Raw genomic sequence first — 103,507 nt, 5'->3', positions numbered from 1 at the left:
GTTATTCAATTATTGCATCCGAGTTCCTAGAGTGTACGGTTCTCTTTTTCTTTCTCAAGCGTATATGCCGAACCTATAAAGCCATCATTCAGGCCCACAATTGTCTGGTGTCAAGCCTATATCCTTATCACTCTCTAGAGAAGGTCACACTCAAAATATATGAGTGTTTCTACTAAATAACAGATAAAGTACCGTACAGAGCAGGACATTGCAGAAGTTATTTTGCTAAGTATGGGCGCCCTCCTGTGTCCATCGTGGAGCGGCTCCGCATTATTTGACAATGCCACTGTATATAAGAGTATATCTCCCTGATCATGAGGGTGTGTCGGCTACAGAGTTGAGAGCTGATCTAATTGGCTGTGCTGTATTCCAGCTGTGACCCGGGTTGGGAGGGGCAGCAGTGCGACGTCTGTGTTAGAATGCCAGGCTGTGTCCATGGATCATGTCACCAACCCTGGCAATGCACATGCGAGCCTGGATGGACGGGACGCTTCTGCGACAAAGGTGACAGAAAACATTTGTATGTATCCGACAATCCTAATCTTATTTGTTGAGTGAGTGGTAGCGCAGTACTTATTCACCACTTCTCTCCTCTGCTTCAGATATCCATGTGTGTACAAATGAGGCACCTTGCCAGAACGGCGCCACTTGTTACACAAACATTTCAGGGGAATACTCCTGCCTCTGCCCCAATGGATTTTACGGGAGGAACTGTGAGCACAAGACAGGACCCTGTCATAAGATCGGCAGGTGAGTTCAATTACCAACACACCAGAAAAGAATCTATGGAACAATTTTCTCTCAGGCCTACTGCTTCTGTCTTAATCAAAACAAATCACTGTGAACAACAAGTTCAATCCCAACCAGTGGCTCAAAACACACGTGTATAGGAATGAGTGGACATTTCAGACTATCACACGGGAAACTAGTGTGTGAATTTCGATAATCAGTATTTCTCTCAGAGCCTGTTCGATGAGTGTGTTTCAGTGTGTATGTTAGTGTGTGTGTTTTGACTGTGGCATATCAGCCGGTCCCCTGATGGCAGTCAAACACATGCAGACTGGCACTGGCCGTGTAGCAGCCTGTTCAATTTGTATCCACTGGAGAGCAATCATGTGAGTTAATGGGCTCATTGTCGGCCAAGTGAGTGGCCTCTAGTACTAACAAACACATTGTAGCAAGTTATCTACACTACAGCCTCCATGGAGTCCCCAAATCACTGGCAGTTACCAGGGAAACCATGCAGGCCAAAGGGACAGACTCTGGGGTAGATTTGTCTTAAGGTGCCAAATCAATGCCTGATTGAATGTAAACAGTGATCATCACAGAGTGAGCGCCACACATTTACTTACAAATCAGTTGGAGGCCCAGGTCCATATGAAAAGGCTTGGGTTGAGGAATCAATTCAGCATCGAAAATCTATTCAGAACATTCCCTCTGGGTTTTTAGTGCTTCTGTTTTTATTTTTCAGGTCTCCATGTAAGAATAGAGGGCAATGTGAGGACAGTAGCGGCTATGCACCAGAACTCTCCTGCCGCTGCCTGGCAGGCTTCAGTGGGCCGCGTTGCGAGACCAACATGGACGACTGCCTAATGCGTCCCTGTGCCAATGGTGCCACCTGCCTGGATGGCATCAACCGCTTCTCCTGCCTCTGTCCCGAGGGCTTCACGGGCCGGTTCTGCACCATCAACCTCGATGACTGTGCCAGTCAGCCCTGCCTCAACGGAGGGCGCTGCCTGGACCGTGCCAGCACCTTCCACTGCCTCTGCAAAGCTGGGTTCACTGGCAAGACCTGCGAGGTTCCCCTACGGAGCCCAGAGAGCCAATCACCCATCAGGAGCTCCCATGGCTGGGCTGGGGGAGGAGAGGGCTGGGGCAGGGTGACTCAGGCCAGGCCAGACCAGATCACAACAGGGGGGAACCATTCTCAGGGCAGCAGTAACAGTAATAGTGGAGACAGGCTGCTGAAGATCTCTGTGAAGGAGGTGGTGACCCAGTGGGGGTCGTCTGGCCTGTCGGAGGTGCAGCTCATCACCTTGCTGGTGCTGGGGGGTATGACACTGGGCGTGGTGGCTCTCACAGCTAGCCTGGTGCTGAGGGGGCATTGGCAGGACCGCTGTGCCAGCTGCCGGTGCGGCCCCAACCCCCGCCTGCACCCGCTGAGACACAGAGACTGCCAGCCGACCCCGCAGAGCCACCTAGTCACAGTGGAGCAGGAGTGTAAGATCAGCTTCCTGCACACGCCCACGGCCCCCGAACTGGAGAAGAAGAAACTGAACACTGAGTTGATTTAGGCTAGATTTACCATCTCCATAGCACTGAACACAGGACAGGAGCAGAGAACAGACGGCTTTCAGCAGAGGGAAAGCCATGCTCTAAATCCCAATCCTGCCTCCATGACTGATTGTCTTCAGTACTGACAGTCAAAATACAGACAACATACCAATCTAGGTATCGATACCCAGAAAGACGCAGGACCAAGAAGAGACCAGTGGGTATGTTCAAGGAGAAATGGTAGGAGAATGTGTTTGACACTCCTAACAAAAAGAGCATAGTCCTAATATGACGGATTATTGCTTGACCACAGGGGTAAGAGGTGCATAACAATAAAATATACTCAAGTTTTTTGGTGACTTTTGTCACGGACAATTAATGTGTAATTTGTCCATTCTCAAAATCTGCTGTTGCGGTTACTTGGCATGAACTGCATGTGAGATAGGCGTACTGACAGACAGCTTTGGAATGTTAGCCGAGACAATGCCCTTGCCATGTCAACCAAATTGGTGTACCGGTATTTGTCAATGCTGTTGTAGTCACAATATTAGGCCAAAATGTTAGGCTTGAATGCAGATGTGCAATCCGCCCATATATTTCCAAATGGGCTCAGACATCACAGCCTGAACAAATTCCCTGCTTACAGCTCTGCAGTGTACAGAATTCAGACAGAAACAAATATTACCTGAGTTCATGTCATGTTTCAACACTGTACTTTTTATATGATTGGCTAAAGAACTGCAACATATACTTTGTTAAATTATAATTGTATTATTTTGTAAAAAGTAATGTCTATTATGTCAACATTGAAACCTAATTGAGATCTGCTATTGCTGTATGATGGTTACAGATGTAGGATCTTAATTTGAGCCAGTTTGCTACAGTAGGAAAATAATCTTGCAGCAACAAAGAAATGTGAATTATTATGTGGATTATAATTAATGGACATTTTTGTGAGGGAAAATCAAGTCTGAAATTACTAAATGGAAATTAAACTTCAGGCGCCTATTTAAACTTCAAATACACACGTTTTACATGTCCTACGTTGCAGCAAAGTTCCCCAAAAACAGTGTAACCAAATTCCCTTCCATTTCCTAAATTAAGATCCTAAATCTGTAATAGCGAATAAGAATATGGATTTGCGCAACTGTATTTTGAAGTTGTAAATGTAATTTATTGTCTGCAATTTATTTGTGGAATGTGTATGTGTTCTTTTTTTGCAATGAGTCTTATTTTTTTATACTGAATTGTGTGCAATAAAGTTGTGAACTATTTCCTGTACACAGTGCTGGTATAACTGCCCAAATGCTTCCACTTCAGTGTAGATATGATACAGACAACAGGTAACAGTTACAGAAGATCTAAGAACACGTACCATACCTGTCTTTATCCCTAAATTACATGACCACAGCGTGACAGCTCAATTCTATCAAGCAACTGAAAACCACAAATGTATTGTCCATTTAGCTTTGACACAAACCAGGTTTCTATCCAACCCTTTTATGCGAGTAAAATATATGTAGGATGAAAAAATGTCACGACAGTCCTGATGGAAACAGCTAATTTTATCGGTAAACTTTCCAAATGTCGACAAAACTAAATACGCTAGACAAAGTGGGATGCTGTGTGGTCCGCCCACTACGACTCAGGAAAGCTTACAGTTTATTAGGTTACAGATTAAACAAGTTAAAATGAACTTCACAGGGTGGTGAAAGTGCACGGTGGTGAGCTCGATGCTCCTTTCCAATAAATACCTATGGTCTTATTCTGGTGACATGATGATAGATGCTTGGCTGCGGTTTGACAAGTAAAAACTCGCTCAATTTGTCCACAACGATCTCATCATGTGTAGGTTATACCCGCACTGTATCTGCGAGCTGTTGGCTAGAGCGCGCTGTTGGCTAGAGCGCGCGGGCACATTCACTATATATCATAACATTTTTTTGTGACAAAACCATCAGTAGAGTTGAAAATGCGATTTAACTTATGTTTTTTATTCAGTACATGGGAATTTAAGCGCAAAACGTATTTTATGTGCACTACATTATTAACGCACAGCCTTAGTCAATTTGATGGAAACATTTCTGGTGGGAAAATGTGCATTCTGTTTTTGTCGATTTTAGAATATTCACATGAAAATCTGTCGCCAATTGGATGGAAATCTAGCTACTGTCCCTTTGCTACGAAGTGTCAAATATAAAAACTGAATTCTGAAACTCTATTTTCCAGGAGACAACCACCAATTGTGCAGACTCAGCTCTTCATGCCACTACTGTAATATGACCTGCAGTCGTTTTTACATAATTTTCACGACTTACCCGTGTAGTTTCCCTGAATCTCAGCGCTCTTATCCCACCATCAACATTTCCTCAACTCTCAAAACCCTTAATTTGCCAAATCATGACTGGCAGAGGTGAAATGTGACCTGACCCCACCCTGGCATAATATCCAACAGATGAAGTTATGGAGATCCCAAGAATAACCTGAAACTAGAGTCCTCACTTCCTGTAGGAAAGAGCTCCAGACAGTTTCCCTCCTCAGGTTCACCACACAAGAGAGCGAGAGCTACTCTGTAACATGCATGTTATTGCAACAGTTACTGTAAGATAGCATTGTTGCAACACACCAAAATTAATATAATTTTAGCAATTGAAAAGTCAGGGATCGGACCATACAAAAATTATATTTAAAAAAATGGAACAACATGAGAATCCCGAAACTAGCAGCCGCAGGGTAGTGGGTAGTGGAGTTGTCCTTACTATCATTGAGGTTTTCACAGACCTAAGGCCAGATATTCTATGCCTAATCACCGCTGATGAGGATTTATCCCTGAAGCAGATGGTTTGCTACGTGAGCCTAACGGTGTGCCTCCAACTGGGTACAGCCTCATCACTGTGCTCTGTCAACTGGTACTGATGTGAAACAAATGGGAACTGTTTACTGATGGTCCACAAACAGCCATGGCATTCAGATCCCATCAAATATGAGCGAGTGAACTTGAGAAGACCAATCAAGACCAATCAAGTTTTTTTTAGGAGAGAGGTGCAACATCCCTCCTTGGCTGATATTACTCTTCTAAGGCCTGTTATTGGCAGCAATGACAATGAATGTCTTAACTTTGTAATAAACACAGACGGTTATGATACTCAAGACTGCCAGAGACGGGCCTAGTGTGAACCAAAAACAATTTCTTCTTTCTCTAAAGCCCGGTTGGTTCCTTGGTCACCTGTCACAGTTTAGGAATGAAACAAGGACTTGGAGAGGATTATGATACAGTTTCAGAGGTGATGGGAGTGCAGAGTACTGACAACTCAGTCTGTGTGGGCAACAACGCTTGTGCCACAATGGCAGCTGCCTCTTTAGGGACATATGGCAGAAATGTATTCCCCTGTGTAGAAAGGCCACTGCCATCCTTCCACAGCTCCGCTGCCTGTTAACATTTAAGTCAAGCTGGCACCACTCCACGATTAAATCTATCCTTATAGGAATACAGAGCTCTAAGGTAGTAGTCTAAATAGAGCCCAAGCTTGAAATACTGAATGAATCATTCACCTGTTCTGGTACTAAGCACATTTTCTTGTTGTGTCAGTGAGAAATAGCTCACAAACTCAATGTGTCAATCATCTGTCCATTTTAGGATATCATGAATTTTTATACGAAAGAGCCCTGCTTGGTTTTTAAAAGGGAGAAAGTGACACCCAGTGGAAAAAAAGAGGTACTCGCATCTACTGATTACCACATGAAGCAAACTACAATGAGCAAAGTAGCCCATGCGCCATGGAAGTGAGCTTTATGATTTAGGTTTACAAGCCTTCAACAAAGTGACATGAAATCAGTAAAAAGACAAAACGTGTACTTACAGTATGTAGAACATGTATTCATAATACGTCATATGTATGAAATCTCTACAAAAACCTTGATTCATAACCATTTTTGAGAAACCATTGAGAGACAGCAAAGTGGGAATCATAACTATATATTTTCTTATACTTTGACGGCACCTTAGATGTGCAGTTTGACCGTCTCAGACTTTGGCGAGTGTTTAAGTACTCGTCCAGGGTGCCTTGCACCTCCTCCTCATTGTAGGCTCGCACCCGGAACAGGGACCCGTCATCGGCCCTCTGATCATGCCGCTGGACGTGAAGATAGAAGACATATCATACAAGGTCAAATCAACATAGAGTTGTGACTCTTTCAAATGTGTGATTGTTTAACTGTTTACAGCTTGCCGTGATATTTAATATGGAATTAAATTACACTTATGATACTAATTTTAAAATCAATGACGCACCAAATACTAATCGTTACTGGTTACTAGGTATTTTTTCTCAAAGTCTTACTGTAATCTTACATTTTCCAGAAGAAAGAGGATCTTCTTGTGCATCTCCAGTGCCCTTCCCAGCTCGTAACCGACTCCAAGAGAGGGCTGTGTCACTTCAGCTATTATCACTCACATCAGAGAAGAGTGAAGTTTAGCTGGCTTTGAACCATTTACTTGTGTAGAAGTAGAGCCAAACTTCGCTATTCTGAAATAAATCTCTTGAAATTAATACTGACAAGAGTAGATCACTAAAATGCACATTCAATTTAAAAAAAAGACAAGACATTGAATCATTTTCATTTTAGGCAAACTTGTCCTCACCACCAGACATCACAAGCCATTCCATATCTTGTTGTGGATCAACTTCTCTCCGTCCGACACAGCATCCTCAGTTAGGACAATCTGGGCGCAAGGTTCAAACCAATGTTGACAAGTTCATAACCACCACAGTACACAGTTTAGTCATAATGCAATAAATTAGTCAAAAAATACTTAACAGTCCAGAAAACAACAAGCAAGTTGAGCTCAAGCTGGTAGCAAACTACACAAATTCTTAAAGGAAAATAAAAACACATTTCTGTCAGACATTTGTGGCATAGATAATTAAGATGTCTTATCTACATAATATGCTTAGATGATTGAACTGTTGAACTCTTGTTATTAGAACGTATCCCTTCGGACTCTGGCGTTGGCAGTTGCACTTCCTCCCTCATATGGGCCTCAGTCACCTGGGGCCCAGAGAGGGGAGAAGTCAGGCTTGTCTATCACATGTCCCTGGTGCTATGCAGAATATCAGAAAGAGAAGAGGACAGGAGGGAACATTGTCTTCATATGTGAATGTGTCTTTACCTATTTTAAACCATTTGATTCATGGGGAACCAATTACTTGTCTCCACAATGTCTGTGCGCCATTCACTCCCCCCTTTGGACTTGGGGGAGAAGTGGTGGTTAATTTCTTTACCATCAAAATAGGAGAGACAAAAGTCAGAGTTAGCCCCGAGACAAAAGTACAAAGGCATTTTATAGCCAAGATACACCCCTTTCAACCTACATGACGAACAACAGATGTATAGAATGGGTCACAAGGTTAAGATTTGTATGAAAGATACTTATAATTCACAGCAGACAGTATCTGCTGTGTCAACAGTTTTCCTTCATTGTTCAGACCAGGGTATGGCCCTGGGGTCATCTCTCCCTGGTACCATAGAGAACAGAAACAGTAACTCATGCTCTGGAATGCGGTCTCTCTAGGTTTTATCACCCAAAAGACATTGTAAATCTCCTGTCAGTGTTATCTCCCAGAGGCCCATCCTCAGTAGAGCACACACACAGATGAGCGTTCTAACAACCCCTTATTCTGTTGCATAAAGCAACCATTTGATGCAATAAAAGTATTATAACATAATTTTGCAATTTTCCACCATAGAGATAAATTCTGAGACATGATGTGTGGGGGAGTGTCTGGAACCATTGTACGTCATCTCGGATGTTGCACCTATCCTGGGATAGTGTATTTTTATCTCATCCGTATATTTATATATTCTTATTCCATTCCTTTACTTAGATGTGTGTGTATTAGGGTTCTGTTGTGGAATTGTTAGATTACTTGTTAGATACTGCTGCACTGTCGGAACCAGAAGCATAATCATTTCGCTACACTCGCAATAACATCTGCTAACCATGTGTATGTGACCAATACAATTTCACGACTGCCTTGGTGTGTTTGGAGGAACAAGGAACTAAAAACTCTCGACCCGCTCCACTACAACCCCGTCGATGTTAAATGGGGGCCTGTTTGGCCCGCCTTTTCTTGTAGTCCACGATCAGCTCCTTTGTCTTGCTCACATTGAGGGAGAGGTTGTTGTCCTTGCACCACTTGCCATGTCTCTGACCTACTCCCTATAGGCTGTCTCATCGTTGTCGGTGATCAGGCCTACAACTGTTGTGTCGTCTGCAAACTTATTGATGGTGTTGGAGTCGTGTTTGGCCACGCAGTCGTGGGTGAACAGCGGGTACAGGAGGGGACTAAACACACACCCCTGAGGGGCCCCAGTGTTGAGGATCACCGTGGCACACGTGTTGTTGCCTACTCTTACCACCTGGGGGGCAGCCCGTCAGGAAGTCCAGGATCCAGTTGCAGAGGGAGGTGTTAAGTCCCAGGGTCCTTAGCTTACGGATGAGCTTTGTGGGCACTATCGTGTTGAACGCTGAGCTGTAAGTCAATGAACAGCATTCTCACATAGGTGTTTCTTTTGTCCAGATGGGAAAGGGCAGTGTGGAGTGCGATTGAGATTCCGTCATCTGTGGATCTGTTGGTGCGTATGTATGCAAATTGGAGTGGGTCTCGGGCATCCAGGATGATGCTGTTGATGTGAGCCATGACCAGCTTTTCAAAGCACTTCATGGCTACCGACGTGAGTGCTACGGGGCGGTAATCATTTAGGCAGGTTACCTTCACCTCCTTGGGCACAGGGACTATGGTGGTCTGCTTGAAACATGTAGGTACTACAGACTCGGTCAGGGAGAGGTTGAAAATGTCAGTGAAGACACTTGCCAGTTGGTTTGCGCATGCTTTGAGTACACGTCCTGATAAACCCTTCTGGCACCGCAGCTTTGTGAATGTTGACCTGTTTAAAGGTCTAGCTGACATCGACTACCGAGGGCCTTGAAGCGAGCATAAAAGGCATTTAGCTCATCTGGTAGGCTCGCGTCACTGGGAAGCTCGCAGCTGGGTTTCCCTGTGTAGTCTAATGGTTTGCAAGCCCTGCCACATCTGACGAGCGTTAGAGCCGATGTAGTACGATTCAATCTTAGTCCTGTATTGACGCTTTGCCCGTTTGATTATCCGTCGGAGGGCATAGCGCAATTTCTTATAATCTTCCAGGTTAGAGTCCCGCTCCTTGAAAGTGGCAGCTCTACCCTTTAGCTCAGTGCGTATGTTGCCTGTAATCCATGGCTTCTGGTTGGGGTATGTACGTACGGTCACTGTGGGGAAGACGTCCTCAATGCACTTATTGATGAAGCCAGTGACTGATGTGGTGTACTCCTCCATCAGAAGAATCCCGGAACATATTCCAGTCTGTGCTAGCAAAACAGTCCTGTAGCTTAACATCTGCTTCACCTGACCACTTTCTTATTGACCGAGCCACTGGTGCTTCCTGCTTTAGTTGTTTGTTTGTAAGCAGGAATCAGGAGGATAGAATTATGGTCAGATTTGCCAAATGGAGGGCGAGGGAGAGTTTTGTACGCGTCTTTGTGTGTGGAGTAAAGATGGTCTAGAGTTGTTTTCCCTCTGGTTGCACATTTAACATGCTGGTAGAAAAACAGATTAGTTTTCCTGCATTAAAGTCCCCGGGCACTAGGAGCGCCGCCTCTAGGTGAGCATTTTTCTGTTTACTTATGGCCATATACTGCTCATTCAGTGCGGTCTTAGTGCCAGCATCGGTTTGTGGTGGTATGTAGACAGCTCAGAAAAACACAGATGAAAACTCTCTTGGTAAATAGTGTGGTCTACAGCTTATCATGAGATACTCTACCTCAGGCGAGCAAAGCCTTGAGACTTCGTTAGATTTTGTGCACCTGCTGTTGTTTACAAATATACATAGACCGCCACCCCTTGTCTTACCAGAGGCCGCTGTTCTGTCCTGCCGAAAAAGCTTAAAACCCGCTAGCCGTATGTTTTAGTTGTCGTCTTTCAGCCACGACTTGGTGAAACATAAGATACATTTTTTTAATGTCCTGTTGGTAGTATATACACGTGATCATAGTTCGGCTATTTTATTATCGATTGATTGTACATTGGCTAATAGGACGGATGGTGAAGGTAGATTACCATCTCGGCGGCGGATACTAACAAGGCACCTGGATCTTCGTCCACGATACCTACGTCTCTTTCTCCTGCGAATTACGGGCATGAGGGCCTTGTGGGGCGTCTGAAGTAAATCATTCTCGTCAGACTTTGTTGAAGAAAAAGTATTCCTCCAGTATGGGGTGAGTAATCGCTGTTTTGATATCTAGAACCTCTTTTTGGTCATAAGACACGGTGGCAGAAACATTATGTACAAAATAACTTACAAATAACGCAAAAAAACATATACAACCGCACAATTGGTTACGGGATTGTAAAACGGTAGCCATCTCCTTCGGCGCCATTTTTTGTCACAAAGGGTGATAAAAAAAACTCTCGACCAGTTTAGAACTGGACCGCAGAGGCCAACCCATCACTCCAGTCTGTCTAGAAGGACATCATGGTCAACAGTGTTGAATGCGGCACTTAAATCCAAGAGTACAAGGACAGAGATTTGTTTGGCATCTGTGTTGGCTCTAAGATCATTTACCACTTTAACTAAGGCTGTCTGTGCTGTGGTGGGCCAGAAAACCATATTGGAATTTTTCAACAACAAAAAATTCAAATACAGTTGGCACTTAAATCATTTTGCAGTTTGAAAACAAATTTCTCCAGAATTTTGCTAAAGAATGTAAGGTTGGAGATGAAAATTGACAAGAGCTGAAGAATCTAGATTTCTTTTCTTCAGAAGGGGTTTCACCATAGCAGTTTTTTGGAAGTGATTAAAAATAGCTTGGACTTTTTCAGATATGCAATTAAAAACTGTTTTGAAGAAGGTGGTGGGGATAGGATTGAGAAGGCAGGTTGAAAGCTCAAGTTATGATATCACTTTCCTGAGCATGTCTGTATCAACCAGGGAAAATAAATCCATAGTGCCTTTGCGTGGTAGGCTAGGGCACATATCAAACTTCTCATCAGGTCTTGCCTGACTGATAACCCGCCTAATGTTTGTTATTTTATCTCTGAAATATGCCACAAACTTAAAAGTTCACATAGGTTTGTGGGGGTAGGATTTATCAGGTCATTTATCAGGCTTTTTGTACCGTGAAGACCTCTATCTAGTCTGTTGTCCCCTGCAGAAATTGGACAGTTTGATGAGCTGAGCTGGTGATCCCTCTTCTCTGCATCTGGGGGCATGGTGTAAACAGGGCACATATCATCAGCCTGAGGTAGGAGGAGAATATGGTCAGAGGGAGAGTTACTGGGTGAAAAGGGGTTTCCCTAGCCAATTGTGTCAAAATATATTGGATGGGAATTATGACCAGACTACGCCATTGTAAGTCAAACACTTGTGCAACTAGAGAGATATAACACATGCATACATTCACTCTGTTTACCTTCTGAGCTGCCTTGTGGAGAGGGTTGAAGGCTCACATGTCTGTGGCATTCACACATTTGTTGAACTTGATTAGGAGGCCATGTGCTGTCGAAGAGACAGAGAGGAGAGGACAGAAGAGACAGGAGAGGAGTGACAGAGAGGAGAGGAGCGAGAGAGAGAGACGACATGACACTCACGCCAATGAGGAAGTATGGTAAAAATCATCCTTCTTTGCAGGGCTTCCTCCTGGGCGGCATCCTACCGTTGTCTCTGTTTCCTCCCTTCACACTCAATGTCCAATTACTACTCATGTTGAATAGTTATGTTGCAGCTGCGACAGTCACACAATACGGTAAGCAGTCCTGCAGAAGGGAGAGGGAAAGGGCACACACACACACACACACACAGGTGGTTATCTGAGCATTTTAAAGAGATGATAAATGAATGGTCTGTCTTGGTTTGAAGCCCACTCACCACGTCAAGGTAGTAGACAAAAACAAAATGTTAGTTAAGAACCACAAGAGGTTGCTGAGGGGAGGACGGCTCAAAATAATGTCTGGAATGGAGTAAATGGAATGGTATCGAACACATGGAAACCATGTGTGTGATGTGTTTGATACCATTCCATTCATTTGACTCCAGCCATTACGAGGAGCCCATCCTCCCAATTAAAGGTGCCACCGGCCTCCTGTGTTAAGAACATTGATGCGTTAAAGCGATTCACCAAATCAAATGTTTCCAGTTTGTCTCCTACTGACCTCAAGTTACACTTGAGTGTTCTGGGTGATTCCATCACAGTGTCGTTGTGTTCAGGAACATAAGGGGTGTCCTGAACGGCATAACCATGATCGATAGTCTGACACCACACTTTACTCACATATGTCCACCTTCACAGCTATATCATTGTGATGTAGGCCTACATCTGTATTTAATAGGCTAGAAAAGGAAGCAATCCTTTTTCTTATTAGTGGCATAGCCGTTTCAATTTTATACTAAACATTTCATGAAGAAAGTCCAACCTCCCTGGTGACAAATTAAACAAACAGTGAAATGGTTACCAGTAGAAGTACAGTGTCTTCTGAAAGTATTCATAGCCCTTGATTTATTCCAAATGTTGTTGTGTTACAGCCTGAATTCAAAATGGATTACATAGATTTTGTCTCACCCATTTACACACAATACCTCATAGTTAAAAGGTGAAGGCATGTTTTTAGAAATGTTTGCAAAAAACCCCATCTCATTTACATAAGTATTCACACAAAATCAAATCAAATTGTATTGGTCACACACATTTAGCAGACGTTTTTGCAGGTGTAGCGAAATGCTTGTGTTCATAGCTCCAACAGTGAAGCAGTATCTAACAATTCACACAAATCTAAAAGTAAAAGAATAGAATTAAGAAATATATAAATATTAGATTGCTCAATGTCGGAACGGCATTGACAAATGCAGTAGAATAGAATACAGTATATACATATGAGATGACTAAAGCAGTATGTAACCATTATCCAAGTGACTAGTGTTCCATTATTAAAGTGGCCAGTGATTCTAATTATATGTGTATAGGGCAGCAGCCTCTAATGTGCTAGTGATGGCTATTTAACAGTCTGATGGCCTTGAGATAGAAGCTGTTTTTCAGTCTCTCAGTCCCAGCTTTGATGCACCTGTACTGACCTCGCCTTCTGGATGATAGCGGGGTGAACAGGCCGTGGCTCGGGTGGTTGATGATCCTTTTGGCCTTCCTGTGACATCGGATGCTGTAGGTGTGCCGGAGGGCAGGTAATTTACCCCCTGTGATGCGTTTGGCAGACTGCACTACCCTCTGGTGAGCCCTGCGGTTGCGGGCGATGCAGTTGCTGTATCAGGCGGTGATACAGCCCCACAGGATGCTCTCAATTGTGCATTTGTAAAAGTTTGTGAGGGTTTTAGGGGCCACAACAAATTTATTTAGCCTCCTAAGGTTGAAGAGGCGCTGTTGCACCTTCTTCACCTCACTGTCTATGTGGGTGGACCCTTTCAGATCGTCAGTGATGTGTACGCTGAGGAACTTGAGCTTTCCACCTTCTCCACTGCGGTCCCGTCGATGTGGATAGGGGCTTGCTCCCTCTGCTGTTTCCTGAAGTCCACGATCAGCTCCTTTTGTTTTGTTGACGTTGAGTGAGAGGTTATTTTCCTGGCACCATTCCCCCAGGGCCCTCATCTCCTCCATGTAGGCTGTCTGGTCATTGTTGGTCATCAGGCCTACTACTGTTGTGTCGTCTGCACACTTGATGATTGAGTTGGAGGTGTGCGTGTCCACGCAGTCATGGGTGAACAGGGAGTCCTGGAGGGGGCTGAGCACGCACCCTTGTGGGGCCCCAGTGTTGAGGGTCAGCGAAGTGGAGATGTTATTTCCTACTTTCACCACCTGGGGGCAGCCCATCAGGAAGTCCAGGACCCAGTTGCACATGGTGGGGTTCAGATCCAGGGCCCCGATCTTAATAACGAGCTTGGAGGGTACTATGGTGTTGAATGCTAAGCTATAGTCAATGAACAGCATTCTTACATAGGTTTTCCTCTTGTCCAGATGGGATAGAGCCGTGTGCAGTGCGATGACGATTGCATTGTCTACGAATCTATTGGGGCAGTAAACAAATTGAAGAGGGTCTAGGGTGTCAGGTAAGGTAGAGGTAATATGATCCTTAACTAGCCTCTCAAAGCACTTCATGATGACAAAAGTGAGTGCTACAGGGCGATAGTCATTTAGTTCAGTTACCTTTGCTTTCTTGTGTACAGGAACAATTGTGGACATCTTGAAGCAAGTGGGGACAGCAGACTGGGATAGGGAGAGATTGAATATGTCGGTAAACACTCCAGCCAGCTAGTCTGCACATGCTCTGAGGACGCGACTAGGGATGCCGTCTAGGCCAGCAGCCTTGCGAGGGTTAACACTCTTAAACGTCTTACTTACATCAGCCACAGAGAAGGAGAGCCCACAGTTCTTGCTAGCGTGCCACGTCGGTGGCACTGTGTTATCCTCAAAGAAGGTGTTTAGCTTGTCCGGAAGCAAGACATCAGTGTCCGCGACGTGGCTGGTTTTCCCTTTGTGATTGTCTGTAGACCTTGCCACATGCGTCTCGTGTCTGAGCTGTTGAATTGCGACTCTACTTTGTCTCTGTACTGACGCTTGCCTTTTTGGTTGCCTTATGGGGGGAATAACTACACCGTTTGTATTCGGCCATATTCCCTGTCACCTTGCCCTGGTTAAATGCGGTAGTTCGCGCTTTCAGTTCTGGGCGAATGCTGCCATCTATCCATGGTTTCTGGTTTGAGTCAATACAATAGACCTGAGTCAATACATGTTAGCGATTTACAGCTGTGAGTCTTTCTGAGTATGTTTCCAAGGGCTTTGTACACCTGGATTGTACAATATTTGCACATTCTTTTAAATATTCTTCCAGCTGATAGTTGATCATTGCTATACAACAATTTTAAAGCGGTCAAAACAGTAACTAGGCCACTCAGAAACATTCAATGTCTTGGTAAGCAACACCAGTGTAAATTTGGACTTCTGTTTTAGGTTATTGTCCTGCTGAAAGGTGAATTTGTCTCCCAGTCTCTGTTGGAAAGCAGACAGAACCAGGTTTTCCTCTAGGATTGTGTTTGTGGTTAGCTCTTTTCCATTTATTTTTATCCCCCCCCAAAAAACGCTGTAGTTCTTGCCGATGACAAGCATACCCATAACATGATGCAGCCATAACCATGCTTGAAAATACGAAGAGTGGTATTCAGTGATGTGTTGGATTTTCCTCAAACATAACGCTTTGTATTCAGCACATAAAATACTTTTTTAGCCAATTTCTTTGCAGTATTACTTTAGTGCCTTATTGCAAACAGGATGCATGTTTTAGAATATTTTTATTCTGTACAGGCTTCCTTCTTTTCTCTGTCAATTAGGTTAGTAATTACAATGTTGTTGATTTATCCTCCGTTTTTAAAGTCACCATTGGCCTCATGGTGAAATCCCTAAGCGGTGTCCTTCTGATTTAGGAAGGACACCTGTATCTTTGTCACGATCGTGTACTGGAGAGACGGACCAAGATGCAGCGGAATAATGATACATCTTCTCTTTTTATTTAAAGAAGATGAACGAACACGACACACTTTAACAAACTATACAAAACAACAAACGACCGTGAAGCTAAATAACGTTATGCACATACACATACAGGCTACAAACGTTCTACATAGACAATTACCCACATCACATGAAAGCCTATGGCTACCCTAAATATGGCTCCCAATCAGAGACAACAGAAATCAGCTGTCTCTAATTGGGAACTCATTCAGGCAACCATAGACTCTCCTAAACAACTAAACCAACATAGACAACGCTAGACACATGCACTACACACAAACCCATACAATACACCCAACACCCCCTTTACCATATAATCACCCAAAACCGACAAAACACAAACATTCCCCATGTCACACCCTGACCTAACTAAAATAATAAAGAAAACAAAGAATACTAAGGCCAGGGCGTGACATAACCCCCCCCTTAAGGTGCGAACTCCGGGCGCATCATTACACAGTCTAGGGGAGGGTCTGGGTGGGCTTCCATCCACGGTGGCGGCTCCGGCTCTGGTTGTGGTCCCCACGTCACCATAGTCCCTAACCGCCTCCTTAGCTTCCTCCAAATGACCCCCCTCCACATTAACCCCATAGCATTAAGGGGCAGCTCCGGACTAAGGGGCAGTACCAGGGTAAGGGGCAGTACCAGGGTAAGGGGCAGTACCAGGGTAAGGGGCAGTACCAGGGTAAGGGGCAGTACCAGGGTAAGGGACAGTACCAGGGTAAGGGGCAGCACCAGGATAAGGGGCAGCACCAGGATAAGGGGCAGCTCCGGACTGAGGAATGGCAGCTCCGGACTGAGGAATGGCAGCTCCGGACTGAGGAATGGCAGCTCCGGACTGAGGAATGGCAGCTCCGGACTGAGGAATGGCAGCTCCGGACTGAGGAATGGCAGCTCCGGACTGAGGAATGGCAGCTCCGGACTGAGGAATGGCAGCTCCGGACTGAGGGACTGCAGCTCCGGACTGAGGGACGGCCCATGGCTGGCTGACAGATCTGGCTGCTCATGGCTAACTGACGGATCTGGCTGCTCATGGCTGGCTGACGGATCTGGCTGCTCATGGCTAGCTGACGGATCTGGCTGCTCATGGCTGGCTGACGGATCTGGCTGCTCATGGCTGGCTGACGGATCTGGCTGCTCATGGCTGGCTGACGGATCTGGCTGCTCATGGCTGGCTGACGGATCTGGCTGCTCATGGCTAGCTGACGGATCTGGCTGCTCATGGCTAGCTGACGGATCTGGCTGCTCATGGCTAGCTGACGGATCTGGCTGCTCATGGCTAGCTGACGGATCTGGCTGCTCAAGGCTAGCTGACGGATCTGGCTGCTCATGGCTAGCTGACGGATCTGGCTGCTCATGGCTGGCTGACTGATCTGGCAGATCCTGTCTGATTGGCGGCTCTGGCAGATCCTGTCTGGTTGGCGGCTCTGGCAGATCCTGTCTGGTTGGCGGCTCTGGCAGATCCTGTCTGGTTGGCGGCTCTGGCAGATCCTGTCTGGTTGGCGGCTCTGGCAGATCCTGTCTGGTTGGCGGCTCTAGCGGCTCCTGTCTGGCTGGCGGCTCTAGCGGCTCCTGTCTGGCGGACGGCTCTAGCGGCTCCTGTCTGGCGGACGGCTCTAGCGGCTCCTGTCTGGCGGACGGCTCTAGCGGCTCCTGTCTGGCGGACGGCTCAGTAGGCTCATGGCAGACGGGCGGCTTTGCAGGCTCATGGCAGACGGGCGGCTTTGCAGGCTCATGGCAGACGGATGGCTCAGATGGCGCTGGGGAGACGGATGGCTCAGATGGCGCTGGGGAGACGGATGGCTCAGATGGCGCTGGGGAGACGGATGGCTCAGATGGCGCTTGGCAGACGGGCAGTTCAGGCATCGCTGTGCAGACGGCAGACTCCTGCTGGCTGAGGCGCACTGTAGGCCTGGTGCGTGGTGCCGGGACTGGTGGCACCGGGCTGGGGACACGCATCTCAGGGCTAGTGCGGGGAGAAGGAACAGGGCATACTGGACCCTGGGGACGCACATTAGGCCTAGTGCGTGGGGCCGGAACTGGTGGTACCGGACTGGGGACACGCATCTCAGGGCTAATGCGGGGAGAAGGAACAGGGCATACTGGACCCTGGAGACGCACATTAGGCCTAGTGCGTGGTGCCGGCACTGGTGGTATCGGGCTGGGAACACGCTTCTCAGGGCTAGTGCGGGGAGAAGGAACAGGGCATACTGGACTCTCAAGGCGTACTATAGGCCTTGTGCGTGGTACCGGTACTGGTGGTACCGGGCTGAGGACCCGCACATCAGGACGAGTACGGGGAGAAGGAACAGTGCGTACAGGACTCTGGAGACACACAGAAGGCTTGGTGCGTGGTGTAGGCACTGGTGGTAATGTGCTGGAGACACGCACCACAGGGCTAGTACGTGGAGGAACAGTAACAGGACGCACAGGACTCTGGAGACACACAGGAGGCTTTGTGCGTGCTGTAGGCACTGTCTTAACCAGACGGCTAGCACGCACCTCAGGACGAGTATGGAGAGCTGTTCCCGGTGACATTAACTCACCAACACGCTCATTCGGACGGATGCCGTGCCTCATGCACCAAACCAGTACATCCCTCATAACTCTCTCCTCCAATTTCTCCATTAATTCCTTTACTGTCTCTGCGTCGCTCACTTCCAAATCCGCCCTCACCGGCTCCTTACGGTAAGCAGGAGGAGTTGGCTCACGTCTCCCGACTGACCCAACTAAACTACCCGAGAGCCCTCCCCCAAGAAATTTTTGGGTTTGACTTACGGGGTTCCAGCCTTGTTTCCGTGCTGCCTCCTCATATCGCCGCCTCTCTGCTTTCGCTGCCTCCAGCTCAGCTTTGGGACGGCGATATTCTCCCGGCTGTGCCCATGGATCTTCTCCGTCCAATATTTCCTCCCAACTCCAATAATCCTGTGTAGCAGGCCACTGCTCCAATTCACGCTGCTTGATCCTTTGGTGGGTAATTCTGTCACGATCGTGTGGTGGATTGACGGACCAAAATGCAGCAGTTGGAAAATAAGCCATCTTCTTTTATTTAACAACACGAAGATGAACACGACACAAAACACTTTAACAAAACAACAATACGACCGTGAAGCTACAAACGTTGTACATAGACAATTACCCACATCACATGAAAGCCTATGGCTACCCTAAATATGGCTCCCAATCAGAGACAACAGAAATCAGCTGTCTCTAATTGGGAACTCATTCAGGCAACCATAGACTCTCCTAAACAACTAAACCAACATAGACAACGCTAGACACATGCACTACACACAAACCCATACAATACACCCAACACCCCCTTTACCATATAATCACCCAAAACCGACAAAACACAAACATTCCCCATGTCACACCCTGACCTAACTAAAATAATAAAGAAAACAAAGAATACTAAGGCCAGGGCGTGACAATCTTTGTAGTGGCTGGGTGTATTTTTACACCATTCAATGTGTAATTAATAATTTCACAATGCTCAAAGGGATATTCAATGTCTGTTTTTTTATTTTGTTTTCTCCCACGATCTATTAATAGTTGCCCTTCTTTGCGAGGCATTGAAAATCTACCTGTTCTTTGTGGTTGAATCTGTGTTTGAAATTCACTGCTCGACTGAGGGACCTTATAGATAATTGTATGTCTGGGATACAAAGATGGAAAGAATGTTAAACTAAATTATTACACAGAGTGAGTCCATGCAACGTATTATGTGACTTGTTAAGCCAATTATTACCCCTGAACTTATTTAGGCTTGCCATAACAAAGGGGTTGAATACTTATTGAAGCAAGACAATTATAAAACAATTTCACTTTGAAATTAGGGGGTATTGTGTATATGCCAGTAACACAAAATCTTAATATAAATCTATTTTAAATTCAGTCTGTAACTAGGGCTGGGCGATATATCGAATTAATTCTAATTTATGTTTTTGTCCTATATTCCAAATGCCTGTATCGCAAATTGTGGGCAAACTTTGTAATTAACCTGGCATTCTCTGGATTGATGGTGCTTTCAAGACAACTGGGAACTTGTAAAAAAACAAGATCGAATCATGACATCAACGATCTTCATGTCGACGCTCTAGAAAAGAGGCCCGAGTTCCCAACCTGGAATTCCGAGTTGGATGACCGTTCTAACCGTTCAGTACGAGCTTGTTTTTTCCCAAGTTCCCAGTTGTCTTGAACTCACTGAAGTCTGAGATTTCCCAGTTCCGAGTTTCCAGTTGTTTGGAACACAGCAGAAGTCATGCTGGATTGACAGCATGGCCAATGTATAAAATATTGTCTGGCCCATGGTGTTGTGTGTAAATGTTTATACTTTTAAGCTTGGAAAATAGAGACACATTCAGACAGATGGTTTAAATCCTTAAACCCAGACTTGGACCACACTGCTTCTCCACCGAATAGCAGGCAGGGGAAGAAAAATTGTGATTGCTTTGCGGCTTGCAGTTAGTCATCGATTCCTTCCAAACCACTCATTGTTGAATTAGCGATTTCCGACTTGTTGTGTAATGTTTATGTCCAATGGCCGATGAGCACCTATACATTTTATCTAGAATTTATCTTCAAAATGACAAGGATTGAAAAGCATTTGCCAGTAGATTGTCAAAGTGATTCATGATGATGACTGCTTGTCTGGCTTGCTAGCTGAGCTTGTGAAAGTATGACGTTGACATGATCAGTCCAATCAAAGCTACAACGTGATTTGACCTCATTTTATCTGTGGCCAATGACCTTGCGCCTTCTTGGATGGGCACTTTTAATGTAAATCTATGGCAGCACCCACGGGGTCTTGAACTGCCTAGCTCTCCCTGTAGATTTGGCAGTGATGTGGTGTCCCCATGAGCGACAGAAGCCAATCACAGCGCAACTAGAGAACATTACCAACCCCTACGCTCTGTATATTCCGCTGGCTGCCCCACCACCACAGAAAGCACTGAGCTAGGCTGAAACACCTGCATTTTGGAGCTGCCTTAAGAAAGAGACCATGTTTTGTATGCGGCTTTATTAACGCAAGGAAAATTATTATAATATTATATATATTTTTTTTTACATTGTTAGCAAATTGATGTGACACAAATGAATGCTAAAATAACAGGCAAAAAAAAGTATATATAAACTCAGCAAAAAAAGAAATGTCCTCTCACTGTCAACTGCATTTATTTTCAGCAAACTTGTGTAAATATTTGTTGAATCTTGTTATGTTCATACAACTGAGACATGTGACTAACAGCAATGGAATAATGCGTCCCTTAACAAAGGGGGGGGGGGGGGCAAAATCAAAAGTAACAGTCAGTATCTGGTGGGGCCACAAGCGGCATTAAGTACTGCAGTGCATCTCCTCCTCATGGACAGCACCAGTTGTGCCAGTTCTTGCTGTGAGATGTTACCCCACTCTTCCACCAAGACACCTGCAAGTTCCCGGACATTTCTGGGGGGTAATGGCCCTAGCCCTCACCCTCTGATCCAACAGGTCCCAGACGTGCTCAATGGGATTGAGATCCGGGATCTTCGCTGGCCATGGTAGAACACTGACATTCCTGTCTTGCAGGAAATCACACACTGAACGAGCAGTATGGCTGGTGGCATTGTCATGCTGGAGGGTCATGTCAGGATGAACCTGCACGAAGGGTACCACATGAGGGAGGAGGAAGTCTTCCCTGTAACGCACAGCATTCAGATTGCCTGCAATGACGGCAAGCTCAGTCCGATGATGCTGTGACACACCGCCCCAGACCATGACAGACCCTCCACCTCCAAATCGATCCCGCTCCAGAGTACAGGCTTCGGTGTAACGCTCATTCCTTCGACGATAAACGTGAATCCGACCATCACCCCTGGTGAGACAAAACCGTGACTCGTCAGTGAAGAGCACTTTTTGCCAGTCCTGTCTGGTCCAGCGATGGTGGGTTTGTGCCCATAGGCGACATTGTTGCCGGTGATGTCTGGTAAGGACCTGCCTTACAACAGGCCTACAAGCCCTCAGTCCAGCCTCTCTCAGCCTATTGCGGACAGTCTGAGCACTGATGGAGGGATTGTGCGTTCCTGGTGTAACTTGGGCAGTTGTTGTTGCCATCCTGTACCTGTCCCGCAGGTGTGATGTTCGGCTGTACTGATCCTGTGCAGGTGTTGTTACACGTGGTCTGCCACTGCGAGGACGATCAGCTGTCCGTCCTGTCTCCCTGTAGCGCTGTCTTAGGCGTCTCACAGTATGGACATTGCAATTTATTGCCCTGGCCACATCTGCAGTCCTCATGCCTTCTTGCAGTATACCTAAGGCACATTCAGGCAGATGAGCAGGGACCCTGGGCATCTTTCTTCTGGTGTTTTTCAGAGTCAGTAGAAAGGCCTCTTTAGTGTCCTAAGTTTTAATAACTGTAACCTTAACTGCCTGTAAGCTGTTAGTGTCTTACCAACGGTTCAACAGGTGCATGTTCATTAGTTATGGTTCATTGAACAAGCATGGGAAGCAATGTTTGAACCCTTTACAATAAAGATCTGTGAAGTTATTTGGATTTTTACGAATTATCTTTGAAAGACAGGGTCCTGAAAAAGGGAAGTTTTTTGCAAAACAAGCCCTGAATGATGGGTCGCCACTGATTGTATAAATGTGCAATAAGCATAAAACAATTATATAAGGAATTGGAAACTCATTCGCATTCTGAGAAATAAGGTAGACCACTTGATTTCAACATCTGAACAAAGTGGACAAAGTGGGCTTTTCAAACAGTTGGAAACAGACAGAAGGGTGTGTTCATAACAATTCAACTGTTCAACCTTGTTAGCAAATAGATCCAAGTTGGCTAAACTTGAAATATAAAGATTAGCTGGCTAATCACTAGCACGTAGGCTTGAGAGATTGTTGATGAGACCGGTGATAATTTTCTATAGCCTGCTACAAGAAGTTATCATTATTAGTGAATGCGCATTATGCATGATTCTACACTGAACAAAAATATAAACGCAACATGCAAAGTGGTGGTCACATCTTTCATGAGTTGAAATAAAAGATTCCAGAAATGTTCCATACGCACAAAATGCTGATTTCTCTCAAATTGTGTGCACAAATTTGTTTACATCCCTGTTCGAGAACATTTCTCCTACGCCAAGATAATCCATCCACCCGACAGGTGTGGCATATCAGGAAGCTGATTAAATAGCATGATCATTACACAGGTGCGCCTTGTGCTGGGGACAATAAAAGGCCGCTCTAAAATGTGCAGTTTTGTCACACAACACAATGCCACAGATGTCTCAAGTTGAGGGAGTGTGCAATTGGCATGCTGACTGCATGAATGTCCTCCAGAGCTGTTGCCAGATAATTTCATGTTTATTTCTCTACCATAAGCCACCTTCAACGTCATTTTAGAGAATTGGGCAGTACGTCCAACAGGCCTGACAACGTCAGACCACGTGTATGGCATCGTGTGAGCGAGCGGTTTGCTGATGTCAACGTTGTGAACAAAGTGCCCCATGGTGGCGGTGGGGTTATGGTATGGGCAGGCATAAACTATGGACAACAAACACAATTGCATTTTATCCTTAGCAATTTGAATGCACAGAAATACGGTGACGAGTTCCTGAGGCCCATTTCTTTTAAGGTGTCTGTGACCAACAGATGCATATGTGTATTCCCATTCACATGAAATCCATAGATTAGGGCCGAATGAATTTATTTCAATTGACTGATATTCCTCATATGAACTGTAACTCAGTAAAGTCTTTGACATTGTTGCATTTTGTGTTAATATTTTTGTTCGGTATAGTTACATTTGTAACAAAAAGGGCATAACAAAAAATCAACATCGAAGACAGTTCATTGAAAATTGTCTTCTCTAATGGGGACGTCTATTGGAATTGTCTTTCTGGGCTCGGCGTCAGTTAAACTGCAGTACCGCCAGTCTCCTATGGGTACATGGGATGGCGTACTTCCCAACCGGAACCCTGGCCTCAAAATGTGATGACTTCAAATCCGCCTCAATTTCCGTTTCATTGACATACGGGAACAGGAACCACAACAGTAGCTGGCTGGTGGCCCAAAACATTGAGAAAAATCTATCTTTCAAAGGTTAGTGAAATGGGGGTTTATAATAATCTCACCTGCATATGTTGTGTATATGAGCTAGCTAGCCGGTTAGCTAATGACGTCTAATAAAAGCTATCGTCTTTAGCTTGCAGTCTAGCTAAATCAGTCTTATTTAGCTATTCGATAACAGCAGGTAGATGGAGATGGATTGGCAGAATTTAGATTAGCATCTGTATCCATGCTCGTGCATGATTCCCTTCGAGTCAATAGCCTCAGTTCCGGATTTAGTACTGTAAATCACTGCTGTGCAGTGTCACAATAACACTCTCTACCCCACCACATCCAGGGCTTGTGCCTGAGTCCGACCTCCGTGGATGGAAGTGGAGATTGCGTTCGAGATGGGTCCTGAGAGAATCTTACCGAACTCTGAGGAGGAGCTAGGTCAGGAGCGGCCGTCAGACGCTGGGGTGCCTGAGGTGGGCGGGGAGTGGAGTGGAGAGGACGAGGGCGGTGTGGGAGAAGAGGATGATAATGGAGGTTACTATTACCAGCCACTAAACCAGGACCCTGATGGACTAAATGCTGCACCAGGGGACCATCCTGGGGATCATCCTGAGGATATGCCCCCAGTAGCAGAGCAACTGCAAGAAGTCCAGGAGAGAATAGAGGTATCGAACCCTATATTCTGAATATGATCAGTTTAGTTTTTCAATTTCATGTGTTTATCATCTCTATAAAGACAAGTCGGTGAAATGTTAGCTGTCATGTTGCTTGTCAAGACATTTATCAAACTTGATTTCTGCACAGTCGATGGGCTTGCATCTTCCCCAGCCCCCTCCCCCAGACAGTGATGAGGACCCAGAAGGAGCACACCGCAGCGCAGCCTCCATCCCCATGGATGAAGGTGAGGACGCAGCCTTGCTTAGTTCATCCATAGTACCCCTACATACAGGGGTCAGGGGGATACTCATACTTAGGATTGACCATAGCTCTTAGAATCATGACGTTTCAATCAAATGCTCTCTGAATGTAGTGCTTTGTACTGATGTCCATTCCTCTCCTTCAGACCACGTGGAGCTGGTGAAGAGGACCATGGCAGCAGTGGCCCTGCCCTCTCTGGCCATCCCGGCCTGGGCTCAGGAGATCTCAGACGACCAGTGGAAGGACATGGTCCAGCAGACGCTCCAGACTCGCCAAAGCTCAGAAGGCCTGAGGCTAGAGCGCAAATAAGACTCAATTGCCTCCTTCCATCAGTCTGTCTTTAACTCTGCATTTCACCAACACACTTACCCCACGGGAGTCTGCGCTGACGTCCTCTCTGAGCAGGTCTTAGGTGTCTCAATTCTCAAGAGATTGTGAACTCCTCTACGTCCAATTCTTATTAGATGATATCTCTGATGAATATTTGTTTTTCAAAGGAGGCTTGTGGTACCTACTACACCTAACCTGCTGCTTAAGGTCATTTGTAGGGTTTAATGTGAAGGAGTTTGAATGAGTATAGTATATTTTGTCTCAGATCAGGCAAACTCTTACTGTTTCTGCTCTGGAAGAACTTGAATCAGGGTACTGGACTACATGTGGCTCAATGACAGATAAAGCACTATTATCCCCCCCCCCCCCAAAAAAAAAAATCTTCCTGAGACATTCCAGTGTACAGTCATACCACCCTTTCCAACACCAGATCGCCTTTGTTTGTTTTTTGTGATTACCATATTATAATACTATTAAATCAGTCTTTGTTGAATGTAATATATACACTGTCCAGTTTATTAGGTACACCACCCTGTTCACGAAAATTGATCGTTTCTACAGTGAGTCATGTGGCTGTGGCTTGCTATATAAAGCAGGCAGACAGGTAATTGTTAGAATGGGCTAAGCGACTTAGAGCGTGGTATATTTGTCAGTTCCAGTATCTCAGAAACTGCTGCCCTCATGGGCTTTTCACGCATTAGTGTTTAGGGCTTACTGAGAATGGAGCGACAAACAAGAACATCCAGTCAGCGACAGTCCTGTGTGCGAAAACATCTCGGAACACACAACTCTTTGATCCTTGTCACAGATGGGCTATTGCAGCAGATGACCGCACCGGGTTCCACTCATATCTGCTAAAAACAAGAAGTGGCTCTAGTGGGCATGCGATCACCATCACTGGACAGTTAGTGATTGGAAGAATATTGCCTGCTCCGACGAAACCTGGTTCCTGTTGCGTCATGCTAATGGCAGTCAGGATTTGGCGTAAGCATGAGGCCATGGACCTATCCTGCCTGGTGTCAATGGTAAAGGCCGGTGGCGGTGGTGTGCCGCCGTCCAATCTGCAGCAACTGCATGATGCTATAGCGTTAGCATGGACCAACATGCCTGTGGTACATTTCCAACTCAGAATCCAGCCCCAGAGTAATTCAGGCTGTTCTAGATAGAAACGGGGCGCCGACCCGGTACAAGATGGATGTACCTAATAAACTGGCCGGTGAGTATATGGGCATAACAAATTAACAATGGAAATTTCCCACTCTTTCTTGTAACATGAATTCCTCATAGGGTCATTAGCTAGTTCAATCAATGATGGATATTGTTTGTGAGGATAACAGATTCCCAAACTCAATGGATGTCCACTATTTTTTACTTTATTTTGTTCTGTACATTCATGAACATCTGTACAAAATATGACTTTCATACTATGTAATGCTCTACCTAATTAAAGTACAACATATGTACATATGACCTGGAAAGCAGCTTAAGATTAGTGTCAGACCTGGGCAGGAGGGGAGGGGGGGGGGGGTGGTGTGGAGAGAGACCCTTTGTTTAAAAAGTCCTCTTCAGTTTGTGTGTGGCTGCTGGACAAACTGAGACGTTTCATGTCAACACCCAGCCATGGCATTGTAGTGCCCTGGTACAATGCTACCTATCTCTTGTAGTCTGGAATGTCTCAACAGCTACTTTTTGGAAGCATGGCCAATAGGAATGCATGTGCCTTGCTCAGTCATGTGAGAGAACAGTAATACATTATTTATATTAAGAATGAATATTTAAAACTATATTGCGACTTATTGATATACTGCTTATAAATACAAATGTCTCATGCTCCAAATAGCTTGGATTTAGACTGCTCTAACATTATTACTGTAAGGTCATGTTGAGGGAGGGAACTCTTTGGCAGCCAGCCTCTAACTAAGCATGTGTGAGATGACGACTCAATTTGCCCAGCAGCCTTAGGAGTGAGTAATCCCCCACTGTTGGGAGTGATTGACAGACAACTCAATAGACGAGACCATACGACAAAGAAATGACCTCACGCAGCAAGTGGAAGAAGACAAACCAGAAACAAAAGGAGGGAGGAGGAGTAAGGGGGGGTGAGTGGTAAAGCGATAAGTGGGACAAACCTACAGGACAAGGGGGTGGTAGGGGTGCAACCCTAAGCAATATACATTACAATATACAGTACACATTTGCAACAGTAACCACAGCCTTTCCTTTTTCCCCACATGTGCTAGTAAAGCAATTATAATTGTTTTGATCTGTAGATAGTCCTATGAGGAGGATTGTTTCGATCTGTAGATAGTCCTATGAGGAGGATTGTTTTGATCTGTAGATAGTCCTATGAGGAGGATTGTTTTGATCTGTAGATAGTCCTATGAGGAGGATTGTTTCGATCTGTAGATAGTCCTATGAGGAGGATTGTTTCGATCTGTAGATAGTCCTATGAGGAGGATTGTTTCGATCTGTAGATAGTCCTATGAGGAGGATTGTTTTGATCTGTAGATAGTCCTATGAGGAGGATTGTTTTGATCTGTAGATAGTCCTATGAGGAGGATTGTTTCGATCTGTAGATAGTCCTATGAGGAGGATTGTTTTGATCTGTAGATAGTCCTATGAGGAGGATTGTTTTGCGCACTTCCATACACCATTCAAGTGCACGAGATCGTTTCAACTAAAAATATTGCTTAGGCTAGGAAAGAGACCTATTGAATCAAGCCGGTTTAGAGGAGAAAGGGGAATAAGGATATTTTGTAGAGATTCCCTACACTTGAACCGAAATAACACTTTCCTTTCCGCAATGAGGCTACCTCAACAGAGGTGCATTTTCATCAATAAGAAACATAAATCCACAAACACATAAGATAGAAAGGCCAGAAGATGGCTACAGAGGAATAACTAAAGAGGCAGAGGGGATGTTACCCGTTGGGACAGAAACATGAATAAACACAATATAATTATGAAAGAAGGGAATGGATAACAATCATGACAGTCAGAGTCTGGACAGAGCAGAGTGAGGTTATCTGTAAGAAAACGAAGAAGAGGATGGACGGACACGACAGCAGCTTACGGTTGCCTTTCCTAAAAACCAACAACTTGAGGACAACATTACCCTGACATCCTATCTTATTGTGTTACTTTTGATTTTAGCCTACTTGGTAAACATTTTCTTCTTCTTGAACTGCACTGTTTGTTAAGGGCTTGTAAGTAAGCATTTCACGGTAAAGTCTACACTTGTTGTATTCGGAGCAGGTGGCAAATAAAGCTTGATTTGACTTAACCAAATTATTTTCTGAGGTTTCTTTTTGACACGGCGACACGATTTGTTTCTGAGCTACACCTCCAGTTATAAAAATACAATACACATTTCTCAACGGGAGCTCTATTACAAGTTTAGACATTTGTTCAAAACTTATTCTCTTGTATGGACAATAGCTAATATATCCTTGTTTTGTATCTTCAAGTGCATTATAGTGGACCGGCCGGCTAGGAATTAACATATGAAAAGCCATATCAGTTCTGTGAACAAGTCTCAAAAACCGACCAAAACAAAAAACACTTCTTAGAGCAAGAAGGTGATTGTGATTGTTTTCTCATTGATTCTGACATATGCCGAGGGCCAGCCCTAGCCTTTTGGGGAAACTAGGCGAGATTTTGGTAGGGGGGCGGGGGCGTGCACCTCGCGGGCAAAACAATAGTATAACTCATTTCACTCTTTTTGCCATGGGGAAGAGAGAAATGTGCAATTTTACAGCTAATTTCCTGCAATTCTACACATTTTCCCATGTTAATATGATATCTATAGTTAGGGGGGCCCCCTGGAGGTCAGGCCCCCTAGGCAAGTGCCCTTCATGCCTGGTCTGTAATTTGGCCATGATTACTACAAGTTTAGATAGCTGGGTAGACTAACTTACCATTCTAAAACATGTTAGCGGACATGGGCTAATTGAGTGACTGTCAGTGACTGACATAAGCGGAAAACGGCTGATGCACAACCAAATATCCCAATTGCACCTTGTGTATTCTACTATTCTAACACTCAACAGTAAATTAGAGCCCCGGACTGACTGCCCTGCATACACCAATTATCTAGGCTTACAATCATGCTATTAGCTTACGACTAATCAACAGGGAGAATGTAATTCAACAGGATGCTGTAAGGCCATGATTTAATGACGCAAAGAGGTGACTTCATGAAGCTACAACTACAGTACTAAAGAGTGAGAAAAACTGGTTAATGGAAGAGACTGACATACAGTAATTACATTAAGATAAAGGCAGCCATCTTGATTCCTAGTCCTCTCATGTCATTGCTTTGCCTTGTAAGCTTTGTGTCCCAGACTTCGCTTCCCCAAAATGTACTATGCTGCCTGGACATGAACTGAGAGCTAGGTATATATATGTTTTTTTTTAACAGAGCAGAACCAGTACTTCATCCAGACATCCAGCTAGACTAGAGCATGGCCCTATTATCCACCAAACCAATCAGATAACCCACACCCCCTCACTCCAGACAAGCTAGCGGGACCACCACTCACTCGACTGCCCTCCATAGGTAATGCTTTGGTCGTTCCCTTTCAGCACAGCAGATCACAGTAAGAGGGCAACCGAAACCAATCCGAAAGGAAACAGAAACAAAACAAAGAAACATGCGTCACGGATGCTTACACTTAATACTACTGTTGTATAATGGTTGTCCTCGTGCAACCTAACAAATCGGCCCACTGTAGTCAAGTATACGTGAGTATTTGGAAGTTGGAACAATTTGTACGTCTGTGTGTAGATCTGTATGTTCCTATGTGTGCGTATAGGCGTGTGTGTGTTGTCGTCTAACTCTGATGGCCCTGGTTTTCTGCAGATGGGGCTCTCCGGTAGAGATGGAGGGGTGGAGGGGGAGGAGAAGCGGAGGCGAAGAGGGGGCTGTCAGGTGTACAGTAGGCGACTGTTTGGACGAGAGACGGACAGCAGGTGAGGTTGTGGGGGAGTTAGGCATGGAGGGTGCCACTGCTCCCTGGTCAGAGGGCCTCCTCGTTGGCCGTCAGGTACTCCTCTGCTCGCTTGTGTTGCTCCAGGGCTTTTATAGTGTACACGTCCTGCGGCAGCTCCGACTTCCGCCGCATCAACACCTTGTCTTTCTTGATGTCCTTCATCCCCTAAGGAAGAATATACGGAGAGCAAAGTGAGACTGTTAGTTCGAGGCCATATCCAACACAGCAATGAAACTTCTCAAAACGGACAGACGGGGTCTGGTGAATTCTGAAACTGACATGCGTTGAAGAATTCGTTTACAACTTTAAAAACGTAGAAAGACAACAAAAAAATGAACATGTGAAACAAAAGTGTTGATTTTTCTTGATTCATTGATTGGCTGGTAGGTGTATTAATACTAGGCTGGGACAACAGCCTGCAGGGTGTACTGTATGTGGCTACGGGCGGTGTGAGTACATACCCGTGATTCAACAAATATAGGCCTTGACGATTCATTGATTAGTAAGTAGGTGTGTTAGTAAGTTAATAGGCTGGGAAAAAAGCCTGCAGGTGGGCGTATGTAGAGAGTGGTGTACCTCGACGTGTGCCGGTAGTTGTACCTGTGTGGCCTCTGTCTCGACAGTCTTCTTCAGCAGCTGAATGTCCTCAGCAGTGGGCGTCTCCGTCTCCATGGAGTACAAGGGCACCCCTCCCGGACTCTCATTGTACATCATGTACTGGAAAATTACAGATAGAAACAAATGAGTTGGATCTGGTCTGGATACCGACTGTGAAACAGACCCACGAATGTACCAAGATCAACGTCAGACAGCCCATTGAATTCAGTAAGAAAAGAAGCAGACCTCTTCTTGTGGGTGGAGACCAGGTCGGAGTTTGGTAACCTGCAGATAAAGCATAGGTTAAAAGACAGATATTTCCTCTCCCACAGTCAGACACTAGGCAGGTTTCCATTGACCCAGGTTTAATTGACAAACGCAATGTCGCAACAAACAAAGAAACATTGCAACGCGTAATGCAAACAGCAGCTATCGGAGAAATGTTCTATCCGTTTTTGTCATTTGTCAAACTTTCCTTATTGCGACAAATGATGTTAAGTCTTTTGCAAATAAATGATGATTGCTGAATCATTTTTGAAGGGATGCAGGGCACGTCAGCACGTGACTATAAAGCTCCACTCCACATCTATTTTCCTAAATGCCTACTGCATCTATATTTCAACTCTAAAAATTATGTTTCTATGCAGGACAACGATTGTCTCGACTTTCAAGAATGCCCGAATTGCTTTGCCTTGCTTTTCTGGTTGGCAGGGTGCAAGTTTCACCATTTAATTATATCAGATCTACAGTAGCGGAAGTCTCACCATGCCACGGACCGATGTCATACGCTGGCACATTCGAATTATTAGAATATGGCAAATATTAGTCAATTCTTGCATTCTTACCATGCTGGCTTTTGCGGGCTACGTGACATGAAACAGATAGGTGGGAGGGCATACAGGCTGTTGCAAATTTATTAATTTCCTAAATGGATTATAGAAACACTTCAACCACCATTTTGTATTTGAAAATCGGGGTTTTTGCTGATTTTGTTGTTGTTGTGGGGGTGGGGGTGACGTCATTATATCCAGCAGTTTTTAATAAACAACATCTATTTTCTATGCGAACGTTCGAAAATGTTAATGGAAACATAGCTACCGACACACACACACACGCATATCTAGGATACATTCACTAAAGCACAATTCCTCTTAATTAAATATTCAGCTCTTTCTTCCTGAGCCCTTGGAGCTGGGAATCAGTCACGAGAGATGATCAATGGTGATAATTAGATGTGTCTGGAACAAAAGGACTTTATAAAGTCAAATTAATTTGAGCATAACCCTGTTTAAACCCCCCCCCCCCCCCAAAAAAAACTCCTCCACCTCTTACTGTACAGACAATTTCACACACAACCATAGCAACATAATTACTGAGGACCAGAGTTTTTTCTCCCTTTCAGTTGCCCCTGGCGACAATGATATTATGGAATGTATTTGGAGAATAATGAGACAGGAAGCGTGTTGCTAGGGACCATTCATTTGATACTACATACAACACACTATTATGCAGTGTCCATCTACAAATGTCTAATGTGGAAATAAATAGCATAGTCTAATTTCCTGAGCCTACTCCCTGGAACAGTGTGATGTGAATGGTCCATAATGCATGGGGATGGGGTTGTGTTATTTTTGGCATCCTGCAGTAGGGATCACCTGAGGGTTATGCTTGGCCAGCTCCTCGATCTTGTGCCAGACCTCCTCACGCTCCTTCAGCTTGTACTTCTCTCTGAAAACACATCAGCAGCAAAAACAACTTTGAGTTGGAGCCAACCAGGAAATGAGCTGGCTTGGCATTTTACTGTGCTTTGAGGGAGAGGATCAATAGTTCTACATGGGGAAAAAAGAGAAGTCGCTGATTTAATAGAGGACCATGCAGATCTCTGAGCATGCCCAGTAGACTCACTTCTGTTTCTCAGCCTTGTACTGCTGGGTGCAGTCATCAAACAGCTTCTGGTTCATCTCCATGAAGAGCTTCAAGGCGTTGTAGATCAGCCCATGGATTGTCCTAGACATAGCAATGGCATTTAACACAATGCAATATGTGCAGGTCAACATACACTGAATCATTGAAATGGATCTTTCAGCGAGTGCTGGACATACATTTTTTTCTGGATTATATTCAAAAGGATCAAGTATCCCATTTTTTTAGGGGGAGAAAAATATTTCTGCACAAAGGGCATTATCTGTTCGTCCATTACAACAATGAATTGATTTCTTCTCTCAAAATGCGAACCCAGCTATGACAAATAGTTGCCAGGCTTGTTTTGGAGGCATATCGGTTCAGCAGGAGCATTGATCTTTTAAATTGACTTGGATGCAGGGGTCCTACTTGTTCCAGTGGCTCTTGGAGTTCTTGTAGAGAGCAGGGAACATGATGGGGAGGATCTTGGCGGCATTGTCACTGATCAGACTCATGATGTACTCGTTGTTCCAGTAGTACAGCGCCCTCTCTGCCACCTTGAGCACCCAAAAAAGGAGGCCATCAGAAAATACGCCCCTTGTAATCTACCAAGGCAGTCTTCTTCCAATGTGGGTACGGTATAGTTCCTGTTTCTTGTTCACGACAGAATATCGCACATGATTCTAAGACAAATTACTTTCAAATTGGCATGATGTTATTTTTTCCTTCCTAAAAGCAATGCCATATTCTGTTATGTTTGGGCCAGTGAAGCTGAATGAGTAAACACAGCAGTGTGAGTGAGCATGAGGCAGGTCGTAGTGTACCTGGAAGTGTGGACTGGAAACACACTTGGCCAGCTGTCTGAACAGCGGCTCCATGACCTTGACGAACTCAGACGGCTCGATGACGTCCAGGATCTCCTCCAGCTCGTTGAGGAACATCACCTCTTTGGGGCTGTGGGTCTTCGGCCAGAACTTCAGCAAGCCCATGATCACCTGGGGGGGGTCAAATCATTTACACAACATTAACATTCACTCTGTATATAAAACCATATATTACCCAGCTAAGAACCTTTGGCTGACAATTCCCATTTGAAGACGTGCCAAACTCACTGGTTCAGTTAGACTGCTGTCCTTTTCCAAGAACTGCACGACGCAATACGCCAGCTGTGGAGAGAGATAGACGAGTTGTGCGAGTGAGAGCATTTCAGCAGGAGCTGATATAGGAGAGTCATGTCTGACCCTCACACTGTGTGAGGGAGGGGGCCTTTCAGAGCACTATGGTACCTGTGGGTGGTAGACGCTGAGTGACTTCACTTTGTGAAGCGGCAGCAGCACTCGGATCAAGAACATTTTGTGCTCCTCTTTCAATGGCAGGGCAAAGCCGTTGATTATGCTGGGGATAAGGGACAAGGGAAGACTTGTTTTAGATTCATCTTTTTACATTTGTTTTATTGTAAAAGAGATTGTGTGTTGACGGGATAGTACGCCGTGCACTCACCTTCCTAAGATTTCTAAGAGCTCAGCGATTCCATTGTGATGCTCGGTTTCATATATAAACCTGCAATATGAGAGCAGGCCAAGGTCAACTAAAATGGCCCAGAAAACAGATATACTGACACGTTTTCTACATACAACCTCAACCTTTGACAACCTTGCAGGTCTTCTGTGTTGCAGTTACATGATCTATTCTCCACAAGGACTGACAGACTCTCTCAAACTCTGAATAGATTTCAGTGGCGAGACAGACACATAGAAATAGAATAACTAAAAACAGGCATCCCACCCCCAAAACAAGGCAACGTCCTGTGCCGGGTGGACCGCCAGCCACATGGAGTGTACCTGTAATTCTATTTCTATGGACCGACATACCTGGGGTGGAAGGAGGTATAAAAATCCATATCTCTCACCTGTAGAATATGTTGTTGATCTGTCTGCGGATGTAGGCCCGGAGACCCAGGAACTTGCCGTAGATCCTGTGGAGGATGGTCTTCAGGAAGTCCCGCTCCCTGGGGTCTTCACTGTCAAACAGCTCCAGTAGCTGTGGGGAGGAGGCATGATCAGGCATCTAATGTGTCAAACATCAATGCATAGGTATTCGAGAAACTAGCACTGTATTCAATACAAAAATACAAAAATGGGATGCTTGCAATTGTAGGAGTAAAAATACTTGAAAATCAGGCAAAGGTCGAAAATACTCCTCATCAGACAAATCACACACGACTGTCATTGACCAACACGCTGAAGTGTTCAAGACAACGTAGCACACAGTATCATGTGGTGCGGTGAAAACAAAATTAGATTGCTATGAGATGTCATAGCGGCTGGGTCTCCCCATAACATAATGCAAAGCAATGTGTGTTTGGAGCCCACGCCAGCACTCAAAGTGAGTAGGCTGACTAAAGTCCTTATTAATATTCATTCCCAGAAGCGGTGGATGGGAAGCATCATGTGGTCAGATGGAGAAGAGTGATCCCTGCTAATTCCCTCTCAGCTCTCTCTACTGTGTGGGAGGGAGACGGAAGCTGGCCAGGGTATGAGTAAACACATACACAGACACATTGAAATTCTACACACACATCACTCGATGGCTACCACCCGGTTCCTCAACCCTGTACCTTTGAGGCTGCTGCCCTATATAAATAGACATGGAATCACTGGTAACTTGGAACACTAGTCACACAGTCATAAATGGAACACTAGTCACTTTAATAAATGTTTACATACTGCTTTACTCATTTCATATGCGTATGCTGTATTATATTCTACTGTATTTTAGTCAATGCCACTCCGACATTACTCGTCCTAATATTTATATATTTTTTGTATCGTTGTGAATTATAAATACTACTGCACTGTTGGAGCTAGCCTTTCGCTATAAGCCTTTCGCTACACCCGCAATAACATCTGCTAAATATGTGTGACCACTAAAATGTGATTTGATTTCATACACACACGTAAACAGCATCATTGCCGACTGCCTGGGGGCTAGGATTTTACGCATATTGCCAAGTAGTGGCAGATTTAGACACCGATAAGTGCCTAAATTGGAACGCAGTGGCTGTACGGTAACATGCTAGAAATGACGTCAGAAATCAGGCTCTGCGCGTCACAGCGCGGTGTGTGTTTTGACGGACAGCCGATCTGAACCTGAGCGCAGCAAGCGACAAGTAGTTCCCACCCCTCCCGTTAATTGGACAACTTCTGCGAATCTTTTGTTGTCGGAGTGAGGGAAATGCTGTAAATTAAGATGACTCAATGGACTTTGAAAGATGAAACCTTGAGGATTACAATAAATACCCCTTTGATGTCATACAAGCAAGCCAAATACACATTTCCATATCATAAAACTCATGTCGTAACGTTTTCGACCACTATGCTCGACGTACGGTTTACAAGATGACATGGCGTCATACCCTGAGTAGTTCTGAACAGAACGAGCCCGTTTGTCTAAAATGTGCCGCAGAACACACACCTGAATGCACTCATGACTTTAGCTTCTATTCGCACCAAAATTACAATCGGTTTCTCTGAATTGTCTTTTGAAAGCCTAACACTAAGACCTAGTCATGTTGGCAATAGAACAAGCTTTTGAAACAATGCCCACCTGACCCAGATTGCCATTTTTGGACGACGTAAATAGCAGTAATTGTGTGATGGCGGGGATGCAGGGTTGTGTTCCAAACAAAACAATATTAGTGTACTTGCTTTAGTTGCTCAACGGCATAGCTAGGAGAGTCCAAAAAAGCACCTTATCGTTGGAGACTCGTCTTTAAGTCATAAAAGTGTATTGTGCACATTTCCTAAGCAATTGCAGTTTGGAAAGGTGCGTGGCCACTTGGAGACACCAGTTAGTCCTCTCACTCAAACCCATGTAATTATTTGGTCTTATGTTGCACCTACCAAACATTTCCTAGGAATAGTCTTATATCACTGAATGTATCCAGAGGTTTTTCCAGATTTCGTTATCAACAAATGTGGCAAAAAGTGCAGTAAATGTAAAATGCACATAAAATCAACAGTGTAATGTCCTCAAATTTGGTCTAATAATTTCCCCATAATCTCCAAACTGTTCTCTTTCAATTGTTACCATGCATATCATATTTATTTTGTAAAAAACATTTCAATTTAGCTCTATCCATATAGGTCAAGTCCCACGAGTGTAAAGGGTTAGCTATTTCAACAGCTCAGCAGTTACAGGGAGCACCGTTTGTGTTGTACCCAGAGGGATACTTACAGACAGTACAAACTTTTGGTCAATGTATTTTTTGGCGACATTAGGCTGGAAATCAGGGGACTCCAGGAACCGTAAGAAGAATTCATACACCAGCTGGAGAGAAGAAGCAAAAGAGGACAAACGTTGGTGTGATTTGAGGATTGACAATACTGCATGGAAATAACTTTTTTCTAGTCTTAAAATTCAAAATTCAAGAAAAAAACAAAAACGTCACCTGTAGGTGTGGCCAAGCAGCCTCCAGTGTGGGCTCGTCCTCTTCTGGGTCAAACTCAGCCCCCGTGGGGTTGGACGATGGTGGTAGGGTCCTGAACAGGTTGATTGAAAACTGAACAAGGCAGAGGAGAGGTGTCAGTCAACATGGCAACAATCAACAACGCTAAAGCTATCATCCGATTGCACATTTTGGAAAACACAGCACAATCCATCCGATAGTCTTATACCACACAAAAGGAATGACATTCATTAGATCAGAGCACAAATCAATTTGACAAACGGGTGGTGTCGAGAGAGGACTCAAGTGGGCCCTGGTAAAAGCCGTTTAGGTTAGCCCTGCTAACACTGCCACTGGGAGAGCTGCAGCTGAGCAGCATCCTTCTGCCAGCATCCCTGCAGCTAACATAAAGCAACGCTTCCCCAGCACCTAGTTCCTGTCTGGGCCTGAGGCTGCCACCGCACAGAGCCCCCTCTGGCACTGAGGAAAGAGAGATGCTGGAAATAGCCAGCCTGGCTCCACAGCCGCACCTCAGCATCATTACAGAACACTCACCCCGGGAGAGAGAGGGAGAGACGACAGCAGCGAGATGAAAGGGAGAAGGTGGTGGATAATTGATCATCCCCCAGCGCACACTTATTACTCGTTGAGCACAGCGCAAAAATGTGTCACAAGCGAAGAGGGAGAGAGTGCCTCAGAGGTAGACTGGGCTCTAACTTCTCTAGCTCCACAATGAGATAGGGTGAAGGCCAGGCAGCAGGCTGTTAGCCAGCCTGGACAACCTAAAATTGCCCTCCATGGAAGCCTGTGTTTCAGACATAAGGAAGTGGGTGGCGGCAAATGTTTTACTTTTAAATTGGGAGAAAACAGAGAGGCTAGTTCTAGGTCCCAAGAAACAAAGAGATATCGTGTTGGATCTGACAATTAATCTTGATGGTTGTACAGTCGTCTCAAACGAAACCGTGAAGGACCTGCCGTACATACCTACACATATGCTACGGTCACAAGACGCAGGCCTCATTGTCCCTAGAATTTCTAAGCAAACAGCTGGAGGCAGGGCTTTCTCCTATAGAGCTCAATTTTTATGGAATGGTCTGCCTATCCGTGTGAGAGGTGCAGACTCGGCCTCGACCTTTAAGTCTCTATTGAAGACTCATCTCTTCAGTAGGTCCTATGATTGAGTGTAGTCTGGCCCAGGGTTGTGAAGTGAAGGTTGTTGGTGCGAAGGGTTGTGAAGGTGAACGGAAAGCCACTGGAGCGACGAACCGCCCTTGCCGTCTCTGCCTGGCCGGTTCCCCTCTCTCCCCTGGGATACGCTGCCTCTAATCCTATTACGGGGGCTGAGTCACTGGCTTACTGGTGCTCTTCCATGCCGTCCCTAGGAGGGGTGCATCCCTTGAGTGGGTGAGTCACTGATGTGATCCTTCTGTCCGGGTTGGAGGGGGGCTCGGGTTCGTGCCGTCGGGGAGATCATTGTGGGCTATACTCGGTCTTGTCTCTTGGTAGTAAGTGGTTTGAAGATATCCCTCTAGTGGTGTGGGGGCTGTGCTTTGGCAAAGTGGGTGGGCTTATATCCTGCCTGGTTGGCCCTGTCCGGGGGTATCGCCGGATGGGGCCACAGTGTCTCCTGACCCCTCCTGTCTCAGCCTCCAGTATTTATGCTGAAATAGTTTGTGTCGGGGGCTAGGGTCAGTCTGTTATATCTGGAGTATTTCTACGGTCTTATCCGGTGTCCTGTCTGAATTTAAGTATGCTCCATCTAATTATCTCTCTACCATCTGAGGACCTAAGCCCTAGGACCATGCCTCAGGACTGCCTGGCTGATTGACTCCTTGCTGTCCCAAGTCCACCTGATCGTGCTGCTGCTCCAGTTTCAACTGTTCTGCCTGCAGCTACGGAACCCTGACCTGTTTACCGGACGTGCTACCTGTCCCGGACCTGCTGTTTTCGACTCTCTCTCTCCACTGCACCTACTGTCTCGAACTCTGAAAGATCGGCTATGAAAAGCCAACTGACATTTACTCCTGAGGTGCTGACCTGTTGCACCCTCTACAACCACTGTGATTATTATTATTTGACCCTGCTGGTCATCTATGAATGTTGAACATCTTGGCCATGTTCTGTTATAATCTCCACCCGGCACAGCCAGAAGAGGACTGGCCAACCCTCAGAGCCTGGTTCCTCTTTAGGTTTATTCCTAGGTTCCTGCCTTTCTAGGGAGTTTTTCCTAGCCACTGTGCTTCTAAATCTGCATTGCTTGCTGTTTGGGGTTTTAGGCTGGGCTTCTGTATTGCACTTTGTGACATTGGCTGATGCAAAAAGGGCTTTATATATACATTTGATTGACTGATTGAAGGGAGGAGAGAACTACAAGGGGAAGGAGGGGTGTACAAAATACCTCAGTAGGGAGGAGAGAGGGAGAATGCCCCAGGAGGTAGGATAAAACACCCCAGCAGGGAGGAGGTAAGAAAGAATACTCCAGGAGGCAGGAGAGAGGGTAGGTGTAACTCAGAGGGGAGGAGAGAGGGAGACACGCCGGGCTTAAAAGCTTCCGGAGGGATTTGGCTCGATCTGACTCATCACCAAAATAAATAATGGACTTTGGAAGCTCCTCAAGGTTTTGATGTTGATTCTCTTCCCCCCCACTGTGCTGGGTGGAATCCTGAGCGAGGCCAGGCAGAAGTCATGACAGAGTCAGGATGTAGCATGGTGAGGTGACAGCATGTTTACACCCACGTGATTAAATGTTGGCCCTTCCACACTGTCAGAGTGTACAGTGTATTCGGAAAGTATTCAGACCCTTTTCACATTTTGTTACGTTACAGCCTTGTTTACAATGGATTAAATAGATGTTTTCCCCTCATCAATTTACACACAATACCCCATAATGACAAAGCAAAAACAGTTCAGACATTTTTGCTAATTAATACAAAATTAAAAAAAACGGAAATATCACATGTACATAAGTATTAAGACTCTTTACTCAGTACTTTGTTGAAGCACCGATTACAGCCTCGAGTCTTCTTGGGTATGACGCTACAAGCTTGGCACACCTGTATTTGGGAAGTTTCTCTCATTCTTCTCTGCAGATCCTCTCAAGCTCTGTCAGGTTGGATGGGGAGCGTTGCAGCACAGATATTTACAGGTCTCTCCAGGGATGTTCGATCAGGTTCAAGTCCGGGCTCTGGCTGGGCCACTCAAGGACATTCAGAGACTTGTCCTGAAGCCACTCCTGTGTTGTCTTGGCTGTGTGCTTAGGGTTGTTGTCCTGTTGGAAGGTGAACCTTCGCCTCAGTCGGAGGTCCTGAGCACTCGAGCAGTTTTTCATCAAGGACCACTCAGTTCATCTTTGCCTCGATCCTGACTAGTCTCACAGTCCCTGCCACTGAAAAACATCCCCACAGCATGATGCAGCCACCACCATGCTTCACCGTAGGGATGGTGCCCGGTTTCTTCCAGAAGTAACGCTTGGCATTCAGGGCAAAGAGAATCTCGTTGCTCATGGTCTGAGAGTCTTTAGGTGCCTGTTGGCTACCTCCAAGCGGGCTGTCATGTGGCTTCTGTCGGGCCACTCTACCATAAAGGCCTGATTGGTGGAGTGCTGCAGAGATGGTTGTCCTTCTAAAAGGTTCTCCCATCTCCACAGAGGAACTCTAGAGCTCTGTCAGAGTGACCATTGGGTTCTTGGTCACCTACCTGACCAAGGCCCTTCTCCCCCGATTTCTCAGTTTGGCTGGACGGATAGCTCTAGTAAGAGTCTTGGTGGTTCCAAACTTCTTCCATTTAAGAATGATGGAGGCCACTGTGTTCTTGGGGACCTTCAATGCTGCAGAACTTGTTTGGTACCCTTCCCCAGATTTGTGTCTCGAATCAATCCTATCTCAGAGCTCTACTGACAATTTCTTTGACCTCATGGCTTGGTTTTTGCTCTGACATGCACAAGGGCAATGGTTCACCTTCCAACAGGACAACAACCCCAAGCACACAGCCAAGACAACGTAGGAGTGGATTCAGGACAAGTCTCTGAATGTCCTTGAGTGGCCCAGCCAGAGCCCGGACTTGAACCCGATCAAACATCTCTGGAGAGACCTGAAAAAAGCTGTGCAGCGACCCTCCCCATCCAACCTGACAGAGCTTGAGAGGATCTGCAGAGAAAAATGGGAGAAACTCTCCAAATACAGGTGTGCCAAGCTTGTAGCGTCCTAACCAAGAAGAATCGAGGTTGCAATCAACAAAGTACTGAGTAAAGGGTCTGAATACTTATGTAAATCTAAAACATCTCTAAAAAAAAACAGTTTTTGCTTTGTCATTATGGGGTAATGCGTGTAGTCAACAAAAAAAAGTATTTAACCCATTTTAGAATAAGGCTGTAACGTAACAAAATGTGAAAAAAGCCAAGGGGTTTGAATAGTTTCCGAATGCTCTTGTGACTGGGGTGTGACTGCATGCATGTTCACTAGAGTTTGTGTTCTCCTCTTACCATGATGACACCCTCGGGATAGATGGACTCGGTGACCACTTCGCGGTTGTGCGTGATGTACTCCACCATCTCATTCAGACCGGCACGCTTCACCTCCTTGTACTTCAGGTCGCTTAGGGGGTCCGTGACAAAGTCAAAGAGTACGCAGCACTGGCGCAGCTTCTGCACAAACAGCTCTTCCCGGTCGATAAGAGGTGCATCTGAGGATGAGAGAGAAAGAGAGAGAGAGAGAGAGCGAGCAGGGGGTGAGATCAATGGTATGCTGCATGTCTGGGGGTTAGGCTAGATCAGGGCTCTCCAACCCTGTTCCTCGAGAGCTACCGTCGTGTAGGTTTTCGCTCCAACCCCAATTTAGCACACCTGATTCTAATAATTAGCTGGTTGATAAGCTAAATTCAGGTTAGTCACAACTGGGGTTGGATCGAAAACCGACAGGAGGGTAGCGCTCCAGGAATGGGGTTGGGGAGCCCTGGGCTAGCTAGTGATTCTTAACTTCAGAAAACATTATACACTTGGTCTGTCATTTTGTGATCCCATCATTTTGTCCATGGCTAACATTGAGGATAAAGTGTCAGAGTCATATACAACCCCCCACCCTTCTCCTGGACAATGAACATCAAGGTCTCCTGTAGTTGTCAGCCCCTTCACGGACCTGAGAAAAATGACACTAACGCAGAGGGCCCCACACTGTACCATGGAGGAATTCAGACTCCTCCTCACACACAGGCCTATGGGTGGGTCCGTCTATCTAGAGCAGGGATGTCAAATTCGTCCCATGGAGGGCGTAGTGTCTGCTGGCTTTTTCTTTTTTCCTTTCAATTAAGATGTAGACAACCAGGTGAGGGGAGTTCCTTACTAATTAGTGACCTTAATTCATCAATCGAGTACAAGGGAGGAGCGAAAACCCCGCAGACACTCGGCCCGCCGTAGAATAAGTAAGACACGTGATCTAGAGTGTGTGACTAGTGTGTTGTTGCATAATGGTAGCCCTTCACACTTAAAAAAATTGCAGATTTGGGCACTGATAAGCATCTAAATTGGAATGCGGCGGCTGTACGGTAACATGCAATAAATGAAATTCGAGCTCAGGCTCCACGCTTCAAGGGTTTTGACTGACAGCCATTCTGAAATTGAAAACCGCACGCGACAAGAGGTTGCCCTTCACATTTCCATATCATGAAACTCATGTCATATACTGTGTCAACGTTTATGTTCACTATGTTTGATGTAGAGTTACAAGATGACGTGTCGTCATACCCTGGGTTGTTCTGAACAGAATGAGTCCGTTTAGCTATTGTGAAAAAGGTTTGCCGCGGAACACGCACACGAACGCACTCGTGTCTCCGACGCACACCAAAATGATGATCAGTTTCTCTGAATTGCCTTGTGAAAGCCTAACACCGTAAGATCGTATTCTACAACTTAGCTAAGTCACGTTGGAAATCGAGCAAGCTTTCAAATGATGCCCACCTGACCCAACTACAAGTCTGCTTGCTCTAGTTCCTCAAAAGCACAACTAGGAGAGCTCAAAGACACATTTTACAGTGAAAGACTCTTCTTTGAGTCATAAAAGTGCACTGAAATGACCTATGAACTGTATACCAGTTTAGTCCTCCCACACAAACCCTTGTCATTTCTTGTGTTGCATCTACCCCACATCTTCCAGGAACAGTCTTATCATGTTACTGAATGTATCCAGGGTATTTTCAGATTTCGTGATCGACAAAGGAGAGTACAGTAAATATAAAACGCACATAAAATCAACAGTGTAATGTTTGGATTCAGCCTTGTGAACTGTTGTGTCTTCAACTTTGGTCTAATAATTTCCCCATAATCTCACTTTTAATTGCTACCATGCTTACGTGTTTCATACAGTATTTCTTCTGTAAGAAACATTTAAATTCAGCCCTAACCATATAGGCCAGCGTTTCCAATACTAGGGGTTGTGACCCCATGTGTGGTCGTCTGCAGGGCCTAAAATTAACATTTGTCCACCAGCCACTGTGGCAGGTAGACTCAAAAATCTATCAGCCAGATATTTTACCTGACAAAATATTTCTTTGCCATAATTACATTAAAAAAACAGATGACTATGCTTTGTAATGTTTCTAAAACAAGAAATGTATTAGTAAGAAGTAATGTGGCATATTGCTCAATTTCATTTCATTTAATCAAAATATCAGACACAAAATGTTCAGCTGCCCCTTTAAGGGTGGGAGGTTACCGTGGTAACGGGGGTCCTGTCACCTGTGATTGTATGTGTGTGATATTTGGGATCTGACCACAGAGTATCTAAACCCAGAGATTCAACATCGTGAGACTTCCGGGAACACTTGTGAAGCAGACTAAGTAGGCCAGGCCGGGGTTTGAGAAGTCAGTTGTTAATTTTCTCAAAATCTAAAGGCACAACCTAGATTTGATCCAATGTCTTAATCATAAGACTGGGCGTACAGCTAAGAGCCGTTTGGGTGCGACCGTACCATGTGACGCATCCCGTGTTCTACTATCTGCCACGTATAGAAAGAGGTTGTACTTTTTCTATGAAAGCCGAGACCCAACTCTGTTCGTTGGGCTCGTAACTCTGCACCATTGAGTGATTGTTAACCGCTCCATTTTTGCAAATCGTATAATAAAGTTGTTGTTTGAAGAATATAGTCTCTCTTCCTTTTGGTTAGAATTTCCACAACAATCCGCTCGTAAGGCGCTACAGAGGGTAGTACGTACGCCCAGTACATCACTGGGGCCAAGCTTCCTGCCATCCAGGACCTATATACTAGGCGGTATCAGAGGAAGGCCCAAAAAACTGTCAAAGACTCCAGTCAACCAAGTCATAGACTGTTCTCTCTGCTACCGCACGCCAAGTGGTACCGGAGCACCAAGTCTAGGTCCAAAAGGCTCCTTAACAGCTTCTTCCCCCAAGCCGTAAGACTGCTTAACAAATTAATTACAACAATTTATTAAATGGCCAACCAGACAAATTACATTGACCCCCCCTTTTATTTTTACAGTCTTGCTACTCGCTGTTAATTATCTATGCATAGTCACTTTACCCCTACCTACATGTATAAATTACTGTGACTAACCTGTACCCCCTGTATATAGCCTCGTTATTCTTATTGTGTTACTTTCTACTACATGTTATACTTTAGTTTATTTAGTAAATATTTTCTGAACTATTTCTTGAACTGCATTGTTGTTTAAGGGCTTGTAAGTAAGCATTTCACGGTAAGGTCCGAACCTGTTGTATTCAGCATGTGTGACAAATAAAATGTGATTTGATTTTAAGTAGAAAAATATGTTGATTCACCCTACTTGTAGAGAAACTTCCTCCTCTCTTTAATGTTGATGAAACGGTCGATCACTGTCATACCATACGCACTTCAATCAATCAATTAAGTTTATTTTATATAGCCCTTCGTACATCAGCTAATATCTCGAAGTGCTGTACAGAAACCCAGCCTAAAACCCCAAACAGCTAGTAATGCAGGTGTAGAAGCACGGTGGCTAGGAAAAACTCCCTAGAAAGACCAAAACCTAGGAAGAAACCTAGAGAGGAACCAGGCTATGAGGGGTGGCCAGTCCTCTTCTGGCTGTGCCGGGTGGAGATTATAACAGAACTATGCCAAGATGTTCAAAAATGTTCATAAGTGACAAGCATGGTCAAATAATAACTTAAAATGTTTTGATGTCCGATGTCTACCTGGCTAAAATGCTTGCTCGCTAAGACTAACTTCCGTTCTTGGGCAACGTTAGCTAGTTAACATTAGCCTTCTACATCAAGCTACATATGGAACTTTCATCCTCTAAGGCCAGGGGCACAACAATGTATGAATTAAATGGTTGGATCAGAACTGCCGTTATAATCATTGGCCAGTACGGAGAATTAAGTAAAACCACAAGTCCAAATCCCTAAGGGCAAATTTTAGCTACCTGGTTAACTAGCCACCGGAGGACAACACAACAAGATGCAACAACTCAAGTTTTTCTGTCAAATGACTAATGCTGTCAATGGGATTTGAAAGGAGCGTCGACAAATCCAAGCTGACTTCCTTTGACACTTTCTTTTGGTGCGCCAGGACCCTTCACAGTTGAACTCGCTCAGTTTAGCTCGAAGCAGATAAAAATAATTGCCTATACTGTACATGTTTTGACAAAGGAGGTCAGATGTTCGCTGGCTTCACTTGCCTTAAATGCTACAGGCTCCAACAAAATGTCAAACTCGTTTAGACGAGGCAGCATCAGATAGATGGACTAAACGTGGAGAGAGAGGGGCGCCGTTTCGCTCGCTCTTGATACTTTCTCCTGGGAGATACCGTGCATTTAGAAAGGTATTATTTGATTTTTATTTCACCTTTATTTAACCAGGTAGGCCAGTTGAGAACAAGTTCTCATTTACAACTGCGACCTGGCCAAAATAAAGCAAAGCAGTTCGACAAGAAAACAACAGAGTTACACATGGGATAAACAAAAAAGTACAGTCAATAACACAATAGAAAAATCTATATACAGTGTGTGCAAATGGAGTAAGGAGGTAAGGCAATAGAAGCGAAGTAATTACAATTTAGCTAATTAATTCAGACCCCTTTACTTTTTCCTACTTTTGTTACGTTATAGCCTTATTCTAAAATGGGTGAAAACAATTTTTTACCTCAATCTACACACAAATCCCCATAATGACTAACAGAAAACAGCTTTTTAGAAATGTTCGCAACTGTATTAAAAAACAAAAATACCTTATTTACATAAGTATTCAGACACTTCGCTATGAGACTTGAAATTGAGCTCAGGTGCATCCTGTTTCCATTGATCATCCTTGAGATGTTTCTACAACTTGATAGGGGTCCACCTGTAGTAAATTCAATTGGTTGGACATGATTTGGAAAGACATACACCTGTCTATATAAGGTCCCACAGTTGACAGTGCACGTCAGAGCAAAAAAACAAGCCATGAGGCCGAAGGAATTGTCCTTAGAGCCCAGAGACAAGATTATATAGAGGCACAGATCTGGCGACTGGTACCAAAACCTTTCGGCAGCATTGAAGGTCCCCAAGAACATAGTGGCCTCCATCATTCTTAAATGGAAGAAGTTTGGAAAAACCAAGACTCTTCCTAGAGGTGGCCGTCTGGCCAAACTGAGCAAACAGTGGAGGACGGCCTTGGTAAGGGAGAAACTGATGGTCACTTTGACAGAGCTAAATGGGAGAACCTTCCAGGAGGACAACCATCTCTGCAGCGCTCCACCAATCAGGTCTTTATGGTACAGTGGTCAGACGGAAGCCAATCCTCAGTAAAAAGGTACATGCCTGCATGTAATTTGCCAAAAGGCACCTAAAGGACTCTGACCATGAGAAACAAGATTCTCTGGTCTGATGAAAGCAAGATTGAACTCTTTGGCCTGAATGCCAAGCATCACGTCTGAAGGAAACATGATGCTGCCACCACCATCCCTATTGTGAAGCATGGTGGTGGCAGCATCATGCTGTGGGGATGTTTTTCAGCAGCAGGGACTGGGAGACCAGTCAGGTTTGAGGGAAACATGAACAGAGCAAAGTACAGAGAGATCCTTGATGAAAAACTGCTCCAAAGTGTTCAGGACCTCAGACTGGAGTGAAGGTTCACCTTCCAACAGGACAGCAACCCTAAGCACACAGCCAAGACAACACAGAAGTGGCTTTGGGACAAGTCTCTGAATGTCCTTGAGTGGCCCAGCCAGAGCCTGGACTTGAACCCAAACGAACATCTCTGGAGAGACCTGAAAATAGCTGTGCAGCAACACTCCCCATCCAAGCTGGCAGAGCTTGAGAGGATCTGCAGAGAAGAATGGGAGAACTCCCCAAATACAGGTGTGCCAAGCTTGTATTGCCATACTCAAGGCTGTAATCGCTGCCAAATATGCTTCAACAAAGTACTGAGTAAAGGGTCTGTAAATAAATACTTATGTAAATCTGATATTTCATTTGAACATTTGCAAACATTTCTAAAAAACAGATTTTTTTCAAGAAGCCCAAACAGATATAATGCTCGACTAAAACGTAATCATTTAAATCCTTGCTTACATTTGTTTACAATCACACGTCTCTCTATTATGCGTAGGAATACTTGAACAGATTTCATGAATTAAAATCACTTGGAGCTGATTTCCTGGTGTTTCTTTACCATTTTTTCAAATAAGTAGATTTCTGGGGGCTCAGGAACACTTGGGGGGCCAAACATGGAAACCTTGCTATAGGCTACAGTCAGGTAATGAACACATTATACATACACATTTAATTTTGATTACAATTATTTGTCAATAATTATTGAATTAGAAAAACAAATATTCTACTTTATTGCCCTATATTACACACACACACATCACATAAATTAAGTTTTACCCTGTAGATGATAGGGATTGGATTGCACTTTTTCCAGTTCTGCATTCACTTGACAGACCTAACTTGAATGATTATATACAGTAGCCTATCAAGTGTGGTCTATGATATGCCTTTTCATATTAGCTAATATTTTGTTAAAGCTTAGTTAGGCAATACATTTAAGCAATTAACTGATTATACATTTAGCACATTTTTAGTTAATAATGCTGTTATTCGTTTGTTTATCGGTAAAAAGTACAGGGAAATAAACTGACAAGATAGTGTCCATGATTATAAAAATTAACATTGTCCACATTCTTTTTCCAAATAACACAGGAAGGATTTCCTCGTGTAGGTTTTCACTTGGATTAATAGAACTCTTGAAGCACACATTAGGCCCAGAGCTTGCACAGGTGCGTATTACAATGTGGTAAAGTACTTATTTATTCCTTCTCACTATTTATGAAAAACCCTCTCACTTGGTATCAATTTGGAGTCAATGTTTTTTTTTTTGGGGGGGGGGGGGGGGGGGGTTATTTGTCAATTTTTTTGATCACCTCACTTTTCTAGAAAATAAATAAATCAGTTCAAACAGTAAATAACCTTTGTTCCTGCTTTAGCAATCTAGCTAAATGTTTTGAGTTCCCATTTCTTCAGGTGGTGAAAAATATAGCCTATAGCCCAATATACACAAAGATGTTGGCAAATTCTCCGAAGAGCCAAAAATAAATATGATAATTCTGGATCCTATTTTGACAGGTTGCGCATCAAAATATATAATCATGCATTCCCTGGATATGTTAGATGAAATTTCATACTATTTTTGCGTTGTATTTATTGTCCATATAGCAAAAAAATTGTAAATTTATCACAATATGGATTTTTCCCATGCTCTAACACAAAATACACACAAGCGCGCTCTGAGGAGGAATGTAGCATAACACACCAATGTGACCTCTGACCTGTATGGGCTGAGATCTCAGGTGCTCAGAGATCATCCGTATGGATCAGTTATTTTATCATAAGTAATCCTAGTTCACTCCCCATTCTTTCACAGAATTCTCTCAAACGCATAATGAACTCCAAGTGGTGAACTAAAACAACCAAGCGGACCTATCATTTATTCTCTGCGTGCATTTGCGTCCAAGCTTCAAATCCTCTGTGATCTTTGAAATACAACTGTAGACTTTAATATGCATGCCATGGGAAGCTGCGAGAGAGGGAGTGTCTGTAGGGACATGTGTAACACAGCCTCAGGCACTAGACAGACGCACACAGCAGCAAGGAGCCACTGGACAATATCGCTGTCTGTTGGGAAAAATAGTCCTAATGCAAAACCCATGGCTGAATCGCCCTGGCGAGGAACAGCAGACAAACACTGACCTTTCTCTGTGAGATTACTGTCGTAACACTGCAGTGTGAAGCAGATGTTTGTGATCAATAAAGAAAATCAATATAGCTTATGAAGGGCTAAAGCAACACATAATAACGCTACAGCAATAAAGTCTCTGCTGTACATGCATTAACACCATTTCTTTGACTACAGCTATAAGTGAATTCATCACAAGCGTGTGACCGATGTTGACTGCACAGTGTGTATGGAACAGGGAAATGTCTGCAGCCACGTCCAAACAACAAATATTCGACTGAGAAACAAGCATCTACTACATGGTTAAAACATAATAATAATAAAAAATAACAATGCATTTATTTAAATAAATAAAAAATACTTATTTTTTTCTCTCAGTTTAACTGTTGTGAGGTAGAATAGTAGAATACACAAGGTGCAATTTCAAAATGTGGTTTTGCAGTTACTGATAGACACTCCATTAGCCTGTCTGCTAACATTTTTTAGATTGGTATATTAGCTGGCTACTAGATTAATTTACCAATCTAAACTTGTAGTAATCAAGGTCAAATCAGAGGAAATGTGGCCCCTCATGATGAGTACAGATTTTTGTGGCCCCAACCCCATCAAAGTTTCCCATCCCTGATCTACTACAAACCACACGTACATATTTTAGTATTTGTTTTCGTTTTCTAAAAAGAGACACCATGGGCTTTGACCATAGTCTATGCACTTATTCTATTTGCTGGTTAACAAATCATTTTCATATCAAATTCAATTGCGGAGGCATTTATCTTGAACTAAAATCATAATTCACCAGAATTTGTAAATCTTCAGGTATGTCAAAAAGACTAGGTTGTTGAGTGAATGTGAGAAGCGGCTCTGCCTAGTCTGCCTGCATTAGGGTTGAATGGTGGGAAACCCTTTTACTGCCCAAAACCACTCCCTTTTCCCGGGATAAATAACTGCAAAAAAACAGTCAATTATAATAAATTATTTATATGAACAGCATGGCATGAAATGGAACTGTTAAATTATATGCAATGTCCAAATCTGCCTTCTCTACGGCCCTCTCTACGGCCCTCTCTACGGCCCTCTCTACGGCCCTCTCTACGGCCCTCTCTACGGCCCTCTCTACGGCCCTCTCTACGGCCCTCTCTACGGCCCTCTCTACGGCCCTCTCTACGGCCCTCTCTACGATTCAAAGCTCAGCGTCAAGACAGACAGCCCATCTCAGTATGGAGCACAGTTCACAATGCATGTAGACCGATCATCTCATCATGGTAACTTTTTTCATGACAGACATACCTACATCTGCTGCAACATAGCCTATGCTACAGTAACAAAGACTGAATGCTGGTCTAATTTACCCATCTCCATCTGGCTTTCGGGGGTCACATTTTGTTAATTGCTGCAGAGCACTCTCTCGCAGTTTCTCTCGCTCCCCATAAACTCCATTCAAATAGCATCCAAAACAGATAATCCTGTTCTAGATTGATATATAGCCCTAATATATACAGTACCAGTCAAAAGTTTGAACATACCTACTTATTCAAGGGTTTCTCTTTATTTTTTACTATTTTGAACATTGTAGAATAATAGTGAAGACAAACACTATAAAATAACACATGGAATCATGTAGTAACCAAAAAAAGTGTTAAACATCTGAAAATATATTTGATATGTTTTAGATTCTTCTAAGTAACCACCCTTCGACTTGACAGCTTTGCACACTCTTGGCAGTCTCTCGAACCAGCTTCACCTGGAATGCTTTTCCAACAGTCTTTAAAGAGTTCCCACATATGCAGAGTACTTATTGGCTGCTTTTCCATCACTCTGCGATCCAACTCATCCCAAACCATCTCAATTGGGTTGAGGCCAGGTGATTGTGGAGGCCAGGTCATCTGAATGACTTGGTGTGTCCAAACTTTTGACTGGTACTGTATGTCCTAGTCTACCTTTCAGGTAATACACTGCTCAAAAAAATAAAGGGAACACTTAATCAACACAATGAAACTCCAAGTCAATCACACTTCTGTGAAATCAAACTGTCCACTTAGGAAGCAACACTGATTGACAATAAATTTCACATGCTGTTGTGCAAATGGAATAGACAAAAGGTGGAAATTATAGGCAATTAGCAAGGCACCCCCAAAAAAGGAGTGATTCTGCAGGTGGTGACCACAGACCACTTCTCAGTTCCTATGCTTTCTGGCTGATGTTTTGGTCACTTTTGAATGCTGGCGGTGCTCTCACTCTAGTGGTAGCATGAGACGGAGTCTACAACCCACACAAGTGGCTCAGGTAGTGCAGTTCATCCAGGATGGCACATCAATGCGAGCTGTGGCAAAAAGGTTTGCTGTGTCTGTCAGCGTAGTGTCCAGAGCATGGAGGCGCTACCAGGAGACAGGCCAGTACATCAGGAGACATGGAGGAGGGCGTAGGAGGGCAATATCCCAGCAGCAGGACCGCTACCTCCGCCTTTGTGCAAGGAGGAGCACTGCCAGAGCCCTGCAAAATTACCTCCAGCAGGCCACAAATGTGCATGTGTCAGTTACATTGTGTTGTTTAAGTGTTCCCTTTATTTTTTTGAGCAGTGTATATTAAATGAGTAGCAGCAGCGTAAAAGAAGGGATGGGCGCAAATCAAATAGTCTGGGTAGCCATTTGATTAGATGTTCAGGAGTCTTATGGTTTGGAGTTAGAAGCTGTTTAGAAGCCTCTTGGACCTAGACTTGATGCTCCGGTAACGCTTGCCGTGTGGTAGCAGAGAGAACAGTCTATGACCAGGGTGGCTGGAATCTTTGACAATTTTTAGGGCCTTCCTCTGACACTGCCTGGTATAGAGGTCCCGGATGGCAGGAAGCTTCGCCCCAGTGATGTACTGGGCATACGCACTACCCTCTGTAGCGCCTTGCGGTTGGATTGGCCGAGCAGTTGCCATACCAGGCAGTGATGCAACCAGTCAGCATGCTCTCGATGGTGCAGCTGTTGAACCTTTTGAGGATCTGAGGACCCATGCCAAAACTGTCTTGGTGTGCTTGGACCATGTTAGTTTGTTGGTGATGTGGACACCAAGAAACTTGAAGCATTTAACCTGCTCACTGCAGCCCCATCAATGAGCAGGGGGGCATGCTCAGTCCTCCTTTTCCTGTAGTCCACAATCATCTCTTTTGTCTTGATCACATTGAGGGAGAGGTTGTTGTCCTGGCACTACACAGCAAGGTCTCTGACCTCCTCCCTATAGACTGTCTCGTTGTCAGTGACCAGGCCTACCACTGTTGTCAACGGAAAACTTAATGATGGGGTTGGAGTCGTGCCTAGCCGTGCTGTCATGAGTGAACAGGGAGTACAGAGGAGGGGACTGAGCACGCACCGGAGGGGCCCCCGTGTTGAGGATCAGTGTAGCGCATGTGTTGTTACCTACCCTTACCACCTGGGGGCGGCCCATCAGGAAGTCCAGGATCCAGTTGCAGAGGGAGGTGTTTAGTCCCAGGATCCTTCGCTTAGTGATGAGCTTTGAGGGCACTATGGTGTTGAACGCTAAGCTGTAGTCAATGAATAGCATTCTCACATATTCTCACATGTTCCTTTTGTCCAGGTGTGAAAGGGCAGTGTGGAGTGCAATAGAGATCGCATCATCTGTGGATCTGTTGGGGTGGTATGGAAATTGGAGTGGATCTAGGCTTTCTGGGATAATGGTGTTGATATGAGCCATGACCAGCCTTTCAAAACACAGGGACTATGGTGGCCTGCTTGAAACATGTTGGTATTACAGACTCTGACAGTGAGAGGTTGAAAATGTCAGTGAAGACACTTGCCAGTTGGTCAGTGTATGCTCGGAGTACACATCCTGGTAATCCGTCTGGCCCTGCGGCCTTGTGAAGGTTAACCTGTTTAAAGGTCTTACTCACAAGGGGCCATCCGGTGTGGCGCAGTGGTGTAAGGCACTGCATCACAGTGCTAGCTGTGCCACTAGAGATTCTGAGTTCGTTCCAGGCTCTGTCACAGCCAGCCGCGACCGAGAGACCCATGGGGTGGCGCACAATTGGCTCAGCGTCGTTCGGGATAGGTGAGGTTTTGCCCGGCAGGAATGTCCTTGTCCCATTGCCCACTAGTGACTACTGTGGCGGGCCGGGTGCAGTGCACGCTAACACAGTCGCCAGGTGCACGCTGTTTCCTCCGACACATTGGTGCGGCTGGCTTCCGGGTTAAGTGGACATTGTGTCAAGAAGCAGTGCGGCTTGGTTGGGTTTCCGAGGACCCACGGCTTTTGACCTTGTTGCAGCAATGAGACAAGACTGTAACTACCAATTGGATACCACGAAATTGGGGAGAAAACTGGGTAAAAAAAAATATGAAAAAAAAATGAAAATTACAAAAAAAGAAGAAGAAAAAAAGGTCTTACTCACATTGGCTACGGACAGCATGATCAAACAGTCATCCGGAAAAGCTGATGCTCTCATGCATGTTTCAGCGTTACTTGCCTCGAAGTGAGAATAGATGTCATTTAACTCGTCTAGTAGGTTCGTGTCCCTGGGCAGCTCGCTGATGTGCTTCCGTTTTGTATCCGTTTTGTATCCGTTTTGTATTCTGCTTTTGGTTGGGGTTTGTACGTACAGTCACTGTGGGGATGACGTCATCATTGCACTTATTGATGAAGCCAGTGACTGATGTGGTGTACTCCTCAATGCCATCGGAAGAATCCCGGAACATATTCCAGTCTGTGCTAGCAAAACAGTCCTGCAGCTTAGAATCTGATTCATCTGACCACTTTTTTATTGACCAAGTCACTGGTGCTTCCTGCTTAAGTTTTAGCTTGTAAGAAGAAAATCAGGAGGATAGAATTATGGTCAGATTTGTCAAATGGAGGGTGAGGGAGAGTTTTGTACGCGTCTCTGTGTGTGGAGTAAAGATGGTCTAGAGTTGTTTTCTCTCTGGTTGCACATTTAACATGCTTGTAGAAATTAGGTTAAACAAATTAAAATTTCCCTGCATTAAAGTCCCCGTCCACTAGGAGCGCCGCCTCTGGATGAGCGTTTTCCTGTTTGGTTATGGCCGTACAGGACAGCTCATTGAGAGCGGTCTTAGTGCCAGCATCGGTTTGTGGTGGTAAATAGACGAAAACTCTTTGGTAGATATGATAAGCTGTAGACTACACTGAAATACTCTACCTCAGGCGAGCAAAACCTTGAGACTTCCTTAGATCTCGTGCATCAGCTGTTGTTTACTTGTTTACAAATATACAGACTGCCATGTACTGTACAATACAGTAATACAGTTCACACTCAAAACGTTTAGTCTCCTGGAGCTAGTTTCACTTATTTACACAAGAGAGCATAGGCTATAGCTAGCTACATCGATGGGCTTTTATGTCTTTCTGCCGTGCGTAATGTGCTGTAGCCTATATCATACTGTATATGCATTGGATAATGGCACAATCATTTGAGCTTTTTTGGGCTCATTAAATGTGATTAGTGTAGAGCTCATAAAATGTATTTAATATATGGCTCATCAGGCTCAGGTAGCATCAGGTTAGAATGTTAATAACACATAATTAGTTAAATAAAGTCCACCTGTGTGGAATCTAAGTGTCACATGATCTCAGGATATATACACCCGTTCTGAAAGGCCCCAGAGTCTGCAACACCACTAAGCAAGCGGCACCACCAAGCAAGCGGCACCATGAAGACCAAGGAGCTCTCCAAACAGGTCAGGGACAAAGTTGTGGAGAAGAACATATCAGGGTTGGGTTATAAAAAAATATCAGAAACTGAACATCCCACGGAGCACCATTAAATCCATCATTAAAAAACAGAAAGAATATGGCACCACAACAAACCTGCCAAGAGAGGGCCGCCCACTAAAACTCACAGACCAGGCAATGACGGCATTAATCAGAGAGGCAACAAAGAGACCAAAGATAACCCTGAAGGAGCTGCAAAGCTCCACAGCGGAGATTGGAGTATCTGTCCATAGGACCACTTTAAGCCATACACTCCACAGAGCTGGGCTTTATGGAAGAGTGGCCAGAAAAAAAGCATTTGCTTAAAGAAAAAAATAAGCAAACACGTTTGGTGTTCGCCAAAAGGCATGTGGGAGACTCCCCAAACATATGGGAGAATTGAAGGATGTCGCTAAATACAAGGAAATTCTTGAAGGAAACCTGTTTCAGTCTTCCAGGGAATTGAGACAGGGACGGAGGTTCACCTTCCAGCAGGAAAATGACGTTAACTTCTTATGGCTGCAGGGGCAGTATTGAGTAGCTTGGATGAAAGGTGCACAGAGGTGCCCAGAGGAAACGGCCTATTCCTCAGTCATAGTTGCTAATATTTGCATATTATTATTAGTATTGGATAGAAAACACTCTGAAGTTTCTAAAACTGTTTAAATTATGTCTGTGAGTATAACAGAACTCATATGGCAGGCAAAAACCTGAGAAGTTCCCCTTCCTGTTTGGATTTTTTCTGGGGGTGCTAGATTTTCAACCAAGCTCTCATTGAAATTACAGCGAGATATTGATGAGTTTTCACTTCCTACGGCTTCCACTAGATGTCAACAGTCAATAGAACTTTGTCTGATGACTCTAATGTGAAGGGGGGCCGAAGGAGACAGGAATTAGTCACCACTGCCACGAGCTGACCATGCTTTGACCACGTGCGTTCACGTGATAGGCATCTCCGTTCCATCGCTCAACTGAAGTCAATCTAATTCTCCGGTTGGAACGTTATTCAAAATGTATGTTAACAACATTCTAAAGATTGATTCAGTACATCGTTTGACATGTTTCTACTGACTTATGGAACTTTTGGACATTTCGTCACGTTATAGTGGACGCGCTTTGTGACTTTGGAATTGTTTACCAAACGCGCTAACCAAAGTAGCTAATTAGACATAAATAACGGACATTATCGAACAAATCAAGCATTTATTGTGGACCTGGGATTCCTAGGACTGCATTCTGATGAAGTTACTTTCTGAAGGCACTATCCGTATGATTAATTCGAGGGAAGACAAGACATACAGTTCTGCCTTTTGAAGTACTGGGATGAAAGGGCCTACATCCATGTACATCATCATACTACATGACTGATGCAAGTGGTAGGGATCTGACGAAAATAAGCCAATAAAAGCTATTGCCAGTAAGTACTCAGAGATGCTAAACGATCAACATTGCTTATGTGTACCTCCCTGATCATCAAAGCCACCACAGGTCGAATAATAAGTTCTGGGTGGAGTGAGGGGAGAGGATGTAGGATATATGGGTGTCTATGAATAGGACACAGTTATTGTGTCCCCAAGCTTGCACTTGTACACTTCCCATCATGAATTTAAAAATGGTGAAAACCTCCTCCAGCCAATGTGTAGACCAAGCCAATGCTTTTAAATCTGTAAAGGGAACAGCACAACTGAGGAGAAAGGTGGAGAATCAGGATACAGCCAGAGAAGCTGGTGGGTTAGTTGGTGATACCTTTGAGGGCAGGAAGTTTCTGCAGCTCGCGGTTCTTGGCGAGGTTGAATCGTGATGAACTCTGGCGACGCTCCTTCTTGACGATCTGGGGACCGCTAGAGTACTTGATCTTGTTGAGCTGAGTGGGTGGTGGGGTGCTGTTGCTGGGCCGCTTGCTGGCAGTCTGCTGCTGCGCCGCCTGTGGACAAGACACACAAAAAAAAAATCACAATGAGCTTGTTGAAGTATGTTGAGGCTTGGAAAAGTTTAAACCACTGAAAATGAAATTCAAGATGGAGGTTAATGCCAACTAAATGCATAATATTGTCCTCCTGAAACTTTGAGTAAAACATCACTGCCATTTCTTGGGAGTGACATTTACTATCAAAGTAGCTCAATCTAGTAGATAAAAATATTAAAAAACATAAAATCTGGTATAGTGTTTCTCACTAGCTGCTTGCCCATATTACAGTCACCATGCAGATAACAGTAAATGACTCCACAAAGACTCATTGGCTTGGTCTAATGATGCGTGCTCAGAGGGCCTTAGAAATCATTTTTGCAGAGAGAGAAGCTAGTGTGGAAGGAGTTTTCCGAATATGAGGATCATGTCTCTGTCAATTCAGAGTCTGACAGTGGGTTGGAAGAAGAGAATGAGATTGACCCTCAGCCAGCCCCAGGACCAGCCAGTCAGCAGCAAGCCCCAGGACCAGCCAGTCAGCAGCAAGCCCCAGGACCAGCCAGTCAGCAGCAAGCCCCAGGACCAGCCAGTCAGCAGCCAGCCCCAGGACCAGCCAGTCAGCAGCCAGCCCCAGGACCAGCCAGTCAGCAGCCAGCCCCAGGACCAGCCAGTCAGCAGCCAGCTCATCAGCAGCCTGGAGGAGGAGAAATATGGATGCCCAAAACATTATGAAATTGAAATGGTCTTCTTGCCCAAGGAATGAGCCACCCCGCATGGCTGCCAATGTGATAAGGATGCAACCAGGGCCGACACAGATGGCGGTTACTCATGTGCAGAACATAGTCTTCATTTGAACTGTTCATCCCAGGCACCATCCAGAAAATCATTCTGGACTGCACTAATTTGGAGGCAAGGCATGTTTTTGGAGAGAGATGGACCAAACTCATTTACATGCATACTTTGGGGTTCTTATCCTTGCTGGTGTTTTCAGGTCCTTACCGGGAATCCACAGAATCCCTGTGGGATGCAAAAACTGGCAGAGAACTTTCCGTGCAACGTCTCTGGAAAACGTCTACTTTATTTCCAGGATTATCCGCTTTGATAACTGAGACACCAGACCAGCTTGGCGGCAGCAAGACAAGCTAGCTGCAATCAGGTCAGTGTGGGACCAGTGGGTGGACCACCTTCTCCTGTTCAACAACCTTGGGCCCAACGTTACTGTTGATGAACAGCTTATGCCATTTAGGGGCTGCTGCCCCTTCAGGCGGTACATACCGTCTAAACCCGCAAAATATGGAATCAAGATCTGGGCTGCCTGTGATGCTGCTTCATCATATGCGTGGAACTTGCAAGTCTATACAGGGAAGCCAGATGTAGGAGCCCCTGAGAAGAACCAAGGGATGCGGGTTGTCCTGGACGTGACACAGGGACTCTGTGGCCACATCATCACATGCAATAACTTTTTTACTTTGCGCAAGCTGGGACAGGAGCTCCTCAGAGGAAGCTGATGATGGAAGGAACATAACAAAAAAACAAGCCAGAGCTGTTGAACACACGGAACAGGCCTATCAATTCCTCTAAGTTTCTGTTCACAGCCGAACACGTCCCTAGTGTCCTACGTGCCAAAGAAACTGTATAGGGATGGGAGAATCTGTAGCCAGGAACATCAAAAAGCAAATATCATTATCGATTACAATGCCACAAAAGGACGGGTGGACAATTTAGACAAGCTGGTGACTGGCTAAAGCTACAAAAAAAGAACCTTACGCTGGCCACTTGTGATATTCTTCAACATCTTGGACATCTCGGTGTACAATGTGTTTGTCATCTGTTGAACCCAGATTGGGACAGAGGGAAGCTCCGGATGAGACGGCTCTTTCTCCAGGAACTGGGCAAGTCATTGGTAAGACCTCAAATACAGAGGAGGTAACATATCCCAAGGACCTCAGCTTCTGCAGCCATTGTGAGGAGGATTCAGGAGGATGCTGGTGCCCCATCTGCCTGACCCACAGAACCAACACCTCCAATATCAGAAGTGATGTTGTTACATGTGTGTGTCTGACTCTCCTACCCTGGCCTGCTGTAACTATACATGTGAGTGAGATATTAGTAAGATTCCTGAACTAAATGTTTTCAACGTTTTAGATTGAGTCGGTAGCAGCAAGAAGAAGCGCTGCAATGTGTGTGGACCCAAGGACAGGAAGACACAGTACACATGCATCAAGTGCAAGAAATACATTTGCAACACACCCAAAAACTCTGTCCCTCATGTGGTGTGTAGACCGGACTTCATTTGTGTTCAATGGGGCTCATTTACCATTTCCATAAAATACTGTATGTAAAATGTGTTATTCCAATGTTCAGTTCAAAGCAATAAACATAAATTAGTGATGAAAACCTTGCATCATTTACATTTGTTCAAGATAAACATGATTTATTCCACCCATGTCTTGATTATAATTGATTTGTTTACAAAAATCCCAGAGCTTTTATTGATAAATGTGATCTAGCAGAGGTAAACGGCAAATATGAACCATGTATGCGGTCTATATTGCTTGTAAATGATATGTCAACATCTAAGTATTTTTAGGTAAATTATGGCTCTATTGTTTTAAAAACTCAATAATGTTGTGGGTCCATCAGACCCGCGAACATTGGGTGAAGTTGAGTCTTTTAACCGAAACGTCACAGACGAGACAAAAACATGAACCTGCCCCTTTAAAGGGCGGGAGGTTACCATGGTAGCGCGACTAGTCATGTTTGTGACTGCTCTATTGAGTCTGACTAGTAGAAGCATTGTCTTCTCTTCCCTAGCAGTTGAAACTCAAACATAGAAAAACATCCTTGCTTGTGAACAAAACAATGCCAAGAAACTTTCGTTGACTTTCGTTTCAAGTAAATTAGACCATTTTTTTTTTACGCCTGTGGTGTGGCCAGCACACCTAAAAATGAATATTTCACTCTCACCCCCAGGCAGGCAATGTTGCAGCGCGAGGTGGAATAGGCCATGTAGGATTCGTAGTTATTTGACTTTGTGCGATTAATTTACCAGCTATGAAGCGAAGTAGCAAAATAATTTGAAAACAGCAACTGCCGCATTTATTTTACTATAAAATTTATTCATCTTTTTTATTTTTTATTAACAAATACAAGTGAAATGCTTACGTTGTGGATCCCTGACCACCCGCCAACGTGGCTGGTGAAATAGACATCTTACCCAAAAATCTACCCGCATTTGGCTTGTAACAGGTGTTAATTTTAACACAATATTAGGAATTGAATTTAGGCCCTGATAATGGGTCTTGGAAATTGTAGTTCTATGCTAACCTAAAATTCTCTATTCGCATATAATTCTTAGACAAGCTTGTCATTGGATATGCAGGTGCTCTTGTAAATAGAAGGGGAAAAAGTAAATAGGTTTACTGCTCTCATATGGTCCATGCTGACTGACTGGTCTAGAATCAAGTGGACAACCACGTCTTTCTACTTCATTTGGACTCGATTATGCATGAGTAACACAGGGCTCCATTCAGGAGTAACATCAGCAGCTCCGTTGTAATATTAAAACAGTTATGTGGAGGTTAAACTGTAAGTCTCTTGGCTTTACAAACCACTTGCAAGGCCCCTGTTCCCGTAAAGGCCAGTTCTCCATCCCTTACATCCTTGCTAAGCCTGCCTAGTGGCCGTGCCATGAGCGTTAACGACACTCTCTGCCATCAGGCTCAGGCTTACAGGGGCATTTCCTGTCTAGTTACGTCACGTAGTCCCGTGTAGCTCAGTTGGTAGAGCATGGCACTTGCAGCGCCACGGTTGTGGGTTCGATTCCCACGGGGGACTAGTATAAAAATGTATGCACTCACTACTACTGTAAGTCGCTCTGGATAAGAGCGTCTGCTAAATGACGTAAATGTAATGTAAATGTAGTTGAGACCAGGAGAGATTCCCTGAGGAAGTTACCTCTACGCTTAAAAAGGTAATTCCATTGAATAAATTCACTGTAGTATCCTGTTGAAATAGAAACACATTCAGTTTCAAAAGGTCCCATGTTGAAGGTAAAAGCGGTCTCAATAGTTGAGTCAAATGACACTCCAGTCGAAAGGTCTGAGTGAAAATAAAAAAGTTAATGTACTGTAAAATGGTGCAGATAACGTTACTCAAGCAACTGTAGTACTCTCGTTGAAGTACAGTAAAGGGATCTGTACTATTAATTAGCTTTTGAAACGGCTTCCCCCTTCTTACGAGACCATGGGAACGGATCAATCCAGAAGTGAATAATAACACCACCATCAAAGGGCGGTTCTTCATACTCAAGACAGTGTAAAATACCTATCCAACTGAGCAACACGTTATATATTGGCCTGCAAAGATCAAGTATGGTAATTAAGCCAGAATTATACATTTTCAATTACAACTGTGCATGGCTTCATTTAGGCCTACATCTATTGATTTATCGTTATCATGACCAGAGAGACATGTAGACAAATTCTAAACAGCAAATACAACAATAATGGTATAAGCACTGGGTCTGTCTTCCAAAACTCCAACAAGGCATCCTTTTCCTCAGCTCCTTACTCACATTACCTTTTGACAGGTGGAGATACTGGATACGTTTTCACTATGGACCTATCAAGATCAATGATGCAGACAGAAAGGAAATGGAAAAAGGTTGCCTTCTAAACAGTTGACCCAGCCTTTATCATTGCATACTGTATAATGTTTGAGAGAGCAAAGTCTGCATGCAGTGCATTCACACATCTGGGCATGTTTTTGAAAACCTCTGGTAGTGATTGTTGTATGTTATGGACCATTCCCATCAGACACAGGTTGGCGCTTGCCCAAGGCATGGCAGAGATGGCCTGAATAGGCGGGTTTGCATGACTGAGCCGATCTCAAAATAGACCCAATCAATAGCCTTTCACCCCACGCAAAGTCAAACCCTAAGCGCCCTGAGTTTCCTGTCATCAATACCGTTCTCTGGACTGTGGGATGTTTTGAAAGCGCAAACACTATCGTTTGTTAAGGTACACACGCTTATACGAGAGGTTAACAAACCACAGCGACTAATGGAGTGTATCCAGTGTCTAGCCAATGTTAATGAGGTGTAAAGTTCCAGGACATGGCGATACAACACATACAATACTTGCTTATACTATACAGCCGTGTTTTTCAACCCTTTTCTTGCGGACCCAAGTTTGTGCTCACATTTTTCTTCTAAACGAGCACTAACACGACTCGACTTATCAACTAATTACTAAGCCCTGGATTTGTTGAATCAGGAAGTTGATTAGTTCAATCGGGCGTGGGTTCTATATCCTATAGTCCTATATGATTGCAATCACTTTCTGACTGCACCCCTTTTGATTTGAACAAAACCTTTCATACATGTTTGCCCATTGTGGAAGTGGTCAGAAGGTGACTTTTTGGAACTGAATAACAAAACATTCAGGAGATAAGTGCTCAAAGTTGACTCATTTTGTATACCCCTACCATGAGACGCCCATGTCTTAATCACTGAAAAATATAAATGGTTGAGTTTGATATCATTTGAAAGCTTACAAAAACAGGATTGTTAAACTATTCTATGATTTCTTGAGAATGTTTATTTTTATATATGTAATTTTTTAAGCTTTAATATCAACTATCTAAAAATCTCTATTGGGTTGAGGTAGGGTGATTGTGGAGGCCAGGTCATCTGATGCAGCACTCCATCACTCCTTCTTGGTCAAATAGCCCTTACACGGCCTGGAGGTGTGTTTTAGGTCATTGTCCTGTTGAAAAACAAATGATAGTGGGACTAAGTCCAAACCAGATGGCATGGTGTATCGCTGCAGAATGCTGTGGTAGCCATGCTGGTTAAGTGTGCCTTGAATTCTAAATAAATCACAGACAGTGTCGCCAGCAAAGCACCCCCACACCTCCTCCTCCATGCTTCACGGTGGGAACCACACATGCGGAGATCATCCATTCACCTACTTTGCATCTCAAAAAGACACGGCAGTTGGAACAAAAAAATCTCAAATTAGGACAAGTTTCCTCCAGTCTAATGTCTATTGCTTGTGTTTCTTGGCCCAAATAAGTCTCTTCTTATTGGTGTCCTTTAGTAGTGGTTTCTTTGCCGTAATCCAACCGTGAAGGCCTGATTCACACAGTCTCCTTTGAACAGTTGATGTTGAGATGTGTCTGTTACTTGAACTCTGTGAAGCACTTATTTGGGCCTCTGCAGCAGAGATAACTCTGAGTCTTCCTTTCCTGTGGCGGTCCTCATGAGAGCCAATTTCATCATAGCGCTTGATGGTTTTTGCGACTGCACACAAGAAACGTTAAAAGTTAACTGATCGTCTTAAAGTAATGATGGACTGTGGTTTCGCTTTGCTTATTTGAGCTGTTCTTGCCATAATATGGACTTGGTCTTTTATCAAATAGGCCTATCTTCTGTATACCACCACTACCTTGTCAAAACACAACTGACTGGCTCAAACGCATTAAAAAGGAAATAAATTCCACAAATTAACAAGACACACCTGTTAATTAAAATGCATTCCAGGTGACCACCTCATGAAGCTGGTTGAGAGAATGCCAAGAGTGTGCAAAGCTGTCACCAAGGCAAAGTGTGGCTACTTTGAAGAATCTCAAATATAAATATAGTTTGATTAGTTGAACACCTTTTTGGTTACTACATGATTCCATGTGTGTTATTTGATAGTTTATGTCTTCACTATTATTCTACAATGTAGAAAATTGTTTTAAAAAATAAAGTAAACCTTGGAATAAGTAGGTGTCCAAACTTTTGACTGATACCGTATGTGACCCTGTTTCATTTGAACGTTTTTCTTTTTTTGCCTTTAAAAAAAATCTAAATGTGTTTTTATGCAGAATTTCCTTCTGGACAATGGTTACTTTCATGTGCCTTAATAACACACTTGTATGCCATCTGTAAATACAAATCCAATTGTTAAATTACGAGCCTAGTAGGTTTAGCCACAGAAAAATACAGGAACCTTCTCGCTAGCCATGATGGCTGATATAATGGAGGGATTGGACATGCTGACAGATTCATTTCAGATTGGTCTGCCTTGTAACATGCTTCTGTCTATAACATGAGCTGCTCAGTATATGTGTATAATCCTGTCTACCGCAGCTTTTTAATAAAGATATCATGAAGACCTGAAAAAAGGTTTTGCTACTGCTCTCAACATTGCCGCCTTAAGTTAATAGCACTTCGACAAAGCTCATTCGGAAGAAGTTGTGATGGACTACTTTCTGGAGGATGATTGTGCCATGCTGACTTTGAAAATGAAATCAGACAATGAAGAAATCCTTGATTTAGGGAAATACATTTTAATTGAACCAGACATTGTAGAGTCTTCTGATGACAGTGGTGGGGAAGAAACGGTGTCGTTGTCACGGAAGAATTTGACCGAGTTTTGAAATCAGTGGAATGCCCGGTGGAAGCAGAGAGATGATTGCCAAATGCGGAAAGTCCAAAAAGAGAACACAGAAATAAGGATGTTGTAATCTGGAGACAGGTGTTTCATACATATTCAAACTAAGGGAAACCATGGCATCCACGTCAGAGGGAGAGAAAGGTTCATTTTCTAATTTAGTCATAAAGTCAATTTCATTGAAAATGAAAGTGCACTGTTAGCTAGCTAATGTTACGTGTATGATCATTGAAGTAATATTATTTGCATCTCAGAAAGACATTTTCATTGCTAGTTATAGCCTAATGTTAGCCAGCTAGCTAACATTGAAACTAGTTGGTTAGCTTTAGCTACCTGCAGATTTATGCATGGTAGTATTGCCGCGTTCAAAACAACTGGGAACTCTGAAATATACGAGGTCAAATCATGACGTCAGTAATCTTCAGGTCAGAAAGTTGGAGCTCTAGAAAGAGATCCGAGATCCCAAAGTTGGAGTTCCGCGTTAGATGACCGTTCAAAGCGATTTTTTCAAGTTGGAGCTATTTTTTTTCTAATTCACAGTTCTTTTGAACTCGGCATTAGAGTTGAGATTATGGTTCATTGTTAGCTAGCTAGCTACAGTTGAAGTCGGAAGTTTACATACACCTTAGCCAAATACATTTCAACTCAGTTTTTCACAATTGCTGACATTATATCCTAGTAAAAAATCCCTGTCTTAGGTCAGTTAGGATAACCATTATATTTTAAGAATGTGAAATGTCAGAATAATAGTAGAGAATGATTTATTTCAGCTTTTATTTCTTTCATCACATTCCCAGTCGGTCAGAAGTTTACATACACTCAATTAGTATTTGGTAGCATTGCCTTTAAATTGTTTAACTTGGGTCAAACGTTTTGGGTAGCCTTTCACAAGCTACCCACAATAAGATGGGTGAATTTTGGCACATTCCTCCTTACAGAGCTGGTGTAACTGAGTCAGGGTTGTAGGCCTCTTTGCTCACAGATGCTTTTCAGTTCTGCCCACAACTTTTCTATAGGATTGAGGTCAGGGCTTTGTGATGGCCACTTCAATACCTTGACTTTGTTGTCCTTAAAACATTTTGCCACAACTTTGGAAGCATGCTTGGGGTCACTGTCCATTTGGAAGACCCATTTACGACCAAGCTTTAACATCCTGACTGATGTCTTGAGATGTTGCTTCAATATATCCACATAATTTCCCAGCTCATGATGCCATCTATTATGTGAAGTGCACCAGTCCCTCCTGCAGCAAAGCACCCACATACAACATGATGCTGCCACCCCCCGTGCTTCACGGTTGGGATGGTGTTCTTCGGCTTGCAAGCGTCCCCCTTTTTTCTCTAAACATAACGATGGTCATTATGGCTAAACGGTTCTATTTTTGTTTCATCAGACCAGAGGACAGTTCTCCAAAATGTGCAGTTGCAAACCATAGTCTGGATTTTTTAATGCCGGTTTTGGAGTAGTGGCTTCTTCCTTGCTGAGCGGCCTTTCAGGTTGTGTCGATATAGGACTCGTTTTACTGTGGATATAGATACTTTTGTACCTGTTTCCGCCAGCATCTTCACATGGTAATTTGCTGTTCTGGGATTGATTTGCACTTTTCACACCAAAGTATGTTCATCTCTAGGAGACAGAACGCATCTCCTTCCTGAGCGGTATGACGGCTTCGTGTTCCCATGGTGTTTATACTTACGTACTATTGTTTGTACAGATGAACATGGTACCTTCAGGCGTTTGTAAATTGCTCCCAAGGATGAAACAGACTTGTGGAGGTATACAAATGTTTTCTTTTTTTTTTCTTGGCTGATTTCTTTTGATTTCCCCATGTTGTCAAACAAAGGCACAGTTTGAAGGTAGGCCTTGAAATACATCCACAAATACACCTCCAATTGACTCAAATTATGTCAATTAGTCTATCAGAAGCTTCTAAAGCCATGAAATCATTTTCTGGTATTTTCCAAGCTGTTTAAAGTCACTGTCAACTTAGTGTATGTAAATGTCTGACCCACTGGAATTGTGATACAGTGGATTGTAAGTGAAATAATCTGTCTGTAAACAATTGTTGGAAAAATGACTTGTATCATGCACAAAGTAGATGTCCTAAACGACTTGCCAAAACTAGTTGTTAACAAGAAATTTGTGGAGTGGAAGAAAAACGAGATTTAATGACTCCAACCTAAGTGTATGTAAACTTCCGACTTCAACTGTACATATCCTAACAAAAGTCTCCACTATGCAAGGAACCATTTCACTGTACCGTTTAAACCTTCTGTATCTTGCGCATGTGACAAATAAACCTAGATTTTATTTGATGTTGTGTGTGTTTATGAGAGACGGTAATGTGAAGAACAACATTACCTGCACCAAAGTCAGATTAGGATAACGGCCAAGAACTAGACAAAGTGTATTTTTACTACTACTTTTGGTACAACTTTCACAACTTTTAGTCTTGAAATCTTTGGTTGTTTACTACACTGTGAATCCTCAAAGAGATGGGTGGGGCTAAGGCTTAAGCGGGTGTGAACGATGCTGAATGGGTAGAGCATGAACCTGCAGGAGCGGGTCACTGCTTTGATGTTTGCAGAGAATGTCAGGGTGTTGTCCAAGGTCACGCAAAGGTTCTTTGCACTCTGGGAGGGCGACACTGTGGAGTTGTCAACCGTGATGGAGAGGCCTTTGAGCGGGCAGTCCTTCCCCAGGAGGAAGAGCAGTTCAGTCTTGTCGAGGTTGAGCTTGAGGTGGTGGGCCGACATCCACGTTGCGATATCTGTCAGGCACACAGAGATGCGTATTTCCACCTGGGTGTCAGAAGGGGGAAGGAGAAAAGTAGTTGATTGTCATCCGCATAGCAATGATAAGAGAGATCATGTGAGGATAAGATGGAGCCGAGTGACCTGGTGTATAGAGAGAAGAGGAGAGGGCCTAGAACCGAGCCCTGGGGTACACCTGTAGTGAGAGTGTGGTGCACAGATCCTCTCCACGTCACCTGGTAGGAGCGGCCTGCCAGGTAGGATGCAATCCAAGAGTGTGCAGAGCCTGAGACGCCCAGCCCTGAGAGGGTGGAGAGGAGGATCTGATGGGTCACGGTGTCAAAGGCAGCGGATAGATCTAGGAGGATGAGAACAGAAGAAAGTCAGCTTTGGCAGTACGGAGAGCCTCCGTGACACAGAGAAGAGCAGTCTCGGTTGAGTGACCCGTCTTGAAGCCTGACTGGTTAGGGTCATGAAGTTTGTTTTGAGGGAGATAATGAGAAAGTTAAGAGACAGCACGCTTAAGTGTTTTGGAAAGAAAAGAAAGGGATACAGGTCTAACGTTTTTGATGTCAGATGAGTCGAGTGTTGGTTTCTTGAAGAGGGAAGCAACTCAGGCCATTTTGAAATCAGAAGGGATGCAGCCAGTGGTCAGGGAGTTGATGAGGGAAGTGAGGAATGGGAGAAGGTCTCCCGAGATGGTCTGGAGAAGGGAGGAGGGGATGGGGTCGAGCGGGCAGGTTGTCGGGTGGCCAAACCTCACTAGTCGCAAGATGTCATCTGGAGAGAGAGGGGAGAAAGAGGTCAAGGCGTAGGGGAGTTCTGTGTGAGTGAGACCAGTGGACTCAGTAGTCTGAGTAGCGCATAGCCTATAGAAATGTTGCACAAGATGAGCTCATGTGCTCTCCTGAAGTGTATGATTTGATTTTTGAATACATTTGCATTGATGTCAGGGTGATTAGAGCAAGTTTGGTAGGCTACTAATGACCAGCAGCAGCAGCAGCAGAGCTTGGAGAAGGCTAATTACCATGACTAAACGGTCACAGGGAATTTGACTGCCGGCATGACACGTGACCACGGGTTGTGGCGGTAATATGGTCCCCGTAACAGCCCTAGCTGGAACTGTCAGTGAAAAGTAGAGCAGCCCAGTCAGGCATATCGCAATATTTCGAAATTAAATTACTGGAAAACATCGTTTGGAAAGCAAATGGCTACTGTAAAGAGAAGACAACGAAAATACTAATCTGTCTTTTAGTTATCAAAATTCTCAACTTAAAAATTGGGCCTATAGCCTATCTTACTGGTACCACATAGGCAATATCCCCGGTGAGTGCGCACATTCACTCTTTAATCGCTGGGTCAGTGCCACTTAAGTTTGTTTTTGGACAATCATTTCTTCCTCCAGTTTAGATGGATGTCCTTCTATTTGTGTCTCCCCTTCTAGTAGGCCTATTATATGGACAGCATTGTAATTTGTCCTATTCAAAAAATAATATGCCTCCAGTCAGTGTAGTAGAATTGCATGAAATAGGTTTTTCCAGTGCAGAGAAAGAAGAAACGTATCGGATATAGCCTACAGCCCAGGACACTACGCTGTACGCGCTCAGCAATGAAGACTTTTTTACGATTGAGTTATACGATTAGACTAAATTATGGCCATCCAATTTACTCATCACATTACGAGTAGTAATCCATCTTACATAAATCTGCAAATCCAATGAGGCATGGAATGTTTTATTATAAAAGATGCATTTTTATGGTGATTCTCCTCACTTGAAACTCACGCGCCACCTATGCGTAGGTTAGGGATTTGCTGTTCTTTACTCATCTTGTTGGCAGAGGAAAATTAATTGCGGACAGTTATTCTAACATCTTCAAAGTGCATGTTCTGTTAAGATGAATTACCATAATCTAAATGTGATTTCTGTCATTCTGAGCACCGTGGGTGGACGCCCAAATCAGGTTACACAGGTTGAGCACCTCTATGTCCTGAATGTTTTGTCATATTCAGGTCACTTTTTGACTACTTCTACCATGTGCAAACATGTATGGAAGGTTTCATTCTAATCAAAAGGGGTGCCTTTAGAAAGTGATTGAAATTATATGGTGTTAGGGCTGCACTGAGAAAGAATTACGCTGACAGACACAGCAAACCTTTTTGCCACAGCTCGCATTGATGTGCCATCCTGGATGAACTGCACTACCTGAGCCACTTGTGTGGGTTGTAGACTCCGTCTCATGCTACCACTAGAGTGAGAGCACTAGAGTGAGAGCACCGCCAGCATTCAAAAGTGACCAAAACATCAGCCAGGAAGCATAGGAACTGAGAAGTGGTCTGTGGTCACCACCTGCAGAATCACTCCTGTTTTGGGGGGTGTCTTGCTAATTGCCTATAATTTCCACCTTTTGTCTATTCCATTTGCACAACAGCATGTGAAATTTATTGTCAATCAGTGTTGCTTCCTAAGTGGACAGTTTGATTTCACAGAAGTGTGATTGACTTGGAGTTACATTGTGTTGTTTAAGTGTTCCCTTTATTTTTTTGAGCAGTGTATATAATGTCCCACAGTTGACAGTGCATCTCTGAGCAAAAACCAAGTCATGAGGTCAAAGGAATTGTCAGTAGAGCTCCGAGACAGGATTGTGTCGAGACACAGATCCGGGGAAGGGTACAAAAAAAGTTCTGCAGCATTGAAGATCCCCAAGAACACAGTGGCCTCCATCATTCTTAAAATGGAAGAAGTTTGGAACCAATAAAGCCTTTTCCTAGAGATGGCCGCCCGGCCCAATTGAGCAATCCGTGGAGTAGGGCCTTGGTCAGAGAGGTGACCAAGAACCCGATGGTCCCTCTGACAAAGCTCCAGAGTTCCTCTGTGGAGATGGGAGAAACTTCCAGAAGGACAACCATCTCTGCAGCACTCCACCAATCAGGCCTTTATGGTAGAGTGGCCAGACGGAAGCCACTCCACAGTAAAAGGCACATGACAGCCTGCTTGGAGTTTGCCAAAAGGCACCTAAAGACTCTCAGACCATGAGAAACAAGATTATCTGGTCTGATGAAAACAAGATTAAACTATTTGGCCTGAATGCCAAGCGTCACGTCTGGAGAAAATCTGGCACCATCCGTACGGTGAAGCATGGTGGTGGCAGGTGTGCCAAGCTTGTAGCATCATACCCAAGAAGACGCTGTAGTCGCTGCCAAAGGTGCTTCAACAAAGTACTGAGTAAAGGGTCTGAATATTTATGTAAATGTGATATTTCTGTTTATGTAATAAAGTGCAACATTTTCTATAAAGCTGTTTTTGCTTAGTCATTATGGGGTATTGAGTGTAAATTGAGGGGGGAAACTATTTAAATACATTTTAGAATAAGGCTGTAATGTAACAAAATGTGGAAAAAGTCAAGGGGTCTGAATACTTTCTGAAGGCACTGTATCTAGTTGAAACTAACAGCTATATTTGTTTCTGTAGGGATACAGGTGGCCATAAAGCACGTACCTACATTGTTATCTAGGAGTTATCTGTGGGCACCTAGAAACCTGCTGTCACAACAGCGATCGTTTGCATACTGAGTGCAAAGCCATTTGAAACACTTAGAGGCAAACAGGTCAGTGTTTACCTACAAAGATGAATGATCTTATTTATCTGGCTATACCAAATCAGATATAAACAGTCAGATCAATTATATTCGGAGGTAGCTGAACTTACACTGCCTCTCCTGCACAGTTTTTTCATCTCAGAACATGTTGGCTAACCACAACAACACAAGAGTTCAGATTAGAGGTCGACCGATTCATCGGAATGGCTGACTAATTAATGCCGATTTCAAGTTCTCACAACAATCGGTAATCGGCATTTTTGGATGCCGATTATGGCCGATTATATTGCAATCCATGAGGAGACTGCGTGGCAGGCTGACCACCTGTTACACGAATGCAGGCAGCAAGGAGCCATGGTAAGTTACTAGCTAGCATTAAACTTATCTTATAATAAACAATCAATCTTAACATAATCACTCGTTAACTACACATGGTTGATGATATTACTAGTTTAACTAGCTTGTCCTGCGTTGCATATAATCAATGCGGTGCCTGAAATTGTGTCACTTCTCTTGCGTTCAGTGTAAGCAGAGTCAGGGTATGTGCAGCAGGTTTCGGTCGCCTGGCTCGTTGCGAACTGTGTGAAGACCATTTCTTCCTAACAAAGACGGTAATTAATTTGCCAGAATTTTACATAATTATGACATAACATTGAAGGTTCTGCAATGTAACAGCAATATTTAGACTTAGGGTTTCCACCCGTTCGATAAAATACGGAACGCTTCCATATTTCACTGAAAGAATAAACGTTTTGTTTTCGAAAGGATAGTTTCCGGATTTGACCATATTAATAACCTAAGACTCATATTTCCGTGGGTTTATTAAATTATAATTAAGTCTATGATTCGATATTTGATAGAGCAGTCATTCAAACCGAACTTTTCTCCGTTTGCCAGCAGCTTTTCACAATGCTTGAAGCACAGCACTGTTTATGACATCAAGCGTATCAACTCCCGAGATTAGGCTGGCAATACTATAGTGCCTATAACAACATCCAATAGTCAAAGGAATATGAAATACAAATGGTAGAGAGAGAAATAGTCCTATAATAACTACAACCTAAAACTTCTTAACTGGGAATGTTGAAGAGTCATGTTAAAAAGGAACCACCAGCTTTCATATGTTCTCATGTTCCGAGCAAGAAACTTAAACGTTAGCTTTTTTTTACATGGCACATATTGCACTTTTACTTTCTTTCTTTCTTTCTTTCTTTTGCATTACTTAAACCAAATTTGAACATGTTTCGTTATTTATTTGAGACAAAATTGATTTTATTTATGTATTATATTAAGTTAAAATAAAAGTGTTCATTCAGTATTGTTGTAATCACCATTATTACAAATATATATATATATATGAAATAAAAAAAATCGTCCAATTAATCAGTATCGGCTTTTTTTGGCCCTCCAATAATCGGTATCGGCGTTGAAAAATCATTATCGGCCGACCTCTAGTTCAGATTCAAGAATGTTTATTTAGATTTATCAAACAAAATTTAAAATAGGAAGGTCTAACTTCTACTTTGATAGGACACTTTATTGGGCCGTAAACAATGGAGAAGTTACAGCCTCTATGGCGGTCTATGCAAAGAGCTCAGCTGCATACAGAGAGGTCTGTCCACAGAGGACAGTCGCTCCCTTCCTGATAAAACGGCTGGAGTCTGGATCCAACACAAGCGCAATAATAAATAGCCCCCCTTAACAATGTTCCAAAGGAACTCAACTGTGTACTCAACCAGCAGGCCTATATGCCTGAACAGACATCAGCCATGTGCCATTATGCAAAGGCCTAACATTATGTTTAGCTCCTCTCCGTTATCTTGGCCTAACCAAGATGAAGGAAAAATATTGACACTGATGCAATATTATCTATGTAGCATTGAAGAAAAGAAACAAGATTAAGAAACAGGAAATGGCGTGTAAAATAAAATTACCTTGGATGCATGCATAGGCCCCTGATCCAAATAGACCGTTTATAATACCTCAAAATAAACTCTAATTATAAGTTGATAGACATGAATAAACCTGAAAAATCCATCTTCACAAATAAACTGCAGGCTACAAAAAAGAAATACTGTCAAACAACCATTTGGATCTGTCATGTTAATCAAAGAATATCTTACCTCATCTGCATTTTCAGTTCCTGTTTCTTTCCCACTAGTGGCATTACTGTTTTTAGTGCTGCTTTTGGCAGATTTGGTTGGTTCCTGTGAATGACAACAAGCCATAGTTATTTTACCGTATTCACAACAAACACAATTGTCCTAGGACCATACTCAACTCACATCCTCTGTTCTATGGAGTTATTGTACATTACACATAAATGTAATTTCCGTGGTTAAACAGGTCCCGTTGGCAGGGTGGCTACAATTACCATAAATGCGCTACCTTTAAAAAAAACTGTTGGAATGCATTCTTGTGGCCTTGACTGTCGCATTTGTAAAACAGACTTAATGGAACTAGACTTAAATGCCCCCTTTGTGGAAAAAGACAGAAATTACAGTCTGGTCAGGCAACGATTAAGCACAAGCAAGAGACGATCTTAAAACATTGTAGCAAGCTATTTGACAAGAGACCATCTTATGAAGAACGAGACTAAATTTAACTTGTATCTATCAACTTGATAATCTTACGTTTATTAACGAATGTAGTCTAAATGTACGCAAGTTTAGCTGTTAATTCACTATCAGCGAGAACTGCCTAGGCTCACGCTCGTGCATGTTTGCAGTTCATATTCTCACAACACATTCATTAAACCATATGCCATTTCTAAAAATCAACATTTTACGACATCAACAGATTTGAGAATATAAATAATGTAAAAGTTAAAACGCATTGTTGCTGTATAAGGCTAGTCTATCGGTAGCTCTCAAGAACCCAAGTAGGGTATACCCAGTTTACAGGCGGCCCTCCTTGTGTTCTCAGCTGATGGTAGGCTTCTGATCACAGCTGGCTTCCTCATGAATAGCTACATATTGTATGCCACATACGCGATAACCATGTTTGCATTACTGGTCGTTACAGGTTAGCTTATACAAAAGCTGCCATAGATGTTTCAATTTACCTGCTCTTGGTCTTCGTACTCGATTCGGGAAAAAGATATCTTATAAATGTCCGCGTCCAGTTGCAGGTGGTTCTACAAAAACCAGGCAAACCTCAACGGTATTACACCCCTTTGGTCACACGGTGTGATGCACTGTCATCTACATGTGGCTGCGTCGCATAGAAAGATCAGTTCCTGCAAAGATTATGGAAAATCCTAAATGTGCGGTAGCTAAAATGGCAATAAACCTCCTCACGCGGTACAAAACATGGAGTTTTTGTAGAACCACCTGCAACTGGACACTTACATTTCAACCGAATCGAGAACCAAGACAGTATCGCCATGAGCAGGTTAGTTGAAACATCTATTGCGGAGTTTTCTATAAACTAACCTGTAACGCCCAGTAACGGAAACATAGTTATCACATATCTGTTTTACAATCACAACCCTATGTTTAATCCCGACACTTTGTCTGAATTTAAATTAAAGTACACCTCACATCCGATACGGGTTGGGAAATCTTTGGAATTTAACATTCATATAAGCGAGAAAGAATCTTTAAAATAATAAAGATACACATATTGTGTGCAGTTTAGCAAAGTTGCACCTGACTTTTTTTCACTCACCAGCTCGGCTATGACATCCCCTTACCTTGCGCTCTCAATACCATTGCGACCATTCCACATGTCCTGTGTTACTCAAAATACATCTGGGTGCAACTTTCCTAAACTGTGTATACAGTAAGTGTATCTTTTGTATTTTAACTGTCGCGTACGAGGCGTATTTGCGTTTAGACAGAGCATGTGGGCAGCGCCGAAACATCCGTGAAATCCCCTCAGGCGGCAAACAGCTTTGTCAATAGACGGTATAACGTTAAGATTTACCGTCTATTTTAATAGGCTTGTCTATCGTTATTAAATCAATTTAAGAATTTAATATACAGGGTAATGTAAACAATGATAAGATCACATATGTTGTTGGCTGCTGATGTCTTTGCATAGTCTGAAAATGCATCTGCTCTGCTAGGCCTTACGGTAATAGTACAACATCTAGTTGTCGTATTAGAATACAATTACGAGATACGGTCTATTTCCTCTGAATATTTGGCAACAATATTTGCATTGTTGCGATCAGTACGTTACCTTTTCCTTTTTAGTTTTATTCGGCATGTTGTGGCTGTTGATCTTTTTCACGGTGACTCCGTGACAGATTTCCCCGGGACTCGATCGCTGCCACTCGGTTACCTTCAGCTCCCTGCGCCCTTCTAGGCCAAGAAAAAGATAATTGGCCAGCCACACGTTATACTGCCTAGTGACGGGCCACTGTAATTATTTCATTGGGTGGTTATAGGATGGGCGGATTGCACTCCTCGTCTAGGCTGGAGGCGTTGAATGATGCACTTTTGCCCTAGCAACAATTCATGAATGAAGCTCTTCTTCTTCTTCAGTATTGTGGTGGTCCGCAAACAAATGTAATAGGTTAATGCCGCCACCTACTGTACAATCCATTATATTTGGTGATACAAAAAAGGGAAAGTTGAATTAATGCCTAGTAGCACTATATTGGATCAAACATTTCTGCAGCATTGAAGGTCCCCAAGAACACAGTGGCCTCCATCATTCATAAATGGAAGAATTTTGGAACCACCAAGACTCTTCCTAGAGCTGACCGCCCAGCCAAACTGATCAATCAGTGGAGAAGGGGCTTTGTCAGGGAGGTGACCAAGAACCCGATGGTCACACTGAACGAGCTACAGGGTTCCTCTTTGGAGATAGTTGTCCTTCTGGAAGGTTCTCCCAAGTCTGCAGCACTCCACCAATCAGGCCTTTATGATAGAGTGGCCAGACGGAAGCCACTCCTCAGTAAAAGGCACATGACAGCCCGCTTGGAGTTTGTCAAAAGGCACTTAAAGGACTCTTAGATCATGAGAAACAAGATTCTCTGGTCTGATGAAACCAAGATTGAAGTCTTTGGCCTGAACGCCAAGTGTCATGTCTGGAGGAAACCTGGCTACGGTGAAGCATGGAGGTGGCAGCATCATTCTGTGGAGATGTTTTTCAGCGGCAGGGACTGGGAGACTAGTTAGGATCAAGGCAAAGATGAACAGAGCAAAGTACATACATAGAGATCCTTGATGAAAACCTGCTCCAGAACACTCAGGACCTCAGACTGGGGCAAAGATTCCCCTTCCAACAGGACAATGACCCTACGTACACAGCGAAGACAACACAGAAGTGGCTTCGGGACAAGTCTCTGAATTTCCTTGAGTGGCCCAGCCAGAGCCCGGACTTGAACCCAATCGAACATCTCTGGCAAGACCTGAAAATAGCTGTGCAGCAACACTCCCCATCCAACCTGGCAGAGCTTGAGAGGATCTGCAAAGAAGAATGGGAGAAACTCCCCAAATACAGGTGTGCCAAGCTTGTAGCGCCATACACAAGAAGACTCAAGGCTGTAATCGCTGCCAAAGGTGGTTCAACAAAGTACTGAGTAAAGGTCTGAATACTTATGTAAATGTGACATTTAATTTTCTCTCTCTCTCTCTCTATATATATATATAAACTGTTTTTGCTTTGTCATTATGGGGTATTTTGTGTAGATTGATCAGGATTTTTTTTTTCCGGCCATTTTACAATAAGGCTCTAATGTAACAAAATGTTGAAAAACTGAAGGGGTCTGAATACTTTCCGAATGTACTGTAAGTATCGTGATAATATTATATTGTGAGGTCCCTGGCAATTCCCAGACCTAGTAGTTAAGGTTATGTAACCTTATTTAGTCCTACCTGCTATGGTGGGTTTTAAATGAATTGATATTCACGTTTGTTTTTTTAGATAGAATTACTGTCATGGGCATCCCGAGTGGCGCAGCAATCTAAGGCACGGTATCGCAGGGGTTCGATCCCAGGCTTTGACCGGTAGTACCATAGGGCAGCGCACAATTGGCCCAGCGTTGTCTGGGTTAGGGGAGGGTTTGGCCGGGGGGGAGGCTTACTTGGCTCATCGCGCTCTAGTGGCTCCTTGTGGCGGGCCAGGCGCCTGCAGGCTGACTTCGCCTCTCCTGAGCCCGTTGAGGAGTTGCAGCAATGAGACAAGATTCTAATAACGAAATTGGGGAGAAAAAGGGGGTAAAAATTGCAACAAAATAAATAATTACTGTTATTTATGCCAAATTGCAAACCTTATTTGCACCTTCTGTATTCCAAAACCAATGTGTGTGCCTGAGTCTTATCACCTCTCAACTTGGTAAACTATTTCAACCTCGAACACTATTCTTTGGTCTGGTTCAGTCATTGCAGGAAGTCCTGAAGAGCATGAGTTTGAAGGCTTTTGTCCCAGCCCAGCTCTAACACTTGATCAACATAGTCCATTGACCATAACATTGACCATAATGTCAGTGGGATGAGGGGGATTCATTTTGATGGTATTGATATATAACGCATACTCCACTCTCAAGTTGAACTTGTTGACTGATGCCAAGGCGGCGGTTGCTAAGAAGAAAGGAGCAGCTGTGAAACAGAAGATTGCAGCCAAGGCAGCACTGGTCCACACCTGCCTTGTCTGTCGGGTGAGTAGTATTGGTTGGTACTGTATGTGCCTTTTAGGTTCCTCTCCATCTCCATGTGTAGGGTATTGTTCTGGCCTGTGTGGTAGTTTGTTGCATTGTTTAGTTTATAATTTGTGTCAACTTTGAATTCAATTCTAAGCCACAGATTTCCTCCATTTTGTACTTGACCTTTATAGATGCAGACCCAAAGACATTCAAGCAGCACTTTGAGAGCAAGCATCCCATGTCTCCAATGGTCCCAGTACCGGTTGATGTGCAGACATAAGTGACCACACACACTCAAATGGACCTATAGCTGGGGTAGATTCTTCCATCGTTCACACATAGTAGATATTGTGTAAAGCACCATGTTGTCAACAAAATGCTGTCCTCAATGCTTAAGTTGTATTGTCTATGGCTTAATTTGTGGAAATGCTGTGATCACTCATCACCTTTAATGTTGTGATTCACAGACACATGGTGACCACGATTTGAATGCTTACAACTGAGATGGAAGGACGTGACCTCGAGAATGACTGGACATGGGCTGGATATTTGTGACAACCTAAAAGGGGTGCAGACGCACACTAGCACCCCATTTTATGTTTATTCCATAGCCAATCATATCTCTAGCTAACCCCTTATTCCACACTATGCCCCGTGGTCCCTCAACTTCTGACACTTTGGAATTCTCCATCTTATCTCTATAAACCCCCGCTACCTTCACCCGTTTTCCCTATGCTGCTTCCTTCACTTATTATTCTCCTGATTTGATAACATTTAGACTCAATAACATGTTTCAAGGTGCTTACACATGGGCGGTGGTAAGCTGTGTAGAGACCAGTGATCCAGGTTGTTGTCAGCTTGAAAGTTGTCATTAAAACATTGTTTGATTGGTTGACCAGATGAACTCTGCTCATTGGTCAACCATGCATGGCGGCAGCTCAAGACTTCAGCTAATGACATCTTTTGGTGCCTCGGGCTCCGAGCCAGCTTCGCCGCTCATGGGAGCGAGTACCACGAACAGGGCCGCTTGCAAAACTGCTTGCATTTTGCCGCCAGCCACTCTACTCCAATTGAAGTCTGTAACCTTTGCCGCTTACCATGGCCTGGTACCTTTTTGTGGTGTACTGTTTTTGCTACCTTCAGACTGAATGCCGTGGTAAATGTGTTGCTCACAATTTACAGCCGCAACATGGACCTGTTAAATTGATAAGGGTGTTGATATAGTTGAGTTTAGGCATGGCTTCCTTGTTTTGAGTCTGTTAAGTTTGTTTCTCATTGACCTAGTATTTTATATCAAATCAAATTTATTTATAAAGCCCTTCTTACATCAGCTGATATCTCAAAGTGCTGTACAGAAACCCAGCCTAAAACTCCAAACAGCAAGCAATGCAGGTGTAGAAGCACGGTGGCTAGGAAAAACTCCCTAGACAGGTCAAAACCCAGAAAGAAACCTAGAGGAACCAGGCTATGAGGGGTGGCCAGTCCTGTTCTGGCTGTGCCGGTGGAGATTATAACAGAACATGGCCAAGATGTTCATAGATGACCAGCAGGGTCAAATAATAATAATCACAGTGGTTGTCGAGGGTGCAACAGGTCAGCACCTCAGGAGTAAATGTCAGTTGGCTTTTCATAGCTGATCATTCAGAGTATCTCTACGGCCACTGCTGTCTCTAGAGAGTTGACAACAGCAGGTCTGGGACAGGTAGCACGTGCGGTGAACAGGTCAGGGTTCCATAGCCGCAGGCAGAACAGTTGAAACTTGAGCAGCAGCACGGCCAGGTGGACTGGGGACAGCAAGGAGTCATCAGGCCAGGTAGTCCTGAGGCATGGTCCTCAGGACTATATATCAAACCTACAGTACCTTACACATCCAGTTGTTTCTCCATTTGTAAGTCACCCACCAAAAATCACAATATGTTGTTATACATGTTGTGTTATTTGTGCTGGTCTAATTCCTAAAATGGAAAAAGCAGAAGAATCTGTCCGCTATCGGTTAGTAATAATAGTTCTTATGGTGCTCTTCGATGTCCCAGGTTTGTGGCATTGATGAATAATTAATTTAATCTTTACAGATGTTTACAGTTGTGACCTGTCATTCAGAGCAGGTGGGTTTTGAGCCCCACCTGTTTAGCTAAAAAAAATAAAGAGGTATAACTTATTTTTGCCTGTTTTGCATGTTATTCTGACATTAATACAGAACGTGTCACATATCAATTTGCAAACAATGTAAAAAAATAAATGAAAATCATTGAGTTAATAAAGCTGCATACGAACATTCTCTTTTTTGCTTTCTTGAGTAAGGCAGCACCAAAATGGAGGTGTTTCAGGCTAGGTCAGTGCTTTCTGTGGTGGTGGGGCAGTCAGCGGAAAATACTCAGTGAAGAGGTTGGTAATGTTCTCTAGTTGCGCTGTGATTGGCTCAGTGTTCTGTCACTCATGGGGACACTACGTCAATGCAAAGCCTACGGGGAAAGCTTGAAAATTGAAGACCCTTGGGTGCTGCCATAGAGTTACATTAGAAGTGCCCATCCAAGAAGGCTCAAGGTCATTGACCACAGATAAAATTACGTCAAATAACGTTATATCTAGAGTGGCTTTGATTTGACTGATCATGTCAACATCATACTTTCAAAATCTTAGCTAGCGAACTAGCAATCATCATCATGAATCAAGTCGACAATCTACTGGCAAATCCATTTCAATTCTTATAATGAAGAGAAATTATAGATAAAACGTATCGGTGCTCATCAGCCATTGGACATAAACATTACACAAGTTTGAAATCCGCAAATTCAACAATGAGTGGTTTGGAAGGAATCAGTGGCTAACCGCAAGCATTGCTAAGCAATCACTAGCCTGCTATTCAGTGGAGTGGATGTCCAAGTCTGGGCTTAACGGTCTCTTTTCCAAGCTTAAAAGGATAAACATTCAACATTGGCCATGCTGTCAATCCAGCATGACTTCGACCGCTTTCAAAACAACTGGAAACTCGGAACTAGGAAATCTCAGACTTCAGTGAGTTCAAGACAACTGGGAACTCTGAGGAAAAAAAGAGCTCAGACTGGGAAAATACGTTTTGAATGGTCATCCAACTCAGAATTCCAAGTCGGGAACTCTGGCCTCTTTCTAGAGCTCTGACCTAAAGATCACTAACGTCATGATTCAACCCTGTTTTCCCTAGAGGAAAACCTGGAGTTCCCCAGAGGAAAACCTGGTTGTCTGCTTTTCACCAGACACTGGGAGATACATTCACCTTTCAGCAGGACAATAACCTAAAACACAAGGCAGTAGCGATTTTAGCATTTAAATCTTGGTGGGGTAAAATCCCCCAAAATGTTTTAGATGCATGTCAGCAAAGCCATTACACAACACAACACTAAACAATACATTAATTGCACTATAACATTGAAAACCCGGCCCACAAACTGTTAGGGCCTACATAAAGCTGTCTCAAGAGCAGAGTTCCAACAGCACCTGGCTATCAGCAGAGCCTTGTCTGGCAGCGAAACAGTTAATACAGCCTCATTTACTGCCTATCTAAAAAACATAGCTGATATGGCTGACTGTCTTAAACAAATGTAGTTTCTACTGATAATTGAGATGTACAAACTATGGCATAAGGGGACAACAAGCGGATGAGGCAATCCGTAATTTCAATTAAGACATTAATGAGCGAGCTAGGATGGACGGAGTCAATATAACTACTTGTTCAGCACTTTGAAATGTACAGCGACACAATTCAGATCATGGGCTGTTTTTACAGTATTCTCCCTGTACACCAAGTCAGAACAGTAGGATAAATAAAGAGGGCATATAAGCAGACAATGAAAGCTCTTTCTCTAAAACATGCTATAGGCTACATGTGTGCCACCAAGTCAGAACAGTAGGCTAAATTATGAGGGGATAAGGCACCACATTATTAGGGTGGGGCACATGGGCTACTAACAGCTTACTACACAATATACACTTAGTATTACTTTCTTAGCTACAGAATACATCTCCCTGGCATATTACATAATTTATGCAGCAGCATACAAGACATTTTTGGACTCACCTTGTTGTGCTCACTTGAACAGGAAGGTGGCGTGGTGACTTTGTGGGCAAATTTTGTCAACAAACGTTGTCATCAAAGTCTGGCATTCTCTGGATTTATGGTGCTTTCAAGACAACTAGGAACTAAAAAAAACAAGGTTGAATCATGACGTCAGTGATCTTCCGGTCGGAGCTCTAGAAAGCGGCCCGAGTTCCCAACTTGGAATTCTGAGTTGGATGACTGTTCAAGACGTATTTTCCCAGTCGGAGCTCGTTTTTTTCAGAGTTCCCAGTTCCGAGTTTCCATTTGTTTTGAACACGTAAGAAGTCATGCTGGATTGACAGCATGGCCAATGTTGAATGCTTATCCTTTTAAGCTTGGAAAAAATACCCTTAAACCCAAACTTGGACAACACACCCACTCTACTGAGTAGCAGGCTAGGGATTACTTTGCAATGCTTAGCCACTGATTCCTTCTAAACCCCTCATTGTTGAATTTGTGTTATCCAATGTGTTGTGTAATGTCCAATGGCCAATGAGCATCAAAGTCTGGTTTTCTCTGGATTTATGGTGCTTTCAAGACAACTAGGAACAACAACAAAAAACAAGGCTGAATCATGACGTCAGTGACCTATACGTTTAATCTATAATTTCCCTTTATATGACAAGGATTGACAAGGATTTGCAAGTAGATTGTCAACTTGATTCATGATGATGACTGCTAGCTTGCAAGCTAAGATTTTGAAAGTATGATGTTGACATGATCAATCCAATCAAAGCTACTGTAGACATAATGTGATTTGACGTAATTTTATCTGTGGCCAATGACCTTGAGCCTTCTTGGATGGGCACCTCTAATGTAACTATATGGCAGCACCCAAGGGTCTTCAAATTTCTAGCTCTCCTCGTAAATTTTACGGTGACATAGTGTCCCCATGAGTGACAGAACACTGAGCCAATGACAGCGCAACTAGAGAATATTACCAAACCCTACGCTCTGTATTTTCCACTGGCTGCCCCTCCACCACAGAAAGCACTGAGCTAGGCTGAAACACCTCCATTTTGGAGCTGCCTTACTCAAGAAACCAAAAAAGAGACCATGTTGTATGCAGCTTTATAAACTCAATGATTATTTTAAAAAATGTAATTGTTTGCAAACTGATACATGACACGTTATAATGCCAAAATAACATGCAAAACAGGCAACAAAAATAAATAAATTACGGTTCGCCACTGACACAAGGGCAAATATACAGTTGAAATCGGAAGTTTACATACACTTAGGTTGGAGTCATTAAAACTTGTTTTTCAACCACTCCACAAATTTCGTGTTAACAAACTATAGTTTTGGCAAGTCGGTTAGGACATCTACTTTGTGCATGATACAAGTAATTTTTCAAACAATTGTTTACAGACAGATTACTTCAATTATAATTCATTGTATCACAATTCCAGTGGGTCAGAAGTTTACATACACTAAGTTGACTGTGCCTTAAACAGCTTGGAAAATTCCAGAAATTATGCCATGGCTTTAGGAGCTTCTGATTGACTCAAATTATGTCAATTAGTCTATTGGAGGTGTACATGTGGATGTATTTCAAGGCCTACCTTCAAACTCAGTGCCTCTCTGCTTAACATCATGGAAAAATCAAAAGAAATCAGCCAAGACCTCAGAAAAGAAATTGTAGACCTCCACAAGTCTGGTTCATCCTTGGGAGCAATTTCCAAATGCTTGAAGGTGCCACATTCATCTGTACAACAATAGTATGCAAGTATAAACACCATGGGACCACGTAAGCATCATACGGCTCAGGAAGTAGACGCATTCTGTCTCCTAGAGATGAACGTACTTTGGTGTGAAAAGTGCAAATCAATCCCAGAACAACAGGTACAAAAGTATCTATATCCACAGTAAAACAAATCCTATATCGACATAACTTGAAAGGCCACAGCAAGGAATAAGCCACTGCTCCAAATCCGCCATAATAAAGCCAGACTAAGGTTTGCAACTGCACATGGGGACAAAGATCGTACTTTTTGGAGAAATGTTCTCTGGTCTGTTGAAACAAAAATAGAACTGTTTGGCCATAATGACCATCCTTATGTTTGGAGGAAAAAGGGGGATTCTCGCAAGCCAAAGAAAACCATCCCAGCCGTGAAGCACGGGGGTGGCAGCATCATGTTGTGGGGTTGCTTTGCTGCAGGAGGGATTGGTGCACTTCACAAAATAGATGGCATCATGAGGTAGGAAAATTATGTGGATATATTGAAGCAACATCTCAAGACATCAGTCAGGAAGTTAAAGCTTGGTCGCAAATGGGTCTTCCAAATGGACATTGACCCCAAGCATACTTCCAAAGTTGTGGCAAAATGGCTTAAGGACAACAAAGTCAAGGTATTGGAGTGGCCATCACAAAGCCCTGACCTCAATCCTATAGAAAATTTGTGGGTAGAACTGAAAAAGTGTGTGCGAGCAAGGATGCCTACAAACCTGACTCAGTTACACCAGCTCTGTTAGGAGGAATGAGCCAAAATTCACCCAACTTATTGTGGGAAGCTTGTGGAAGGCTACCTGTTCTATTGAACACAACAAACTTTACTTCCTAACAATGTGATACACATCATACAACTATAGTCAAGATAGAGATTTCAACTATTTAGTCAGACATGAACAAATTCACCAAATGTTTTAGAAAGTATGTGTATTGGTGTGTCATAAGAAACATGAATCATCTTCAATAAACTGTCATCATGGATTCCGAGTATACATACTGTATGCAGGCAGCTCTGGAATGGAAAAGAATCCATACTAGCTGCAGTTCATAATCTCTAGAATAGTATGTTGTTCTGAAATGGAGGATTAAAGTTATGACTATCCATTACCTTTATTCTAAACAATATTTGGTCTATAGTAAGATTTTGGGTTTACCAGAGTAATCCCATACTGTATATGAGGAAAGTTTGGCATGCATGTTGGACATTCGTGCATATTTGTGCAGCACACCACTGGAAATAAGGCACAAACAAGGTTTCAGACTTGTTATGCAGCCTACAATGCAGCCTACAAAACTATAGCCACAACTTACGTAACCACTTACTACAATGTACTTTTACTTGTCAGAAAACCTACTGGTAAAAGGCTAAGTGGTCTCAGGGTCTGTAGTCTCAATGCACTTAAACAGCACCACCTACTGGACATGTTCCATACTTCCTTTGGGGCTAAAGAGGAATCACATCTATGTTTTTATTTTTTTATTTTACCAGGTAAGTTGACTGAGAACACGTTCTCATTTGCAGCAACGACCTGGGGAATAGTTACAGGGGAGAGGAGGGGGATGAATGAGCCAATTGTAAACTGGGGATTATTAGGTGACCATGATGGTTTGGGGGCCAGATTGGGAATTTAGCCAGGACACCGGGGTTAACACCCCTACTCTTACAATAAGTGCCATGGGATCTTTAATGACCTCAGAGAGTCAGGACACCCGTTTAACGTCCCATCCGAAAGACGGCACCCTATACAGGACAGTGTCCCCAATCACTGCCCTGGGGCATTAGGATATTGTTTAGACCAGAGGAAAGAGTGCCTCCTACTGGCCCTCCAACACCACTTCCAGCAGCATCTGGTCTCCCATCCAGGGACTGACCAGGACCAACCCTGCTTAGCTTCAGAAGCAAGCCAGCAGTGGTATGCAGGGTGGTATGCTGCTGGCATGGGAAAGGATGTCAAAATGTGCCTAACTTGTAAAAAGATTGTAAGCATGTTATTAGCATTGATCAGTATCCTTTTTTCACACGTGACATTATCAACATGACAATGGGTTTGCCTTCAACATATTTTATTTGACAAATGAAATTACTTTGGTTTGTGCAAGGTTTTAAAACAAATACATAAAGGCAAATTAACCAAACATTTGAGGCCATGTTTCCGAAGACCAGACAATGCGCAATTATTCACATATGGTATCATAGGCGGTAGAGTTAAACACAGTCAGTGTAATAAATGAATAGAAATGGGCATTTCAGTACAGCTGAATAATTCAGTGGCATTGTAGACCGTATTATGAGACAGATCAGCAACATCCTCTCATATCCTGTCCCTGGATTAGCATAGCAAGTACATCAATTCACTTTATGTATAGGTTGTATTGCCTTAAATTCTATCCACATCACATTTACAGGAACATCAGATCTTCATTGTTTTGATGCAAGTGGCCTTACCTTTTCTGAAGTGAAGACTGATGTCCCAGCAGGCTTTGTTGAAAATTACATTTAGTAGAAACTTCAGATGTTTTTTGCCAGACATCTGATCTCAAGGCCAATCACTGGCACTCAGAATTTTATCATTCTTAAAGTAGCATAGAGCATAACTAGACTCCTCTTACCTTTGCTATGTTACTTATATAGGTTCTGCAAAAAAGATAAAGAAAAATAAAGAAATCGCTGTCAGGTCAGACTAATTGGACCCACAATGACATCCATCATTAATTTACAGTGCCTTTGTAAAGTATTCAGACCCCTTGACTTTCCACATTTTGTTATGTTATGTTGAAGCCTTATTCTAAAATGTATCAAATATTATTTGTTTTAGCAATCGACACAATACCCCATAATGACAAAGCGAAAACAGGTTAACATATACCTTATATGTTAACCTGTTTTCCCTTTGTCATTATGGGGTATTGTGTAGATTGCTAACACAAATAATATTTTATCAATTTTAGACACTCCGGTGCATCCAGTTACCATTGATCATCCTTGGGATGTTGCTACAACTTGGAGTCCACTTTGGGTAAATGCAATTGATTGGACATAATTTGGAAAGGTACACACTTGTCTATATAAAAGGTCCCACAGTTGACACTGCATGTCAGAGCAAAAACCAAGCCATGAGGTTGAAGAAAATGTCCGTATAGCTCAGACAGGATTGTGTCGAGACCCAGATCTGGGGATGGGTATCAAAACATTTCTGCAGCATTGAAGGTCCCCAAGAACACAGTGGACTCCATCATTCTTAAATGGAAGAAGTTTGGAACCACCAAGACTCTTGATAGAGCTGGCTGCCTGGTCAAACTGAGCAATCAGGGGAGAAGGGCCTTGGTCAGGTAGGTGACCAAGAACCCGATGGTTACTGACAGAGCTCTAGAGTTCCTCTGTGGAGATGGGAGAACCTTCCAGAAGGACAACCATCTCTGCAGCACTCCACCAAACAGATCTTTATGGTAGAGTGGCCAGACGGAAGCCACGACAGCTTGCTTGGAGTTTGCCAAAAGGCACCTGAAGGACTCTGACCATGAGAAACAAGATTCACTGGTCTGATGAAACCACGATTGAACTCTTTGGCCAGAATGCCAAAGCGCCATGACTGGAGGAAACCTGGCACTATTCCTACAGTGAAGCATGGTGGTGGCAGCATCATGCTGTGGATATGTTTTTCAGCGTCAGGGACTGGGAGACCAGTCAGGATCGAGGGAAAGATGAACAGATCAAAGTACAGAGAGATCTTTGATGAAAACCTCCTCCAGAGCACTCAGGACCTCAGACTGGGGTGAAGGTTCACCTTCCAACAGGACAACGATCCTAAGCACACAGCCAAGACAACGCAGGAGTGGCTTCGGGACAAGTCTCTGAATGTCCTTGAGTGGCCCAGCCAGAGCCCGGACTTGAACCCAATCGAACATCTCTGGCAAGACCTGAAAATAGCTGTGTAGCAACGCTCTCCATCCAACCTGACAGAGCTTGAGGATCTGTAGAGAATAATGGCAGAAACTGTGCCAAGCTTGTAGCATCATGTCCAAGAAGATTTGAGACTGTAATCACTGCCAAAGGGTCTGTGAGCATCTGAATACTTATGTAAAATTCACTCCTTTTTTTTTTTATAAATTTGCAAAAATTTCAAATAACCTGTTTCTGCTTTGTCATTATGGGATATTGTGTGTAGATTGAGGGGGGGAAACGATTTAATCAATTTTGGAATAAGGCAAAATGTGGATAAAGTCAAAGGGTCTGAATACTTTCCTAAGGCACTGTATATTAACATTGTCCTGTTCATTTCAGAGTTGCCCATTGCAGCCACTCATAGTGAGATTTTTCTTCAGAATTCCTTTCGACTGCAAGGGGCATACCATAGTGATGCTTTATGGTTACAAGGTCCGACTACAAGGTCTGAGAAATAAGAGAAAATGTTGTGGTCACTGACATTTATTTGAATTCTACTTTAGCAACAACAGTTAAAAGGACAAACAGTTTGATTATTTTCACTAACTAACACAGAATAGCCTTGCGCATAGTACAGTCAGTGAACCAATGGAAAGTTTTTTTTAAAAGAGCAACAATTCCAAGGTTATGTTAATGAGTATATATATATATATATATCCACATCTTCTTTTCTGGAGGGTGCTGTAAAGAGTGACAGATATTACATGACACAATTGTAAAAGAAAACATTGTTCAAATATTTTGGTCCATGCTGCACTACCTTACCAAGTTCTGTTTTCTTTTAACCTTTTCTCTTGTTCCTGTATTAAAATACTTTTCAATCATTTAAAGATTAAATAACTTTTTGCTTAAGAGGCTGAAAATGGATACACACAAAACCATAGTAATCAATAAGCATGGTACTGTACGTTACCTTAAGTTAAAAAAAGTTGAGATGAATGAAGAAATTATTCAACACAAACAGAACTGCAGCACAAGCTTCAACATTTCTGAAGATTCATCACTTAAGAATGTCTCATATCTTTCAGTGGAAGTTTCATTTCCTTATCCATTCAAGTTCGAGCTGCCTGCTAGGGCCACTAAGTTACGCAGGTTGGCATTTATTGGGATGATTCATGTACTGGAGGCAACTCTGCAGTGGTCACTCGGTGGCACAGCCACAAAGTCATAAAATCTATCCTTACATTTTTACGATATAGCCAATTATGACTTTGCAGTTGGCCCATCTAGCGGAAATCACTCAGTTCTGCCTCCAGGGCAAGATTCATGACAATAAACATCAACCTGCCCAAGACAACTGGGCTTAGTTTCCTAATCAGAAGGATGTGTTGGTTACTATTTGTTCCCCTCTAATGTACATCCTAATCCCATCAACTACCTAAAATACCCACCCTCCAATGGCCTGCGTTCTAGTGGGATCTGTTAATCAAAATTTAAATCAAACAGATCTAAGCCCAGCACTTCTGCTGGGAGATCCAGGGTCTCTGTTGAGATACCCAGAGTATCTGATGGGTTATCGAATTGTATGGGGGCATTCTCAGGCGCAACTTCCTTGGGCTGTGGGTCAGACCCACGCTCAGTCTCCATTGACTCCTTTGTGTCAGTTTCAATGGTGTTACTGTTGTCAAGAGCTGGGAGCTCAGGTTGGATTTGCTCCGTTTGTGGGGCAGTAGCCTCCAAGGTGTTGCTGTTCTTTAAGTCATTCGGAGCAGCTTTGGACTCTATGACTGTTTTAGTGGACATGGCAGTGCTGGTGGTAGATGTGGTACTGGCTGTGGTACTGCTGCTATAAAATATGTCAAATAAATCTTGTGCTTTTGCAGCAGCTAGGCTAGACTTCGGTTTTTCTGATTTCTTCATCACCTCACTTGGGGGTCTCTGCATGAAAGGAGGGGGTGTGACCATCACAGGGACATTCTGCTCACTCTCAGGGACTCCTGGTGCAGATACATCCGACTCCATGGTCATCATGATCAGGACAGGCGGGGGAGGCAGGGGAGTCTTGAACTCTGACATCACTGCTGAAGGAGTGGATGTGTGGGCTTGACTAACAGACTCCATTGTGAAAGCTTTCTTTATGTCTGGTGTAAAATTGGGACCTGGCTTCCCGGTGCCATCTGCTGACTCCACTTCCTCACCACAGAACGCCTTGGAAATGATGTCTGCTGCCAGTACAGGGTCTTTTTTAGGCTGGTTCTGTATGACAGGCAGGGGAGTCTCTCCACTGGCACCGGGTGGTCTGATAGAGGGGAAGGTGTTGAGAGGGGCCGGTTTAGCATAGACCCAGGGCCCAAGTCCGGAGGACTTTCTCAGGACCATGGAGGGAGCAGGAAGGTTTGGGCGTATTTTCTCGGAGTTGAAGGGTACCCATGTGTTAGTTGGGGGGATGACTGTCTTCCCTGACAGCTTGATAGCAATGCTCTTGGCTGCGGCCACAGACTTTGAAAACGCATCCGGGTCGTCATCCTCTTCAGCATCTGCCTCATCTTCCTTCAGGAACTCAGCAGCCACTCTCTCGGCCTCCTTAGCAAGCTCATTTTCAATTTTTTTCTTCCAACTGAACTTTCCAAAAGCAGACGGAGCCTTTGGCTCTACTTTGGCTGTTTCCTCACTTTTCTTGCGCAGCTTTGCTCTCAATGCTGGATTAGGCCCACAGAACACTTTGGGAGGCTCACCGGGTTTCTCAGGCTCAGACTGCTTTCTAGATCCTGACTTCTCATCTTCCCTTTGATGCTCACCCTGGTCCTTCCTTGATTGTCTTTCCTCCTTTTCATTCTTAGGCTTCCCATCCTCCCTCTCTGATCTACACCTCACCTCCTCTTTCTTGCTATATTTGGGGTTGGGCTCTTTCCCCTTACCATATCTGGACCGGTCTTCTTCCTCCTCATTATGCCTCCAACTAAACTTGGGTCTCTCCTCTACCCTGCTAGACCTAGGCCTCTCTTCCTCCTCCCTGCGATTTTTTAACCACTCCTCCTCCTCACTATGCTTGTATCTCTCTTCATCCTTCTTACTGTACTTGGGCCACTCTTCCTCGCTATGTTTATATCTCTCCTCTTTCTTGCTGTACAAAGATCTCTCATCTTCCTCCTTTTTGGTATACTTGGCCCTCTCTTCCTCCTCCTCCTCCCTCTTGTTATATTTGTACTTCTCCTTTTTGCTGTGCTTCGCCTTCCCCTCTTTCTCCATGTGTTTGATCTTCTCCTTGTCCTTGTCCTTTTTGCTGCGTTTATGTTTCCCTTCCTCCTTCTCTTTGCTCTTTTTGGATTCTTCCTCTTCGTGTTTGCGTTTGAGCTCAGAGTGCTTTTTGTCACCAACTTCCAACGTGAGTCCTGCCTGACGATCCAGGTTCCTTCTCTGTTCGTAGAGTGGATACTCATACATTCGTTTCTAGCAGAAGGACCAAACACATATGTAAAACATTAAAGTGGAATAAATTTTTAAAGACTGTCCCTAAAATTAGACTTAAAGGGACAGTTCATCCAAGTGTTCTTACCTTGTAGGCAGTGTATGGACAAGGACAGAGTGCAATCCACAATGAGTTTGTTTACCTAGCCACCAACACCAAACACTAACCATTAGAATTTTCTAACCAAAAACCAACGTAAATCAATGTACCCAATATTAGCATGTATGAAATGTCATTCCCAAATAATTTCAAATTCAAACCAAGTTATTGAACTTTAGACTTGAAATGAAAATGAAAATGCTTAAATTAGCAGTTGGTGACAGTGGCTAGGTGAACATACTTAAACTTGTATTGCAACCTCTACTGTAGGAAAACATAGTTCCCCTAAATTACAAACTGATATATGTCTAAGCTATCCAAAGTAGCAGACCAGGGTTCAAATAGTATTTTAAATACTTTGCTTGAGCCTGCCTGGAGTGTCAAATGAGCAAGATTTGTGGTACTATTTTATGATTTCTATTGCACCAGGCAAGCTCATTTTAAACATTTCAGATACTATTTGATCATAGGCCTGAAAAGTAGACAAAAGATTACTGTGTGCACAAAGCAGTAACAAAATGCGTCAGGATACCGAACCAGGTTTCCAAATTTCTAATTTGTAAACATCCTTAATGTGGCCCTAGTGAAATAATGTCCTACTCCCAACTAGTAATGGCCTACCTTGTATTTCTCATTGTGAGTATGACTCGTGGCATGATCTTCAGCACAAATTGCATCCCCGTAAAACTCCTCGCACAGCTGGCAATAATATCCCCTCACAGGCACCAAAAACTCAGATCCTATGAGAGAAAAAGAGAGAGAAGTTGTTTAAAATACCTAATGGTCACAGGAAACAATCATTGATTATTACCTTTACTGTGCTCTCCATGGAAGAACCTGTTATAAAAGTAGATTGTTATAAAATGTAGGTCCGTTACTTGGAGAGTATAAGAAGTACATTCAGTAAACATGGACATATAAACGTCAACATTTGTAATTGACTAACAGTTACCCAAAATGACCCTCTTTACATTGCACATAGAAATCAATGTTTATTTCTTACTTCTTATGCATAGTTTTGTATTCAGTGACTGCAAACTGTGGCAGTGATCCAGCACAAAGAGCCTAAAAGTAAAAGATTGCTAACAACGTTTAACAGTACATTACACATATTTAGAAAAAGGGAAATGTATAAAAACAGAAATTAAGTTGGTACCTTTAGCAGGTTTAGTCATTTTCTCCCCTGAAGAGTAAACCTTATTAATCTCATTGTTGGAGGAACTTGACGTCCATGGTCGATTGTAAGGATCCTGAGTCTGCACAGTGCCAATGAAAAAAGAGTGCATAACCAATTTGCTGTAAAAATACAAGACTGCACAATTAAAATAAAAAAATGCAAGGTTGGAAAGATAAAGGAAACTCAACCAGATATGGGGACAAAGAACAAAAACAGGAGACCGCATCATGATAGTAAACAAAAGCTCTTCAATTCACTGACTGAATGACCAAGAAGGGTCCAGCTGCAGCCAATAAGTCCTTAGCAGAGCACAAGAATCCTTGCTGAGAGCAGCCAATAGGCTTTCCACATCACATTCAGGAGTCTACTGTGTTCCTTTCAAGGTAGCTAACTAGCTAGCTAGCGGACTTCATAGCTAACAGGGCCTGTAAAGAGATGTGTCCATCCAAGTGTTTAATAGATAGCAATTTAATTTAATTAAATGTAAACTTCACTATCTAACTAGCTAGACAGGATGAACTGAAGTGTTGAATTGGATGATCATACCTTTCCCAAAACAATAATACAATGCTAGCTCATAATTCATTATTAAAAATAGTTCCGGCCATGCAATCCAATTGATTATCTTGAGCTCCAGCTGTGCTGGTAAAGGCATGAACAGCACGGCTACCTGACCACTCAATCGCAAAATGTATTATTAAGACTTGTACATTAAGCAACACTGTCTAGCTAACACATTTCTTTATTGCGTAGCCTAGCAAGGATGGTTTGGTTGTTCTCTGTAGTCTGTACGTTATGTGACTAGTTCCACAGCAGGACTCCGGAACTGCTGTAGCTGGAGTCTTATTGAAACATTCTATAAAATGGTAAACAAACCTTTCGGTGCGATTTGCTGTGCAAGTGTGTGAAAAAATCGAACATGGAACCACAAGTGACATTGCAGCTTTTGCACCAGTGGTTCCCAGCATCATAGTATTCAAACAGGTCTGCTGGATTCTCGGGAGGCTGGGTACTGGCTGGGGCTTTCTTAGGAGAGGCTCTTAAGGACAATGATGCTGCCTAATGAAGAACAGAAGTTACAAGTCAGCAAAAGAGCTTAATAAGCCTAGAGGAAGCAGGCAAAAAAAATAATACTGAAAGACGGTATTAAAAAGACAAACAAAGAGAATTTTACGGATGTTCCCCAAACATGGAAATTACAAAAACTCTCACCTTGACAACATAGGCGATCTGTGTTCCAGCCATGAGGGAGTTACTCAGGTTGTCAGAGAATCCTGTTTTTAAGGCTAATATTTGACTCGCATTGTCATATTCCTGTACGCTTATCCAATTAATGGTCAAAATTACATTTTAAATACTGATCTGTGAGTTGCGCAAAAAAGTTGTGAGAAATGAGTGCTGTTCAGAGACCATGAGTGGAGTGGAAAAACATCAAGTATGATATTTCAGGAGATATACTCCTCGCAACAAAACAGCTACAATTGAGAGTTGAGTTTCCAATGAGATCCATTTGACTTTCGTGTATTCTCATCTTCAAATGTTACATATTTTCCATATTCAATCAATTATTTTAATTGAATACCCATGTTTAAGTTTTCTAATAAATTAGAAATACACCATCACCCTATTAACAAATTAGAAATAATTTGAGCCAGTGGAAAGGATTAAAACAGTCCACATTATTGGGATCCCTCTCTGTATGCAAAGTATTCATCCCAACTAATCGCTGCACTCCTAGCTAGCCTACATGTTGATGGTGAAAATGCTCTTATGAAATGACAGTCAAATTACAAAGAATTATGTTAATCTTTCAATCTATGAAAGTAAATACCCTATATCCAAGCTTCTAACAAACATCTTACCTGAGTTTGGCATCTCCAGAAACTCTTTCAGAGAATAAGTTTGACATGGTGGTGGTCTTTCATAAACAAATACTGTGCCCTCTGAAAAATATTGTATATTGTAAGGTGAGACATCAGAGAAGATGTACCCCTATGCTTAATCACAACTGTTTGCCATATGAAACTGAACAGGTTTCCACATAAGTTGCCGGTTAAAAACACAATTTGTAAACATGCATGCATTTGTAGACCAGTTTTGAGATTAGTTGGGTCAGACATTGGCATACAAAGAGGGAACTTTTAAACCGAGGAGTCAGTCTGCCTCTTGGACAACACCAACAGATGACATAGCACACTGTTTGTCCAGGTAAGCCTGAGCAGTTTGTGCACCACACATTGTTTAACCCCATATATGATGTATAAGCAAAAGGCTGAATGCCAGGTATTCAAAGTACACTTTATATACAAAAGTATGTGGACACCCTTTCAAATTAGAGGATTCGGCTATTTCAGCCACACCCGTTCCTGGCAGGTGTAGAAAATCGAGCACACAGACATGAAATTGCCAGAGACAAACACTGGCAATCTAATGGACAAACTGAAGAGCTCAATGACTTTCAACGTGGCACTGTCATAGGATGCCACCTTTCCAACTAGTCAGTTCATAATTTCTGCCCTGCTAGAGCTACCCCAGTCAACTGTACGTGCTGCTATTGTGAAGTGGAAACGTCTAGGAGCAACAACGGCTCAGCCGCGAAGTGGTAGGCCACAAAAGCTCTGTCCTCGGTTGCAACACACTACCGAGATCCAAACGGCCTCTGAAAGCAACGTCAGCACAATAACTGTTCGTCAACAGCTTCATGAAATGGGTTTCCATGGCCGAGCAGCCGCACACAAGCCTAAGATCACCATGCCAAGGGTCGGCTGGAGAGACGTAAAGCTCGACACCATTGGACTCAGGAGCAGTGGAAACTCGTTCTCTGGAGTGACGCTTCACCATCTGGCAGTCCGACGGACAAATATGGGTTTGGCGGATGCCAGGAGAACGCTACCTGCCTCAATGCATAGTGCCAACTGTAAAGTATGGTGGAGGAGGAATAATGGTCTGAGGCTGTTTTTAATGATTTGGGCTAGGCCCCTTAGTTCCAGTGAAATCTTAACGATACAGCACACAATGACATTCTAGATGACTGTGCTTCCAACTTTGAGCCAACAGTTTGGGGAAGGCCCTTCCCTGTTTCAGCATGATAATTCCCCCATGCACAGAGCGAGGTCCATACAGAAATGGTTTGTCAAGGTCGGTGTGGAAGAACTTGACTGGCCTGCAGAGCCCTGACCTCAACTCCATCGAACATATTTGTGATGAATTGGAACACCAACTGCGAGTCAGGCCTAATCGACCAACATCAATGACCAACCTCACTAATGCTCGTGGCTGAATAGAACCAAGTCCCGGCAGCAATGTTCCAACATCTAGTGGAAAGCCATCCCAGAAGAGTGGAGGCTGTTATAGCAGCAAAAGGGGGACCAACTCCATATTAATGCCCATAATAAGATGTTCAACGAGAAGGTGTCCACATACTTTTGGTCATGTAGTGCAATTACTGCTTACTGGTATTTAATGAATCAGACAAGGGCAAGTAAACATTAAATCAAAACCGGACCTTTTGAATAGTTATTCATGAAGTCATTTAGACTCATATCCTAAAATAAAGCAAAGTTGACCTGTCACTTTCTGCAGAATAATTACGTTTCTGCAGCAATAATGTACATGTTTTTCTAAGGTTTTACCAGTACTTCAGCTCTCTGGCTTGTGCCGGGAGCAGCTTACGGAATTCTACCTTGGCAGAGGCCTGGAGCCCAGGTGATACCTCTCGGCCGCGCTCCTGTTTCTTCTCCTTGTCTGGAGGTGGTGGGTGTGTTGGATGCTCAAGGTCTCCAGAAGCCCTACCCTCTCGCCGGGGCTTGTCAGTTGGTTGTAGACCGAGAATAAGAGCCACTTTGTCAAGCTCGCATCGTTTCTTCTCTGCTACCTCGTGCTCGTTGCGGAGCACAGCAATCTGAGACATGACCTCTTCCTGGAGCCGACTGATCTCGGACAGTAATGGGTCCTTGTGGCCATCCTTTACACGCCGCTTTTTGCGCAGCAGTTCCCCTACAAAGTCAACAATTTAAAAAAATTGCCAACTGTGCAACAATCTTCTTAATTAAAAGAATTTAATAAAATCATTAACAAATATAGAAAAGGCTTTGAGATGAAGTACCTTGCTGTTTTCGCAATCTCTCCAGTTCCTTCATGAGATAATCTTTCTTCTTCATGCGGATCTCTCGGTCTCGTCTCAGTTTTTCACGTTCTTCAAGAACCTACAGAATGCAGGAGAATCATTAGAGAACTAGTGTATGCCAAAACAGCATCAAATGACAATACTGTAGGCTTCTTTTTGAATTTCAGTGGATAGCTGAATACTCCACCTTTTGTTTTTGGCTTTCATTATTTCTCTCTTCTAAAACCCTCCTGTCCTTGCCATTATCCTGAGCGGCCATCTTTGATGATGCTATACAGGAATAATGTACAAAATTAGACAGGAGTTACATCATTAAAACTACTGCTTACAGTATTTTCAGAAAGTATTCAGTCCACTTGACTTTTTCACATTATTACATTACAGCCCTATTCTAAGATGTATAACTTTTCTTCTTATCAATCGACAAAATCCCCCATTATGACAAAGCAAAAACAGGTTTAGAACTTTTTGCAACTGTATTAAAATATCACATTCACATAAGTGTTCAGAACCTTTATTCAATACTTTGTTGAAGCACCTTTGGCAGAGATTACAGCCTTGAGTCTTCTTGGATATGACGCTACAAGCTTGGCACACCTATATTTGGAGAGTTTCTCCCATTCTTCTCTGCAGATCCTCTCAAGCTCTGTCAGGTTGGATGGGGAGTGTTGCTGCAAAGCTATTTTCAGGTCTCTCCAGAGATGTTCGATCAGGTTCAAGTCCGGGCTTTGGCTGGGCCACTCAAGGACATTCAGAGACTTGTCCCGAAGCCACTCCTGCGTTGTCTTGGCTGTGTGATTAGGATCGTTGTCCTGTTGGAAGGTGAACCTTTGTCCCAGTGTGAGGTCCTGAGCACCCTGGAGCAGGTTTTGATCGAGGATCTCTGTACTTTGCTCTGTTCATCTTTCCCTTGATCCTGACTAGTCTCCCAGTCCCTGCGGTTGAAAAACATATCCACAGCATGACGCTACCACTACCATGCTTTACAGTAGGGACGGTGCCAGGTTTCCTCCAGACGTGACACTTGATATTCAGGCTAAAGAGTTCAATCTTCATCAGACCAAAGAATCGTGTTTCTCATGGTCTGAGAGTCCTTTAGGTGCCTTTTGGCAAACTCCAAGCAGGCTCGCATGTGCCACTACCATAAAGGCCTGATTGGTGGAATGCTGCAGATGGTTGTCCTTCTGGAAGGTTCTCCTATCTCAACAGAGGAACTCTGGAGCTCAGTCAGAGTAACCATCGGATTCTTGGTCAGGGAGGTGACCCTTCTCCCTCGATTGCCCAGTTTGGCCAGCTCTAGGAAGAGTCTTTGTGGCTTCAAACTTATTCAATTTATGAATGATGGAGGCCACTGTGTTCTTGGGGACCTTCAATGCTGCAGAAATGTTTTGGTACTCTTCCCCAGATCTGTGCCTCGAGACAATCCTGTCTAGGAGCTCTACGGACAATTTCTTCGACCTCGTGGCTTGGTTTTTGCTGACATGCACTGTCAACTATGGGACCTTATCTGGACAGGTGTGTACCTTTCCAAATCATGTCCAATCAATTGAATTTACCACAGGTGGACTCCATGGACACAAAGTCTTGTAGCAAAGGGTCTGAATACTTATGACAATAAGGTAGTTCTGTTTTTATTTTCAATACATCTGCAAAAATGTCTAAAAAGGGGCCTCCCGAGTGGCGCAGTGGTCTAAGGCACTGCATCACTAGAGATCCTGGTTCGAGTCCAGGCTCTGTCGCAGCCGGCTGCGACCGGGTGACGCACAATTGGCCCAGCGGCGTCCGGGTTAGGGGAGGGTTTGGCCAGCAGGGATGTTCTTGTCCCACCACGCACTAGCGACTCCTGTGGCGGGCCGGGAGCAATGCACGCTGACACGGTTGCCAGGTGTACGGTGTTTCCTCTGACACATTGGTGTGGCTGGCTTTCGGGTTAAGAGGACATTGTGTCAAGAAGCAGTGCGGCTTGGCTGGGTTGTCCGTACGGGAGTTTCAGCGATGGGATAAGACTAACTACCAATTGGTTACCACAAAATTGGGGAGAATGAAAACATATTTAAAAACCTGTTTTCGCTTTGTCATTATGGTGTATTGTGTGTAGATTGATGAGGAACATGTTTTGATTTAATCCATTTTAGAATAAGGCTGTAACATAACAAAATGTGGGAAAAGAGAAGGGGTCTGAATACTTTCCGAAAGCACCGTATGTGCTGCAGTTTCATTGATCACCAACAAAAAGTATTTATTGAAGAGGAATGAACAAGTAATTAAACATCCACTTATTCAATGGTTTGTTCTCACCTTTTCTTTCACCCCCCTGGTGTAACTCTGGCTGGATGACGTTTAAGTATGGTCTGTCAAACGGCGGGGCGTTCGGAAAATCTTCAGTGGGAGATTGAGGCAGCATGCCCATAGATGGAGGTGGGTACATCGGCCACTGTTGGGGCATGTACGGCCAGTTCCCATACTGCCCAAAGCCATGAGGTGGATAGTTGGGTGGTACCAGACCACGTGCCTGGGCGTAGGCAGGAATCGAGATAGAAGGGTGGGTGGGTGTCACTGGAGTAGTTTCAGTCTTCACCTCTCGGCCGCCTCGAGTCTTCCCATGGGTGCTGCGCCTGTCAGATGGGGGTGACTTCTTCTGGCTCCTTCTGTTATCAAGGCTGCTGCTCAGGCTCCTGCTACGACTCGGGCTGTGGCTTTTGCTACGACTGCTACCACTGCTGGAGCTGCTCCCACTGTGGCTTTTACGCCTGCTCCTGCCTGAGCTTCTTGAAGAGTCACGGTGTCCCCGCCTTCTCGCAGGACAAGGGGAAGGGGTTTTCAGAGGGGGCCTCTTTCCATGCAGACGCTCTTGAGTCCTGGCAGCCATCTTGCTGATCTCCGTCACCCCCAGATCCAGCCCAATGGTTTTGAGGAGGTCCTGGATCTTCTCGTACTCCTCCACGTCTTGCTTCTCCTTCCCTTCCAGTGGTCCTGTTCCTAGTGGGTAGTCATTAGGCTCTTCAACCTTGATATTATGGTCAGGGGTGGCAGAGGACCTGCTTTGATGCTGAAACCTCCTGTCCACCTGTTGCTGACGAGAGCTTCTCTGATCGACAATACCAGGATGGCCCTCTAGGTGCTGTGAGGCGCAATAGCTTGCCGGCTCACTCATAATATCACCATAGAGCTCTGACAGACCATGTTGACGGGGAACTCCTGCTGGAGTCGGAGACCTGACCTTCTCTAGATCATCTTCATCACCATAAAGGAACTTCTCCTCATCGTCAATGTCTGGTACCCTCTTCCTTTTCTCCTCCTGCCGTGCAGATGCACCTCCCAATAAGCCAAGGATCCCTGCAATCCCACTGGGATCAAGTCTGCCCTGGGCCATACGTGGGTCATCTCTCAGTTCTCCCAGCATGGTGGCCAACATGTTAGGGTCCATGACTTTCATTGCTGAGAGGAGACGCTCTGCCTCAGCACCAGGGGTAACTCTTGGAGAATCACTGTTCTGCAAAACAAAAACGAAAGAACAATATATGTTGAACAAATTAATCATGATAATCATTTGGATAAAAGAAAAAAAGTCATTGTGGGATGGCAGGGTTAGAATGAGTATGAAGATCGGTAATACACTACACAATTAATTTAACACAGTAATAAAATGGCATATGTCCTCTACCTGCACAAATGAGGGGGAGTCAGTCCCTGAGTCCATGCACCTCTTCAGGATGGACTTTGTGGGCATGTTCATGTCTTCCATCTCTTTGTGGCGACGGGCCAACTCCAGCTCCTTGAACCTGCTCATCTTCTTTATCTTATTACAGCCTCCCCTGCTGCTCCTGCTACTGCTGCTACTGGTACTGCTGGTACTGCTGGTACTGACACTGCGGCTCCTGCTCTTGTGTGGACCAACACTCTCTGCTCTGCTTATACTGCGGGCCTGTCCATAGCTCTGGCCACGACTCCCGCTCCTGCTTCGGGACCTGCTTGGCGGACGGCTCTTGCTCCGTCCCCCCATTTCAGGGCTGCGGCTTCGGGCCCGGCTTTTACTCTGTCCCCCCAATTCAGGGCTGCGGCTTTGAGTAAGGCTTTTGCTCTGTCCCCCAATTGCAGGGCTGCGACTTCGGGCACGGCTTTTACTCCGTCCCCCCATTGCAGGGCTGCGAGTTCTGGCACGGCTTTTACTCTGTCCCCCCATTGCAGGGCTGCGACTTCGGACACGGCTTTTACTCCGTCCCCCCATTGCAGGGCTGCGAGTTCTGGCACGGCTTTTACTCTGTCCCCCCATTGTAGGGCTGCGACTACGAGGACGGCTCTTGCTCCGTACCCTGATTCCCGGGCTGCGACTACGAGGTTGGCTTCTCCCTCTGCTGGGACTCTGCCTCCTGGGGCCACGGTCGTCAGGGCCATCATAACCGGACCTCTTTGGCAGGTAAGGAGGGTAGTCTCTTGAGGGTAGCCCTGCCCCAAGTGGTCCAGTCAACTCATTGCCCACAGTGATTACCAGACTGTGGTCTGTGGGGATGCAACCACGGGGAGAAGATGGAGATCTCTATTGACAGAAACAGGTTTGTAATCAAATTCCTTAACTGTAATCAGTTTCATTACAATAAATAGTTTGACAGGATTTAAGTTATTAGACACAGCATTTCGGGCAAATTAATGCATTGTTCCAGTAAAAAGGAAATAGGAGCCAGTGCAAGGGACGGGGCAACGTCCAGTTCCAATGTAAATAAAAATTGCACCTGCGCTTGTAGCTGGTTAACAATAAACAGTGACAAATAGTCATGATAACTAGCTAGCTAACCAATGCGCTATGCAAACAGACATGCACGAATTGTTTTTGAAAACTACATTTACCAATGTAATTAGCAAGTGGCAGACTAGTCAGGTAGACAGTATCCCGCACATAATTATTGCACTTACTTCTCTTGGGGGAGGGCCGCTGCCCCAATATTCACTGCCTGGACCTCTGTGACTTACTGAACCGGGAGAAGGATACCTCCTGGGCGGTGGAGAACGCCTGTACGGGTCTGGAGGCCCGTCGTGGTAACCCTGAAACGGAGGTCTGGGCCTGCCTCTTTCTTCTCTAAACGGTGGCCCAGGATAAGGCCGGACAGGAGTAGGACCACGGCCCTCGCACTGCTGCGGGTACCCTCCTCGAGGTGGAAGAGGCCGACCACGATACATATTTCACTGTTAAATTGGCCCTTTTCTATCAATTACAGCTACTTACTACCGCACTGATTCTATGCACATTTACTTTTTCTCTTACTTACTGTCTGCAGTTGGTGATAACAAATGCAAGCTACCATGTAGCTATTTGAATTTGAGTGTTTGACTAACAACTCAGCGCTCAATGTGTTGTGATTTCCGGCCTGCTTGAACCTTCTTCTTTGGTATTACTGGCGGTCCGCAAAACAACGTGAAAGATGCATGCCGCCACCTACCGTGCTGAAGTGTGTGGTTGAAAAAGGTTTACACACTGTAAATACTCCTACCTAATCCCGTACTCCTAAGAAAATAGCAAGAGACATATTAATTCCAGCCATCGCCCGTAAAAAAAAAACAGGCCCCAAATCCATCTCAATATCTCTACACCTCATTGCATTGGTCTGAATAATACGCGTCTAATGTAAACCCAGACCAATTGATACAAGCGCAAGCAAGACGTTTCTATTTTTGGCTGAAAAGGGTCTAACATTTTTGTTTAAAGTGAAAACACTGGGTTTGAGTTGTATTCTATTTGTGTGATCATCAAAACCTCTAACTTTTGTCTAACTAGTTGAATTCAGACAAGCAGTTTTAGTCATGTCAGCTGCATCCCACTGCTGGCTTGCTTCTGAAGCTAGTTTAGCAGGGTTGGTCCTGGTCAGTCCCTGGATGGGAGACCAGATGCTGCTGGAAGTGGTGTTTAGACCCTTTACTCTGGTCTAAAGAAATATCCCAATATCCCAGGGCAGTGATTGGAGACATTTACCTGTGTAGGGTGCTGTCTTTCGGATGGGACATTAAACAGGTGTCCTGACTCTCTTGGTCAGTAAAGATCCCATGGCGCTTATCGTAAAAGTAGGGGTGATAACCCTGGTGTCTTGGCTAAATTCCCAATCTGGCCTTCATACCATCATGGCCACCTAATCATCCCCAGTTTACAATTGGCTCATTCATCCCCCTCCTCTCCCCTGTAACTATTCCCCAGGTCATTGCTGTAAATGAGAATGTGTTCTCAGTCAATTTACCTGATAAAAAAAAAATATTTTTTTTTATGGCAATTAATTTGAGTACGGTGCCTATAGAAAGTCAACACCCGCTTGAACTTTTTCTCTCACATTTTTCTGTCTTAAAATGTATTCAATGTTTTACCCCTACAGATCTATCTACACAACCTACTCCATATTTTCAAAGTTAAATAAAGTTAGAACATTTTCCAAATTAAGATATACAGTGCATTCGAAAAGTATTCAGACCCATTGACTTCATCCACATGTTGTTACATTACAGCCTTATTCTAAAATGTATTGAATTGTTTGTTTCCCTCATCAATCTACACAAAATACCCCATAATGACTAAGCAAAAATAGGTTTTTAGAAATGTTTGAAAATGTATTAAAACTGAAATATTACATTTACATTGGTATGCAGAACCTTTACTCAGTACTATGTTGAAGCACCTTTGGCAGCGATTACAGCCTTGAGTCATCTTGGGTATGACGCCACAACATTGGCACACCTGTATTTGGGGAGTTTCTCCCATTCCTCTCTGCAGATCCTCTCAAACTCTGTCAGGTTGGATGGAGAGCGTCACTGCACAGCTATTTTCAGGTCTCTCCAGAGATGTTCAACCGGGTTCAAGTCCGGGCTCTGGCTGGGCCACTCAAGGACATTCAGAGACTTGTCCCGAAACCACTCCTGCATTGTCTTGGAAGTTTGCTTAGGGTTGCTGTACTATTGGAAGGTGAACCATTGTCCCAGTGTGAGGTCCTGAGCACTCTGGAGCAGGTTTTGATCAAGGATCTCTCTGTACTTTGCTCCGTTCATCTTTCCCTCGATCCTGACTAGTCTCCCAGTCCCTGCCGCTGAAAAACATCCCTAAAGCATGATGCTCCCACCACCATGCTTCACCGTAGGGATGGTGCCAGTGTAACCGATGTGAAATGGCTAGCTAGTTAGCGGTGGTGCGCGCTAATAGCGTTTTAATCGTGACGTCACTCGCTTTGAGACCTTGAAATAGTGGTTCCCCTTGCCCTGGTAGGGCCGCGGCCTTTGTGGAGCGATGGGTAACGATGATTCGTGGGTGACTGTTGTTGATGAGTGCAGAGGGTCCCTGGTTCGCGCCTGATTCAGTGCGAGGGGACGGACGTAAAGTTAAACTGTTACACCCACAAATTTTCTATTGGATTGAGGTCAGGGCTTTGTTATGGCCACTACAATACCTTGACTTTGTTGTCCATTTTTACACAACTTTGGAAGTATGCTTGGGGTCAATGTTCATTTGGAAGACCCATTTGTGACCAAGCTTTAACTTCCTGACTGATGTCTTGAGATGTTGCTTCAACATATCCACATAATTTTCCTTCCTCAAGATGCCATCTATTTTGTGAAGTGCACCAGTCCCTCCTGCAGCAAAGCACCCCCACAACATGATGCTGCCAC

General features: G+C 43.8%; 4 protein-coding genes and 1 long non-coding RNA gene across 10 annotated transcripts in view; 3 read left to right on the top strand and 2 right to left on the bottom strand.

The window, feature by feature from the left end:
- The window catches only part of LOC129852485 (protein delta homolog 2-like), a 20,636-nt gene extending 17,081 nt beyond the window's left edge, over window positions 1-3,555 (top strand). Inside the window, exons 4-6 of one of the 2 annotated variants that reach the window (XM_055918275.1) lie at window positions 374-504; window positions 603-750; window positions 1,472-3,555. In XM_055918275.1, coding sequence (XP_055774250.1) covers window positions 374-504; window positions 603-750; window positions 1,472-2,294 — 1,102 coding nt within the window. In that variant the 3' untranslated portion in view covers window positions 2,295-3,555. Of the gene's footprint in view, window positions 1-373; window positions 521-602; window positions 751-1,471 lie in introns of both variants that reach the window. The other variant, XM_055918276.1, reaches the window with a different exon arrangement.
- Window positions 3,556-23,820: 20,265 nt separating this feature from the next.
- Window positions 23,821-25,670, top strand: LOC129852442 (male-enhanced antigen 1-like). The gene is made up of 4 exons (XM_055918274.1): window positions 23,821-23,963; window positions 24,268-24,589; window positions 24,729-24,825; window positions 24,988-25,670. Exons 2-4 carry the CDS (start codon window positions 24,296-24,298, stop codon window positions 25,149-25,151), a joined length of 555 nt encoding a protein of 184 aa, XP_055774249.1. The 5' UTR covers window positions 23,821-23,963; window positions 24,268-24,295; the 3' UTR covers window positions 25,152-25,670.
- Window positions 25,671-26,523: 853 nt separating this feature from the next.
- On the bottom strand, window positions 26,524-75,177 carry LOC129852416 (serine/threonine-protein phosphatase 2A 56 kDa regulatory subunit delta isoform-like). Of its 2 annotated transcripts, none has more exons than XM_055918272.1 (17): window positions 74,899-75,177; window positions 72,837-72,920; window positions 56,762-56,939; window positions 41,590-41,789; window positions 37,113-37,223; window positions 36,899-36,991; window positions 34,572-34,702; window positions 34,163-34,222; window positions 33,949-34,057; window positions 33,775-33,828; window positions 33,487-33,657; window positions 33,092-33,219; window positions 32,666-32,767; window positions 32,416-32,488; window positions 31,007-31,045; window positions 30,740-30,880; window positions 26,524-30,328 (listed from the first exon to the last, which is right to left on the bottom strand). In XM_055918272.1, exons 1-17 carry the CDS (start codon window positions 74,923-74,925, stop codon window positions 30,191-30,193), a joined length of 1,839 nt encoding a protein of 612 aa, XP_055774247.1. In that variant the 5' UTR covers window positions 74,926-75,177; the 3' UTR covers window positions 26,524-30,190. The 2 variants fall into 2 exon arrangements, with proteins under 2 accessions (XP_055774247.1, XP_055774248.1); XM_055918273.1 differs by having other exon boundaries at window positions 30,764-30,880; window positions 74,899-75,173.
- On the top strand, window positions 73,839-79,585 carry LOC129852458 (uncharacterized). Of its 4 annotated transcripts, none has more exons than XR_008759035.1 (4): window positions 73,839-74,106; window positions 77,213-77,323; window positions 77,500-77,623; window positions 77,776-79,585. It is a non-coding gene; the product is annotated as an uncharacterized LOC129852458 (long non-coding RNA). The 4 variants fall into 4 exon arrangements; XR_008759033.1 differs by lacking the exon at window positions 73,839-74,106 and adding an exon at window positions 74,350-74,496 and having other exon boundaries at window positions 77,046-77,323; XR_008759034.1 differs by lacking the exon at window positions 73,839-74,106 and adding an exon at window positions 74,353-74,496.
- Window positions 79,586-87,525: 7,940 nt separating this feature from the next.
- On the bottom strand, window positions 87,526-101,274 carry LOC129852400 (zinc finger protein 318-like). Its single transcript, XM_055918271.1, has 10 exons — window positions 100,781-101,274; window positions 99,534-100,406; window positions 98,168-99,362; window positions 96,057-96,139; window positions 95,849-95,948; window positions 95,426-95,739; window positions 92,620-92,802; window positions 91,723-91,822; window positions 91,188-91,306; window positions 87,526-90,448 (listed from the first exon to the last, which is right to left on the bottom strand). The coding sequence occupies exons 1-10, from the start codon at window positions 101,042-101,044 to the stop codon at window positions 88,481-88,483; spliced, it is 5,199 nt and encodes a 1,732-aa protein (XP_055774246.1). The 5' UTR covers window positions 101,045-101,274; the 3' UTR covers window positions 87,526-88,480.
- Window positions 101,275-103,507: the final 2,233 nt, after the last annotated feature.

This window comes from Salvelinus fontinalis, chromosome 1 (assembly GCF_029448725.1).
Source record: "Salvelinus fontinalis isolate EN_2023a chromosome 1, ASM2944872v1, whole genome shotgun sequence".
Taxonomy (NCBI): domain Eukaryota; kingdom Metazoa; phylum Chordata; class Actinopteri; order Salmoniformes; family Salmonidae; genus Salvelinus; species Salvelinus fontinalis.
Note: the sequence above shows the minus strand (reverse complement) of the source record. Positions and strands in the feature narration are given on the sequence as shown.

Bases quoted from the DNA above. Each gene is read 5' to 3' on its own strand.
- LOC129852442 (XM_055918274.1), top strand. From the start codon at position 24,296: ATGGAAGTGGAGATTGCGTTCGAGATGGGTCCTGAGAGAATCTTACCG. The intron at 24,590-24,728 runs GTATCGAACCCT...ATTTCTGCACAG, and splicing joins AAGTCCAGGAGAGAATAGAG to TCGATGGGCTTGCATCTTCC. The intron at 24,826-24,987 runs GTGAGGACGCAG...CCTCTCCTTCAG, and splicing joins CTCCATCCCCATGGATGAAG to ACCACGTGGAGCTGGTGAAG.
- LOC129852416 (XM_055918272.1), bottom strand. From the start codon at position 74,925: ATGCCGAATAAAACTAAAAAGGAAAAG. The intron at 72,921-74,898 runs GTAACGTACTGA...TGTCATTCACAG, and splicing joins ATAAAACTAAAAAGGAAAAG to GAACCAACCAAATCTGCCAA. The intron at 30,881-31,006 runs GTCTGCTTCTTT...GTAATTTTCCAG, and splicing joins GTCTCCACCCACAAGAAGAG to TACATGATGTACAATGAGAG.
- LOC129852400 (XM_055918271.1), bottom strand. From the start codon at position 101,044: ATGTATCGTGGTCGGCCTCTTCCACCTCGAGGAGGGTACCCGCAGCAG. The intron at 96,140-98,167 runs GTGAGAACAAAC...ATTCCTGTATAG, and splicing joins CCAGGGGGGTGAAAGAAAAG to CATCATCAAAGATGGCCGCT. The intron at 91,307-91,722 runs GTACCAACTTAA...TTTCTCTCATAG, and splicing joins AATGACTAAACCTGCTAAAG to GATCTGAGTTTTTGGTGCCT.